At 42.5% G+C, this 144,179-nt stretch overlaps 2 protein-coding genes across 4 annotated transcripts; one reads left to right on the forward strand and one right to left on the reverse strand.

The window, feature by feature from the left end:
- Window positions 1-4,309: 4,309 nt before the first annotated feature.
- On the forward strand, window positions 4,310-109,246 carry LOC137334912 (chemokine-like protein TAFA-2). The gene is given in 7 exon segments (XM_067999998.1): window positions 4,310-4,411; window positions 16,183-16,312; window positions 79,245-79,397; window positions 83,682-83,806; window positions 83,942-83,958; window positions 100,840-100,930; window positions 109,184-109,246. Coding segments are annotated over 7 exon segments (681 nt in total).
- Window positions 28,340-93,678, reverse strand: LOC137334593 (uncharacterized). 3 transcript variants are annotated; one of them, XM_067999395.1, is made up of 3 exons: window positions 93,554-93,678; window positions 83,663-83,780; window positions 28,340-30,377 (listed from the first exon to the last, which is right to left on the reverse strand). In XM_067999395.1, exon 3 carries the CDS (start codon window positions 30,005-30,007, stop codon window positions 28,967-28,969), a length of 1,041 nt encoding a protein of 346 aa, XP_067855496.1. In that variant the 5' UTR covers window positions 30,008-30,377; window positions 83,663-83,780; window positions 93,554-93,678; the 3' UTR covers window positions 28,340-28,966. The 3 variants fall into 3 exon arrangements, with proteins under 3 accessions (XP_067855496.1, XP_067855497.1, XP_067855495.1); XM_067999396.1 differs by having other exon boundaries at window positions 28,340-30,748; XM_067999394.1 differs by having other exon boundaries at window positions 28,340-32,191.
- Window positions 109,247-144,179: the final 34,933 nt, after the last annotated feature.

Below are 144,179 nucleotides of genomic sequence, written 5' to 3' on the forward strand. Positions count from 1 at the left end.
AAACATTCACTTCCTTCACCACCGGCGAACCGTGGCTGCAGTGTGTACCATCCACAGGATGCACTGCAGCAACTCGCCAAGGCTTCTTCGACAGCACCTCCAAAACTCGCGACCTCTACCACCTAAAAGGACAAGGGCAGCAGGCACATGGGAACAACACCACCTGCTCGTTCCCCTCCAAGTCACACACCATCCCGACTTGGAAATATTTTGCCGTTCATCATCGCTGGGTCAAAATCCGGGAACTCCCTAACAGCACTGTGGGAGAACTTTCACCACACGGACAGCAGCAGGTCATGAAGGCGGCTCACCACCACCTTCTCAAGGGCAATTAGGGATGGGCAATAAATGCCGGCCTTGCTAGTGACACCCACATCCCATGAACGAATAAAAAAATAAGCCCTCAGGTAAGTTCTGGGTGGGTGGGGGATGAAGAGAACAGGAAGGGAGCGATCACAGCTGGTAGTGGTCCTCAGGAGTATTCTGGAGCTGGCAGGAGCACTCCTGCTCCTCCTGGCTCCACATAGGAACCTTTTTTTTAACCTTTTGTTGGCAATAACTTGTTAGGCCTCATCCAAGCCATGAAAGCCTGAGTAGAGCAGGCCCGGCGCATCTCCACTCAGGGCAGCCCATTTTCAGGGAGGGGTCCTAAAATCAGCCATTAGCCCCCTTATTAAGATATGCAAGAGGCCTAACTCCTGTTTTAGTTGGCAGCTGGAATGCCTGAAAAAGCGCCCGATCCAATACGGGGTCGGACGTATTAGAGCCATCTTTGGGACCCCGGGACATAACCCCGCAAAATTGGTCCTTTTTGCCCCCGTTTTCCACCTGGACGAATTTCTACCCCAGCGTCTTTTTGCAGAGGCAAATGATGGGCACAATATTCTATGGTGAACATTGTGAGCAAAAGTGCATTTACACTACAAGTTTCGCATTGGTGCAAATTGATTTTGTACCCAAGTTGAACGTGTGTGGTACAAGTCCAGAGTTAAAAGGCTCATCCTAACTCTCTCAGGGAGCCTCATTCCATTTTGCCCCAGTACCTGGTCTGGCTCTGGCTCTGAATTTAGCTCGGATTGAACCTATAACTGTAGTCTCAGTGTGAAGCTAAGCTGTAATGTAAATCCACCCTAAGTGTCTTGAGGTTTACAGTGCTGTGACAGACAGTTGCAGTGTTGATATTATTTCTGCACTGATCTAATTTTGTTTGCTATACATTGAGAGTAGATGGCAACTGACTGAAAAGTGATTATTGGAAATGAAAAGCATCATCCTGCACATTGTCCTGCATCCAATCTTTTCGTCACATTCAAAAAAAAAATCAACTTTTGATGAAGAGGAATATATTTCTTTAGTAAGTATATAAAATATTGTACAAAATAAAATAGGTCCCTAGTTTTATTTTTATAACACTATAAATGCATATCTAGACTTTTTAAGCAGACACCAGGTTTTGTTCCTCACAATCTCATTACAAGTACAATAAAGTACATACCATATAATAATGGTTGGTTAGATTGAGCTATTTAAGCTGTTCAAGGGCAGATGACATTTGCTCCAAATGTTGTAGGTGAAGGAGTAATAAGGAAAGCGCCATATATCAGGCACCAGCACAACATAAGAAAATACAATAAAGTTTATATTACAGAAAAATAAAAGCATTATTTTTTCAAACAAACAGCAACTCAAATAAGATTGTTCTTCATTTTGTTTTCTTCAGGAAGTTATGAAATAAGGATCTGTGAACAAATTTCTTACAATGTTATAATGTTTTATTTTAAAAGACACTATGATCTTTATATGTTATTGACTGCATTGTAATATGATCCACAGTCATATAGAGTATTTTTCATAGCTTTTGAGGTGGCCATAGTTAAAAATATTGTTTACAGAAGTTGTAAAATGAATAAAGAAAATACAAAACTCTTTATATATTGTGACAATGCTTCAGTAGTAGTGGCCAGCAACCTAAAACAGTCATTTGGGGATAACAGGAATTGGAGGTATGGTGTCAAAATTTGCAGATGATACCAAATTTGGGGAAATGGCTAATAATATGGCAGACTGCACCTAACTACAGGAAGACATAAACAGGTTTGCAGAGTGGGCAGATAAATGGCAAATGAAATTCAATATAGCGAAGTGTGAGGTGGTTCATTTTAGCAGGAGGAATAAGGAGGCTACTTATTCCTTGGAAGGTAAGAAACCAAATGGGGTAGAGGAGCAAAGAAATCTGGGAATACAGATCCATAAATTGCTAAAAGAAGCACCAGAAGTTGATAAGGCCATAAAGAGTGCAAAGTACTGGGGTTCATTTCTGGAGGAATGGAATACAAAGCAGGGAGTTAATGTTAAATTTATATGGAACCTTGGTCACACTACACTTGGAGTACTGTGTGGCATTCTGGTCTCCATAATTACAAAAATGATATTGAAACGCTGGATAAAGTGCAGAAAAGATTTACAAGGATGTTACCAGAATTGAGAGGACGTAACTATCAGGAAAGATTGAGAAGGCTGGGGCTCTTTTCTCTGGAAAACAAAAGACTGAGAGGAGACTTTTTTTTTGATAGAAGTCTTTAAAATTATGAAGGGGTTCGATAGGGTGGATCTGGAGAAACTGTTTTCACTTGTGGGTGAGTCCAGAACAAGGTTCATAAATATAAGATAGTCACTAACAGATCAAATAAATAATTTAGGAGGAATTTCTTTACACAGAGAGTGGTGAGAATGTGGAACTCACTGCCACATGGTGTGGCTGCAGCTGATAGCATTGATGCATTTAAGGGAAGGCCTGATGCATTCATGAGGGAGAAGGGAATAGTGGGATATGGGAGCAGGGTGGGAAGAGGTAATAAGAGTAGGAGGAGGCTCGTGTGGAGAATAAACACCAGCATAAACCAGTTGGGCTGAATGGCCTGTTTCTGTGCTGTAGATTCTATGTAATTCTATGCAAAACTAATGGCCATGTGTTTATAAGACTGGAGTTCTGTGAAGGGGATCTGATGATGTGTATAAACCACAGGAATGAAGCTTAAATTCACTGGCATCTACTTTTGATTGCATAAAATACACACTGATTAGCTCATCAAAAAAGTTTCCTTTTGATTTTTATTACAATTGTGCAATGCCCACGCTGAAGCAGTTTGTGTGATAAAGCTGACATAATATAGTTCAGATGTAATCCATGGGTTCAATCTTGTAAGCAAGATTGTCTGGTGTGGATCCCATTCAAAAGATAATAGGCTCAATTATTACTAAACAAAATGTTTGAATGGGAGAACCAGGATGGGACCAGAACTGCGCAGAAGCCTTTCCTGAACAGTGGGAATTGCTGTAAGAGAAAGAAACAACAAGGTGGAAGAGTGAAACTGCAGGAAGAAGTGAGAAATGCAGAGAGAGAGAGAGAGGGAATGAGAAATTATAAAGTGTGGAGAGAAAGAGTACAAAATGACTTAAGGATGACTTCAATTTACTTTGTCGTGGAATAATAGGAATGTGGCTTTGACCCCATGATTTCCCACAGGTGGGTTTCTGAACTTGGCTATACTTTGAGAATGGAAAAGCTGACAGCAGAAGCTAGTTACTTCCCCGTGGGGAGAAAGGAAAGGTGGTGCAGCCCATCCTTTCCCAGTCACCTCTCAACATGAGCCTTAATTGAGCACATCAGAAGTTCACCCTTCAGTATGTGGACACACGGTGGCTGCTGAGTTTGAACAAAGTGCGTTGCCTACGATGCACATTAAAGGGTAATCAAGCTGACTGTGATCTTCAATCAAATGTCACATGGCATTGAATGACAGACAGCTACTGTAGTATTTGAGTCTTTTTCAGCAACAGATTGCCAAGCTATTTGTGTACATACAAGGATTCGGATGAGAAAGCTTCAGTACTTTATCAGTGTCACCTCAAGCCTGAGGTATGATTCTGTCTTGAAATACACTCCAGATGACGTTCTTCTTGATCGTACATGCAGATGGAGTAAACGACTCTCAATCTGTTTTCAGTTAAGTGCATTTGATTGAATCTGATGATTAGACCAGAAATGGTGCCTAGCCAAGTGATTGAAGCAGCAATAATTGCCCCTGTCAAAAAAAAATATTCTTCTCCTCTCCTGAACGCCGTGTCTCATGCGAGAGACTGTTGTTCAGGTGCCCAATAACTTTTCTTGTGCCCCATCCAAGTGGCCGTGGCTTTAAACAGCGTGGATTTTAACTCCTGGGAGGAGAGCCGGGTGGAGTCGCCAGGCTTCCCACCCGGGAGCCTCATCAACATCTGACAGGCCAGCTGTCCGCCCGAAACGGGCATCATGAGGCCGCTGGCAGGCTTAGAGCGGGCGGCCCGGAGGCTGCCGGCCAGCACTCAAGTTAGCCGCGGCGGCCCGGTGGCAGTGGGAGGGGGTCAGCAATCCGTGAGCGGGAAGGGGAGGAGCCCGAGGCGGCAGAGGCGCAGACTTTCCTTGTGGACATAGACCCCTGCTCCTCCCCGCCCCACAAAGAAAAGTATTTTTCTACTGACCTTTTAGGGCCTCGGCTGGGTGTTTGCCAGGTTTTACTGATCTATGGCAGTCACTCTGCTCAGTAGGCTGTTAAAATTGCCTCTGCAATCCTATCGAAGCGATAGGATTCAGATTAACACATATTAATGAGGCTAATCGCCTGACTTAAATAGTCGTCCAGTTCTTAAACTTATGGCTGCCACTGGTGGTATCATAGTGGCAAAAAGAGCCATTTGATTTTAACCGCCACCCCGCTGCCCTGCCTGGTTTCCGCCAGTAAAGGGAGTTAAAATCTCTCGCGTTGTGTGTGAGTGGAGACAATAACCGTTGGTTTGTTTTTCTACCATGGAGGTTATTACAGCTAAGCCCAATGTTGTTCTTCACCCTTGGTCCACTCACGTATACTTCTCAGCATGAATAATTGGATAGTGATCAGAAGCAGGAGCCCTGTCTATTTTTTTCTTCTTCTAGATTGGGCGGACTGAGGTTATTTGTAAGATCCCAAACTACCTCCCCATCTGAGTTCAGTTAACTCAGCACAATGTAGCGATTGAACCTGGCATCTTCCTGCTCTCTTATGTCTCGTTACTGCACTGCTCAGTGCACTTACCCATTTTAAACATCTTCTTGTGTCTCTCAACATTAAACATCATCTAAGAAACAGCACAGTTTTGGGGCTGTTTTATGGAATAATAAACAAACACTGCATGTTTTACAGCTAGATATTATTCAGCTAATTTATACTAAAAAACACCACCCTTTTGGACTATCTGCAGCCCATTGTTCTCAAACTCGATTACTCAGGTCACCAACAGGACCAGTGGGGGGAGAAGGAATTGTCCCTACATACAGCAAATTTTAAACAACATTTTCAGACACACTTAGGAATCATGGATTCATTGAATTATAGAATCATACAACGCAGAAGGAAGCCATTCGGCCCATCGTGCCTGTGTCAGCTCCTCGAACGAGCTATCCAATTAGTCCCACTTCATCCTGCTCTTTCCCTTCAAACTTTTCCTTTTCATGTATTTATCCAATTCCCTTTTGAAAGTTACTATTGAGTCTGCTTCCAACACCCTTTCAGACAGCGCATTCCAGATCATCATAACAAGGAAGTTCAGCGACCCCAACACTGTGTATTCAGATATTTTCCATCAAGTGATAGGGTGCTTCTCTGAAGAAATATGAACACTGGAGGCTGTTAAAACAGTTTCATAACTTCAGGAGGAAAGTTGTGTGGCTCAAGAGTCATTATTATGACAATAGAATATTTTCTCACGATAGATAGTTTAGAATTTAATTGGTGACCTGCAAGATAAAATTTATATTATGGATTCTATGGAACTAAGTATCAGAGTTGCAATTTGGTTTAATGAAGGAAAATGTTCCTTCAGTAAGAGTGAAGATGAACCAGTTTATGGACAACTGGAAATAAAAATTATAGTCCATTACTTACCTGTCATTTTGGATTTCATCCCAGATCGATCTTTTGTAATGCATATCATGCTTTAAATAAAATGAAAATTATGCTTATGATATTTAAAAGTTATTGCACTGAATCACCATTTTGTAAGGTTATTGTGATGTCATTGATAGAAAGAACAAGTGAACTTGCATTTATATTGTGCCTAATCATGAATCTCAGAAATGTTTCAAACTGCTTTGCATAAAATGAAAGTTCAGTGTTTTATTGCGTACCTAATGTGGCAGCCACTTTGCACAGAGATCTCACAAATAGCAATGACATGCATGACCAGTTAACCTGTTCATGGTGGTGCTGATTACGGGTAAAGAATATTGGCTAGGACACTGGGGAAACTCCTTGCTCCTCTTCAAATACTGACGTGGGATCTTTAATGTACCTCTAGAATAGATAAGAGATTACCTCAATTTAATGTCAGACAATATCTTTGACAAAGTAGAACTCCCTCAAAAGGACATAAGAATTAGGAGAAGGAGTAGGCCAAATGGCCCCTCGAGCCTGCTCCGCCATTCAATAAGATCATGGCTGATCTTCGACCTCAACTCCACTTTCCCGCCCGATCCCCACATCCCTTGATTCCCCTAGAGTCCAAAAATCTATCTATCTCAGCCTTGAATATACTCAACGACTTAGCATCCACAGCCATCTGGGGTAGAGAATTCCAAAGATTCACAACCCTCTGAGTGAAGAAATTCCTCCTCATCTCAGTCTTAAATGGCCGACCCCTTGTCCTGAGACTATGCCCCCTAGTTTTAGACTTTCCAGCCAGGGGAAACAATCTCTCAGCATCTACCCTGTCAAGACCCCTCAGAATCTTTTATGTTTCAATGAGATCACCTCTCATTTTTCTGAACTCCAGAGAATATAGGCCCATTCTACTCAATCTCTCCTCATAGGACAACCCTCTCATCCCAGGAATTAATCTAGTGAACCTTCATTGCACCGCTTCTAAGGCAACTATATCCTTCCTTAGATAGGGAGACCAAAACCGTACGCAGTACTTCAGGTGAGGCCCTGTACAACTGTAGTATGATTTCCTTACTCTTGTACTCCAACCCCTTGCAATAAAGGTCAACATGCCATTTGCCTTCCTAATTGCTCGCTGTACCTGCATGCTAACCTTTTGTGTTTCTTGAATGAGGACACCCAAATCTCTCTGAACACCTCAGTACTGCATTGAAGGGTCGGCCTATAAAGGTTGTCAGATAATTCAAAGGAGAGAGAAGGAAGGAACTTTTTACACCGAGTTACATCGAAACTACAGCATAGAAACAGGCTGATCGGCCCAACTGGCCTATGCCGGTGTTTATGCTCCACACGAGCCTCCTCCCTCCCTACTTCAGCTAACCCTATCAAGATACCCTTCTATTTCTTTCTCCCTCATGTGCTCATCTAGCTTCCACTTAAATGCATCTATGCTATTTGCCTCAGCTACTCCTGTGGTAGCCCATTCCACATTCTTACCACTCTTTGGGTAAAGAAGGTTCTCCTGCATTCCCTTTTGGATTTATTAGTGACTATTTTATATGTATGACCCCTAATTTTGGACACCCCCATAAGTGGGAACATTTTCTCTACGTCTACCCTATCAAACCCTTTAGTTGAGCAGAAAAAAATTATAGGGCTATTGGGACAAAGTGAGAACCAATAAACATGGACAGTCATGTGATGCAATTTTTGTTGTTTCAGGTTTTCAGCCATGCGTCTGTGGTATCAATTTAGCTCAGTTGTTAAAGGTTGTCAAGAGCCTGTACTCTCTGCGCAGTTAAGCTGAAAGGCCCCCCTCATGATTAAGGCTGTTTTTGCCTGGCTGAGTACCAGAAACTGAATTTAGTTCACTCAGGTCTTCATTATTGAGCCTTTTTGTTGGCTAGTTATTATATAACTGACACAGCAGCCTTCTGATTTCAGACTCTTCTTGCACTGGGAATAACCGGCAGAACATTTTCCTGTATCACTTCATAAATCAAATGACCAAATAAGTGGACAAAATCCTTCCAAGAGGAATTGCTGTCTACAATAGGGACATATTTGAAAAAAAACCTTTGTGTCCTCACTAACATCACCATCTCTTTGAAAAATAAGGGGCAGTAGCCACGGTTGAAAGAAAATGGCTGACTTGCATGCAATTTGCTGCACCAGCAGTATTTACCATAGTTCACACTGTGCATTTAGCCCACATATATTGTTATCACTTGGGTGCAGTTGCCCTTGTCCACACTTCTCTCGCTACCTTCAAAAAACTTCTCAAAACCCATCTTTTTACCCCAGCCCTCAATCGCACCACCTAAACCCTCTCCCTTGTTTCATTTCTCTTACTACAAATCTGTACAGTGTCTTTGCATGTCTTATACATTAATGACAGTATAGAAATATAAACTGTTGTTATTGGCTTGCTTTAAAAAAAACACTGGTCTGAGGATAGTCAACACATATGTTTGATAGCTTATTGTTGAATTCTATCGAACTACAGAAATTTACTGCACAGATGGCCATTCTGCCCATCTTGCCTATGCCTGCTCTTTGCGGGAGGAAATCAAATCGAATCCTACTGCCTTCTCCTCATAGCCTTGTACCGTTCTCTACTACAAATATTATTCCATTTTTCTTGTAATAGATGTAATGGTCGCTGCTTCAGCTACTCCCAGTAGCAAAGCATTCCATGCTCCAACAACTCTCTCCATTAGGAAATTTCTCCTAATCTCTTTCCTCGCTCTCTCAGTGTCAATTTTAAATTGATGACCCCATGTCACTGACTTTCCAATTAGAGGAAATAGTCTTTCCCTATTCGCCCTTTCAAAACCCTGCATAATTTTAAAAAACCTCGATTAAATCTCTTCTCTGCTCCAGTGGAATTACTTTCAGAATTTTAAGTCTCTCTTCATAACTCTAGTTTCATACCTAGGCTATCAATCTGGTGAATGTATGCTGTACCTTCTCTATGGCTTAAAGTCACGATGTCAGCCGTGGTTCAGTGGGCAGCACTCTGAGGTCAGAAGGCTGTTGGTTCAAGAACCACTCCAGAGACTTGAGCATGTAATCTACACTGATTCTCCAGTGCAGCACTGAGAGAGTACTATGTTGTCTTTTGGATGAGATGTCCGCCCTCTCAGGTGGATGTAAAAGATCCCATGGCACTATTTCGAAGAAGAGCAAGGGAGTTCTTCCTCATGTTCTGGCCATTATTTATCCCTCAACCGACATCACTAAAGAAACAGATTAGCTGGTTATCGTCTCATTGCTGTTTGTAGAATCATGGAATGGTTACAGCACAGAAGGAGGCCACTCGGCCCATCGAGCCCATGCCGGCTCTTTGTAAGAGCAATCCAGTAAGTCCTATTCCCCCGCTCTTTCCCTGTAGCCCTGCAAATTTTTTCCCTTCAAGTATTTATCACTTAGCCAATTTCGTATACATGCTGCCACTGCCCCTTTTATTCCATGGGCTTCGATTTTGCTGACAAACCTATTATGTGGCACTTTATTAAACGCCTTATGAAAGTCCATATACACAAAATCAACCACATTGCCCTCATCAACCTTCTCTCTTGCCTCATCAAAAAACTCAATCAGGTTAGTCAAACACGATTTGCCTCTAACAAATCTATGCTGGCTTTCCTTTATTAATCCACACTTGTCCAAGTGACTATTAATTTTGTCCCGGATTATCGTTTATAAAAGCTTCCCCACCACCGAGGTTAAACTGACTGGCTTGTAGTTGCCGGGTTTATCCTTGCACCCTTTTTTGAATGAGGGAGCAACATTTGCAATTCTGAAGTCCTCTGGCACCACCCCCACATCTAAAGAGGATTGGAAGATTATGGCCAGCACCTCTGCAATTTCCACCCTCAGCAACCTAGGATGCATCCCATCCGGACTGGGTGACTTATCTACTTTAAGTACAGCCAGCCTTTCCAGTACCTCTCTTTATCAATTTTTAGCCCTCCAGTATCTCAACCACCTCCCCATTTACTGTGATGTTGGCAGCATCTTCTTCCTTGGTAAAGACAGATGCATAATACTCATTTAGTACCTCAACCATGCCCTCTGTCTCCCTGCGTAGATCTCCTTTTTGGTCCCTGATTGGCCCTATCCCTTCTCTTACTACCCGTTTACTATTTGTATGCCTATAGAAGACTTTTGGATTCCCTTTTATCTCAGCTGCCAATCTATTCTCATACTCTTTCTTTGTCCCTCTTATTTCCCTTTTCACTTCTCCTCTGTACTTTCTATATTCAGCCTGGTTCTCACTTGTATTATCAACTTGACATTTGTCATACGCCCCCTTTTTCTGCTTCATCTTCCTCTCTATCTCTTATGTCAGCCAGGGAGCTCTGGCTTTGGTTGCCCTACCTTCCCCCTTGTGGGAATGTACCTAGACTGTATCTGAACCATCTCCTCTTTAAAGGCCGTCCATTGTTCGATTACCAATTTGCCTACCAATCTTTGATTACAGTTTACCCAGGCCAGATCCGTTCTCAACCCACTGAAATTGGCCCTCCTCCAATTGAGTATTTTTACTCTAGAGTGCTCCTTGTCCTTTTCCATAACTAATCTAAACCTTATGATACTATGATCACTGTTCCACACTTGCTACACTTGACCCACCTCATTCCCCAGAACCAGATCCTTATCCCTCAACCAACATCACTAAAAAAAAACAGATTATCTGATCACTATCACATTGCTGTTTGTGGGACCTTGCTCTGCGCAAATTTGCTGCTGCATTTCCTATGTTACGACAGTCACTACACTTCAAAAATACTTAATTGGTTGTGAAGCGATTTGGGGGCGCCCTGAGATTGTGAAAAGCGCTATATGAACGCAAATCTTTTTTTTCCCCTTTGTCATTGGGCCAGAAACATACTGATCAAGAAAGTTCTCCTGGGCACACTTCAGAAATTCCTCCCCCTCTTTGCTCTTTACACTATTACTATCCCAGTCTATATTAGGATTGTTGAAGGGAACATGGGACCATGATTTAATAGCAATTAACGGGGACCTGGCTCAAAGAAGGGCAGGATTGGGTACGAAATATTCCTGGATACAAGGTGTTCAGGAAAGATAGGGATCTTGCTGTGCACAAATTGGCTGCCGCGTTTCCTACACTGGCTACAAATGTACTTCATTGGCCGTAAAGCACTTTGGGACGTCCTGAGGATGTGAAAGGCACTACATGAATCAAGTTCTTTTTTTCTTAACAAGGGCAGGACTGCCAGAGTATAGCAAAATGGTGTCATGTTAGCTATTGTGGAAGTGGATATAAACCAGTATGGTTGAAAGCAAATCCACACACATGCACATCAAACCACACAATGAATTTAGCATCAGTATATCATTACCATTTCAATTCCAGTGTATCAGTGTACGCCTCGTAACCACTACGGATTTGTTTCTGCAGACATCTGAGATAATTTTGAATAAGAATTTTGAACACTTTCCCTGCAGACTATTATTGGGAGATATCACTGTAGTCCACATCAGCTTGGCAGAACTGGCACATTCGTACACTTTCTTTGACAGTTGTGGGAATTAGACCACAGGGGTGATTCTGCAATCTGGGGCAGGCAGCGTATAGCTCAGAACATCACCCGCGATTTCCCAAGATGCACTCCAGGCAAGTAGCGCCAGATTGCGGAATCACTTCTCATATTCCATCTTTAGTGAGAAGCAAGTGAAGTAAATTAATAGTAACTGGTTATCAAGTCTAGACACTTTTGACTGAATAATTATATATGATTATTAATGATCTTGCAGTAGTGGCTGTGCAATTGAACCATTAGTACACTAATTTGTTAGCTTATGCTTTAATTGAACTGATCCAGCAAGGCAAGCTAGTGTAAGCACAATAATAATGTGCTATAAAAGAAATATGGTTTATTGGTTCAATGCACAGTGTGGTATGGTACAGAACTACCCAGGTCAGGGGGTCTAGGTTCCCCCCCCCCACTAAGTCTGTACTGAGGTAGCTGATTTGAGCTGGGTCACTGAGAGAGTCTTAAGCCTCGATTTTTACTGGGGGGCACACTTGGGACAGGCAGGGGTGCTAAGTGGGAGGGAAATCCCCTTGGGGATCTCGGCATGAGGCCATGGGCCATTTTAACTCCGCACAGGACTGAGTTCAGGGCCGGCGGGCGGGAGCGGGAAATGGGGTCGGGAGCCTTAGGGCGCAGGGAACCCAGGGGAACGGTTCTTGACTGGATGCCAGCGCTGGCAGCCGATGCCAGCGGGCAGAGGGAGAGGCAAAGCCGGGGCTGGGGAGGCCCAAGTGCTCTTTGCAGGGTCTGAGGGGGGATCACTCCTTAAATCATATCAAGTTTTTGGTCACCTGTCCTAATGTCTCCTTCATTGTCTCGGTGTTGATTTTTGTCTGATTATGCTCCTGTGAAGCGCTTGTGACCATTTTACTACGTTATATAAATGCAAGTTGTTGTTGTAGATTAAAAGAACATGATTTTAAGAACTGGACAACTATTTGAATAAAACATCATTGAAATCTTAAAACTAAGATAGAACAATGTTAGAACAGCAACTTAAGGGATCTGTGATCTGCTGAGGAGCATAGTCCATTGTTTTGGCAATACATGAATTCATTTCTGTGTAATTTATTCCATGTCACAGGCTGATAAATTCAAATTAAATAACAAGGCAAGTCCAGTGTCACAAGAAACAAAACTCTCAAGGCAAGATTTTGTTGTCATTGCTTCAGCTCTAAATACTGTAGCACCAGAATGAACGGCAGAAATGCTGTTTCATAGCCGACCAGAAAGGAAGATATTTCTTCCTGCCCATTAATAATAGTGCAGGATTCTTCTACTGTGTCACTATGCAGGGGCTGGAGATAGGCAACTTCACTTTAGGGAACTGAGGCAAGTGCTAACAACGGCACTTAGAAGCTTTTATTGTTTCTTCTAGAAAGGCACAGACTGAATCTTGGACATTTGTCACCCGTAAGGTGACATTGGTGACAATGCAGCTGTGGTCACAGCTGGGCAAGGGTTGACAGTTGGCATTTGTTCTGTTGTCATTCATACTTTTTACCAGGGAGCATTACATGAATGGGGGCCCCTTTAAATCCAGGCACTTGCATAGCCATTTCTGGCATGAATGGGATGACAATATTAGCAGTTGAACAAACACACTACACAGTACAGAAAGATTATTTAAACAAACATTGGTCTGATGGCACACATTTCTCAATTTTTATCTTGGTGCTAAGAATCAATATTGACATAGACGTAGAATTACATAGAATTCACAGCACAGAAACAGGCCATTCAGTCCAACTGGTCTGTGCATGTATTTATGCTTCACACACACCTCCTCCCATCTTACTTCACCCTATCAGCATATCCTTCTATTCTTTTCTCCCTCGTGCGTTTATCGAGCTTCCCCTTAAATGCATCAATGCTAGTCGCCTCAACCACTCCATGTGGTAGTAAGTTCCACATTCTAACCACTCTCTGGGGAAAGACGTTTCTCCTGATTTTGTTATTGGATTTATTAGTGACTATCTTATATTCATGACCCCTAGTTTTTGACACCCCACACGTGGAAACATCTTCTCTGTGTCTACCCTATCAAGCCCCTTCATAATTTTAAAGACCTCTATTAGGTCATCCCTCAGCCTTCTCTTTTCCAGAGAAAAGAGCCTCAGCATGTTCAGTCTTTCAGACATAGCAGTAATAACTTCTTGCACAGCTCTTCCTCTGGCCACTGGCGAGTTCAATGATGGGCGCTGGATGTTTTTTCCCCATGGTGGATGCCTTTTTGGTAGATTCTGTTTCTCTGAGAAGCGACAACACACCCCAACCCCAAAGGGTCTGAGTGAAATACAGAACAAGATGCATTGGGTTCCTTATAAAAGGAAACAACACAAAAAGAGGGGATATTTATAAAAAGTTAATGCATCAGCCGTGCTTTTCCCTAGAGCATAAAGTCAATATTTTCAGTGCATTAGTGCTTTGTATCACACATGCTCAAATGAGTACAAAATAAGTTTTTAAAAAGATACATCAGTGCTATTTTGATACTTTGATATTGAAAATTTGCAGGGATATTATTATTTGGTGCTGAAATGAAAGCGGACAAATTATCATTCAATAACAAACTCCCATGTTGCACAACTTTAAATAGTGAAACTTACAGAGCACAGATTGATGTAGTTGAGTGGTGTCCAAACCTTTTCATGGGCCATATAATATGTACCATTGAGTCTCAGGGACCACATACAACGTTTACATCCAAATTCCCCCAAATTTGCATCTATCTCATGCTGCTGATACTAATAAAGGGTTCTGATTTAGGATTTGTCGACCAATAGGACAACAGCACTAAAAAGGCCCAGTCTAATCCTCCAGGCCCAACGAGTTCAAACAGATCAAACCGGAAAATAGGAAACATAAGCAGAAAAAGGACCAAGTTGCCCGGTCTTCATGGACCAGATTGCCATGCTCAGAGACTGCAGTTTGAACACCTCTGATTTAGGTGATCAATTTTATTTGAGAGACACTGGGAGCGATTTTCACCTTCACTGACTGGGCGGTAATTTGGCAGAGCAGATCGGCCGCCAGTTACAGAACCTACCCAATCTTTATACCATTAATTTCCCTGTGGCCGAATAGTTTTTACAATGGGTGGGTGATCCGCTCTGCCAGATTGCCGCCCAGACAACGAAGGTGAAAATTACCCCCATTTTATTACTCCTCTGCAATTCCTGTTGAACTTGCCAAAATCTCTGCCAAGAAACAATGGCCTGGACCAACCACATAGCAGTTAATGTTGGTTTCGGCATGCTTTTGATCAGGACCTCCCTGCTGATGTCAGTGGAGTATATCTGCTTCACGTCCAATAGATAAAGTGGTGCTCTCCTGGGATCCATGGCACAGGGAAAATAGGAGCCCTTTTAACTAAGGATTAATTTGCAATGATAGCAGTCTAAAAGAAAGAAGACAGAGAGAAAGAATTTGCATTTATACAGGACCTTTCACAACCTCAGAATGTCTCAAAGTGCTTCCCAAAGCCAATGAAGTACTTTTGAAGTGTAGTAACTGTTGTAATGTAGGAAACACAGCAGCCAATATGTGCACAGCAAGGTCCCTCAAACAGCTAGAAGATAATGATCAAATAATCTGTTTTTGGTGGTGTTGGCTAAGGGATAAATATTGGCCAGGACACCGGGAGAACTCCCCTGCTCTTCTTCGAATAGTGCCATGGGATCTTTTATGTCCACCTGAGGGGGTAGACAGGACCGTGGCTTAACATCTCATCTGAAAGGCTGCCAATGCAGCGCTCCCTCGGTACTGCACTGAAGTGTCAGCCTGGACTTTGTGCTCAAGTCTCTAATAAATCCAAAAGCTGTGGGGTACAAAAGAGGGAAGGGTGTTGACAATACCTCATATTTCAGTTTTCCTTTAAAGAAGGAAATTAAGCATTCAATGATTTGAAGCTCCAGACGTCAAAGAGCACTCATTTTTTAATTGATGTCTTTACAGTGATATTGGCTTAGGAATATGATACATTTTCATTTGTAAGTTGTTTTAACATGGGAGGTCTGGTTATAGAATTTTTTTCTGTACATAATTAACCTGAGTAGAATAACTGACTGGAGAGTCATTTCAGATAACAAAGGGCTGATTAATGAGTTCCTCTGACACTATAGGTGCTATGTATATGGGGAAGATTGAAACCACTTGGCACTGCCTGTGTTAGCTTTCGTAGCTCAAGGATGCCAGCTTTTTCCTCAGCTACAAACAAGATGTGTTTAATGAAAAATACCGTGTTTTCCCTCGGGTTTGTTTTCCATTAAATTCCTGGTTCCAATTTTCACCTGCCGAAGTATGTGCTGCAGGGCGTTAACCTAATGCTAAGGTATTTAAAGCAAAATAGATCAAATTTGTGGCAGAAGTGACTCAATTGAGAGCAGCCAGAAACTTTCTTAAACCTACTGTCTTCAACATGCACAAGAATTCTTGCATTGTGTCTGTCTGACAGTTGTAAATGAATAGAATAATTGTTACTTTAGTAATACTTCATGTCACAAGTTGATGACTGACAGTGTATTGCATTACCATCAAGCTGAAATTGAGCAATGTTAGTGAATTGTAACCTTTTCAAACACAAGGTATTTCACTTCATTATTTGCCACTGGTGAAAAACGTTTCATTTATTACTAATTGATTGTTACATTATGTCCTAAAAGGTACAATGCACTGTAAACAATGATCTCTCCCTGTTCTTTCTTTAAAGGATGGTTAAAGGGACACTGCTACTTATCATATGTGTGATAACCCTTTGGGGAAAATTGATATCAGCTGCAAACCATCATAAAGGTATGAAATCTTTTGCTTTATCAACTTTCTATGTTTTTATAGTATTATTCTGGTACATTGTACTCAACGGTCTAATTTTACAGTACTGTATTCATAATAATGTCAAGTACACAAACAGCTTCAAGCAAAATAAAAGGCTCAGTTAGTTTGTTATGAATTTAATGATCTCTACTGAAGCTCAATAAAATCTTGATTGTGTTGACCCAAGTGAATTCACCTAAATCAAATTAATTAGTCCCCCCCCCCACCCGATAATTTCTAGCCGAGGTGTTGGGGAATTTGGAGCAAGTAAACAAACTATAAATGTTCACTCAAACTTTCCAAGTTATGGTGCAAGTTTTTATTTTAAACTGCATTTATGGCTACCAAATTACAACAACACTTCAATTATAATAAATTTTATTTTGCCAAACTTATTCTTATTTATTATGAGGGATCAGGCTACCATGGTGGGGGGGAAATGATACCCACTATGAGGTGTCTACTAGTCATTCTTTGAATGAAGACTTATTCCACATACCAAAGACAATCGTTAAGATCCAAAAATATCTTTTAAGAATACTTCCCATCTTCAGTACTCTTCAATCATGGGAGCCATTTCAGAGGTATGGTTTATCATAGGTCATCCTGTGTCTGGGAAAGGGACAAGTGGAAATGCCGTGAATTTATTAGATAAGAAAACATTCAGGCTCTGCGCTCGCCAGCACATGAATTTTCATCCCTTCACTTGAATGGGCAGAACATTGCAGAACTGGTGAGCACAGAAACTGTAAACTTTGGGCCTCAAGTCTCCAACCAGACAATGTTTTTTATTCACATTTTTGGATTGATAAAAGAAACTCTTCATTTGTCCAGAAGGGGGTGGGGGTTAAAATTCCCCTATTGCGTTTTAGGGGCTTTCTCATGTTACAGGACAAGGGGTAATCAAGTTTCTCATGTTACAGGACAAGGGGTAATCAAGTTTCTCATGTTACAGGACAAGTTACACCAGATTTCTATTCACTGTAGGGTTCACATGTCTAAGCCGATCACAATTGTCATATTCCATCGTCTTTTGCATTTGGGGCTCTCAGTATATTAATTCTCCGACAGTATCACAGGTCATTTTGGAATAGCAGTAGCAATTACTTGAGTTGGCTTTAACCAAGTACCTTTTGTATGGATCAGCAAAAGTAGCTGTTTTGAGTAATCACGCACTTTCACCAAGCATTATTGGTTTCATTTTTCCACTGAAAAGGACATTTTATTTGGAAGAACATTGTTTAATTGTACCCAGTGCCTAGAGCAGATTGACCCTCTAACCTCTAATTGAGCCACTTTGGATGCTGGAACTAAGTGAGTGCTTTCCTTGAGGAATCTTCAAGCCTGTTTATTTACCAAGACTGATGTTGAACATTTGGAAAAGGTCTGTTGCCCAAGGAAAAGGATCTCATTGATGAATCCTCTTGATGATCAACTTGCTTGGCTATGAATGAGTTGTGATAGAGGGAGTTGAATGCCTGGGATCTGACAGGTCCTCTTTGGTTTGACCTCTGCTTTGTGTTTTTATGAGGTGAGATGGTGTTGAGCATCTTAACCTAGATAATCTCACTAAAACATTGTAATCTCTATTGTCACACCGTTACCTGGAATTGTTGACAGAATGTCCTGAAGGGAAGAGAACCTGACAAGCTTGAAGTTAAATATAGATCCATTTAGTGATCAGAAAAATGTGAGAAAACTGTTGAGTAAATTAACAAAAAAGGCTTCGGGCCTACAGGTTATAAGTGGCACATTAGATACTTGGGCTTCTGATACAGTGGACCAGATCGCAGTCCAAGTAATACTACCAGGAAGAAGAACTGAAGATGGATAACTGTGGATGCCCTTTTATTGGGTGTCTAGATCAGGCTATGTGGGTTCATGCTGACTAGCTTAATTCTAATTTACTCGTTGGATAAGCTACTTTACCATGGCATATGGGACTTAATTGAAAGGCTGCTTAAAAAAGTTTCTAAATGAGATCAGAGCAAAAATGCCAGTTGTCAGTAATCGGAAACTAAAAAGAAAGTGTGTTGATGCATTTAATAATTTAGTCCTTGAAAAGAAATGATCTTCTGGGTTTCATTTTTGACATTCTTAGCAATTTTGCTCTATTTGTTTATGGCTATAAATTGGTTCCCTACAAGGAGATAGGAAAAACTGGAGGAAAAGTCAGCTTGGGCCAGTGCTGTGTATCTTCTTGTGTTTGGTTCAAGTATTGCATTGACAGGGACCATGGTCATCATCCTACATTCTTGGTTGTGAAATACGTGTTGCAATTGAACTGAAAATGGGGGTGACAAAAATGTATTCTTTGGGCTTTTGTTAGGGGGATGAACTTGGCCCATCTTTTGGTTTGTTTGATAGAAGAAGGGAAACCTGTTTGGGAGAGATGCTTTCCTGGATTGCTCAAGCACAGCTCATGGAAAATCAACCAATGAGTGATGCTGATGGCTTCCATGAGAAATCAAAAGGCAGCAGAAAAATAATGAGCGGCATGTAGCGGGGGTGGGGGGAGGGGGAATAAAGAAAAAGTTACAAAGATTAAAAAATGACCATGGAATCAACCTAAGTCATAAAGGCCTTCCAAGTGTTGATATCATACATCCATACAGATACTTATCTTTAATAGGTAGAAAAGTACTTATATATACGTGGCTATAAGTTTACTGAGAGTCTGTTTTTTTCCTGTGGGTTAAGTGATAATTGATGGGTATCCTAATCTTGAAAGGTCACTTTGCTATGTTTTTAAATGAAAGAAGGTGCAATGATACAGTCAGTCGTTCCAGACCAACTCATTGCATCTCCAATTGTATCCGGTGGAAGAAAATCTATTATTTTATCGCAAGTTTTACTTTAAAAACTCAGCTAAAAATACAAAACTGCATTAAGAAAAGTCACTGAGTAGCACTGCAAATGTTCCTCAACAGGAAATACGGCAACTCTGCAGCCCCATTTTCAAGGCAGGTTTTCCAGAAGCCTCATATTAAATTAAAAAATTCAGCGATAAAGTTGCATGATAAATAAAGTTTGATTTTTTTTATATAACTTTCATATTTATATGTGAGAAACAAGGAAGAAAGACAAGTTGAGGTGTGATAATGCCATGCGCTGTTTAAACTAATTCTTTGGAGTAGAGTCTTACATTTGTAACAATGGATGTTAACCTACACATAAAGGCATCAATGCATCTGTTGTCTTTATTGAAATGTCTACAAAGTGCGTTACCTTATTTGTAAGTTTAAAAAACAGCAACGTGTTGAAGACGTATTCAGCCAACACTTGAGACCAACACGTCAACTAAAGAGAATTTCTGATTGGGTTCAGGTGCTGTGGTTGTTTGATGGGATCACCCACAGGGGGTGCTGTTGTTAGTTTTATTGATGTTGAGCAGAGAATTCTTTCACAAACCACATCAGATTACGTTAGGACTAGAGCAAAATTTAACTCATTGACTGGTGACCAAACCCTAGGTGAAAGAATTAGGAAGAAGGTATCAAGTTTTCACAAATACAAACAAATAAGAGGCATAGATGAATGAACCAGCGATCTTAAAATCAAGACAATGTAGACATACATGTTGACATGTAGTGAACCTTTGAATACTGGTTAATGGGGTAACTTTCTGATTACGTGCTGCTGGAAGTGGGGAACCTTGTCCACTGCAAGTCCATATTAGGAAAATTTTGGCTTTCAGTCCACTGCGGAGCTTGACTGCTTAATATTTATGAAGTAAAATTCAAGACCAGTGTCTAGATCAGAAGCGTCAAACTCATTTTATATGTTGGGCCTGAGCCGATGTCCTGGCACATGGCGTAGAGCCATAATCAGCAAAAAGTTATCTGGACACAGTGTGTTTAAGTGTTGCCTACTTTTATCATGGCTACTTGTTGCTTACAGATCAAGCACGTGTGTTTTACATTCATGTCTACAAAGAAATATGAAATTAATATCATAATTCATGTTAATGTTCTGGTAATTTACCCAATGGGTGCGGCATGTGATCTGGATTACACACTGCACAGTTTAAGGGTGGGGGGCGGGGGATGTGTAAAAGTGTCAGCGAAGATTATTGACATGGCTTAAAAAAAACTATTATTATTTTTGCTTTTGAAAAGTCTAGGGGGTAATATTTGGACCAGGTGGAAAAGGGGGGGGGGTGCAGAGGACCAATTTAGGGCCCCAACCTCCCATGCCCGAACAGTGCTGGAAACACTTTGGCACATTCTATTGGTGCTCTGGCGTCAGACTCAAACGGGCATTAGGCCCCTTGTATATGCTCATGAGGGGCCTAATGCTTGTTTAAGGACCCCTTCCTGAAGTTGGGCCGCCCTGAGCAGAGCTGGCGCTGGACTTACTTTGCTCTGCGTTTCCAGGAGTAGATGTAGCCTAAATAGCGGCTGCCACCAAAAAGGAAGAGCTTTCTTTTTTGGAGAAAGAACTTGCATTTATAAAGCGCATTTCATGACCTCAGTGTAATAAACTGGATAGCCAGGTGGTGAAGATAGAATGCTAGAGCCTCGTCTTCAGTTGCTTCCAAGCCTTTATTCACAGTGCTCCACATTACACACACCACACCCCAAATAAGCTCTCTTATAAATGGATACAAGAGAGTTCCCAATTGATACGCACCACCTGAATACAATTAACACTAATTGATATAAATCGCATGGATACAATTAACACTCAAGACGTACCAAAGGGCTTTGCAGCAAATTAAGTACTTTTGAAGTGTAGTCACTGTTGTAATGTAGGAAACGTGGCAGCTAATTTGCACACAGCAAGGCCTCAAGGACTGGGAGGAGCTCCACATGAATGTTTTTTAAAAAGGAAAGCAAGCCTTGGCTCAGTGGGTAGCATTCTCACCTCTGATTCAGAAGGTTGGGGGTTCATAGCCCCACTCCAGAGACTTAATCACAAAATCTAGGCTGACACACCAGTGCAGTACTGAGGGAGTGCTGCACTGTCGGAGGTGTCGTCTTTCGGATGAGACGTTAAACCGAGGCTCCGTCTGCCCTCTTGGGTGGATGTAAAAGATCCCATGGCACTATTCAAAGAAGAGCAGGGGACTTCTCCCTGGTGTTCTGAACAATATTTGTAAAGGGGTAGGTCATGCCTGATGAACCTGATTGAATTTTTTGAAGAGGTGACTAAGAATATTTATCGATGTTGTTTATATGGATTTCCAGAAGGCATTCGATAAAGTCCCTCATAAGAGACTGTTAGCTAAAGTTGAAGCTCATGGAATTGAGTGCAAATTACTGACCTGGTTAGGAAATTGGCTGAGCGGCAGGAGACAGAGAGTAGGGATAATGGGCAGGTACTCAAATTGGCAGGATGTGACTAGTGGTGTCCCACAGGGATCTGTGTTGGGGCCTCAACTATTCACTGTATTTATTAACGACTTAGATGACGGGATAGAGAGCCACATATCCAAGTTTGCCGATGACAAAAAGATAGGCAGCATTGTAAGCAATGTAGATGGAAGCATAAAATTATAGCGAGATATTAACAGATTAAGTGAATGGGCAAAACTGTGGCAAATGGATTTCAATGTAGGCAAGTGTGAGGTCATTCAATTTGGACCTAAAAAGGATAGATCAGAGTACTTTCTAAATGGTGAAAAGCTCAAAACAGTGGAGGTCCAAAGAGACTTAGGGGTCCATGTACAAATATCATTAAAATGTCATGGACAGGAACAGAAAATAATTAAAAAGGCTAATGGAATGCTGGCCTTTATATATAGAGGACTAGAATACAAGGGGGTAGAAGTTATGCTACAGCTATACAAAGCCCTGGTCAGACCACACCTGGAGTACTGTGTTCAGTTCTAGGCACCGCACCTTAGGAAGGATATATTGGCCTTGGAGGGAGTGCAGCGTAGATTTACTAGAATGATACCTGGACTCCAAAGTTAAATTACGAGGAGATTACACAAACTAGGGTTGCATTCCCTGGAATTTAGAAGATTAAGGGGTGATTTGATCGAAACTTTCAAGATATTAAGGGGAACTGATAGGGTAGATAAAGAGAAACTATTTCCGCTGGTTGGGGAGTCTAGGACTAGGGGACACAGCCTAAAAATTAGAGCCAGGACTTTCAGGAATGAAGTTAGGAAACACTTCTACACGCAAAGGGTCGTAAAAGTTTGGAACTCTCTTCTGCAAACGGCAGTTGATGCTAGCTCAATTGTTAATTTTAAATCTGAGATTGATAGATTTTTGTTAACCAGAGGTATTAAGGGATATGGGGTTAAGGCAGGTATTTGGACTTAGGTCACAAATCATCCATGATCTCATTGAATGGCATGATGTGGAGATGCCGGTGATGGACTGGGGTTGACAATTGTAAACAATTTTACAACACCAAGTTATAGTCCAGCAATTTTATTTGAAATTCACATACTTTCGGAGGCTTCCTCCTTCCTCAGGTGAATGTGGAAATGAAATCCTCGAACCCTTCGCATTTATAAATCACAGAACAATACTTGGTGATTACAGACAGTGTTTTCAACTGCCCGTTGCCAAGGCAATCAGTGTGCAGACAGACAGGTGTTACCTACAGATCCCCCGAATATACTTGAGTGGGTTCGTGATCTGTAGTCCTTTTGGGATCTTGTCTGCTTTCTTGCAGCTCTGTAAAAACTTGATGTCTGTGTCTATATGCGCGATCTTCTTGGATATCCTTTCCACTGTGAGCCGGCAGTTTGTGGTGTCGATGGTAGCCATGATGTGGAGATGCCGGCGATGGACTGGGGTCGACAATTGTAAACAATTTTACAACACCAAGTTATAGTCCAGCAATTTTATTTGAAATTCACAAGCTTTCGGCATTGAATGGCAGAACAGGCTCGAGAGGCTAAATGGCCCACTCCTGTCCCTATGTTCCTATGTCCCTCAACCAACATCACTAAAAAACAGATTATCTGGTCACTATTTCAGCGCTGTTTGTGGGAGCTTGCTGTGCGCACATTGGCTGTCACGTTTCCTGCATAACAACAGTGGCTACACTTCAAAAATTCTTCATTGGCTCTAAAGCGCTTTGGGATGTCCTGAGGTCATGAAAGGCACCATATAAATGCAAATCTTTTTATCTTTTCTTAAGCTAGAAGACTCATAACATGCTGGACTAGATTAGATGCCCTCTGGGCCAAGAGTCATAAACTGAAACCTTTCGTCGTTGGTTATTTGCAAGTCTAACGGTTCTGAGAATTTGATCAGCGATGAAGGGAAATAAAGTGGGTCATTCAGCTCTGACAGAAAGTAAAGAGATGAAATAAATCTGTTACTCAGTGGGCATTGCTCATTTTACCCAAACTCAGATTAATATCCGTGCCCTCCATCTGCACCGTCATGCACTGAATTTTAATCCTGTATTGAGTAGCAAAATCTGAGTGTCAGTTCCTGAATAATTCAGTAGTGCTCGACCACCATTTAAAACCATAATGCAGTGTCCAAAAAAAAAGTGAAGCAGTTCCGAAATATCTGATTTAAAAAATAACGTTCCTTTAATGCTCCTGCGTTGCAGGGATCTATTAATGTAAAGAATACCATATTTTTATGGTATTTGGCCTAACTGGTCTCTATCAGTGTTTATGCTCCACACGAGTCTCCTCCACCTCTCTTCATCTAACCCCGTCACCATATCCTTCTCTTCCTTTCTCCCTCATGTGTTTATCTACTGTTCCCTCAAATGCATCTATGCTGGTCGCCTCAACTACTCCTTGTGATAGCAAGTTGCACATTCTCACCACTCTCTGGGTAAAGATGTTTCTCTTGAATTCCTTATTGGATTCATTGGTAACTATCTTATATTTATGGCCCCTAGTTTTAAACACCCCCACAAGTGGAAACATCTTCTCTACATCTACCCTATCGAACCCCTTCATAATTTTGAAGACCTCCATTAGGCACCTCTCAGTCTTCTCCCTTCTAGAGAAAAGAGTCCCGGTCTGTTCAGCCTTTCCTGATAGTTATGATGTCACACTGTGTGACTAAATAGGTGGCAATCTGACAATTTTGAGTTCTGCAATACATGAACAGATACACAAAATGTTACACAGCAAATGAGGAAATTGGGAATGACGACAAGGCAATCATCTAATAGTAGGGTTCAGATACCATGGACCCGCAGTCTAAATTATGCTCACAGCAATACTGTTTTTTTTCATATAGTTTAAACTTAATACTGAAGCTTCGGGATGAGATTCCTCTTTAAATGCAAAATAGCAGAGTTCCCATCTTCTTCATAAATAATGAGCCACTGACAAAATTGCACGTTTTAAAAGCTGCATATTTCCACAATCTCAGTGGCAGATCATTAATTAGAAGGGAAAAGGAGGCAATCTTCCACTTTTCATTAAAAGAAGAATTTCAGCCCATTGATCAGTTCTTGTGCCGGTACTGGTGTCAGTGTGAACAGCAGTCATTCGTTCAATCCATGTCCTTACAGCAGGCTGATGTTCACACTGGGACATTAGCAGCTGTAATTAGCAGTTATCAAGCAGTATGGTATCAAGAGAATCCGTGCTTAGCGTACAATAGGTTACTGTAATCGTCATTTACAAACATCATTTAGATCACAAGATGCCATCAGACTAGAGCCTGTAGCCCAAGTCATGCTAATGTGATTGACTAACGATTCTAAAAGCAGATAGTAACACTGAGAATTCACACTTTTTTTTTCATCCAAGTTAAGGTTATTTTGGGAAGTGCTCTACATTTTAATAATAGAAATGATGGCCCTTGATATTTAGAAGAGAATCTTTAGTGTAATAATATGTGCTTTTTCTCCGTTCCGAGTTCTGTATTGCTATACACTTCCAGTGTATGATTAACGGAACAAATCTGGGGTTTTGGGTTTGGAGACTGCAGGCCAGAAGTAGAGATCATTGATTAATCAGTACAGATTCAGCAATCACCTACCAGCTACAAGCCTGGTTTTTTTTTCACATATAGGATTTTCCTTGCTCTTAAATTATGCACTAGTTTATTTGTTTTAGGGCCTACACATGATCAGATATGATAATATGTGCAATATTTGTTTCCAATTTGCTTTTTACCTGTCTTGGAATTGGGAGAACATAATTCATAATGTAAGAAAAAGTCAGAAAAGCAGAATGTAATTTCAGTGACTGATGAATATTTTGAAACCAGAGCAAAACACATTCATATATAACAATACACAGATTGATATATAACCTTATGCACATTCATATATAACAATACACAGATTCATATATAACAATTCTGTTTTTACAATGAAGTGCTTCAGAATACAATGCAGTGGCATAGCTTCAGAAAACAATTTGGGTGCAAGTATTGATGCATTATCTGCTCTAAATCCAAAGCAAGAAATTTTATTTTTCATAGCTCACAGTGAAAATACTCATTATTCATTCTACTACAAATAAACCATTTTTCAAGCTTTCTCTTGTCGTCTGAAGGTCCTTAAAATTTACAAGGCTGTGCTCTGGCTGCGCCCAGCGTTTCCAGTTATCTTTTAAATACATCTTGAAACCTCGCCGATTGCAGATTTACTAAGTGTCCAATTAGTTGCACCACAGGAGGCCTTTTTATTCAGCGAGGTCAGTAATCGGTGTGGACAGGAACAGCTCATCTGTTTTCATTTGCGGCTGATAGGAAAATTTCAAGTTTAATAACTCCATGTCTGCGCGTGAAGGTTCGTAAAGTGAACAAAACAAAGACCCAGAAGAATTAATTACTTCTGTAAAGCAGAACGCTAACCTACAGCAAGGACTCGTGTCTGTCACCATCAGCAGAGAAATATGTGGCAATCAGCAGCTGTTGTCGAGGTGATTATGCAGTGCACTTGTTACTGGCACTGTGCACTGGTGGCAACCACAGAATATGCAACATTGCTCCAAGATGCCATCGTCTGGTGCAAAGATAAACACGCGCGCACCACCCTTGCCCACCTATCTATCCCGACACATGAGGGCTCACACGCTACACTGAAAGGCGGGGAGAAAATGACATGAATTCTCTTTCTTTGTGTGTCAATCATTGCCATCAAAGATAAAGCATGCTCCGAGAAATATTCTGTTTGAAACTGCCACTGAGTGACACTTTTCAATGGTGTGGGTTTCAAGGGCACATGCTTAATTGATAGCTATATTTTTTTTGTTTCGCTGAAACTTCTGTCTCTTCCAGCTGGCATGAATCAAAAATTTTATGTAACCTTGAAGATCGCTATTAAATAGTCATGCTCTATATAAAACTAACTAGAGTGACATTTAAATTGCATATCCTGGCAATGCAAGAATAAAGAAAGCAACAGTAACCAGCCCAGCACTACATGATGCTTAAAAGGTTAGGATCCACCTTTCATGTCCTTACAGAGTGAAAGTGCTCATTTCAAAGGATTTCTTCAACTTGTCTCATTCATTCTGGGTTTTGGAAGGCTTCTCATTACAATCCGATTATTAACATTTATTTTATTCTATCACTAAAGTACTGTAAAATTCTATTATTAACACCAATGTTGGAAGGTAATCAATCTCTTGTTCTTTCCTTTGCCAGTTGTTAAATGGAATGACTTCTTTGACATAAGCAGGTTAATTGTTAAAATTTGTTTTCAATTCCTATAAAAAGGGGATAATAAGATATTTGGAGTCATTTGCTAACATTCAACTGAAGCAATTTCCTCCATTGCCAGAATGACCAGTCTCATTGACAGCTTGGCTCAATTGACCTGGGTCAGCTTGGCTCAACCGATAGCACATGCACCTCTGAGCCAATAGGTTGTGACCTCAAGCCCACTCCAGAACATGAGCGCCTATTCTAATCTGATATTTTAGTGTTGTATTGAGGGAGTGCTGCATTGTTGGAGGTGCTGTCTTCTGATTGGGATATTAAACAGAGGCCCCCCTCTGCTTATTCAGGTGAATGTTAGGGGTTCTGCGGCATTATTTGAAGAAAAACAGGGCGTTCTCCTGATGCTCTGGCCAGCATACCTGCTCAACAACTACCGCCAAAAAAAATAAACTGGTCATTCCTCTTTTAGCTTTATGGGATCTTGCCTGGAAGTGCTCTGGGCCGTCCTGGGAGATAATGATAAGGTACAATATAAAGGCAAGTTCTTTCTTGCCATTTTTTCAAGTCCTATCTGCACTCCCCATGTTTCTTGAAGTGCACCCTTGCTACATGTAACATTACTCTCCCATCCCCTGGTGGTGTTTGTTTTATCCTTATATGTGTTTTGAGCTTTCTTAGAGTGCCTGAGAGAAGTTAGGGTGGAGATATGTTCCCCCTGTCAGCAAACAGTAACTCATGAAATTATCACAATGAACTTTGTGATGGTTGAGCAGCTGCTTTAGTTTTAACTCAACAACCTGTCCAGATTGTGGAACATTTACTGATTCGGAGTATGTGTGAACGATTCCATTGAACGCCAGGAAGTTGTGGCTTTTGGAGGTATTATTCTATATTTTGGTACACGTGGCATGGGTTTAAAAAGGACATTGTTTTAAGGTGTACTTTGCCCACATGGTGCATTGGAGGCCCAAGGCAATCCTCAATGCCATGGAATGGTGGAATGCGGGTTTGTGCTCACAATTTCCCCCAGATGATGAGTTTCTGATCTCAGCCATAGTATCATAAGAGAGTAAAGGTTACGAACTTCCCCACAGGCATTGAGGGCAAATTTGAAGGGAGAGTTTCTTGGCACTACTTCCATGTACCTCCTATTGAACACTCAGAGTGCAGCATTGGTAGAGAACTGGGAACAAGTCGCCTACTCATCCAGTGTATTGAGCTTATGGAAACAAAAAGGAGAAAATAACAACTTGGAGTTGTATTTTGCTATGTGTATAAATATGTAAAATAATTCTAAACTATTATATTTTTCTTTGCTTTCATAACTTTTCCACACACTGCAAAATATACCCTGGGTTTGAAATTCCACTGAGCACTATTTTTAGCCATGATGTGGAGATGCCGGTGATGGACTGGGGTGGACAAATGTAAGGAATCTTACAACACCAGGTTATAGTCCAACAAATTTATTTTAAAATCACAAGCTTTCGGAGATTATTTCCTTCGTCAGATGAATGAATGAAAAGGTTCTCAAATCGCATATCTTATACTATGTTGGGACAGCATCACACCAATCAAAAGGTGTCGTTGTAATTCAAACAGGCCAGTCACGGAGAACAGCACGTCCCAGTACACTAGATATACATTGTGTCTATTACACAGGCAGGCAGAAAGAAACTCAAAATGGCAGAGAGAGAGAGAGAGAGAGAGAGAATTTTAAAAAACATATAATTTTTTTCCCCCTTTTTGCTGGTGGGGTTACGTGTAGCGTGACATGAACCCAAGATCCCGGTTGAGGCCGTCCTCATGGGTGCGGAACTTGGCTATCAACTTCTGCTCGACGATTTTGCGTTGTCGTGTGTCTCGAAGGCCGCCTTGGAGAACGCTTACCCGAAGATCGGTGGCTGAATGTCCTTGACTGCTAAAGTGTTCCCCGACTGGGAGGGAACCCTCCTGTTTGGCGATTGTTGCGCGGTGTCCGTTCATCCGTTGTCGCAGCGTCTGCATGGTCTCGCCAATGTACCATGCTCCGGGGCATCCTTTCCTGCAACGTATGAGGTAAACAACGTTGGCCGAGTCACAGGAGTATGAACCATGTACCTGGTGGTTCTCGTGTGATGGTGGTATCCGTGTCGATGATCTGGCATGTCTTGCAGAGGTTGCCGTGGCAGGGTTGTGTGGTGTCGTGGACGCTGTTCTCCTGAAAACTGGGTAACTTGCTGCGAACGATGGTCTGTTTGAGGTTGGGTGGCTGTTTAAAGGCGAGCAGTGGAGGCGTGGGGATGGCCTTAGCGAGGTGTTCGTCGTCATCGATGACATGTTGAAGGCTGCGGAGAACATGGTGTAGTTTCTCCGCTCCAGGGAAGTACTGGATGACGAAGGGTACTCTGTTGGTTGCGTCCCGTGTTTGTCTTCTGAGGAAGTCTATGCGATTCTTCGCTGTGGCCCGTCGGAACTGTCGATCGACAAGTCGAGCGTCATATCCCGTTCTTACGAGGGCGTCTTTCAGCGTCTGTAGGTGTCCATCGCGTTCCTCCTCGTCTGAGCAGATCCTGTGTATTCGTAGGGCCTGTCCATAGGGGATGGCCTCTTTGATGTGGTTGGGGTGGAAGCTGGAAAAGTGGAGCATCGTGAGGTTGTCCGTGGGCTTGCGGTAGAGTGAGGTGCTGAGGTGCCCGTCTTTGATGGAGATTTGTGTGTCCAAGAAAGAAACCGATTCTGAGGAGTAGTCCATGGTGAGTTTGATGGTGGGATGGAACTTGTTGATGTTATTGTGTAGTCTCTTCAGTGATTCTTCGCCGTGGGTCCATAGGAAGAAAATGTCGTCGGTGTATCTGGTGTATAGCGTTGGTTGGAGGTCCTGTGCAGTGAAGAAGTCGTGCTCGAACTTGTGCATGAAAATGTTGGCGTATTGGGGTGCGAATTTGGTCCCCATGGCTGTTCCGTGTGTTTGGGTAAAGAACTGGTTATCGAAGGTGAAGACATTGTGATCCAGGATGAAGCGGATGAGTTGTAGGATGGCGTCTGGAGATTGGCTGTTGTTGGTGTTGAGTACTGAGGCTGTTGCAGCGATGCCGTCATCGTGGGGGATACTGGTGTAGAGTGCCGAGACGTCCATCGTGGTGAGAAGTGTTCCTGGTTCAACTGGTCCGTGGGTGCTGAGTTTTTGTAGGAAGTCTGTAGTGTCGCGACAGAAGCTGGGGGTTCCCTGTACGATGGGTTTCAGGATGCCCTCGACGTATCCAGAGAGGTTCTCGCACAGGGTTCCGTTGCCTGATACGATAGGACATCCGGGTGTGTTGGCTTTGTGTATCTTTGGGAGGCAGTAGAAGTCTCCCACGCGGGGAGTACGTGGGATGAGAGTGCGTAGGATGCTTTGAAGGTCTGGATCGAAGGTCTTGATCAGTTTGTTGAGCTGGTGGGTGTGTTCTTTGGTCGGATCTGCGGGTAACCGTCTGTAGTGTTCCTGGTTGTCCAGTTGTCCTCCACTATTTTTAGTGCACTGGTTAAAATTTCTGTATGTGCAACTTTTAACAAAGTTGTTAATCCAAAATAACCAAGCTCACATTCTCATTAACGGAGAGCACCTCGGATTTTTACACCAGCGAGTTATCCAGTGGGTTAAAAATAGCATATTCACTGGATTTTAAACCCCTCTGAAGTTTACAGTATCCAAAAAGGACTATCTTAAGCATGCTACCATTCATTTTCTGATAAATGCAATTTTTAGTGAAGTTTGGATTAATGAAGTTTATTACATTGTATAAATGACATCACTTTATCACGGAGTAAAACATTACTTCACAACATATGTGCCAGCTGGAAACATGTCCCTTTATATTTAGGAACACATTTGTACCTGTAAAAAAAATAAATATTCATTACGGATTCTATTCAAATCCATGCCTGCTATTACTTAATGGAAAATTTCATATTCCTGGCACACAAAAGTTTCTCCCCCCCCCAATCATATCTCAAATGGGTGTTGTGCCAAATCCTTTGATTGATTTATTTTCAAACTATGCTAGCCTGGGATTCTAGTTACTAATATCCCAGTGGACTGGACCAGTATTTGACAGCTTGTAGCACTTTTTCTGAGTAGAATCATGACTCGTTGCCAATTTTGTAGAAACATCTGATTGATGAACACCTTCTGTGACTCTGTTTTCTTGTTGACATTTGGTTAAATGTGGTAATTTATCAATTCTACAACTTAAGTTTTATGTGCCCCCCCCCCAATACCAGTGTCTCTGATTTATACATTAGTCATTTTGATGGAAGGCAAATTTCATAAAGTGAACTGCAACAGAGACATGTAAATAAAGGCCAAAAATATAATCACTATATATGTCAAAGCTTTGTATGTGTGAAACAATAACATTCTTATAGTAAATCTACCAAAATGACAGATTCAATATTGCGTTTCTTTTCCCAACCTGATTTTGCTAACCTTTTTATTAACTTTGTATTTTTTTTGACAAGTTAGAGCATAAAGAAGAAATAAATCCATTCATTGCCATGAACACAATAATATTGAAAATGTCTATTATCTCAAATATTTCAGGCTGCATCCTTATTGTTTGACCTTTCCATCATTGCCTTACAAGTGTCATCTGAGATCTGTGGAAGCACTCATGTCTCTGAGTTAGAAGGTTGTTGGTTCAAGCCTCACTCAAGGACTTGAGCACATAATCAAGGCTGAAGCTTCGTTTCAGTAATGAGGGAACGCTGCGTTGTCAAAGCTGCTGTCTTTCAAAATGAAATATTCAAGCAAGGTCATAAGACATGACACATTTTTGAAGAAGAGCAGAGAGTTCTCCTGGTGTCCATACAACCAACACCACCAAACCACATTAACTGGCCATTCATCTCATTGCTGTTTGTGGGGACCTTCCCGTATACAATTTAGGTGCTGTATTTCCCTACTTAACTATACTTCAAAAATAATTCATTGGCTGTGAAGCATTTTGGAAGATTGTGAAAGGTACTATATAAAGGCAAGTTCTTTCTTTTCTTCAAGCCCCTCTCGCTAGTTGTCAATGAAATCTGTAGTGGAGCCATCCCATGCATTTTAGCTGGACGGTCAGATTCAGTCAGGGTACTTTTTAGTCCTCAGTTATTCATTCCATTGGGAGAAACATGTTGGTGAGAGATAGCTGGCTGTGTACATCAGCTACAGAACTTTTAGTCGACTGACTAGACGCCTGAGAGATTTTTGAAAGCAGCATTACAAAAGCAGTATAGTGTCTGTCCATTCACTCTCTCTGCTAATTGTTCTCCCCACCTTTCTTCTCCTCGTTCCCTTTTAGAAAAAATAAAAAACACAAAATTCTGTAAAAGTGAGCCGAAGCAAGTGGTAAGAATTTAAAAAAAAAGGTTATCAAAAAGGTAAATAGAAAGCATTAATGAATCAAAGAAAAAAACACACAAAAACAGAAAGAAAGACGAGGGCATGAGAAACAAAAAAAGAGGAAAAACTAAACAAGGAAAGAAAACAAATAGCTTAAAATATAGAGGAGAAATGGATCAAAAGAGAAAAAAAAAGTGAATGAAAAATGGGGGGAAAACTTAAGGAACTAAGAACATGAGAATTATACGAAGACAAAAAAGTCATTAGGCCCAATAAGTCCATTTCTTTTTATAGGTCAACCCACTTGCTGGTCTTCTCACCGTATTGCTTCTCTCTCCAAAAATACTGGTTGTTAATTGCTTTGAGAACTCCTGAGGATATGATAAGGCACTACATCAATGCAATTTCTTTCTTTCTTGATACCTTCTGTGCTTCACTGATCTTCTTTGGTAACTTACTCCACAACTCCATTACCCTTTGCATGAAAAGGTTCCAACTGACTTCCCTTCTTAACGTTAACTTCCTAATTTTTTTACCTTGAGCCCCTTCGCCATCATGAACAATTTGCCTGGATCAATTTTGTGAATTCCCTTGTCCACAGTCTTGAAAACCGTAAATTAAATCACGTTGAAGTCTCCTCGTTCCCCAAAACTGCTGCACATTAATGTAGAATTTTTATACATAAAGTATAAAGGCAATTTGATTTATGTTGCATAATAATGAGTGATATAAGAATAGGCACCGCTAGAGACATCTATAATGGCAGAAATGTCTCCTGGAATTGACCTGAGTAGTTGCTGAGTAAGAAAGGAAAGAATGAAGGAAAGGAAGTCAGGCTTGCCTCTATATCTATGTAGCACTGTATCACATTTCTCAGAAACACCTCAAATGAATTACTTTGAAGTGCAGTGCATGTTGTTATGTAAGCAAACATGGCAGCCATTTTACACAAAAATGCAAAAAAATTCACCCACCCACAATTAAGTGCAAATGAGGAAAAAAGCAAGAAAAGGAGGAAATACCAAAGTAAAAATAAGGCTGTAAAGCAAAGCTGAAATAATTGAAGAATCAGAAGGAGTTGGGAAGAATAAGTCTTAAAACCATTCCTCTTCAAGATCTCCTAGTTTTAGATACGATTTTCAAACTGACATACCGTAGGCCTCTGCACCTACCCACCAGCATCCCCCCTCCCCACATTTACAGGATCATTCAGGATTGTTGTGGTACAATTTATTCTCTACCTATCACCCAACCAAATTCTGTGTGCATTGGGTGAATGGTTATGGTAAAAATTGTACAAGTCCTCAGCGCATATACCATGAAAGCACTGAAAAATGCCATGGTGCTTATTGTTTAATTTGGGCAATAAAAAAAGCACAGTTTAACATGTGGGAATGCACTTCTGCATCCCTCTCCTGATGGTACATTGTTACATTTCTAATGATCCTACAAGACCTGGTATCACACAATTAGTTGGTCATTTTCGTGGCACAAAATTAAAAATCTTCAGAGGTTTGACTGGTAGGAGGTTTATGTTCCAATGAGTGATACCTTGTTTAGTCTGTTAGTGCGGTAAAACCCTTAAGAGTTATCTTAATTGCAAACACTTCTGAGAATATAGGGACAGGAAACCATTACTAATTCCTGGGGCCCGATATTAGGAGGGAGGCGGGTTGGCAGCGAGGGGTCGACGCGCCCGGTGAAATCGGGGTGCTCTGCACACAATTGTAGCTTGATTGAAGGTACTTACCTTGGCTTCCGGGTTTCGCGCTGGAAAGCTGCGCAGCGGGCGGACTGCGCAGGCGCATCATAGGCTGTCAGCTGGAGGAGCCCTATTTAAAGGGGCAGTCCTCCACTGACTGATGTTGCAGAAAATAAGCAAAATTACAGCATGGAACAGCCCAGGGGGAAGGCTGCTCACAGGTTTAATGATGCCTCACTCCAGGTCTTACTGGATGGGGTGAGGAGGAGGGGGAGGACAGAGATCTTCTCCCCGGCGGACGGGAGGAAGTGGCCTGCCTCTGCCACCACGGAGGCCTGGCTCGAGGTGGCAGAGGAGGTCACCTGCACCACAAACGGTGCAGGAGGTGCTTCAATGACCTAAGTAGGTCAGCCGAAGTGAGTACACTTACTCATTCCCCTACACTTCGTCTGCCACATCACCACCCCCACCCCACATCTCCTTCTGCACTGCCAACACTACTCTGTCACATCACCCCTCACACCCACTGAACCCTCATCCTCATCTTACCTGCACTTACTCACCTCCCCAGTACTCATCCCACCACTACCAATCCTCATACAATCTTATGGCTCTATCTCATACTCACCCTCTCATGCATCTCTTTCACGGTCAGCCTCACTCAACCTGCCACCACCTGTGCTGCAGCCACAGGGCATGCATCACATATGTGTGGTAGGAAGCGTAAGGCAAACGTGTTGTGAGCATGAAGGGGATGCACAAGGGGGTTTGAGGATTTGTCATGGTTTTTACTTTTATTTGATTTCTGATCAACTCACATTATATATTATATTGTCACCACTACTGCCACGTCTTGGCCATTCTTGTCTGGTTTGTGCAATAATGCCCTTTCCTGAGGATCATTATGAAGACCCATAACTGATGCCACCCATTGTGTCACTGCAGAGTGGGTGTAGGTGTATTTGCAGGGCTCTTTTGTGCAGACGACTGAGAGACGTCGGCGATGACCCCGGTGGCACCCTGGAAGGATGCGAAGGAGAAGTTGTTGAGGGCAGTGGTGACTTTGACAGCGACAGGTAAGAAGATGGTGCTTGGGCCAGCCAGGAGCAGCTCGGCATGAAGGAGGCTGCAGATGTCCACGACTACATGTTGAGTGACTCTGAGTCTCCGTATGCACTGCTGCTCAGAGAGGTCCAGGAAGCTGAGCCTTGGTCTGTAGACCCTGTGGCGAGGGTAGTGCCCTCTGCGATGCATCTCTCTCTGCGGTAGCCCTCCTTCCTGCTGTACAGGTGGATGTGTCACAGCACTGTGTTGTGGAGCTCCACGTGTCAGAGGTGGACGACGTGGCCGGCGAGGCTGTTGATGTTGTTCGTCCTCCGAGGAGGTCATGACTGCAGCTACGGCGGCCCCCATCCGGAAGATGTACGTTTGAGGGGGTCCGCAAGGTGGATAAATGTGTCTGGACACCGGGGTAAGTGTGCAAGTTTGTAAATTTTATTGTTAGGAGGAGGGTGGTGGAGGCCAAACTTTGTCCAAAGTGACAGAGTGGCCTCCTGCAATGAGTGAAGGTCTCCCCCCCTCCCCACCTGTCAAATGGACCTTTGCAGCTGCCACAGGCTGATGGCTGCAACACGTCCATTTCAACTGGGAGTGTTTCCCCCAGTATGGGAAACACGCTCAGTTGAGATGAAAATCCCACCCCTCCTAAAATATCATGTCAATCAGGTCTGCTAACGACCTGAAGTATCAAAATAATTACCTTAAGTGGGATCCCGCCCGATTTAATTGGTGGCGGGAGTCCCGCATGCAGGGGCTGCGCGCGCATGTAAGCGCGTCACTGGGGAACCCGGAAGTGGGCGGGTTGGAGCCGGGCTCCGGACCCGTCCCGGGAATCCCCGATTTTCGGAGCCCCTCCCCCGGCCACGAACCCGCCGGCTCGGGGGTCTGAAAATCGAGCCCCTGGAGTCTATCTATGGTAAATATAAATTCTGATGCTATATGAAAATTGCAATGTCAAGTGAGCTGTTTGAAAACATATTAAAACATTTACAAAATGTTAAAAGATTTAATTATATTTATCACATGAAAGATAAAAAGATGAAACACCTATTACAGTAAGCCAACTGCACTTTTAAAATTCTGACATTGAAAAGCTCTCTTATTAAAGCCAGCCTTTTAAAAACCGGGCATCATGATTTTGCTAATTAAGTGTCACTTCCAGGTGTGTACTTTACCCACTCCCCATAGTCATTGAACTTCTGTTCGCTAATACCATCTTGAACAGATTGCTATGTTACTCATGGTAATGCATAATAAACCAGATAAAATAGCCTCCGGTATTTCAGCCTTTACTGCACATTTATGTGGAATCTTTATCCATAAAGCATTAATGCTGTTTGATTTATATTGCATAATAGTTAATATAACAATAGGAACAGCTAGGAATAGCTGTAATGGAGACAGATAACTCATAGAAATGACAAGAGAAACAGAGAATGAAAAAGATGTGCTTTTGCATAGTGCCTGATCACATCTCTCAAACACCTCAAATTAATTACTTTTAAGTGCAATGCCTGATGGGCAGGCAAAACGCAGCAGCCGTTTTGCACACAAGACGATTTCACAAACAGCAATGAGATGAATAACCAGTTCATTTGTTTTTTTTGGTGTTGGTCAGGGGAGTAATGTTGGGCTTAAAAACCGATGGGATGAAATTCCTTCTGTCGATAACTTTAGCATAAAAGCCAGCACCGGTATAAAGTAGGATTTCCCATTTTACACACATGATGACTCCCGATAAAATTATCAGCGGGGGAAGAGTTTCATTCCGAGACTGACTTTATCAAAGGGCCTATTTACGACCACAAAATTTTTAATGGCTGTCTATTACTGTGCTACTCTGAACATACTGAAAGTCAGAAACCTGACTGATTAGTCCAAGGTGGGGGGAGTTTTCCAATATCAGCCATATGTTTATCATCCTCCTCGAGTAAAAAGGGGGCATAGATGTATGGTTATCGAAGAGTCATAGAATGATACAGCACAGGAGGAGGCCATTCGGCCCATCGTGCCTGTGCCGGCTCTTTGAAAGAGCTATCCAATTAGTCCCACTCCCCTTATAGTCCTGCAAATTTTTCCCCTTCAAGTATTTATCCAATTCTCTTTTGAAAGTTGTTACTGAATCTGCTTCTACCGCCCTTCAGGCAGTGTACTCCTGATCATGACAACTTGCTATGTAAAAGAAATTTCTCATCATCTCCCCTCTGGTTCTTTTGCCAATTACCTCAAATCACCAGGAGAACAAACAGGGAAGAGTGAAGAAATGTGTTCATACAGAGGGCTGCTGGGACATGAGTGGGCACTATAATGTCACTTAAAATGTAACTGGCTAAATATTTGAAAAGGAAGAATGAAAAAGATACTGGGAAATGAATTGGAGTAGATAGCTCTGGTATAGCATCACACACTCACAGTGGGCTGAATGGCTACCTCCTGAGTTCTATGGTTCTATGTTCACATCCACCACACTTAGATGATGTGTAAAATTTTACATCATATGGAATTACACTATCCTGTGAACTAACCTTATATAACAGGGAAGGATTCCTCCATCAGATAGAACAATACATCACATAGAATGATTACTTTGGTTCATGGTGGAGACTGTAGCTAACTAGAACTTTCTTAATTTTACCTGGAAATGCTTCTAAAGTTTTGCACTTCCTGCCAGTATGTCCTACAACATCATTAAACACTATCATGGTAGTGTGCCTTGGGACGTTTTACTACGTTAAAGGCACCATATAAATGCAAGGGCTGCTGTTGAGTGCTCTTACAAATAAACTCTTTTACAAATAAACCAGCCATTACCAGTTCCTCAATTACAGAGTTATAAATGGATCTTCACACAAAATCAGTTCATCACTTGAAGAGGTTTTCATTTGGATTGTTTTTGCTGTAAAATGATCTGTCCCCGACATTCTTTGTTTTATAAGGCAAATTATATTAATATTCCAAACATACTTGTAATTTCTTAAAATACACAGTGGGATTGAAATTTGAGGTACTCATTCCATTTATTTCATGGCTACCAGCTCCAAATTAGAAGATTTCCTTTGTTGTGTGGATAAGTGAACAGTGATGTAGCTTGTGTTGTGCAACTGCAGAACACTCTCCTAGAAGGAAGGATCTGATGTGGTTTTGCTACTAATCAACCTTATCTACTGCAGTACTACAATGCTGCCAAAGGACTATTAGAGTGTGGCACATATTGGGGAAACCCCATACATACTGCACAACAATAATAACAGCAACTTGCATTTATATAGCGCCTTTAACGTAATAAAACGTCCCGAGGTGCTTCTCAGGAGCGTTATCAACCAAAATTTGACACCGAGCCTCATAAGGAGATATTAGGACAGGCAAAGTGGAGCGTCTTAAAGGAGGAGAGAGAGGTAGAAAAACAGCGAGGTTTAGGGAGGGAATTCCAGAGCTTAGGGGCCGCCAAATGTGCAGTGATTAAAATCGGGGATGCGCAAGAGGCCAGAATTGGAGGAGCACAGAGATCTTGGAGGGTTGTAGGGCTGGAGGAGGTTACAGAGATAGGGAGGGATGAGGCCATGGAGAGATTTGAAAACAAATGAGAATTTTAAAATCGAGGTGTTGCCGGACTGGGAGCCAATATAGATCAGCGAGCACAGGGGGTGATCCACCTCAGGTCTTCTATACTCCTGGTTCCTGAGATATTTAGACCAGCTATATATCCCCATCTCCATGCCTTTACTAGCATAGACAACTCCATAGTGGACCTAAACTAGGCATGCAGAATTTTAAAAGGATAAATTTTATTTACAGGCGCTAACACTTTTTGAAAGTGATCCAGTCCCCGATTCTCTTGTGCACACTGCTTTCTTTTAGAGAAATATAGCTTTCAATGGAGTATTTTGTTCACAACAACAATTCCTCATCCTTCTAAAGTATTTGTAGACTTAATTGCAGTTAGGTTTCCCAGTGGGAAATGTCCCTTGTAGGTATTCAGAGAATGTGCTCTATTTGGAGCAATGTTTTGCAAGGTAGCACTCTGGGCAATATCCTAGCTAGGACCTCCTTCATCAGGAAACCTAATCTCTTATGTGTCACAGACACTGCAGGAAGAAATGCTGACTCTCTGTGGTGAAAAACTAAATAAAACTAAAGTAGTGTGCGTTGTAAAGAGCAGGTTTTGGTTATGTCGTAGGTGCCAAAGAGAGGAGATGTTTCCTTTAAATCCAGAATCCCCTTTGGATTGTTTGACAGATGTTTTAAAATGTTCTTTTTCCCGCATTTTAAAGATGTCCTTCAATTTATTGTAAGAGTTACTAAATTCTATATGTTCAGTGGGTGAAACCAGTCTTGAGAAAAAACGTTAAAATGATCATAATTGAATTCTGCTACAATTCAGGTGCAGCTGTAATCTGAAAGGAGATAAACCCATTAGCATTCAATCCCTGAGCCAATAGCCAACACTATATTTAAATCTTTAATAACTAAAGGCTTCCTTACTAAAACTATAATGCTACAAAAAGCTGGAAATCTTGCATTTATATGCATTTCATTTTCCCTCTCAGTTTGCCCCTCTCTATCAGTCTCCCTTTATCATACACACTCCCTGAGTCACCTTCCTGCACTGTATTTGTGCCCTTATCTTTAGCAAGTTAAAATAACAATGAGGGACCACAAAATATTTTCATGAACAAATGCACCTGCTCCCAGGCCTCTGCCGAGGTCACTGGTAAACTAGCTGGTAGCAGGTGTGTAAGAGTGGGCCAGGCTATCTTCCCTTCAGATTTTCCCTCTCTCCTGCCTTCCCCAAAAAGATGTCTTGAGGGAGGAATCGCTCTGGCCACTAAGGCATGCAAATATGACGTGGTTACATGTAGCGACTCCCTCATCACCCCTCACCCTATTCCTTATCGACACCCATTGGCTTCCAGTCCCCCAAAGTCGCAAATTAAAAATTCTCATCCCTGTCTTTAAATCTCTCCATAGCCTTGTTCCCCTTTATCTGTAACTCCTCCACCCCCTCCTCGAATTCTCCGTTCCTCTAATTCCGACCCCGCATTGACAGTGATTCCTTCAGCCTCCCAGGTCCCACTCTCTGGATTACCCTCCCTAATGTCCCTGCCTTGCCCCCTGACTTTCCTCCTTTAAGACCCTCCTTAAAAGCTACCTCTCTGACCAGACTTCTGGTCACCCCTCCTATTCTCTTTCTTTGGCCCGGCGTCCATTTTCCTCATGCTTCTGTGAACCACCTTGGGAAGTTTCTTTGTGTTAAAGGCACTATATATAAATGCAAGTTATTGTACAGCAATTCTTCACCACTCCTCCCCCTCCTTTCATCCTTCCTCGTGAGGACATTTAGCACAGGAAAGAGCCGCACCGTCAGACTACATGTAACTAGGGTTTGCCAAAAATTACTCCGAGGTACTTGTTTCTAACACTGTTCATATTATGGACTACTATTGTTCAGTTTTGGGGTCAGTTTTCTTGTGTAGGATGTGGCTGTCAGAAGCTTGCCAATTTATTGATGTCCAGTTACATTCCTATCAGGATTAATAATTGCGATGTTTATCATAGAAAGTTTGAGAAATAATTTGCATATAATTACCCGGAAATTAAGTAAGAACAGCATTGTATTACAAGATAGCCTTCTAACTGAGAAATGTCACTGTAACATCAGAAAAAGTTACTGTGGTGCGTTCCATTCACCTGATCCCTGGGATTAGACTGCAATCTGAAAAGTCATTCTCTGATCTGTAATTTTATCAGTGTTTAAATTTTATATGGGGTTTTTTCTTCTGGATCAGTTTTTATGCTCGCGACATCTTTCAGTGCAGATACCAATCATCAGCGTGCTTGATTTCACTGATGTGTGATGACATCCACCCTAACAGGCTATGATGCCATTACTGCAGGTTTATTGAGAAACAATATGTAGTTGATAGCAGGAGATTCTGTAGCCAGCGCACTGTATAATTCCATTAAACCTCTCTCGTCTGGAGTACTTCTTTTACATTTGCTATTTCTATTTTTAAAGATTTTGCATTGACCAAAAAATTATTTTGTAATGATTACATCGGGTAAAATGAAAGGGCTAAATGAAAAGGAAATTGTAATTTCATGGTCGCTATTTCTATTACCTTTAATTTCTCCCATTTTATATTTTATAATAGTCCATTTTAGTGATTAATAGTACCATGCTGTTTTTCATCGACAATTTTATTAATGTTTTAATGACTTCAATTTAACTGGATGATTGATAGTAAATCCGTTCTTACTTTCTTAATCTGTGTAACTTTTAAGATTTCAGTTCTGAGATTTAAGAGGTGAGATACGATTACATGTTGATTTTGCATTTTTGAACACAAGTTAAAATAAGCAAAGAGTTAAGAGCATAAAAGCAAAACACTGCGGATGCTGGAAATCTGGAATAAAAACTGAAAATGCTGGAAGCACTCCGCAGATCAGGCAGCATCGGAGGAGAGAGAAAAACAGAGTTAACGTTTCAGGTCTTTGACCTTTCATCAGATGTTCTAATGAAGGGTCATTGACCTGAAACATTAACCGTTTCTCTCTCCACAGATACTGCCTGACCTGCTGAGTGTTTCCAGCATTTTCAGTTTTTACAGTAGATAATCCATGTCATTTTGTGCACCATAAATTTCTAAAATGCTCTTTAATTTGAGCAAAGGCATATTAGTCTTACTAAAAAACATGGCGAGGGTGAAATTGGTCTTCAGAGGAAGTGCAAAACAGATGACAGCTCGTTTATACACCTCACCTCATTTTTGTTCCCATTGACTTCAATTGGGCGCGGTATTAAATGGGCTGCCGAGTCGCTATCGCCCATTTTGCGCTACCGTTAAAGACCAATTGCAACCCCCCCCCCCGTGTTTGGTTTGCATTTCTAAGCTCCTGCTGAACTCAGTGAATACACCTGGCATCTGTAGTTAGTTGTATTCCATTACATGGTTTATGACAGATACAACTATTCCATTAGCGTTTGTATATTCCATTCCATATATTGTGACGGATACAGCCAGATATTTGATTGGCACAGAAAGTGATGGTGGTGGGGAGGGTGGTGGTGGTTAATGCTAGGAGAAAGATGGTGTAATGAATTGAAGAAAAGAGAAGGCTGAGAGATGACCTGATAGAGGTCTTCAAAATTATGAAGGGATTCGATAGGGTTTATGTAGAGAAGATGTTTCCACTTGCGGGGGAGTCCATAACTAGGGGTCATAAATAAATCCAATAAGGAATTCAGGAGAAACCTCTTTACCCAGTGGGTGGAACTTGCTACCATATGGAGTAGTTGAGGAGAATAGCATAGATGCATTTAAGAGGAAGCTAGATAAACACATGAGGGAGAAAGGAATAGAAGGATATGTTGATAGGGTTAGATGAAGTAAGGTGGAAGGAGGCTCCTGTGGAGCATAAACACTGGCATAGACCTGTTGGGCCAAATGGCCTGTTTCTGTGTTGTAAATACAATTTAATACTATGTATGCAATACATGAGTTACAAAACACTATGACCTATTCCCTTCATTCATGACAGCAGCAATATTATTCTGGTATGTTTTGCTCAGTCTTAAAACTGCGTTGTCAGTATGTCAACTGGTTACTCTGCTGCAAGACATACAGGGCACCTGTAGTCATACGGGGACCCCTGATACTGAGCCACATGCATCTCATGCATGCTCTGATTTAACTTCTCAAACTTACTAAATTCCAAAACGCACACTGCTCAGCTGTTGAAGTGCCCAAAGATTTAAGAAGCATCTTATGGAGCACATTGATTAGCTGTTCTAGGGAAAGGAATAGGGAGAGATCGCTGGAGGAAAAGGTAGCAGCTGGGGAAGGTCACTGGAGTGACAGGGAAATCACTGGGAGCAGTCAAATAGTAAGAGAACTGGGACAGAGTAAGAGAAAGACACGGATAGATGGACAGAATAAGACAGACACTGGGAGAGAGTAACAGGGACATGGAAGAAGAACTAAAATTTACAGCCTTTACCAGAGGAAACATCAATTTATACTCTACTAAAATGAGCAAAAATGTGGGTTTCAGCCCCAAGGAAGGACAGCAACAGACACACCCGCACACACACCCGCACACACACATGCGGGCACACACACACACGCAATACCAGAGACATTGGGAGAAAGTAACAGGGATCCTTCTCTAGGTCCTATAAAAGCAATGATTGAATTAACTTCCAATTCAGACCTCAGTAAGATAGATAAAGAAGATAGGTGGACCGCGTTTCAATATAATTATAAATCCCTGCCTTATGTGTTGTGCTCTGGAACAAAAATTAATAAATAGAATATAGAACTGCACCATTACACGTGTAAATTTCTAAATTTTCCAAGGGATGTATGCACCAGACTCACCCAGGGAGCATACTCTCACTGGGATAGAAAGAGGGCAGGGGAACAGAATGGCTCCTGCAGGGCCCCCAAATCTATTGAGCCAGCCCTGAGGACACAAGAAAATCACAAGTGAGTGAGAAAAGGTAATTTAGTTCATGAAGTCCACTCCATCCAGAGTACCCATACAATGATTGGATCATGGACCGCAGCCCCCCACCCCCGTTGATCCCTTACTTTAAGTTCCTTCCTCAACCTCCCCTGTAAAAAAGTCAAGTGGTACTGTTAATATCTCTATAACCCTCAATCCTCCTTCTCAACACAAATTAATCCAACCCCTTTATAAAAGAGTCAATTGACCCATAATTCTTTTTTCTAAGTGTCTTTTGTAAAATTGCACTATCCTATGGGGAAAAAAATGTTTTTTCTAATCCCTAATCTTACTCAATCAAGGCTTGCGAATGGTGTACTTGTACCCTCTAGGCCTATGCACATTCTCCAAATTTAATAGCTTTCTTACTTCACCCTTATCCTCCTTTTTTATTATTTTGAACACCTTTATCGGTCTTTTCTTCAGCAAAAATAAGTTTGATTTCTTGAGCCTTTCTTCTTAACTCAGACCCCCAATATCTGTAATCATCCTGAACTCTACCCTTTTTAATGCATCTATATCCCTTTTGAGGTGGGGGAGGAGGAGGGGGTGGCAGATGGTGACCAAAACTGCATGCCATGCTATTGAGTTGTAAAATGTCAACATAACTTGTTGTGATTTGTAATCCAATGCTCATGAGATGCATCCCAGTGTTGATTTACCTCAATCACAATAGGTCAAGAAGGTGAGAGCAAATACATGATTTGATGCTAAGTTTATTCTATTTTTTCCCCTCAAATTAAACTTAAAACTAGTATTTAAAAAAAAAAAACAAAAGCCACAATGCAGAAGTTCCCACTACAGGGAGTTAGCCGTCTGCTGCAGTGCTAACTTTCTCCATTGACCAACATGGTAGCACCATTTCCCAAGAACCAAACGGGCCGCAAACACCCTGTTGAGTTGTTGACAACAACTTGCATTTATATAGCGCCTTTAACATAGTAAAACATCCCAAGGCGCTTCACAGGAGTGTTATCAAACAAAATTTGACACTTTAAGACTACTTTAAGGTAATAGTACCTGCATCATGGGAAGTATAAATTATTTAACTAGGAGTGTAGTTTGGCAAGGATATTGTCTGTACATCAGTTTACACATTGTGGCTTTGCACCCTGTTTGAACCAGTAGTGAGATGCATTTATGCCTTTAATGAAAATGATGATGATACTGTAAATGTCCACTCAATACAATTACAGTACTTTGTTGGGAATGAATTCAATCTCAATGGATAGCACCATCTAATATTAAATAAGGAAAATGTTTTTAAAATACAAAAAGAGTACCTGTAAAATGCAATCAGCTCCCATGGAGTACTGCAGTGTGCCTCTCTTTCAAGTTCAAAGAAAGATTAAATATATCATGCTTAGCCAGCTAGGTAAAAGTATAGAACTTCTTAAAGGATACATTTAAGTTACGAGTTTGAGAAGACAATGGTAAAGGATAAATTCCTGCTTACAGGGAAAATATATCATGGTGAACTGTAACCTGTTCCCAAATGTTATGAAAGGAAATATCCGTATGGATATAAATATCTTCAACTCTCCCATTTTAACCTTGTTGTTTGCTTTAATTTTGGAGACAGCCCGGGAGCAGATACTTTATGTAAAACTTTAATGGGACAATGAGGATCTGCTCTAGTGACAATCATGAATGGGAATGATGGGTGCAGGTGAAAATATCAATATAGTTTTCATCAGTCAGAATCAGAGAGGGATATCATGGTACCAATATAAATGCTGTAGTGTTTATAATTGTTATGGATATCTCCCTTCGTAACATTTAGAATTAGGTTAGGATATATCTGACAGAATCAAAGGGCACATAAAGTGAAAGAAAGAGAAGAAACAGAAAGGACAATTAAGGGAATTAAAGGGCAATGTTCTGCTAACTAAACAGTGACAGCTGTAAACCACCACCAAAACCAGGTGGAAATGAGATGTTAACAGCTGGAACACAGACCAATGGAGCAGAAAGGAAAACAAATAACATCTGGGTAAAGACAAGGGAAAGAGTGAAAACAGCTTTTAAAAAAATTAATACATAATTGGATCAAGGCCTAAAGTAAACACGCAATGTTACGGATGTTAGAATACAGGACAGGTTATTGTGTACACACACCAAGTACACGCCCCAAATATCAAATAATGAGCGAGAAAGACAGAGACATGACTGGATAAAAAACATTGATTTTATAAAACATTATAAGAAAATGCACAATCCGGAAATAATTCAAAGTAAAAATGGAAATTATCTCAGCATTTTAACTGTTAAAACATATAGCTAATAAGTCAATCGTGTAAGGCGGTCAGGCCAGGGATTGTCGGAAAATAGTGTTATTTTCCTTCCTGTCACATGATGTAATAATATCGTGAATGCTTCCATTGCAATGCTTGTAACACCCTTCTTCCTGTCGCGTGATTTAATAATCTCAAGGGAAGAAAATGATAGGACACTGATTGTTTATTGTATTTGAAAGAATAAACAAATTGTAGTTCATTTTTGAAAAAACAATGGCTGCATGGTAGAAGGATGCAAGATCATGTTCTTGATTCATTACGCAGTTTCATAATCTCTACTATGTGATCAGGGGAGATTCAGAAAGGAGGTGCTTCCCTACAGAGAGAGGGTAAAAATCAGAGGATCAGTCTCTCTGGGCCACTTCAGTGCTCCAGAGTGGTGTAGCTGGGAGCCTGGGTTTGGACTACCCCACACCACCCCCACCACCCCAATGGAGGATGTGTGCGTACTGCAAGGAATCTTAACTAAGAGGAAGAAAATACAAGGCCTTTAAATGGCATTCTGAAATACACCTCGTAGTCCGGTAATGAACCATTGAGAAGGTCCCAGGTTTGATTTATGGTCTGCACAATGGTCGGGGGCTCAGCGTCTTAATGCAAGGGAGGGAAGATAAAGACAGAGTTCCCACTCCTGATTACTATCCAGTTACCCCTGCTAGAAAATGTGATGACTGGGTTAGACCTGGGATGTGATGTCCCTCCATGGTTAAATAGCCTGATGACACTCCAGTGTCCAGGCTCATGCTTGAAGAATGGTCTCTTGAGCATAAAAATCAAGGGCCATTGAGGCCTGTGGGAATCATCCTTAGTCAATGCCTTCAGGAGAAGAGAGAGAAAAAGATACATAATTCACTTGATGTTAATAAACCTTCGCTGGCTGTTTAATAACCCTGAGATTGTGTTGCAGTTCTAACCATATCCCGGCTATTTATTGTATTAGAGAATCACGGATGTGTGGAAGAACATTGCAGTGTAAGCGAGGACAGCAAGTTTGATTGATGGATGAGATTGCAAGATCAAGTCCATCAATCACACTACCTGTCCTCAATAATAACCTAGTGTAGGACCACAAATGCATTATTGTGATTTGAGCACGCTCTACTTTTTAAAGACTATTTAAATGTATTGTAGTACATTAATAAAAACATACTTTGCCTTGATGTCTGTGCGCTCTGCGGGGAGAGTGGTTCTGAGGCAGCTCATTGGGGAACGGTATTGGAGAAGACAAGTGTGTGAGATAGCAGCTTTTAACAGTGCTGCCCGAGAATCTCCTGTTGGATATTTAACAAGCTGGTAGCATTAATAAACTTATCAATCCACATTGTTGTCTCCAACTTCCCTACGTCCTGTAATGGGTAGCCCTGTCACAATGTCCTCTGTTTGCTGTGGGAACCCCTTAAACACAAATTGAGAGCCCGTGAATGACTAAACACAAGTGTGGAAAGATGTCCACATGCAGCATAATTGAATGTATGACATCTGTAGCGTCTTTTTAGCAGATACTCTGTGATTTTTTCTTTTGCCACCAATACCCTTCTAGTCTGTACCATCTCCGTGAAGGTTTTGCACAACATATGCAAGTTTTCTGCACACGAAGTGAACTCTCTCCCATCATTAGATAGCACGTCAAACTCTTACTGATTTTTAAAAAAAGAATAAATTAGCCCAGGCCATGGAGAAAAGTTGATTTAAAGGAGCTGGATTGACACGTAATGGAATCTTGCAAGATCAAAACTACACAGGGTCAATTAAATGTGGCGGTGGTGATAGAATCAGAATTTTATTGTATCTTTGAAACTGTTGTAAATTAAGCTACTGTCACGTTGGGTACTCTTGACTGGCCTGTGTAGCTTTTGTCTTTCAAGTCACTTGTTTTACAAGAGGACACAACCTCTTTAATATTGTTTACAGTGTTTCTAAAACAGGGCAAGAACAAAATTATGTTATGGCCAGAGGAAAAGGGTTACTGAGTTGGAGCTGTGACTTGCTGTCCCATAAAACACTAACATGTAGTCTTCCATCTGTGATTGTCCACACAACGGGATAGATTTTGAAGAGGCCCCCGTCATATCAAGGCTTCAGCCTCATTTGAATTCACCAGGTGAGCTGTAGGACGCCAAATTAGGCAATTAGGGATGGGCAATAAATGCCGGCCCTCGCCAACGCCGCCCACATCCCATGAACGAATATAAAACAAAACAGGCGTCACGAGACAGCTCACCAGATTGAAGCATAAAAATCAGGCCAGAACTGCTGCCAGCAAAGTAAATTGCGAGGGTGGATGGGGAGAGAATTGCGATCGTGGGAGACGGGGGTGGGGGTCCCGGGGTGGCTGCCCCTCTGCGGCCCACAAAAATAATTCAACACTTACCTTTAGTGGGCCACTTCTCTTTCATCGCCCGTGGAGCAGATGAGATCCAGCACTGCGCAGGCTCCAACCAGTTCCTATCTACAGTGGCAATCGGGGTCCTATTTATGTCATAGATCCCCTATTTCCATATTAAAAGGGGCCCATTGTCTGAATCAGGCAGGCACTTTGGACACCCGTCGGTAGGCTCCCTTTGAAATGGAGCCGGCCGCTTCGCCAGTGTTAATATGACGATAAGGACACTGACTCCATTTTAAGGCCGTTACCTCCTCTTAACCGCAGGCGACGGCACTTGGTTTGTTGGAAAATTATCAGATAAAAGTGTTGATGTTGCTGGGCTAAAGAGGGAAGAATTAGTTGGGGTTCCTGCTGTTGATGACTGTACGGTGACCTATTCTGGGAAATGCACGTGTGGTTGACGGATAAGGCTTGGGGCTCAAGTGCGATGGTGCCCACAGTTGAATTAGCCTGCCAACATTCATCGGGAGAAGATTACCTTGGCTCACTACTCATGGCGAAATCACGACCGCATTCTTTACACTTACACTTTTGATATCGCTACGAATGAAGAGAGGAGACCTGACGAACGGTCACTGGGGTGAGCTACCTGAGGGCCTGTCGGGAGCTGTGGAACCGAACCCCAGCACAAGCCACCCCCATTGAGGGGAGGGATGGGAGGAGGGGGGAAATATTATGGCAAAAACTGTGAGAAAAATGACCTTGTCGTTCAATCACTAATTGAAAAAAAAATCAGGGTTGACTCCTGTGGAACCTCACTTGTACAAGCATTTCTCATCACAAATCCCGTAACTATAACAAACCTTTTCTCGGTGCTAAAGGGAGCTCCATTATTGTCAAGTGGAGGAGCACAAGATCTTTGACAGGAGCTAATTTGCTCATTGCCGCAAAATTATAACAACATGGTTTGGCTCTAATTCTCAATTGAAAAGAACATATTTTTTGTAATATCCACCACTTCATGTCCAAGACAGAGTGAAGCAAAGCCACATGTTACACTGCTGCTATGAAACCGTGGCTAAGATGTCTCCTTCAACAATAAGGCAAGATTTGTTTTCTATTAGAAATCATAGAATCATTATACAGCGCAGAAGGAGGCCATTTGGCCCATTGTGCTGGTGCCAGCTCTTTGAAAGACAATTAGTCCCACTCCCCTGCTCTTTCCCCATAGCCCTGCGAATTTTTACCTTTTCAAGTATATATCCAATCTTTAGTATTGCTGCCAAATTGCTTCTGACGTAGTGTGACTAGAAGATGTAAGTGTTTCTGGTTGCACCAGATCTGGAATATGTACTTTGGACCAGTTGCACAGACTCCAGTTAATTATGAAATGTTATGGTGTATCCATGGATTGTCCTCTAATACACTGTAGATATGCAGTGACATCCATGCACATTGCATAATGGGTGGAAGGTCCAGAGCCCTAATCTTCTGAAGTAAGACCAATCCAAATTAACAATGGTTAAAAACCCAATTACTGGCTGTTGGATCTACAAGGATAATTCTATGGTAAGGCATCCTCATATTTATTTCTGTGTTAGAGCCTCAGCAGACTCCAAAACTTAAGAGTTTTTGAGAATACTGCAAAGAATGCTGTTTGTTTCTAACATGAATCTAACATACAATATGAATTATGTTATGACATATAGACAAACTTCCAAGTGCAGGAGAAATGGCCGCAGAATTGGAGTCAGTCGTCAGATTGAATTTTAGGAAAGGAAAGGGCTTATGCTAATTAAACCATGAAGTCATCTACGAACAAAATATTCCTTACCAGGGATAGCAAAAAAGCCATCTAGACCACAGGCCTGGAGTTGGCTCATTAAGGGGACATAAAGATGTCCTGCTTTATCTGGAGCTGTGTGTGACCCCTTTGTTACAAAGGCCTGAGAAGCTAAGGAGTAACTGAGTGACCTGGCATGTTTAGGTGGGAGTGCTTCATTTTTTTAAGAGTGATCAAGGTGATTGACACCAGGAGGGCTGACCCCTTCTAATACATGTGCCACTCAGAATAGAATCGAGGAGCTTTCTTTCAAAATGAAAGAAATGTAATTTAGAATTGAGGAGGTTTCTTTCAAAATGACGACGCACACCCTTAGGTACGTGCAAACCGGATAGCAAGTTCAGAGGATTAAGAGATATGCTGTGAATTGCAAATCTTCAGAACTCGTTGGTCGATTTATGCCGTTCTGCTATTGCTTTGCACAAATGGCATCTTGCCCTTCGTCTCCCCATATTTTTAGAACTTGCTGGATTTGCACATTAATTGCCCATTAAACTCGCTGCAGAAAGTTAGGGCTGGAACTTAACAGCGTAAGTACCTTTTTAACGACGTGATAATTGTTAATGCATTGCCAATCAACCTCTCTGGCCCAGAAAGGGAACAACTTAAACTGTTCAAATCTCATTCCTGCAGGTAGTAAATTGTTGTTAGGGATTTTAAAAATATCAATTTTTAAATTTTAAACTTTTTTTCTTACTTTTCCTTTGTCTCTTTTCTTTCTCTCTCTTAATCCATTCTGTCTTTCCCCCTCTTTATTTCTCTTTCTGTATCTGATTTGACATTAATTCACCCTCCTTCTCTGTCGTTCCTCTGTTTCTTTCACGACCCTTAAATCTCAGTGGTTAAGGAGATAGAGTGTTGGCTCCGTCGTTCACCAAGGTCCCAGAGACCCCGTTTGCCCTCGCTGCAATGTAATCAGCTCGCACTTCCAGCAAGTTACGGCACAAAAAAACTTCAAGCTGAAGGGTGCAGGAAGAAGTCTTAACTCACAGCTTCACAGGAGCGATTATCAAATAAAATTTGACACCGAGCCACATAAGGAGATATTAGGACAGGTGACCAAAAGCTTGGTCAAAGACGTAGGTTTTAATGAGCGCCTGAAAGGAGAGAGAGGTAAAGAAGCGGATAAATTTAGGGAAGAAATTCCAGAGCTAAAAGTACTCACCCGACAAGAAAGACATATGATTTTACTTTTGCTGACCTCTCCTCACTTGAATTGCCTCTGGTGTTGGCTGTTACTCTCATATACAGTCTAACAGGACCTCCACAGTAGTCATAAAACATGTACACAATATTAAAAAAATGTTAAAATTACTTACATCGCTTGCATGCAAACTATATACATTGTTTGATTATCCATAATAATTGAAAAACTTCTCAAACTATTAGACCGTACAAGCTGATTTTAAAGCATGTGGTAATGCATTTTAAGCTAGACCACAATTTTACAGTGATGATGGCTGTGACAAATTAGTCTTTGCTTCAGGCAGCTTAAGACTGAAATAGATGTACTTTTAGTTGCCTTGTGATGTTACCAATATGTTAACTTCAAATTCACATGAGTCCTTCAGGTTTTTTCTTATGCCTCTGTCAAGTGCCTTGGAAAGTTTTTCTATGTTAAAGGTGCTATATAAATGCAAGTTGTTGTTGTACTTCACCGTACACAATACATTAATTTGAGGAATGAAATATTTATCTGAATGGAAACAGTTGTGGGAACATAACCCTAGCTCAGGCTACATTCAGATGATATTCCGATATGGCCAAATACCAACAGACTGCTATCCAACTTTCCTCATAACCAGAGGGCGTCTAGAAAGAAGATTGCATTTACAGCGCCTTTCATGACCACAGGGCGTCCCAAAGCGTTTTACAGCCAATGAAGTACTTTTGAACTGTTTTCACTGTTGCATCGCCCATATCGCAAGAATTATTTTTTAAAAATCCTTATATTTACTCCCGATAATTAATTCCAATATTTTACACAATATTGAAGTAAGACCAATGTGTCTGCAGTTATCCCCATCTGCTTTGTCCTCCTTTTTTCAAAATAACCCTTTGCTGATGTCTCAGATTTAAAACACCAAGGTTCTGTGATATTGGCATTTATAACTGATAAAGTACAATTCCTACTGAAAGTCAAAATACAATGTACATAACAAATTAAATTTAGAAAAATCAATGTCGTACGTCCCTGCACTGTAATTCAATTCTTTCCTGCAAGCCCTTTGGAATTGGTCTGTACCGTGCGGTGGAGACGGTGGTCACTGGTGCAAGGCCCATCCGCCCCTGAAGTGTAACGCTGACCTCTCTGGGGAGCTTGGGGTTCTGAGTGGAAACATCAACTTGTACAATATTGCTAGACAAATGAATTTTCAATATTTATGATGGTCCTGTTTCGGAGAGTGACAGAAAGCTGAAATATGAAGGAAGGCTGCAGTTTAGTGACAGATATATTGTTTGTTGAAGAAGATAAATTAGAATTTGGCAGACAGTGTGGTGATGATTCTTTCAGAATGAGTCTGTCGAAACTTTCCAAATGGGGTAAGAGATGAGACTGAATTTCAGTGGTTTTGTTACAAGGCCAACCTCATTAGAAGAGTTGCATTCAGCCAGTTGATGGAATATATTTGATTCCTGTGAGAACAATGTAGAAATTTAAAATGGAGCTGCAGTCTTTTTCAAGACTTAACCATTTCAAGACTGCAGAGGTGTTTTGACAATGTCACATGGCAATAAGGTTTGGGGAATAATTTTACATTTTTACATTGTAGGCACTGAAGAGAATGTGTTTGCGAAAAAAATATTTTGCAGTTAAGATCCAACCCACCTTGAAGGGCATGTCATGTGTTGTTTCTTCCCTTGTAATTTTTCAGGTGCTGATGCATGGGGAGTTTCACGGGCACCAGCCAGTCTGTGGTACCTTATCCATGTGCCCATTCTTTACCTGTGAGCCTTGAGCAGAGGCCCTTAAATAGATTCACACAAGTCCAGATACCTCATACACTGATCTTACCAGGGTTTGATCCGACATCAATCCTAGTCTTGATTTAATCATACACTGCCTCTACTACTGTTTCCCTTTCCCAGTTTTTTCCCCGTTACATTCTCCCTACTTATTCTGTTTCTTTCTCTTTCTTAATCTCCCGCTTCCTCTCTCTCTGTTGCTGCTCTTCTTGTCCTGCTTTTCTCTCTCACTTTCTCTGTTACTCTCCCTGTGCCTCTCTTCGAATGTCTCAAATGCTTTCAGATCTCTTTTGCCATAATTTTCCCAATAGCTGCCCATATTACGTGATCCTTTTTACACACAGTTCTCACTTCACTCTTGGCTTTTTTTTCTCCAAATTTCCACTGAGAACTAAAGCACTATTTTCTGGCCAAATCCAGAACTAACACCAAAAGAATTTTCTGTTTTCTTCTGACATGTTGGGGGAAATTTTAGCCTAACCTGCCCGTCGGGAAACTGATGGAATCGAGTGCAACGCTAGTTTTACACCCCAACCGATCTTACTCTCCATTGAAACCTGGCAAAAATAATTGGTTTAAAAAAAAGATAATAATCATTATAAGCATTTAGGATGGTGCTGATTGTACACTGTGTACATGGAATGTAGGCAAAAAGGCCATTTCTTATTTTTTGGCACACACACTAATTTGTTGCCAATTAAGTGCAATTTGGGCAAAAATAGAATTTTCTATTTGAGTGCAGTCGCATTCTAAAGATCCATATAAGTGGTCTGTAAGTTCAACAACAACAACAACAACAACAACAACAACTCGCATTTATACAGCGCCTTTAACGTAGTAAAATGTGTCCCAAGGCACTTCACAGGAGCGATTATCAAACAGAATTTGACACCGAGCCACATAAAGAGATATTGGGACAGGTGTCCAAAAGTTTGGTCAAAGAGGTAGGTTTTAAGGAGCGTCTTAAAGGAGGAGAGAGGGGTAGATAGGTGGAGAGGTTTAGCGAGGGAATTCCAGAGCTAAAGGCCTCGGCAGTTGAAGGCATGGCCACCGATGGTGGAGCGATGAAAATCGGGGATGCGCAAGAGGCCAGAATTGGAGTTCAGTGTAGATTCCTTTCATTATGCAGAGAAGAGATTACAGGAAATAAACCAATGAGTATTTTTTAAAATTCATTCATGGGATGTGGGCGTCTCTGGCAAGGCCAGCAATTATTGCCCTTCCCTAATTGCCCTTGAGAAGGCAGTGGTGAGTCACCTTCTTGAACTGAGTGGCTTGCTAGGCCATTTCAGTGGGCAGTTAGGAATCAACCATATCGCAGTGGGTCTGGAGTCACATATAGGCCAGACCGGGTAAGGACGGCAGGTTTCCTTCCCTAAAGGACATTAGTGAACCAGATGGGTTTTTATGACAATCCGGTAGTTTCATGATCACCATTACTGATACTAGCTTTTTATTCCAGATTTTATTTAATTAACAGAACTTAAATTCCCCAGCTGCCGTGGTGGGATTTGAACACATGACTCCGGATTATTAGTCCAGGCCTCTGGATTACTTAAGATTATTTAAGATCTAAAAGTAGAAGCTGAGGACAAGAATTCAAAATGAAACCTTCTTCTTTCAGATACGGTTTGAGGGTCATGAAATGTGAATTCTCGTGCTGCCATGAACACAATGTCTGTACCCGACCCTTTGTCTATTGTGGTTTCTTGTAGATGAAATTACTGAGATTGAAACTGCTGATAAAGCCATTTCATCTACATTACTAGTAACATCTATCACTTTGACTTGCACACTATGGTGTGGGGCCTCAGATTTTGTATTGGGCAGATCTGAATTTCACCCCTTCCCTTGCTGTTTCTGAACCTTGAGTCTGAAAATAACCCAATGTTCTTCCTCAACACAGAAGAATACCTTACATATGTGATTGTGCATTTTAAAGTGTTTTGCCTTCAGCACCGTTGGATAGAAAATACTGCAAATCGTTAAACTGCACTAAGCTTAAACGTTGAAGATTATTGCTGCAAACAAGGTCATAGATGGTGAACAAAATTCTGTTGGAATCATGGAGAATTTTTAGCATACAAAGAAATACCCTAAAGCCCCATTCACATGCCATCTAAAGTCTATGATACAGTATTCATGCTTCAAAGAGGTTGGAAGTGGGAACATTGTACCTAATTACACACATACACTCTTAGATACCCTTTTGAGATCCTATTATTTGCTTCAAATCTAACTATTTGCAGCTAGACTATTCAATTTATAGAAAATCTTACTTTTAGCATGCTGGGCACGTTTTGAAATTGCAAATGGTTGCTCCGACTGTAAACATTAGAGACAGTGAAAAATGTGGTACAATTTGTGATCACTCATCCAACCATTGCAACCATCTTGCTGTCACAGGGTGACTTAGTGAGTGGGCAAAACTATGGCACATGGAGTTCAATGTGGGATAGTGGGAAATCATCCACTTTGGATCCGCAAAAGAGGAAATCAGAATATTTTCTTAATGCTGACAGACTAGGGGCTGTGGAGGAGCAAAGGGATTTGGGTATCCATCAGTTCTTTGATGAAGTAACGGAGAGGGTTGATGGGGATAGTGCGGTTGATGTTGTGTATATGGACTTTCAAATGGTATTTGATAAAGTATCTCATAATGGACTTGCTAGCAAAATTAAAGCCCATGGGATTAAAGGGACAGTGGCAGTGTGGATACAAAATTGGCCAAGGGACAGAAAGCAGAGAGTAGTGGTGGATGGTTGTTTTTCAGACTGGAGGGAAGTGTACAGTGGTTTTCCCCAGGAATCAGTATTAGGACCACTGCTCTTTTTGATATATATTAATGACTTGGGTATAGAGGGTGTAATGTCGAAGTTTGCAGATGACACAAAACTTGGAAATGGAGTAAACAGTGTGGAAGATAGTAGTAGACTTCAGGAGGACATAGACAGAGTGATGAAATGGGCAGACACATGGCAGATGAAATTTAACACAGAGAAGTGTGAAGTGATACACTTTGGTAGGAAGAATGAGGAGAGGCAATATCAACAAAACGGTACAATTTTAAAGGGGGTGCAGAGACAGAGAGGCCTGGAGGTGCACATACATAAATTTTTGAAGGTAGCAGGACAAGTTAAGAAGGCTCTTAAAAAAGCATATGGGATCCTGGGCTTTATTAATAGAGGCATACAGTACTAAAAGAAGGAAGTTATGTTAATTTTTTATAAAACACTGGTTAGGCCTCAGCTGGAGTATCGTGTTCAATTCTGGGCACCACACTTTAGGAAGGATGTCAAGGCCTTAGAGAGGGTGCAGAAGAGATTTACTAGAATGGTACCAGGGATAAGGGAGTTCAGTTATGTGGAGAGATTGGAGAAGCTGGGGTTGTTTTTCTTAGAACAGAGACGGTTAAGGGAAGATTTGAAATAGATATTCAAAATCATGAAGAATTTTGATAGAGTAAATAAGGAGACACTGTTTCCAGTGGCAGTAGGATCGGTAACCACAGGACACAGATTTAAGGTGATCGGCAAAAGAGCCAGAGGCGACATGAGGAAACATTTTAAGCTACTTAAAGCTACTGTACAGGTACAAGAAATCAAAAAATCTAATGGAATGTTGATCTTCATCTCAAGGGGCTTGGAATATAAAAGTGAGGAAGTGAAGCTTCAGTTGTACTGAGCCTTGGTCAGACCACATCTGGAGTAATGCATTCAGTTCTGGGTGCCGCACCTCAGGAAGGAGATATTGGCCTTGGAAGGGCGTACAGTGCAAATTCACCAGAATGATACCAGAGCTTAAAGGGTTAAATTATGAGGCCGGATTGCATAAACTTGGTTTGTATTCCCTTGAGTTTAGAGGTTGAGGGGTGATCTAATCGAGGTGTTTAAAATGATGAAGGGTTGTGATAAGATGAATACAGAGAAACTATGTCCTCTGGTGGAGTCCAGAACAAGGGAGCTTAACCTTTTAGGAGTGCATTTAGGAGTGAAATCAGGAAGCACTTTTTTTTAACACAAAGGGGAGTGGAAATCTGGTACTCTTTCCCCCAAAAGGCTATGGATGCTGGGTCAATTGAAATTTTTACGACTGAGATCGTTAGATTTTTGTTAGGTAAGGGTATCAAGGGTATGGATAAAAGGCGGGTAAATGGAGTTAAGGTACAGATCAGCCACGATCTATTTGAATGGAGGAACAGACTCAAAGGACTGAATGGCCTACTCCTGTTCCCATGGTCTGATGGATGATGCAACTTAACTGTGGTAAATTCATACTTTCTATCACCTGTTGAATTTCTTCAGTGAGTCTTCTCACTACACCAGGTAGAAGTCCATTCCTTAGTCAGTTATAATGTGGATGAGTTATGTAATTAAGGTTAACTCACAAATATCTTGCAATGTCAGCTTTGTAATATTATCAAGGTTATAATCACCGCTGCGGAAATCTATCCACTCCAAAATGAAAAGTCATCTCTTCACCTGGGCCTATTAGTGGATATCAGCACATTTTAAAAAACAATTCCTTATTTTTTTAATACTGGTTTTATGAAAGCTCCAACACGGCACAAAAAAATCCAGCCTAATTTATTAGTTTTTGGAGTTCCGCATTTTTAAAACTAGAATGCTTTCTTTTGAAACCCAGTCTGCGAGGCTCAAGTTTAAAAATAGAGAAAGGACTTAGGATATTAATATGTGTACAAATTGTTTTCTGTTGTTGCAGAGGTCATTTTAGGCCCAGTTCCCAGTTACATTGGCCTGCTCCTTCCACGGGAAGCTGATGATGCAGTTGCTATGACAACCAGGAGGGGCGCTTACTACCTTTTAGGCTGACACAAAGGTAGATGACTCTGTGCCCTAAGGCTGCTGAGGCAAGGTTGTCAGTTTAAAAATACTGGGGCATCAGTCAAGCCAAGGACTCTGAAAATTCACCACACTTGAGATCGCGTTTTTGACCTGACCTCGTTTTTACTGAGTTTTAAATTTGTCACTGCAGAGCATACATCAAGTGTTCTCTCCTTGACTTCCCAAAAATGTGGCATTTTGTGACAGAATTACCTGGCCTGTTACAAAGTAGCACAATCAAGCAATAATGAGTAAGGTCGTAGTAATTGTCTTTAGTTATTGTTTTAAAACATTAAAAAAAACAAGCAATCTTATTTTTATTTCTTGGCAGATAAAAGGTATTATCTGCACTACAATTTATGTTATTTATTTATCCTTTTATATCAGGCAATATGCTTGATATATACTTTTTTAAAGGCAGTCACTGTTGCCATGGAGACAGGCGCAGCAGCCAATTTGTGCACAGCAAGATCTCACAAACAGCAATGACACAAATGACCTGCTGGTTTGTTTTTTGGAGGTATTGGTTGAAGGACAAATGTTGTCCAGGAAACCAGGAGAACTCCCTCTGCTTCTTCAGATACTGCCATGGGGTCTATTACTCAGAGGCAAGAGTGCTAACAACTGAGCCAACTTTTCATTGAAGTTTCTCCTGCTGAATAAGTGCCTACATGGACTTTAGTGGCACTCGCTCAGTCTGAACGGTATAGAATCTAAACAGTTTCATAAATTAGTTTCAATACCAAACTGCTAATGCTATTTAAAGAGTGGCTTTGCTTCTTTCACAAGTATGTAAAGGGGTGAGCTGGTCTAGTGTTAAGCCAAATGGCTCCTTTTGCACGTTATCAATACTCAACACCTATCCCAAGCTTGGATTCCATAGAATCATACAATCTTACAGCACAGAAGGAGGCCATTCGGCCCATCGTGCCTCTGCTGGTTCTCTGAAAGAGCGATCCAATTAGTCCCCTGCTCTTTCCCCCCATAGCCCTGCAAAGTTTTCCTTTTCATGTATTTATCCAATTCCCTTTTGCAAGTTACTTTCAGGCAGCGGGTTCCAGATCATGGTGGAATGATACAATGATTTTTAAAAATGGCTGAGTTGGTTTCCTCAAAGGACAATATTACAAAATAGAAATGCCAGTGATTTCTTCAGGGGTTCTCCTGATCTTTCGCTGAAGTTACAGTGTGAGATTGGTGAACCAGCATGGAGATTCCACTGCAAAGTCTGTGTGCGGCAGGGGCTTAGAACACTGCCCTTTCACCTCTGGACCATGTTTGAAATTCAAACCAGACTAATGGGATGAAAGTCTTTCTATAGGAAACAAGGTTGATCAGATTCAAATAAGCCCACAACACATAACTACTCATGATTCAGCATCAATCGGTAATAATTGGTTCGGCCTGACAGCTGGGGGGTGATTTTAACCCCCAAGAATGAGTGGGTTGGGGGTGGGTGGGAGTTGAAAAGAGTTTGTTTTTTGGGTCGCGACCGCAACCCGGCTTTATTTCCGGGTTTAACGTCGGCGTGTAAAAGTACAGGCTTCCCACTGGGAATGCAAAGTCCGAAAATTTTGCGGTTGCAACCCAAAAAAACAACTATTTTCAACTCGCATCCGCCCCCAACCCACCCATTTTTGGGGTTTAATAATCACCCCCCTGATGGAGGGACTGGGTGTTTTTTTGAAGGTTGGGGCTGGAACATATTATTGGGTAGAGAAGAATTTACTCCGTGGCTGACCCATGCCGTATTTGCCCTGGGCTTGCTTAGTCCTGACAGTGAATGTGGCAAAAGGGGCAAAAACCTTCCATTCCTCTTGACTGACATCCCTAATGTAGAAATACCTCCTGTCCTCTAAAAACCATCCTCACAATGTTCTTCAATGATAATCAAAGCAGTGGAAAAATTAATATACGTGCATTATTTTAATGATCTTTTTCCATCCCCTTCCCACCGTGAAGCAGCTCAGGACATTTCCAATATTAAAAGGCATTATAAAGATGCAAATAGTGTCATAGTGATGTTTGAGTGCTTAATAAACCAGTACGAGATGAAAAAGGAAAAGCAACTAGATTTATTATGGTGAAAACAAACTCACATGTAACGGTTCATGACTAGCTTACAAACTCCATCTTGCAGACTGACTGGCTTGTTCAATCTGGATCTAACCAGTTGCCTAATCGATACAGCACTTCCTGGTGTTAGGACAACATCTTGAAACTCTGAAACTGACGTATCATTACATTACATAATAATTATGAAGACAGGTAACATTTGGAATGAGGAAGAGATGCCACTTTTATTTCCCAATACAAACGTTAAAGCATTCGAGTTCTGTAGAGGGCAGTTTTAGTACCAGTTGTGACAAAAAAAAATTAACCTGCTTGGTATTGGCTGCGTATCGCATCAAAAATCCAGTTTTTCACGAAACAATAAAATACAAGCACTCTTTGCCTTGATAATACTGAGGCGAGAATATATATATTTCTTGCTCCTGCAGTAGCACTCAGCCTTTGATTACTTCAGGTCAAGTAATTTGTTTCAACGTACAGATTGCCATTGTTGGGGAACTGAATCATTTTCCAATTTTTGTCAAACCGAGTACTCACAGGTCAAAAATGCAAGTTCTTTCTTCCTTAAACAGTGCTACAATATAAATGACATGATGCTAGTGCCTGTGGTGGCCTTAGGTGCTACAACTGGTTGTCACAGGCTGCAGTGTTGTTCTGGCTACGGAGGGGCTAGGCTCCTAGCCCAAAATGATACCAGGGCTAAAAGGGTTACATTATGAGGACAGGTTGCATAGACTAGGCTTGTATTCCCTCGAATATATTAGATTAAGGTATGGTCTAATTGAATTGTTTAAGATGATTAAAGGATTTGATAGGCTAGATAGAGAGAAACTATTTCCTCCAGTGGGGGAGTCCAGAACAAGGGGGCATAGCCTTTAAAGATAGAGCTAGGCAGTTCAGTGGTGATGTCAGGAAGCACTTCTTTACACAAAGGGCAGTGGAAATCTGGAACTCTCGTCCCCCAAAAAGCTGTTGAGGCTGGGGGTCAATTGAAAATTTCCAAACTGAGATTGATAGATTTTTGTTAGGCAAGGGTATTAAGGGTTACGGAACCAAGGCAGGTAGATGGAGTTAAGATATAGATCAGTCATGATCTAACTGAATGGTGGAACAGCCTCGAGGGGCTGAGTGGCCTACTCCTGTTCCGATATTCCTATGTTCCTAGCCATACAGGCCAGCAATGTGGTTTTTAAATCAGAGAAGATCCAGAGCCACAAACATAAAGTCACTTGGAAGCCACTGCTCATGTGCAATGTTTTGCATTCACACTTGCTTAGATGGTGAATTCCATCCAGCAATGTAAGTGGGGCAAATTCAGAGGGCCAGTAGACTGAACACACTGTGGAATCCATGAAAGTGGCCCCCTCAATATAAACACACCTCATTTGGTTGCATGCGATTAAAAATGCTGCCAGGTACTTAAAATTCAGCAAGGTTTACTGCATAAACGTTTCCTGTTTACTGCCAAAGATTTTTCTTTAGTAACCCAGAGTCTGTTTCTGTATGGGAAATTTTCCGAAGTTCCCACCTTTAAATAAGTTGGGCAGAAATTTGGTGCAAAAAGATCGGCCACTGTTTGGAATTTCTTTATTTGTTGACTTTGATCACAAAAGAAATTGCTTTTTTTAAAAACTCACTTGTGGAATATAATATACATTATGGAGCATAATATTGAACTCAACAAAATCAAACATAGTCAACTCAAATCCTGTTTACTCTGGGAGGAATACAACATTTATAAAGTTGCGGCAACACAATACTCTAGAATAAATAATGTAGACTTGTTAATGGCATTCTGAGTTGTTCTCTGTAATGCTGCGTTTATATTCCTAATAAAATAACAGGCATTGGTGCTGTGTCATTGAAGTGTATTAAACAGTGCTGCCTCACTTGTGCCTGCAGGGTTATACCTGTCAATGGCAGTGATGCTCCACATGAACGAAACTCAGAAAGTGCGCAAACACAGGTATTTACCTTGACGGTGAATGTGCAGTAGTAATCCCGAGTTTCAAAGGAAACCGGTAAAGGCAGCAGTGCGTGTGTTACCTCCTTCACCTAAATGCATATACCAGTGAGTCTACTGGCCCAAGGGGGTTGGGTTTGCATCAGTAAGTAGATTGACTTTGTGACAACTTGGCCTGCATCAGTTTCCAGGCATTAGGTCTGTTCCAGCATTTAGACTGCAGGCAACACAATGTAGGCAGGAGGCCAGAACAATAGTTTTTGAGGCAATGACTTGAGGTGGTATAGGGATACCAAATTCGAAACAAAGCATTTCACTGACGTTTTATGTTATCGATTTAATGCTTGATTGATGCCAGTACTTGTGTAAATTTGGCCCTGAACTGGTAGAAGCACAGCAGCTCAAAATTTACAGCTCAGCTGGAGAATTTGGAGCAGTATCATGCTGATATTCAGATACTACACAAGATGCCCCATCAATCACAAACAAAATGGCCATCAGTGTGTACTGAGGTCACCAATAACTGACCTCATCATTTCAGTGGCTGCCCAACCAGCCCAGTTCAAAAATGATCCACAAAATGGCAGCTTAGTTGTATCTCCTGTCAAACGATTAAACAGAATGAGCTGTGCAGAATGAGGTCAATGTGTTCTTTTAGATTGAGACATATAGGTATATATAAAGATACAAGTACAACAGTGCTGTGCATTCACCAAACTGCCCTGCTGTTTGTAGCACAAGTTTGGACAGCTCTCGACTGTGGATCAGGACACCTGCACTTTCATGTTCGGCTGAGTTTGGGAGAGAGCACTGTACATGGGGTAATGTTTCAGCACACTCCACTAACAGCTTATTGTATTTTCATACGTCAAAGTGGAGGAGCAAAGGGGAGAAGCAAGGGTGTTGCTGAGGAAAATAGGTGGGGGGAGAAAGCCATGAGGGGTTCCTTCATCGTCGCTGGGTCAAAATCCTGGAACTCCCTTCCAAACAGCACTGTGGGAAAACCCACAGAAGACGGCTCACTACCCTCTTCTCAAGGGCAATTAGGGATGGGCAATAAATGCTGGCCTTGCCAGTGACACCCACGTCCCATGAATGAATAAAAAAAAACCAGGCCATTCAGCCCAACTGGTCTATGCCGGTATTTATGCTCCCCATGAGCCTCCTCCCTCCCTACTTCATCTAACCCAATCAGGATACCCTTCTATTCCTTTCTGCCTCATGTGCTTATCTAGCTTTCCCTTAAATGCATCCATGTTATTTGCCTCAACTACTCTTGTGGTAGCACGTTTCACATTCTTATCATTCATTGGGCAAAGAAGCTTCTCCTGAATTCCCTAGTAGATTTATTAGCAACTATTTTATATGTATGACCTCTAGTTTTGGTCTCCCGTACAAGTAGAAACATTTTCTCTGCATCTACCCTATCAAACCCTGTCATTATCTTAAAGACATCTGTCAGGTCATCCCTCAGCCTTCTCTTTTCTAGAGAAAAGAGCCCCAGCCTGTTCAGCCTTTCCTGACGAGGATATCCTTTCAGTTCTGGTATCATCCTTGTGAATCTTTTTTGCACCTTCTCCAATACCTCTATATCCTAACTATAATATAGAGACCAGAACTGTACACAATACTCCAAGTGTGGTCTAATCAAGGTTCTATACAAGTTTAACATAACTTCTTTGCTTTTCAATTTTATCCCTTGAGAAATGAACCCTAGTGCTTGATTTGCCTTTTTTATGGCCATATCAACCTGCATCGTTACCTTTAGTGATTTGTGTACCTGTACCCCTAAATCCCTTTGTTCCTCCATCCAGTTTAGACTCTTTTTATCCAAGCAGTATGTGGCCTCCTTATTCTTCCTACCAAAATGCACCACTTCACACTTATCTGGCCCAATGTAGAAGGAGGCATTGCTGGACTTGGTTCTAGGGAATGAGGTGGGCCAAGTGGAGCAAGTGTCAGTGGGGGAGCATTTAGGGAGCAGCGATCATAGTATCATAAGGTTTAGAATAGCTATGGAAAAGGACATGGACCACTCTAAAGTAAAAATACTCAATTGGAAGAGGGCCAATTTCAATGAGATGAGAACAGATTGGGCCCAGGCAAATTGGAATCAAAGATTGGCAGTCAAAACTGTAATTGAACAGTGGCCGGCCTTTAAAGAGGAGATGGTGTGGGTACAGTCTAGGCACATTCCCATGATGTAGAAAGGTACGGCAACTAAAGCCAGAGCTCCCTGGATGACAAAAGAGATAGTGAGTAAGATGAAACGGAAAAAAGGGGTGTATGACAGATGTTAGGTTGATAACACAAGTGAGAACCATAGGAACATAGGAACAGGAGTAGGCCATTCAGCCCCTTGTGCCTGCTTCGCCATTTGATAAGATCATGGCTGATCTGTGATCTAACTCCATATACCTACCTTTGGCCCATATCCCTTAATACCTTTGGTTGCCAAAAAGCTATCTAGCTCCCCTTAATATCTTATAAACTTCGATCAGATCACCCCTTAACCTTCGAAACTCTAGAGAATACAACTCCAATTTGTGTAATCTCTCCTCGTAACTTAACCCTTGAAGTCCGGGTATCATTCTAGTAAACCTACGCTGCACTCCCTCCAAGGCCAATATGTCCTTCCGAAGGTGCGGTGCCCAGAACTGCTCACAGTACTCCAGGTGCGGTCTAACCAGGGTTTTGTATAGCTGCAGCATAACTTCTGCCCCCTTGTACTCTAGTCCTCTAGATATAAAGGCCAGCATTCCATTAGCCTTCTTGATTATTTTCTGCACCTATTCATGACACTTCAATGATCTATGTACCTGAACCCCTAAGTCCCTTTGGACATCCACTGTTTTTAACTTTTTACCATTTAGAAAGTACCCTGTTCTATCCTTTTTTGATCCAAAATGGATGATGTCTACATTGAATTCCATTTGCCCAGTTTTGCCCATTCACCTAATCTATCAATATCGCTTTGTAATTTTATGTTTTCATCTGCACTGCTTACAATGCCACCAATCTTTGTGTCATCAGCAAACCAGGCAGAATATAAAAAGTTCAGAGGGGAACTGAAAAAGGAATTAAGAGGGGCAAGGAGAGAGTATGAGAATAGACTGGCGGCCAACATAAAAGGGAATCCAAAAGTCTTCTACAGGCAACAGTAAATGTGTAGTAAGAGGAGGGATGGGGCTGATAAGGGACCATAAAGGAGATCTACTCATGGAGGCAGAGGGGATGGCCGAGGTACTAAATGAGTACTTTGCATCTGTCTTCACCAAGGAAGAACATGCTGCCAGAGTCTCAGTAAAGATATAGTTGATACTGGATGGGCTAAAAATTGATAAAGAAGGGGTAATAGAAAGGCTAGCTGTACTTAAAGTAGATAAGTCACCCGGTCCGGATGGGATGCATCCTAGGTGCTGAGGGAAGTAAGAGTGGAAATTGAGGAGGTACTGGCTGTAATCTTCCAAACGTCCGTAGATACGGGGGTGGTGCCAGAGGACTGGAGAATTGCAAATGTTACACCCTTGTTCAAAAAAGGGTGTAAGGATAAACCCAGCAACTATAGGTCAGTCAGTTTAACCTCAGTGGTGGGGAAACTTTTAGAACGATAATCCGGGACAGAATTAACAGTCACTTGGACGAGTGTGGATTGATTAGGGAAAGCCAGCACGGATTTGTTAAAGGCAAATCGTGTTTAACTAACCTGATAGAGTTTTTTGATGAGGTAACAGAGAGGGTAGATGAGGGCAATGCAGTTGATGTGGTGTATATGGACTTTCAAAAGGCGTTTGATAAAGTGCCGCACTGTAGGCTTATCATCAAGATTGCAGCCCCTGGAATAAAGGGGGGAGTAGCAACATGGATACAGAATTGGCTGAGTGACAGGAAACAGAGAGTAGTGGTGAATGGTTGTTTTTCAGACTGGAGGGAGGTGTACAATGGTGTTCCCAGGGGTCAGTGCTGGGATCACTGCTTTTCTTGATATAAATCAATGAGTTGGACTTGGGTGCACAGGGCACAATTTCCAAATTTGCAGATGACACAAAATTTGGAAGGGTAGTGAACAGTGAGGAGGATAGTGATAGACTTCAAGAGGATATAGGCAGGCTGGTGGCATGGGCGGACACGTGGTAGATGAAATTTAACGCAGAAAAATGCGAAGTGATACACTTCAGTAGGAAGAACGAGGAGAGGCAATATAAACTCGAGGGCACAATTCTAAAAGTGGTACAGGAACAGAGAGACCTGGGGGTATATGTGCACAAATCATTGAAGGTGGCAGGCAGGTTAAGAAAGCGGTTAAAAAAGAATACGAGATCCTGGACTTTATAAATAGAGGCATAGAGTACAAAAGTATTGAAGTCATGATGAACCTTTATAAAACATTGGTTCGGCCACAACTGTGGTATTGTGTACAGTTCTGGGCACCACACTTTAGGAAAGATGTGAAGGCCTTAGGGAGAGTGCAGAAGAGATTTACTGGAATGATTCCAGGGATGAAAGACTTTAGTTATGTGGATAGACTGGAGAAGCTGGGTTTGTTCTCCTTGGAACAGAGAAGGTTGCAAGGAGATTTGATCGAGGTATTCAAAATCATGAAGGGTCTAGACAGAGTAGATAGAGAGAAACTGTTCCCATTAGCGGAAGGGTCAAGAACCAGAGGACATGGATTTAAGTTAATTGGCAAAAGAACCAAAGGTGACATAAGGAAAAACTTTTTTACACAGCGAGTGGTTAGGATCTGGATTGCACTGCCAGAGGGGGTGGTGAGACAGATTCAATCATGGCCTTCAAAAGTACTTGAAAGGAAAAATTTGCAGGGCTATGGGGATAGGGTGGGGGAGTGGGACTAGCTGGATTGCTCTTACATAGAGTTGGCACTGACTCGACGGGCCAAATGGTCTGCTTCCGTGCTGTAACCTTTCTATGATTCTATGATCTATATTGAAATTCATTTGTCAATTACACACCCATTCTACAAGTATATTAATGTCCTCTTGCACTTTGATGCATTCTTCCTTTGTATTAACTACAACCCCCGCCACCCCCCCTCCAAAATTTGGTGTCGTCCGTAAATTTTAAAATTGTACTTCTGATTCCAGAATCAAAATCGTTAATGTAAATTCTGAACAACAGTGGTCCCAGCACCAATCCTTGTGGAACACCACTTCCCACATTTTGCCAGTCTGAACCCCTACTCTCTGTTTTCTGTTTTGTAGTGAACTTGCTATCCATTCTGCTACCTGTCCCCTGATTCCACATGCTCTGACCTCAGTCATGAATCTACAATGAGGTACCTTATCAAAGGCTTTTTGAACATCCAAATATATTACATCTACTGCATTACCCTTGTCTACTCTTTCTGTTACTTCTTCAAAGAATTCAATAAGGTTGAATTTTCCCTTCTGAAATCCATGCTGACTATTCTTTATTGCATTTTCATTCTCTAGATGTCTTTGTATTACTTCTTTGAGAAAAGATTCCATTATCTTTCCTACCAATGACATTAAGCAATGTTCCCGATGGCTGGGGAGTCCAGAACCAGGGGTCACAGTCTCAGGATACGGGGTATGCCATTTAGAACTGAGATGAGGAGACATTTCTTCACTCAGAGGGTGGTGAACCTGTGGAATTCTCTACCACAGAAGGCAGTGGAGGCCAAGTCATTAGATGTATTCAAGAAGGAGATAGATATATTTCTTAATGCTAAAGGGATCAAGGGATATGGGGAAAAAGCGGGAACAGGGTACTGAGTTAGACGATCAGCCATGATCATTTTGAATGGCAGAGCAGGCCCGAAGGGCCGAATGGCCTACTCTTGCTCTTATTTTCTATGTTTCTATGCTACTTCCTCCCTAGCTACTTTTAATATTCGCGGATGAAATCCATCCAGAGTAGGGGTCTTATCCTCCCTAAGTTTGATTAGTTTATTAATTATCTCCCCCCTTTCTATCTTAAATGTTTTAATACCTTTTTTGATCTCTTCTTCTAATGCCCTGCCCACCTTCTTAGTCTCCCTGGTAAATACGGAGACAAATTAACTATTCAATATTTCTGCCATTTCACTGTCGTTACCTGTGAGTTTATCGTCTGCATCTCTTAGTGGCCCTATCCCTATTCTGATTTTTCTTTTGTTATTTATGTGTATGTAGAATACTTTATATTTCTTTTTATATTCCTTGATAATTTAATTTCGTAGTTCCTCTTTGGTTTCCTAATTGTTTTTTTGACTTCTTTCCTAAACTCTTTGTATTTCCTTTTGTCATCCTTTTAGAGTATGCCTTTTTCTTTAGCTTCAATTTTACCCTTATCTCTTTATTCATCTATGGTGTTTCATTATTGGCTAGTTTGTTCTTGATTTTTAGAGAAGTATATTTCTCCTGAACTCTATTGATCACCATTTTAAATATTACCCAATGCTGTTCTATTTCTTTGCCTGTCAAATTTTTTTTCCAGTTTATGTGCCCTAGTTCCATTCTCGTCCCCTCAAAATTAACTTTTTTCCAATCTATTACTTTGGTCTTTGTCTTACTAATGCCTTTCTCAATCATTATTTTAAACCTTATTATGTTATGATCACTATTGCCTCGATGTTCTCCTATGCTTACTTCTCTTTTCTGTTCTGGTTCATTTCTATATTCAGCAGAGATTCCCCTCTTGTTGGGCTCCTGACATACTGGATAAGAAAGGAATCATGTACACATTGTAAAAGCTCCATTCCCTTTTCCCCTTTCCCTACCTCTTCTTGCAAGTTTATTTGGGGGTAGTTGAAATTTCCCATGATTATTATTTGATTTTGTTTACTCATTCCATGCATTTGTCCACATATTTCATCCTCCACTTCCCTTCCATTATTAGGTGGTTTGTAGAATATACCTATGAAAGTAATCGATCCCTTGTCTCAATCCAAATGGATTCTGTTTCTATCTTAATGTTACCTATGTCCCTTTTTTCTATTGCTATTATGTTGTCTCTAATTAGTACAGTTATCCCACCCCCTTCTTCCTTCCCTATCTTTTCTAAATACATTATATCCTGCAATATTTAAGTATCAATCCTGTTCCTTATGTAGCCGTGTTTTAGTTATCTCTACCACATCTGGCTCCTCGCTATGAATTATTACCTCCAGTTCCCCCGTTTTGTTTCGGATGCTGTGCACGTTGCTGTACAGACAATTTAATTTGTTTTTAGTAATTGTTCCCCTCCCTTGTTTTTACCCGTCATTTTGTACTTATGTTCTATAACTGTATTTGTTCCCCGACCTTTTACGTTACCTTTATTCCTTAACTTGGTCTGACCTTTACTCTCACTTCCTAATTTGTTTTTCTTCAGACTTATGTTATCTTCCCCCGATCCCTCCCTCCATCATAGTAGTTTAAAGTCCTATTGACGGCTCTGTTTATACTTTCTGTTAGGACGCTGGTCCCATTCTGGTTCAGGTTGTGCCTGTCCCAGCAGGACAGCTCCTTCCTGTCCCAGTACTGGTGCCAGTGTCCCATGAAATGGAACCTCTCCTTCTCACACCAGTCTTTCAGCCACGCATTCACCATCCTGATCTGTTTATCTCTATGCCAATTAGCACGTTCCTTGGGTAGTAATCCTGAAATTATCACCTGTGAGGTCCTGCTTTTTAATTTAGTTCCTATCTTTTGATATTCTCTTAGCAGGACTTCCTCCCTTTTCTTCCCTATGTCATTAGTCCCAGTATGAACCATGACAACTGGATCGTTCCCCCTCCCTTTCCAAGTTCCTCTCCAGTTACTCCGAAATATCCTTTACCCTTGTACCAGGTGGGCAACACACCCTCCTGGACTCTCGGGCGCAACTGCAGAGGACGCTATCTATCCCCCTATGACTGCAACTTTTCTATTCTGCTCCTCCCCTGCTCTTGCCTCCTGCTCCACGGTGCCATGGTTAGCATTCTGGCTGTCCGTCCCTTATCCTCACAGGTGGAAAGTACATTGTACCTGCTGGATAGGACTAGTGTCTGTGGGACCTCCTTCTCTGCCTCCCCTTGGTTCCTCTTACCCTGCTGAGCTATGTGTTGGAGTGTCTCTAACTCATACACCAGCTCAAAGACTCTGAGCCCGAATGTCTCAAGCCAGAGACATTTATCGCAGATGTGGCAATCCGGGACAGTCTCGCTGTCCACAGACTTCCACATACCATAGTCCTGTCACGCAGCCTGCATGGACATTTTATTTATTTATTTGTTCGTATTAATTTAATTCTAGAACTAATAGAAGCACTTACAGTCTAGATTATATTTAGTAGGTGGATTTTAGCTTGATTTTAAATTAATTAGTAATTAATTATTCTGAATATTGATTTATTGAACTATTTATTTATAGTTATAGAGTGTGTATAGTGAATTAAAGACTTAGTTTAATTTCCTCGGATTCTGCCGCTCCCCCCTCTGTGCTGACTATCACGCCACCTTTCGAGATTTTTCCCTACGTCTGTTTAACTGCTCTGGTTTCCTGCTCTTTTTAACTGTTTGTTTAGCTTTAAGGCTTTCTAACTGACACTAATGGACTAACTGCTGAAAACACTAACCACTAAACACAACATCCACTAAAAACACTGATCAATAAACTAAATACATACACTGACTTACCCCTTGGCGCTCCTCAGTGACATCATGTTTTGACTTTAGAGAAATTTTTTTTTTGATTTTAATGCTTGATTTCAGCTTGAACTGAGGGGTGGGGCAGGAAAGTGACAGCTTGAACTAAGAAAATCATTTTTGTATCTTCAACACTTGTATTTGTTCTTCATGCTTCCCTGTACTTATCTTTTCTCCTACACCAATACAAATGAAAGAGTAGGAACATAGGAACAGGAGCATGCCATTCAGCCCCTGAAGCCTGTTCCGCCTTTCAAATGGCTGATATGTACCTAGACCTCATTTCTTTTCTTTTGCATAGAATGTACAGGACAGAAACAGGCCATTCGGCCCAACTGGTCATGCTGGTGTTTATGCTCCACACGAGCTTCCTCCATCCCCTCTTTATTTAACCCTATAAGCATAACCTCCTATTCCTTGCTCCCTTATGTGTTTATCTAGCTTCCCCTTAAATGCATCTATGCCATTCACCTCAACTACTCCTTGTGGTAGTGAGTTCCACATTCTAACCACTCTCCTGAATTCCCTATTGGATTTATTAGTGACTATCTTATATGTCTACTCTATCAAACCCTTTCATAATCTTAAAGACATCCATCAGGTCACCCCTCAGCCTTCTCTTTTCTAGAGAAAAGATCCCCAGCCTTTTCAATTTTTCCTGATAGGTATAGCCTCTCAGTTATTAAAAAAAACCCGCCTTTTTCCAAATCCCTTCCTACCCTTACCTAACAAAAACTTACTGGTTACAGTCTTGAAAATTTCAACTGAGCCAGCATCCACAGCAACAGAGAGAGTTCCAAATTTCTGCTACTCTTAATGTGAAAAAATGCTGCCTGATTTCATTCCTAACTGACCAGCTATAATTTCAAGATTATGCCTCTTTGTTCTGGATTCCCCCATCAGAAGAAAATAATTTCCCTGTATCTTCCCTATCAAATCTTTTCATCAACACCTTGATTAGATCTGTCCTCAACCTCCTATACTCAAGGGAATACAAAGGAAGTTTATGCAACCTGTCCTCATAATTTAACCCTTTAAGCCCTGGTATCATTCTGGTGAATCTACATTGTATCCTCCAAGGCCAATATATTTTTCCCCTGCCTAAAATGGAACACAAACTCCAGATGGGGTCTGACCAAGACTCTGAACAACTGAAGTATCACTTCCTCACTTTTGTATTCCAAGCCCCTTCAGATAAAGGCCACTATTCCATTAGCCTTTTTGATTACTTTTTGTACCCATGCACTAGCTTTTTGTGATTTGTGTACGTGGACACCAAATTCCCTTCACTACTCCACAGCTCCTAGTTCTCTCACCATTAAGAAAAAATGCCAATTTTTCTTTCTCGGAACTGAAGTGGAGGACCCATTTTCCCACATTGAATCCCATCTGCCATAGTGTTGTCCACTCACTTAGGGGCAGAACTTCCTCAGTTGGGACGCCGTTCCTCAATGGCGTCCTCTCCAGCCGCCGGCGAATCCATCGGAGCAAGTTCGCGAACGCGCGCACGCGCGGTAAAACCCCAAAATTGGTTCACCGGCGTTTTGACAGTTACGAATTAAAGGGCCACCTACGTTACAATCAATACAATCAGGAAACATCCATAAACTTACCCATCTGCCCATTTGGAACAAAGATACTTACGCCACGAAAAGGTACGCTTGAAAATACCAGCTCTACACTACTTTTTAAAAGCGTGGTGACTGTTAATGACTGCAAATCAACAAAAAATTAAATTTTCAAAATGTGGAATGTCTAATTATTCTAATTTTAATATTTTTTGATCATTAAAAAAATTAAAATAAAAATGTTTTTTTTTTAAACTTTTAATTTCTGTATGTTTCAGTACATTATAAATAATTTCCTTGCCTTTTTATAATAAGGTATGTTAAATTTTTATTTAGACTAACATAGGGAATGTCACTTTAAATGAATGAGTTTTATTTGCCTGCTTGTGGGCGGGGCTTCCGTTCCCAAATTCTATGCATGCGCATGAGGGCCTACGCTGATCTCGGAGCGCATCACTTGAGAAGAATTCAAAATGGAGCAAGTGGACGTCGTGGGCCACGCGGTAAGTACCTTCGTACTTTTTATCCACAGGATGCTCGGAGATCCTTGCCACGCCAGTCGGAGCAAGTTCCGGCCCAATCTGTCTGTCATCTCTTTGGAACCTCCAGGACCAATTTGCACAACTTACTATGTCTCCTGACTTAGTGTCATCTGCAAACTTATACAGCTATCTAGTTCTTCATCTAAGTCATTAATTTATATGGTGAAAAGCTGAGGCCCCTGCACAGATCGCCGGGGAACACCACTTATCACGTCCTGTCAATCAGAGAACGTTCCCTTTATCCCTACTCTTTTATCTCCTACCTCCCAACCAATTACCCCAACCCATGTTACAAGGTTCCCTCCAATTTTTTGGGCTTTCATTTTTAATAATAATCTCCTGTGTGGAACCTTATCAAATGCTTTCTGAAAGTCCATATAGACAACATCTATAGGCATTCCCCTATCCACCATGCCAGGGACCTCCTCAAAAAAAATCAACTAGATTAGTAAGACATGACCTACCCTTCACAAATCCATGCTGACTCTCTTTGATCAGCTCACACTTGTCCAAGTGCTCAGTCACTCTGTCCTTGATGATAGATTCCAGTAACTTCCCCACAACCGATGCAAAAATGCCAGGCGTACTGCAGCTTAAATTACAAAGCCTATGAAACTACTTGTTTTCACCTGTGATAGACTTATAAATGGTGGCGTTCTTGAGTTGTCAGCTTTTTGGGGATTGGGTCAGCTTTTTGATTTTTATATAAAGCTGTTGGTCAGCTTTTGCTCGTTGACTAGATTGGCATGTATGCTATTCAACCATGGCATATTAGTGTCCAGGCACCACTCATTCCCTGATCCAGCAACGCAGGCACCACTGTGCTCATTTCAGGTTAAAACCGTTGATCCATTTTTGCTGAACTTTCTAAATTCAGATTGACTTGGATTTCTGGCCCATCGCTGTTGCTGCATGACTGAATGTGACGTTAAACTATTTTTATACTGCATCGAGAACATAAATGCCAACCACTCCTGTTATGAACGCACAGTCAGCAATTTGGGTTCGTGCTCGCGCTAGTCACATGCTGGCTGAAATGTTCATAACTTTCTGGATTTTTGTGAATCATCTCTCCTGCCCACGTGCATATATGGAAGAGACTCATTGCCATGTTTTGAGTCAGACAGAGCTGTTTTCTGAGCAGATGAATGTTAACCAAGTACAAAACTGGTTGTACACATTGCTACCAATGACTCCAAGGCCATCTGTTGACTGAGTGTGACACTTGGAGCAACATTTATGACTTGTTGGCTTTTCCTTGTACGTGCCAAAGAGGTGAATATTGACATTATTGGAGTAGGCTTTCAGGCGGGAAATGGTTGTAGAGATGATCAAATGTATGCCCAGACTATTGCAGATGCCCGTTTTGTTATTGATACGGCAGAGGAAGGTTTCAACATGCACTTGCTTGATATTAGTGGTGCTTTCCCTAGCTCAGAATATGTCAAACTCAAATGTGAAGAGTTTGCAGCTATTATCAATCCTATGCTAGAGAAATATTCCTCCATTGATTCTGGGGTTCAAGTGGTTGTTGGGGGTTGTTGGTTATATATGTGACATTCGTCTATACACTGCTGTGAACATCATTGTTAAAAAAAAATGGTAGGGGTGAAATTGGAAACGGGCGGGAACGCAAATCAGGCAGAACTGCTTTTGCTGCCTGTCATACGATAGGGCTGATAGTCAGCGCTATTGAAGTCAGTGGAACTGAGTATCGGTGGGGGGGGGGTGCGGGAATGGGGGATCAATGCCATACCACCTGTTTTGCATACCCGCCCTTGTCCAATCTCACCCCCGGGGTCTTCAATGATCATAGTAGTTCCAATGACAAAAGGATCCTCATATTATGATATAGTTTATGGGTCTTATAGAATCATGTCGTGGCACTGGGCTTACAGAATGCCACCGATCACCACTCTGTACAAAACAGAACATTCTCCATCTCCCAGCAGCAAGCTGGTGGAGGTTTTCTCGTTCATGTGGATATTGGCGATAGGTCTATAACTCCCACCTTCCTTCAGATTTTTCCTGGCCTTAGAGAGGGTGCAGAAAACATTTACTAGAATAGTTCCAGGGATGAGGGACTTCAGTTACGTGGATAGACTGGAGAAGCTGGGGTTGTTCTCCTTACAGCAGAGATAATTGAGAGGAGATATGATAGAAGTGTTCAAAATCATGAAGGGTTTAGATAAAGTAAACAAAGAGAAACTGTTCCCAATGGCGGAAGTGTCGAGAACCAGAGGACACGGGTTTAACGTGATTGGCGAAAGAACCAAAGGCGACGTGAGGAAAAACTTTTTTATGCAGCGAGTAGTTATGATCTGCAATGCACTGCCTGAAAAGGTGGTGGAAGCAGATTCAATCGTGGCTTTCAAAAAGGAATTGGATAAATACTTGAAGGGTAAAAATTTGCAGGGCTGTGGGGAAAGAGCAGGGGAATGGGACCAACTGGATTGCTCTTACAAAGAGCCAGCATGGGCTCAATGAGCCGAATGGCCTCCTTCTGTGCTGTAACCATTCCATGATTCTATGATCCTAGGTCGTGTCTGACTAACTTGATTGAATTTTTAAAGGATGTAACAAGAAGGGTCGATGAGGGTAGAGCCTTAGATGTAGTCTACATGGATTTTAGCAAGGCTTTTGACAAGGACCCACATGGCAGACTGGTCAGAAAAGTAAAAGCCCATGGGATCCAAGGGAAAGTGGCAAGTTGGATCCAAAATTGGCTCAGTGGCAGGAAGCAAAGGGTTAATGGTCGACAGGTGTTTTTGTGACTGGAAGGCTGTTTCCAGTGGGGTTCCGCAGGGCTCAGTATTAGGTCCCTTGCTTTTTGTGGTATTTATCAATGATTTAGACTTAAATGTAGGGGGATTGATTAATAAGTTTGCAGATAATACAAAAATTGGCTGTGGTTGATAGTGAGGAAGAAAGCTCTAGACTGCAGGAAGATATTAATGGAGTGGCCAGGTGGGCAGAAAAGTGGCAAATGGAATTCAATCCAGAGAAGTGTTAGGTAATGCATTTGGAGAGGGCAAAAAAAAGCAAGGGAATACACAATAATTGGGAGGATACTGAGAGATGTAGAGGAACAGAGGGACCTTGGAATGCATGTCCACAGATCCCTGAAGGTAGCAGGACAGGTAGATGAGGTGGTTAAGAAAGCATACGGGATACTTTACTTTATTAGCCAAGGCATAGAATATAAGAGCAGGGAGGTTATGCTGGAACTGTATAAAACACTAGTTAGACCACAGCTTGATTACTGTGTACAATTCTAGTCACGACATTACAGGAAAGATGTGATTGCACTAGAGAGGGTACAGAGGCGATTTACAAGGATATTGCCAGGGCTGGAGATTTTAGCTATGAGAAAAGATTGGATAGGCTGGAGTTGTTTTCTTTGGAACAAAGGAGGCTGAAGGGAGATTTAATTGAGGTATATAAAATTATGATGGGACTAGATAGAGTGGATAGGGAGGACCTATTTCCGTTAGCAAAGGGGTGAGTGAGCAGGGGGCATAAATTTAAAGTAATTGGTAGAGGGATTAGACGGGAGCTGAGGAGAAATTTTTTCACCCAGAGAGTGGTGGGGATCTGGAACTCACTGCCTGAAAGGGTGGTAGAGGCAGAAACCCTCAACCCATTTAAAAAGTATTCGGATGTGCACTTGAAGTGCCGTAACCTACAGGGCTATGGACCAAGTGCTGGAAAATGGGATTAAGCTGGATAGCTCTGTTTCAGCCAGCATGGACACAATGGGCCGAATGGCCTCCTTCTTTCTATGATTCCATGATCCTAACTTATTCATTCACCATCAATCAGTGGCCTTGGTCATAGACCTTTAGTAAAGGCTGTTTTTCAGTTGTATGTTGTTTTGTGAGTTTTTCAACTTTTACTAGTTTTGTAGGGTGCTTGTCTGCAAGAACTAATAACTGAAGGATGGGAATTCAATGACTCAGTTTAATAGTCTGACAGTAACAATACTGCTACATCAAAACAATGAGATATGAATTAGAACAGACTGTTAGTGTAGTGAAGGAATCATATTGATTAAGAAATACTCTTTGATTCTCTGTATGTCGTTAATACTGCATCACATTCATATTCGAAGCGCGGAGAGTTGCTTTGGTTGACATGGCTCAGCAAGTAAATGTGCCAATTGATACCATGCCATACAAAACCAGAAATGTTCCAGCTGGTCTTGTCTGGGTTATCCAATCTCAGTTGGGGTGTGATGTTGGGAGTGTTACTGTGTTCATTGGGTGGGGGGAGAAATCAGCAAGGTTTCCTATTATCTGGTGATTTTTGCTGGTGTATATTATATGCGTGTGTGTGCATGTGTGTACATGTGTGTGTACACATGTGCTTGTGAAGAATATGCTCTCATACTATTTGGACTCACCCGACACCTGAACATTCTGTTGAACACCAAATGGAATTTCAACCTGGGTGGTTACAACAAACTATTGCAAAACTGATCCATATGGATAGCACATTGCTGGGTGGCAGCCAAAGCTTAATTGGAATTGAGGGGTATATATGCCATCATAAATCACGAGAAATAACCGAGTCTAGTTCATTAACATTGCATGAATCCTAAGGTTGTACAACAGCTCTCCAACTATATATAATCCAGCATTTATTTTGTTAGCCAGCCTTTTCTAAAAAATGCTCCCTAATAGTCTGCTAGGCATGTGTGGTACAAAGCTTGTTGGGTAAACAGAGCATACTAAGGTAATGAAGCCTTTCATCGGCATTCATTACTGTAAGGTCTCTTCTGGAGTTAATTTGGGGAAAAGATTTCACCTCATTCATAAAAATTTTCTTTCTCATATTTACAGTACAGGAGATTTTTTTTGATCTTCCTAAAACTTACATTTCTACAATTTGCCGTTTTAACCTATTACTAAAGCTTACAAACTGTTCTGGTAGCTACCTATTACCATAGAAACAGAAAGTTATTAGGCCTGGTCTTGCTTCCTTTGGACTGGAAAGAGGCCCCGCTGAGAATTACAGGGGGTATATTTCCCGACAGGCAAAGCTCAGGTACAAATGCTTAGCACATTACATTTGTTTTGCATCCCTTTGTTTATTTTAAATGGTTAATGCCTGCTTAAAAATAACACACAGAGGAATGTAGAATGAGTGCTGCAAACATTCTTACCATAACTTTGCCGGTCAGAGAAAGTATCCCCACAGTCAGATCAGAGGCCTCTCAAAACTAAAATCTATTGTCTGCCTATAAATCCCAGAATCCACAGCAAATGTCACCACCGTTAGAAGTCAAGTTAATAAAAATTCTGAGGTAGAAGTATATTTTACTTAAAACATAAATATGTCAGAATGAGTTTATATTTGCTTTTTTCTGTTAATTAAATTCAGTGTACCAGAATGCTAGCTGACTGGTGTTGAAGTCAGAGAGAGATATGTGTAGGAATGAGCATTGACCAAACTTAAAATCTGACCTTATTCAAATGTTATGGATTCCATTGGATTGAATCTTTTCCTGGCATGGTTTTGGTTTTGCTCAGATTTATTTCATGAGTCTCATTAAAGCATTATTGCATATTTGTGATACTGAAATGTTGTTAAGAATGTTTAATTTCACAATTTAATCTCCCTGTGAATGACATTCATCTTCATGAGTGAGTTACTTGATGTAAGTACCCAAGCCAGTTGTCTCCATTTGTTCCTTATGTATTTGGCAAACATTCCCTGGTTAAATGCTGACTGTACATACAGGCAATTGAAGTCTGATTACAGGGCCTGTAAACAGGCCTACATTGCCTTGAAATCACAGATTTCACTACAGAGTAAAGACAGATTACTGACATCATGATTCTGGTGTGAATAATTTCAATAATAAACATATAATAAAATTAACTGAAATGTGAGGCACACAGGTTAACTCCCATAAAGAATGACTGAAGTATTTGGAAAATGACAGTTGCCAGGGAAGAAGATTTTCCTGTTCAGTCTACATGTTCCCTGATAAAAAATGTTCATTATTTCCAGCAATAAATGCATTCTTTATCCACATTTTTATGATTTTGCCTTAAATAACAAAACAGTGGAAGTCCGCCCCTCTCTCACAATTAGCCTGACTGGATTTAACTAAATAACAGAGACATAGCAATAGTAACCAGTGAGAAATTAATCCAAATGTACTGCGCTGACTGGCGTTAGAGGAGAATCTACTGGATTAGATGTCCAGCTTGTGACTCAGAATTGGTTCTTCAGGCTGTTCCCTACCCCCTCATTAGCCTAATAACACTGTAGTGTTCCCATCAGCACTTTGTTTGACATTAGCCAACCCAGCACAGGCCAAGGAATGAACTTGCTTGGCCTGCACGGCTCAGTGTCACATCACATGTTGTCGTTAGCCATCGGTGGACTTTTTACTCAGATTGGGAAGTGAGATGCAGGAAGAATGGTTGGAGGTGGAGGGGGGACGGGGTCAGTATTCTATTCTGTAAACCAGTGTTATTCCATCTGGGACCATTTTATTGGAAGGCTTGACCACAGTGAGGTGATGAAGCCTGAAGGGAAGACATTGTTCCCCTAGACAAGCTGCGCTGACAGTGTTAGGAGCTGAAGTTCTCCCCAACTACGTGGCAGACATTTCAGAGTACGTGGGAACATCTGTGCCGTGACTTTCCACTGACGTTTTTCTTTGTTGCTGCGCAGCTCATCATGTTAAAACTGGCACCTGCGAGGTAGTGGCGCTGCACAGATGTTGCAATAAGAACAAAATTGAAGAACGGTCCCAGACGGTGAAGTGCTCCTGTTTTCCGGGACAAGTAGCAGGAACGACACGTGCTGCTCCTTCTTGTGTTGACGGTAGGTTTGCTTTTTTTCTTTTTAACATTAAACCTGGTGAATTCTTGAATGTGAGAGCAGGAAAGCAATCTATGCTCTCCCCCACCCCACTTCCAAGTTTAACTACGGCTTTTTATCTACAGTTCCCTCAGATAGTTACCAAATTGAATGTCAAACTGTGTTCTATCTAATTTTTTATGTTGCATTCCTGCACGATTAGTTGGGTTGAAATCAATAGCTCTCACCAAGGTAATTAGTTCTGCAGTGTAAAAAATAATGAAAATTAATCCAATTGCAATGTTCAGATAGAATGCTCGCTGATCAATATTTAAAGGGACTATTCCCTCATCTTGAAATTTATGGCGATTCTGGCTTCCTAACATAGCCAGGAACAATGTGCATTGGAACAGCAGCATGATGCTGGAACCACTGTTGTTCACAATTTACATTAACGATTTGGATTCTGGAATCAGAAGTATAATTTCAAAATTTGAGGACGACACCAAATTGGGGGGTGTAGTTAATACAAAGGAAGAATGCATCAAAATTCAAGAGGACATTAACGAACTTGCAGAATGGGCGTGTAATTGGCAAATGAATTTCAATATAGGTAAGTGTGAGGTGGTGCATTTTGGTAGGAAGAATAAGGAGGCCACATACTGCTTGGATAATAAGAGTCTAAACGGGATAGAGGAGCAAAGGGATCTGGGGGTACATAAGAAGATAGGTAGGAGCAGGAGTAAGCCATTTGGAGCCTGCTCCGCCATTCAATGAGATCATGGCTGATTGCGTACAGGTACACAAATCACTAAAAGTAGCGACGCAGGTTAATAAGGCCATAAAAAGGCAAATCAAGCACTGGGGTTCATTTCTAGAGGGATAAAATTGAAAAGCAAGGAAATTATGTTAAACTTGTGTGGAACCTTGATTAGATCACACTTGGAGTATTGTGCACAGTTCTGGTCTCCATACTATAGAAAGGATATAGAGGTATTGGAGAGGGTGCAAAAAAGATTCACAAGGTTGATACGAGAACTGAGAGGATATCCTCGTCAGGAAAGGCTGAACAGGCTGGGGCTCTTTTGTCTGGAAAAGAGAAGGCTGAGGGGTGACCTGACAGAGGTCTTTAAGATAAGGTTTGATAGGGTAGATGTAGAGAAAATGTTTCCACTTGTGGGGGAGACCAAAACTAGAGGTCATAAATATAAAATAGTTGCTAATAAATCCACTAGGGAATTCAGGAGAAATTTCTTAACCCAAAGAGTGGTAAGAATGTGGAACTCGCTACAGAAAGGAGTATTTGAGGCAAATAGCATAGATGCATTTAAGGGGAAGCTAAATAAGCACATGAGGGAGAAAAGAATCGAAGGGTATCCTGATAGGGGTAGATGAAGCAGGGAGGGAGGAGGCTCGTGTGGAGCATAGACCAGTTGGGCCGAATGATCTATTTCTGTGCTGTAGTTTCGATGTAACTTGATGATGGCTGGTGGTTTTATTTGCACAATTCATTTTTGTGCCAAAAGCCAACACCATAGACAATCTCTGGTAGGGTTCTCAATTGACCCCCACTGGTCCAGCTCAGTATACCTTCCAATTTGACTCAACTCATATCCTTCTAGGTTTTTAGGTAATTCATTCCCAGGATGTGGGCATCGCTGGCAAGTCCAGCATTTATTGCCCATGCCTTGTTGCCCTGAGGAGATGGGTAGTGGGCTTTCTCCTTGAACCGCTGGTACAACTGAATGCCTTGCAAGGCCACTTCAGAAGACAGTTCAGAGTCAACCACGTTGGTGTGGGACTGGAGTCACATATAATTCAGGCCGGGTATAATGGCAGATTTCCTTCCCTGAAGGACATTAGTGAACCAGTTGGGTTTTTAACGACAATCCGACAGCTTCATGGTCACTTTTACTGGTACCAGCTTTTTAATTTCCAGATTTTTTTTGACACTGAATTCAAATTCTCAAACTGCCATAGTGGGAGTTGAACTCACGTTCTCTGGATTATCAGTCTAGATTATTATTTAAGGGTGTGGAGATGCCGGTGATGGACTGGGGTTGACAATTGTAAACAATTTTACAACACCAAGTTATAGTCCAACGATTTTATTTGAAATTTACAAGCTTTCGGAGGCTTCCTCCTTCCTCAGGTAAATGTCAGGAACTCCTCGAAGCCTACGTAGACTTCGAGGAGTTCTTGACAGTTACCTGAGGAAGGAGGAAGCCTCCGAAAGCATGTAAATTTCAAATAAAATCGTTGGACTATAACTTGGTGTTGTAAAATTGTTTACAATTATTTAAGGGGGCCGCGGTGTCAACCTCCAGCGAACACAATTTTACTTTGTAGCGAATAGGATCATTTGCGCTACAGGCTTTATCAGAGTCACTGCAGGTTCTGGTTGAGGAATTGGTGATTGTAATATTTCCTGTGCACTGTTTTATTGACAGCCTATCGGTTAGTCCCCTGATGGCTAAAAGCACTGCATGTTGTGGTATTGACGCAACCAGAAAGTCCCTGATTTGTGCCGACTTAGCTGGTCGGGTGGGGAGACAGCAGGAGCGATACAATTGGCTTCAGTGCTCTTGGTTGAGGGAATGAGGAGCTAGGTTTCCTTCTCGTGATCGCTATGCCCCAAGCAAGTACATGTGGACGGATGTTGGGTGAAGTCAAGATTTGAAGTCAAATTCCTTGTCAACACTCACTATTCAGGTTCCCACATAAAAAGTGGCCAATCGAGCAAGAAACCAGAGGGCAGTTGACATTTGAACGCCATTATTGAGAGTCACAGCTTTCATAGGTGTGGGGGGAATTGCATTTGTTTTACATTAGATATATTTCAATGCCTTAATCACCAATATGGAAGAGGTGTTTAAAATGCAGTCCTCGTTTAGTATTATATTAGGACTGCAGATTATGGCATTGAAACTATTAACTGCCAGCACAGTGAGAACAAAATCTACCCCTACATCTATGGGTGGTTGAACATTCCTCTGAATGTGACAACATCTTTCTATGCTAATAGGGGCAGATTTTCAACATGTTGCAGATTGGCCGCTTATTATTAAAACTGCTCTATTTTCATTTCCATTGATTATTAACAAAGCTTTTAGTTTTGAAAGGGTTTTTTTTAAAATGGGGAAGGTAACATGGCTCCTTTAAAACAACTGCAGATGAGTGGGACTAATTGGATAGATCTTTCAAAGAGCCAAAGGGCTGAATGGCCTCCTTCTGTGCTGTACGATTCTATAATTCTAAGTGACATCCACTTCTTTTTTTGTACTGAGTTCAGGATACACTTCATGAGCTCTTTGGGTGGGGGGGGTCTCCAGGTGAACACTAAATAGAGATGTTGGTCGTATCGAAGAAATAGAATGGTGCTATGAATGATATTCAGTGACCTGGACAGCTAATCTCATGGGCTATACAATTAACCTCGTTTCCCCCTGGGCTAAGAGAGGAAATTAGCTTGTTTAATGAACCCTGTTGGAAAAGTGTGCGTATTTGTCCTATGAGGAGAAAAACAGGCTCAGTTACGGTGTTTCCCGCATAGTAAAATAACCAGTCAACACTCACTCTGGACCCACGTTTAATGATCCTGTGATTCTGCATTCCCGGTCAGAAGCACAGGTTGGAGAATTGGGGCTACTCCAATTGGAGCCCTATCTCCAACCCGTGCTCTCCGTGCGACTCCCCGATGGAATCCCTGCAAAGAATGTCCACCTTGGTGAGGTACTGGAGAGCTGCTAGCAGCTGTGGAACGATAGCAACATGGGAATGGGAGCATGCCATTCAGCCCCTCGAGCCTGTTCCGTTATTCAATTAGATCATGGCTGATCTGTATCTCAACTCCACTTACCCGCCTTGGTTCCATAGCCCTTAGTTCCCTTACCTAACAAAAACCTATCAATCCCAGTTTTGACATTTTCAATTGACCCCCAGCCTCAAACAGCTTTTTTGGAGGAGGGGGTTCCAGATTTCCACTACCCTTTGATGTGAAGAAGTGCTTTCTGACATCACCCCTGAACGGCCTAGCTCTAATTTTAAGGTTATCCCCCTTGCTCTGGACTCCCCCACCGGAGGAAATAGTTTCTCTCTATCTACCCTGTCAAGTCCTTTAACCATCTTAAACACCTCAAATAGATCATTGCTCAGTCTTTTGTACTCAAGGGAATACAAGCCATGATACCAGAAGAAGAGGGGAGAAAACTGGAAGGGAAATATAAATGTATCATGGTAATATGACATGTTTGCCTTTCTAAGGAAAATTAAGTTAATGAACTGTTTACCTGTTTTCTGTTGAACTAGCCTCAATAGTTTTACAGAAATGGTGGTGTCAAATGCAGCCATGCCTTGAAGGAGAGGAATGTAAAGTACTGCCAGATCGTACTGGTTGGAGCTGTGCCTCTGGAAATAAAGTAAAGACAACTAAGGTAAGTCAATAATCTGCAACTTTTCCAACCAGAGAATATTTGAATTTCAGAATATGGCTAGTGTAAAGGTGACATTTTTGGAATGCCTGCTTCACAATACAATTGACTTTAACTTGAACTGCATTTATACTGCAGCTGCTGGTTGGAGATTGGTAGGGGTTCCAGCCAGGTAATACTCCATTTACACCACCTCGCTGGAACTCCAATTCTCCTGCCCAGGAGAGACCTCCGCAGGTGGCAGTTCCGACAACTATCTGAACATTTAAATGAACTCCAGGTAGGTTTACAAAGTGTCTAAGCTGAACTAGGTGGTGCATTGGGGTTTGCCACTGGCCTTTCACCTCTGTGACCTGGATTCAAAGCCAGCCCAAATGGATCGGATGAAAGTGCCCTCTGTCTGATGAACCCAAGGGTCTTATGTGAAATGAACTTGTGCAGTCTCAATCCAGTTCCTAGAGGATGTAAAGATTTATTGCCAATTTTTTTTTTGAAGGTGAGCTGGGAGTTTTCCCGGTATCCGGGCCAGCATTCCTCCCTCAAGCAACAACACCAAAACAGATTAACTAATCAGTTATCTCACTGCTTGTGTGCATGACCTTGTTGTGTACAAATTGGCTGCTCTGTTTGCGAACACAACCTCAGTGACTACACTTCAAAAGTAACTCATGGACTGTGAAGCACTTTGGAATGTCCCAAGGATGTGAAAGACGCTATATAAATACAAGTACTTTCATCTTTCTTAGTGGGCATGGGTCAACATCAAAAATATGCCCTAATTTGGTATTCTCACTCCGATAGGTCACAAGATAGCTTCTGTGGATTTTTTTTTACACTGGTGCAGTGCAGTAAAGGGGTGGTCTTTTGAAGTTGGGGCTAAAGCATGTTGTTCGGGCAGAATAGAGGAAACTTTATTCTACACCTGCTGTGCTATAAATGGCACTAAGTTCCTGAACTGGGAAGAGCTCCATTCCACAGCACTAGCATCCTTTACCCTGATGAGAGCACAAAAATTAAAAACAAAACAAAATAGTCCAAGAGACCCCCATTTGAAACCAGACCGGTGTTAAACTCCACGTGGTGTCAAAGTAAAGTTGTGTGCGGCTAATTCCTCTAAGTAGTCTTTACATCTCTGCAGTCTGGTCAGGTCAGTCAGTCCCTGATTTTGTATTAATGCTGCAGCATTGGCGTCACTATGAAGCAGGATTCTCTTCTCTATAACCCTAAAGTCATGAGTAAATTCACCAATCCCATGCTCCCAGTGGGGACTCCTGCTCACAGGTCAGAGAATCAGTACAACATGCCCTGTGCCGGGAGAATGGGATAGATGAATTTACTCTATAATATAAATTTGCCCAATGAGTCTGGTTCAGGCAAGTTTTCACACTTGAGACTGTGCAGGTTCCACTTCAACGGTTGCCATCACTTTCTTTGTCACGAGTAGCTTTCTGCCTCCGTCAGACATGCCTGGCTTTTGAATTGCTCATGACAGTGGCTGTTTAACCTGTGGACGTGATCTTTGAACCAGACCAAAGAGATTTTCCAATACCCTTTGTGCAATTTTCACAGTGACATTCTCCAGCATGTGCAATGCAATCACCTCTGTGCCCCATCACATACACACATTATCAGTGCGCCATTGGGGAAAAGATGTAGTTTCCTTCTTAGGGTACTGTCTGCTAGTCTCGCTTGGCTAAATGCATCACCTCAGCATTGGAACAGTCAAACAGACCAAATTTCATGGTGTTTGACAAATAGAACTGCTTCCACATGCACTGTAAGCAACAGGCAAAACCTCAGGAATGACTGCACTCTCACCAGTCAGCAGGTCTCCTCAGTGATATTTTTGAACAATTAAGGACTCACTGAATAATCCCTTGTGCACAAAACACATTGCAGGATAACCATCCGCATAAGTGGGCTTTTTAAAAAAGAAATTATACACATCGAGTTTAAAAAAAAACTCCTAAAAACATTTTCAAGATTATTTTGACCAATTTTGCACTTTTTTCTAAAATAATCACCTACCATCTTCATCAATTACCAAATTCATCTTCAACTGCCCTGACCCACATCTGAAAACACAAAAGGGGTAAACTTTCAACTTTAGTGCCCGGGAGAAGGGGGGGGGTGGGTGGCGGAGGATTGCTGGGGCAAAGGGCAAAGTGGAAAGATCACATGGCCGTAACACAGCCCGTAACCGAAGGGAAATCGGCAGCTCAACACACTCAGGCTAAATTCCTCTCTGTGCTCCTGTAAACTGTTCCTGTCAGAAAAATGGCAATCGTTAGTTTCTAGCCCCTGGATTCTTTTTCAAAGCATTTTATACTTGGGAGTGACCGAAATTCCTGGACCTGGGAGGATGTTGCAGGGATGTACCATGGCGGTGGAAAGGGGGGTTGGGAGGGGGCGCGGTGGGAGAGAGAGGGGGGGGGGAAGAGTGCTGGAATTTGGGTGTGGCCTGTTTCCACTTTTTTTGGCCCAATGAGAAATTCTGACAAGGGGGGTACAGGGGCAGGTGATTTTTCGATCTGCCCTTTCCCGTGCTGACATCAGAAGAGGAGATGGATATACTTACCTTCCACTGGCGGAAATAGGACTGTTAATGCCTGTATCCTAAGATTGATTGACGCTAGGAAAGTGGCAACTGCAGAATCTATTCAGTCTTTGGGAGGTGGTGGGGGGGTGGTGTTTAGCATCTCTCTCTCCCTCCCTTCCCCCCTCCCCAGGGGAGCAAGTACCCAGGAAGTACTGTAAATGGCATGGTCGCACACCCACTTTATGCAAATAACCCATCCTCGGATCTGGGGAAATGGTCAAGGCCAGGGCAGATTCGAAGCCAGAAGTCCCAGCGCCTTGCTCTTCTTCCAGTAGTATTGCAGGCCCCCAGAAATTTCAGACCCAGAGTCTTTACTGAGTAAGGACTAGAACACGTTGAAAACACATAATTGTACAATTAAACATTAAACATAATTGTACAAAAAAAAACATAATTGTACAATTAAACATTAAACATAATTGTACAAAAAAAAACATAATTGTACAATTAAACCAGAGTCATTTGTCATTTTACACTGTTGCCTCCAGCCCTATCGAGTTATATGCAACACCACGCAAATCCTTGAATGGAAAACAGATTATACACACACATAAACATAAACAATTTTATGCCATGTGGGACAGCTTTATTATCCAAGACATTTTCAGAATGTATAATCACGTTGTATCATTTGCATATTACCATGACAGCAATGCTCTTTGCCCCCATCTGCAGCTCTTTGACTCCCATCTTCAAAATCCTTTCAGTAAGAATGAAGAATGAAAACCATTTGGGCATCTCAAAATAAAATAAAATGAATTGCTGCTCTTCAGTATGGAGCCAAAGTGAGGTTTTAGCCCTGTGACATTTAATGAATGTAAAATACTTTTTAAAATGACAAATTTAATCCACTGAACAAAAGTAGAACTCATCAATACAATTTTAGTTCCACGAATGGCGAACACGGATTTATATTTCCTACAATGATTGAAGCCCAAATTTTAAAAACATTTACAAGTACTGAGTCAGAAAACTACAATCTCATGGTGCCTCAGTGCGGCAGTATATTCTATTTTTAGCTGAAATGGGCCCACGACTTTCATTTGTCACTCCAAGGGGATTTTCAAGATGGTAGTCACTCACGATACAGTCCATCTAATATATCTAGCCATTTAGGTTCATGCACACGACCTGCTCAGACTATTTTGACCTCCGTCTGCCTTGGCATGAAGTTGTATCTGTTCCTTGCTCAATCTGTCCATTCCTTATGTTGAATGTTTCAGCTGAGTACTCACTGTGCTAGGTGGCAGCCCAGAAATTAACAACCCTGGAGGTGTGAAACAAAACTTAGTCCCCTTCCATTCACAAAATTCCTCTATATACACCTGACTAATTCTCAACCTTGTGTCATGTTTCCTTCCCTCAGATTTTCAGAAGGAAGAGGAGGGGCAGCTCAGATAAGTTCCCGAGGAGCATCAAAGTGTCTTTGTGCCCATAGTAGTCCTTAATAAAGCAAAAGAAAAATAACTGAACTCATCATAGGAACAGGTGTAGGCCATTCAGCCCCTCGAGCCTGCTCTGCCATTCAATTAGATCACGGCTGATCTGCACCTCAACTCCATTTATCCTCCTTAGCTCCATATCCATTGATACCCTTACCTAACAAAAATCTAGGGATCTCAGTCTTGAAAGCTCCAATTGTCCAAGCATCCACAGCCTTTTTGAGGGAGGAGAATTCCAGATTTCCGGTACCCTTTTATCTTTCACTAAAACAATATTGTAGACGCATGGGGCTCAATTTTCAAATTAAAAACACGGGTGGGTTGGGGACGGGGGGCATTGAAAATTGCCACCGTTTCAGACCAGCCCACAACCCGCCCATTTCTGGTTTTCACCGGGGCGGGTCGAGGGGTGAGCGACCAACCCTCTCCCAAGGAGGCAGGTTGGGCCTTAAAACCTTTTAAGGAGGCTTCAGGCCTTCATTTTTCACTAATTCCCGATTTCAACCTGGTGAAAGGAGGCGAGAAGGTCCGAGACTAACAGTTAGGTGCCTAGAAAGGCACAGCATGTGGGCCCTGAGGAGGAGGAGTGCTTCCCCCAGACCCAACAAGCCTACCTGCACTGACCCCCCCCAATGATCGCGGACCCCCGAACCCCAATCGCGGAACCCCGACCCCCCACTCCGATCCTCCCACCCCGAACCCGATCCTCCGACTCCCGACCCTCTCCCTCAACGATCGTGGACCCCCCGTGATGACCCCCGATCCTGACAACCCTCACCGTGACTGATCCCGGATCCCATTCCCCATGACTTGCGACCCCCGTGCTCACCTATGCCCCATGCTCTTGCCCCCTGTGCCCACCCATGCCCCCTGTGCCCACCAATGCACCCCCGTACCCTCCCCCCCCCCCCCAATTCATACAAACAAAGACTTACCTACAGACTTAGCTGAACACATCCTCTCCCTGGCTAGTCTCCCGTCCGACTGAGACCAGCCTGTCAATTAGCCAGTCAGTCAGACGGGAAACCGACAAAAAAAATTAAAAGAGGTCCTTACGTCAAAATCGTAAGGACGTCTGGGAAACCTGAACTAATGGGTTTCCCGACCTCAATTTGACCCCCTCACCCCCTTCCCGGCTCCGTTTTAAAATCACCCCCACGGTACAAAAACAATAATCACTGGAGAACTGTGAAATGCAGAAATTATTCCGCAGTTCCCATTGAGCTTCTTCCTACTCATTGAAATATAATTGAATAGCAATAACAAATGACTGGTCATTAGTGTAACTATAACTGAGGACAGGCAGCATGATTGAAGGACAGGATACATTATTACAGCCCACTGCACTCCTGCACATCCATTATTGTTGAAGTCTTCAATAAGCTTTAAAAGCTGAGATAAATTACACTTAGATAGTCAGGGAAACATTCTAAAAGTGTAAATGTGTAAATGTTCTTAAGTTGATCGTACGGAAGAATGGTTTAGCAGGCCATCGCAATCAGCAGCTTTTATAAAACAACGTTGATGAAACATAATGGCCGTACTAAATTATAATGTATGACTGGACGTCATAGTAATCAGACTGCACAAGTTTCTAGACAATACAGATGAACAGACTGCGATTGTGTTTCTGCTGCACTCCTGGTGAAGTAACACTGGCCGAGCAAGAGTAACTCCGAGGAATTTCCCGTCCATTAAGTTTTGCATGCTGTTTTTAAGTATGAATATTAGCTTTTACTTTTTCGAATAAACGACTCTGAATTTAATTATGTCATAATAAGGACACCACGGGCGTTATGAGAGATTATGCTGTCAATTTAACACAGGAGCACTCTCCCTGTATTGGCAAACACACAAAGGTCTGAATTATCCTGTGCGTGAGTGCTAAGGACATTTTGCCCTCGCAAAGAACAGTGAGTGCATTCTAAAAGTAACTCTCAGTGGGAAGTGCCCTATGAATGCAAGGCTCCATTTCCATTACTGGGCTAAGCCCCTGTTCACACCTGTTCTGCCAGTGGTGTTCTGCTATTTTCATGCTGGGAAAAAAAAATAGAACACCACTGATCGGAAGCTTAGCAAAGGATATCTGTTATATAAGCAAAGAGCGGATGGGAACTTTAAATGGGTGATTCCACAATCTGGTGTTCCTTGCAGGAAGCGGCACTCACAAATCACGGGCTGCGTGCCTGCAATTTCCCAAAATGCATTTCCTGTGAGCGCTGCTCCCAGTTGGGAACACCGGATCGTGGAATCAGCCTGTAAGTATAATCTATGATCTCTTCACCAAATCTTACAAAAATGTGCAAAATGGCTGCCACTATCACCTCTATAACAATGACTGCTCTTCAAAGTTAATTAATTGTCTGTGAAGTAATTTGGGAATTCTGAGAGATGTGACAAAGGCACTTTCTTAGAAAGTAAATTAAAAACGGTGGTGTGGGAATTGAAAACAACGGCTTTTTGGGTAGAGCTGCCTTAAGCTCCGTTTGCCTTCATTCTATTCAGCATTGGCTCATGCCCCATTCTGCACTGCCTCGCCTAACTGACATCTTGTATACTACATGGAGCTGGATGTAGTCAACCACTACATCTCATCATTACACACATATCTGCATGAAGTGATGACATTTTAAAATATGTTAATCAATATTTATCACTTCAGTCTTTGTCAGGGACTGTTGGGTTCTTTTTTGAACTCTTCTTGCCCTTGCATGGAGTATTACATAGAATATACAGCACAGAAACAGGCCATTCAGCCCAACTGTTTCATGCCAGTGTTTATGCTCCACATGAGCCTCCTCCCACCCTTCTTCATCTAACCCTATCAGCGTTACCTTCTATTCCTTTCTCCCTCATGTTTATCTGGCTTCCCCTTAAATGTATCTATGCTATTCGCCTCAACCACTCCTTGTGGTAGTGAGTTCCACATTCCAATCACTCTCTGGTTAAAGAAGTTTCTTCTGAATTCCATATTGGATTTATTAGTGACTATCTTATATTTACGGCCCCTAGTTCTGGTCTCCCCCACGAGTGGAATCATCTTCTCCAAGTCTACCCTATCAAACCCTTTCATTATCTAAAAACCTCTATCAGGTCACCCCTCAGTCTTTTCTTTTCTAGAGAAAAGAGCCACAGCCTGTTCAATCTTTCCTGATGGGTATAACCTCTCAGTTCTGGTATCATCCTTGTAAATCTCTTTTGCACCTTCTCCAGTGCTTTTATATCCCTTTTTATAATACGGAGACTACGTGCATACATGAGAATCAGAAAATAAATTAATACACGGCATGGAAATATGTATACTTGAATAATTTCAGTGATGCGAAAGAGAGTCTAACACACACACACACACACACACACAGATATACATCTATGCAAATCCCATCACAAAAGAATTAGCGTCCCAAATTGATCTTCTTTGTGTTGGGTTGCCTTCCCTTTCTTGTGCAAACTTTTTGCTTTTCTTCATTTTTCCTGACCTTTCCTCCTCTATTCTGGAAGCTCATTTCTGCTGGGGGCATGTTGTCTGCCCAAGTGGCCATAGTCTCACCTAAAGCAATCAGCAGGTTATTCAAACCGGGGCGGGGGGAGCACAGACGATGCCCTCTGTTCAGACAGTGATCAGGTGCAGAAATCCTTGGATCAGTCTTTCTTCCCTCTCTCTTCTGTAACTCAGGGGCACTGGGGCCTAGATAAGCACTCTAACCAGCTCCCGGTCAGATTCTCTTAATGATGCTGCTTCCATAAACCCTGCCTGAGGACATGTCAACTTCAAAAAAGACTTGAGGTGTTTATTTTCCTGTTTAAAAGATAAAAACCTGTCTTCTAACTGTGTAGTATAAATAAATTATTGACCAGAAGTAGGGCTATAACTTCACTTGCACTTTGTTCTCTGCGCTGTCTGCCTTTCAAAACACCATGTAAAATCAATAAGCTATATGACAGTTCAAATAAATGACATCAATGGTCATGTAATTGAAGACAAGGTAGTGCGTCAGTTGTAGGCTGTCAAGTCTTCTTAGTTAAGATGTAACTGCATTTGCGTTTTGCAGTTCCTCATCTCTCATCATAGCTTTGTAAAAATAATCTCCTAATTGGGGTGGGGGTTAGAAGTATTATGTTCTATCCTCCTGAATTTTATTTAATACAAAACTAATAACACCACGGTCTGCTGTTAGGACCTATCCCTCGTTCCACTTACAGGAGAGCTTAGTCATTTCAAATGGATTTAATTCAGCTTTTGCACAAGTCTGTTCCCAGATGGCAGGTTGTCATGCTATTGTATAAACTTGGATTGATCCTTTATAGCCACTAAATGCAGGCATAATAACTAACATTATATCTGCTGCAGAATCCACATTAAGCCTTGATCCTCACCGAGTATAAATTTCTGAAGCTGATTCGGTAATAATGCACAAGGTGAATGGCCTTATGGCAGTGTACAAAATGTTGATGCCATAAGGCCTAGTGTCTTCTAGTTGTGTAGCACTCTTTTCTAGCAATAGGTGCCGGTAAAAAAATTATTAGGTTTTTAAAACTATTTTAACTTCTCACTTTCAAAAAAAAACTTTAAGGTATTTGGCAAAAAAGCCACGGGGAGATGAGAACATTTTTTAAACTCAGCGAGTTGTTATGATGATTTGGAATGCACTACTTGAAAGGGTGGTGGAAGCAGATTCAATAGTAATATTCAAGAGGGAATTGGACCTCTACTTAAAAAGGAAAAATTTGTAGGGCTATGGGGAAGGAGCAGGGGCAGTGGGACCAATTCTTTGCTCTTTCAGAGAGCCGGCACGGGCACAATGGGCCGAATAGCCTCCTTCTGTGCTGTGGGATTCTATGATAATTTGGGCTCATCAAGGTGATGGATGTCCGAGCCGGGGATCAGAACATTCTCCCCACCCATCAAGTGTTGGAATTAAGCACTCCCTGGCTCCCAGGTCAGGTGTAACATGGTGCTGAATAATGCACACACCTCAACAAAGCTTTACTTCTGCCTTAATTCCAGCCTCAGAAGAGAAGCCCTGTCATGCTATTTCCAGCATTTCTTTCCCTCTGCCAGCCATCTTAGTTGGTCCTCTTCTGTGAGACTGGACAATTTAGTGCTCATTGATGCCAAACTGGTGGCTGTGGCACCACGGCCCAGGATGACTGGGTTGAGACCACACAAACATGCTTAATGTAGCACCCTCACAGAGACAGTGGACTTTTATTTTGTTCCTTAATGAATTTTTAGGTAGTTCAAGGGTAGGGTAATGGCTGTGGAATGGAACTAATGTCCATGATTCAAGCTAGGTGCAACAATAGAATACACACAAAATTGAGCTCGCTCTACGCTACCCAAAAAAATGTCCTTTGACCTCAGAAAAGCACCTCAAATTGCACCAGTCTGACAGTTCCAAGAGAGAAGGCACTTCAAACTGCATCATTCTGAGCTGGCTATGAATCTAGGCCTCAGATGTGAAAAACAATATGTAATTCCACTGGACCATACAATCCTCAGTTTGAAATATTTTTTTTCAAATGTTTTAAGTACCTTGCACCAAACATCACTTTTAAACTAAGTGTGTGGGTTTGAGCCCAGCTCCCAGATGGATGTTGCTGCTGTTGTTGTTGATCTAGCCCCTAACAAGTGCCTGGAAGCAGCTGGTTTGGATTGCTTGTTCATTGTCCTTTCTCACGCTACTAAAGTTCCTTGCCTTGACTTACCCCATTTTCTCCTCTTGCCACTGTGCTTTGCTGGCTTTGGATGAGACCAGGAACTCAGTAGTGTTGGGAGTCGGGGAAGAAACCCAAACTTCTGACGTCTTACTCCATGGCTGTGCATTAACACACTAACTGCCTCTACTAGCAGAACATTAGCAGTGACATCTATTGGCAGATAATGGCACTTCATGAGGAAAAACAGACAAGGCTTTTTTAAAATACAATTCTTTATAATTTTCACCTTTTGAAAAGCTTGTTTGCTCTTTTTGGTGTCATTCTTTCCCCATGTATCAGTGGCAACATTTCTATTCTATCCTGAAAGATGGACATATCTGTATCCATCATGGTCTTATGATTCAGTTGATGGGTTGTGATTGATTGTGTGCAGCCACTATATATTATCAGCAGAGAAACCCATCCTATGTTCTGATTGATTATATTGTATCAAATATTTGCAGACCTTTAATTATTGGTCAAATAATCAATATCAAAGATGATTATTTTTTTGGATTTCTTTAACAACTATACTGCAATATAAAAAAATTAGGCCTGCTGTGAATTGCTGAGCAAAGCTCCTTATTAACAATTATTCATTTAAAAAAAATTATTGCAACTTAAACTGCTGATGCGGTTCTCAGTGAGCATAAACCCTCAGCACAAATTGTCCCAGATCTCATTTCTGGCATTAAAACCGCTTCGAATCAGAGATGAGAGACTTTGATGGTGAAATTAGTGTCTCAGGCGGTAGTACAAAATGGTCCATTTTACACGCTGCCCGATTTTCTTTTCCCTTTGAAATCAACGGAAACGGAAATCGGGCCGTGTATAAAGCGAGCAGTCGATCCGTCACCGCCCATTTTCCACTGCCGCCCGAGACGGATTTCAGTCCCTTTGTCCTTTCATTTCTGGTACCAGGTTTTAAATCTAACCGAGGCTCTCGTCCACTGTTGGTGCCTATCGTATATTGCTTAGAAGCTGCTGGCTTTATTAGCAGGTGAATGCTTAATGTGTTTGTGTGGCATTCCACCTCAAACCCATACTCTTCAGCTGTTGCTGTGCCCTGTTTACTTTAGCTAACGGTGTCACTCCTATTCAAAACCCGTTGTAGGCCGGAGATCTGTGGAGAGGGAGGGAATCTGGCTCTGTGGGTTTGGTTTCAAAAGAGATCTCAATAACAGCTTAGGGGACCTATGGAATGTGGGTCTCAGGAAAATGGGTCCCTTACGTCATTGAATGTCGTTAACAACAGTTTGCCATCGATAGCACTCCCTCAGCGTAGAGCTTTCTTATCACGGTTGCTGCTACTGTTACACTACCAGTCACACAGGCCACGCGCTGCCTTTAATACACGTGCACTTACTGAAAAGCAGCCATTGATGGCGCTGGAGAGATCATTAGCAGCCTTTTGTCACCAGAACATGATGTCACACTGCGTGTAGTTGGCTGAAATTACGTGGAGATCAAACGGTGGATTTACTGTGGAGAACAGCTTCCGGGAGCAATCTTCCAACACTGGCTCCCAGCCCCCACTGCGGTTGAAAGCAACCTGCTTTTATTAGATAAAAAGGAAAAGAAAAATTGTGAATACTGGAGGCCTGAAATAAAAACAGATAATTGCTTCAGTCAGTATTTGAAAAGAGGGAAGACTCAGGTTAGGACCCTTCATCACAACCTACTGTGTATTGGTGTCATTTTCTCATTATACTGCAGGGTGGTTTCAACAGCAGCTGGATGGGCTTTGAAACACTTGTGAGGTTGTTTTGCAGTCACCATTGACAAGTATTTAACTCAGAATTGCTACCTATTCAAACGATTGGTTTGCAGACAAACTGCTTGGAATTTAGCTTGCAGGTGGCCTTGGTTCTTTCCACAGCACCAAGTGGCCCCGGTTACATTGGCGGCTGAGGTGGCCTTGCTGTTGGAAGCGGAGCCTGAGAAACACCGACCTCGGTGGCGTGTGTGTCTCCCACAGAGCCACAGCTTTTACCGAGGAGGAGTTTCCCACCAGCAGGGTTGCCAACCCTCCAGGATCGCCCTGGAGTCTCCAGGAAACTGCTGCAAGTAACAACCCGGGAGAAAAATCATAGGGGCAGTAAAAAAAAATTTGTGCTTTTAAAAATATTTTCTTTGAACATTTTTGTTTACTAGTTATAAAACTTATGGACTTGGGGGGGAGAAAAAAGGCCGTTTGACTGACAGTCAAGAATCATCCAATCGGGTACTGAATAGTCTATTTGCTTTCCAATTATCCGTGGGAAGGCGGTGCATCATGAGGATGGGCGAGTTGGGCGACCAATGGCAGGCGTGTGGGGGTGGAGCCTTTGGAGGCAGGCAGTCATGTGATGAAATCTCCAGGAATCGGTCCAACCAGAGTTGGCAACCCTAGCCACCAGGGGGCACTGCTACCATCAGTGGGAAAAGAAACCCTAATATAAATGGGGTATAAGACTCATTATTGGGTTTTGTTGTTTGTCACCAGAGCGCAGAAAAACTATTAACACAGATTTTAAAAAAAACTCCTCTGTTTAAGCAGTAGTTAAAATAAAAAGTTATTTAAAAAAAAAATACCATCTCCTCATTAAAAGCAAGAAGCTGTCCTGTGTTGACATTTATAGTTTCCCTATGTATTTTAGCCAGCAGTGTGACATCATCATCTGGTGACAAAGATTGCTGCCGATCTCTCCAAAGCACTAAATGGCTGCCCTCAGTAAGTGGAAAATATTCACTTTGATACTTTCTTCATGTACAGGTAAAATGATGCAAAAAAAAATTAAAGACCGGGACGAAATATCGGACGAGTGTTTGCTGTATTAAAGGGGGACATTGCTCTCGTTACGGTGTTGCACTACCAATCCAGAGGCCATGGGTTTAAATCCCACCGCGGCGAGTTATGAAATTGAATTCAATAAATCTAGTCATTTGTGGTCTGGTGCCAGAATAAAAATGATCATGGAGGCTGTCAAATTGCTGTAAAAACCCAACTGGCTCACTAATGTCCTTCTGCGAAGGATAGCAACCTCCCCAACCTGGTCTGGCTTACATGTGACTCCAGTCACACGCTATGCGGATGATTTTTAATGGCCAGTGAAATGGCCCAGCGAGCCACTTATTTGTAAAAATAATTACTATGATAAAGGAAGTCCCCCACCCTTGAAGCTCAGGCAACTGAGTCTTATTTGTGCTCATTATATTTTTATTCACTGGTTTATCCTGTTAGAATGCAATGGGCCTGCAGTTTTGGAAAGGCTTGCTCTTAGCACTTTAGCCTCATTAATAGATAAATCCTAAATCAGAAAAAAAACAACAGCAGCAAATTGAAAGGGATAATTGTATTATCAGCAGCAAATTGATAGGGATATAGATTTGGACGTTATATGCAGTCCCTGAGGCTCCACAGTACGCACCTCAGGGATTTCATCTGATCCATGACCGCAGTTTGGACATCCCAATCTAAAGAGACTAAATAAAAAGCCATCAATGAGATGCAGCTAATGTTACCTCTGCACACGCATCCACTCTTTGCTGTAGGTCCCTTTAGATACTGATTATGGCCAGCTGCTTCTTTTCCCCAGTCTGTCAGAATTATTCAATGGAAACTGAAAACAACACGGCCATCCCACGATGAGTCTCCAAGGAGACTAAATACATAGCCACCAGTAATAAGGATTGGGCTTGCTCCTGTATATACAACACAAAAATGGTTAAATACAGAGCCCAGCAGAGGAGCTTTACAACTGTAATTACTGAATAAAATCAAACTCATGGTTTACCAATATTGTGTGTTTACTGATAGTACTTGCCCATTAAGCTCAAATGCACACTAACTCTCTTCGATTTTAGTTGTAAAACTATTTCGGGGTTCTACAGTTTGTTGACTGACAGGTTCCTCAAGAGGCCTCTGACTTTCTGTTGACCTTTGTTCTTCATAGGTGACACGATAGTTAACGAGAGAGGACGGGCCACTCTTTGAAGATAGCTAAGCTTGAACATTGGGTCCTTTCCTTTATCCATCACCTGCCGCAGGTCCCCAGACATCATGGCTGCTCCAACCAGGGACACTTCCACATGAGCTCAGACAAGACAATGTGCAGCTCACTCAATGATGTGGAATTAAGAGTTTAAGAAGTCACTAGGGATCTAACACTATATGGATTTTTTTCCCAGTCTGCCGTTTCTTAATAGGATGTACATAAGAGGAGGACTCACTGAACTGTATCCATTGAGCTTTGCTGCTGAATTCTAAAATGTTACTTACAACAAGAGGAGCAGCAACCGTTTCTCTTGCGGAATCATCGTTGCGACCGCGACAGTTTTCGTCACATCTGAACGGATGGTTCATATTTTTGTATAAGAGCAACGGAGGGGGTTTCATGGACCAGTGCGGCAAAATGGAGATGTCCTAAAGTTAGTTACTACCGGACTGTGCGCTCTTGCACTCTCAGTGACCTTTTTGCAGCCGCGGCCTTCTGGGTAGGTGCGAGTTGAGATGTTCTCACCTACGTTCGGAACTTCAAAATGTTGAGAGGCTTTCGGTTTTCACAGTTTGGACTTTTTTTTGTTATAGAAATGAATACATTATGGTAAATGTGAATAATAGCAGTCTGCTATTGACAGTAAATGCTTATCCATATACATAAATCATACAAAACAGGTATTACAGGAACCTCTGAAGCAATTGAACAAATACAGTTCCAAAATATTTTAATAACTTCAGTGTACTGAAATGTGTGCACTATCACAATATCTAAATAACATCTTTTTATTTGGTTTAAATTGTTATATGGAGGAACAAGTCTGAAAGTGTTAGAATCTTTTTACATTATCAAAATAATATTAATAACCCACAACATGCTTGTTGTAACATCAGTTCTGCTTGTATGCAAGTTACTTAGGAATTATGTTTATCACTGTATCTTTATTTGGAATATTCGGCGTTATGATTTGATGTGACAAAATCCTTACAGATATTATTTAACGATAACGATTTCTGTGTACTCCGCAAAGCAACAGAAAATTCAATACCCCAAAAGGGGGCAGATGTGGAGCAGATGTTTAACTCAGTGATGCGGTAAAATGTAGCACAGTTTTTGAAACTTTTTTTTTGTTTTGTTTCTGGACTTGTACAAATCTTTGTTTTCAATGTAAACGGTAAATAAAATTCAAGTAGCAAAGATGTAGATAATTTTGATCATTCATAACAATGTACCTATCAAAAAAATGTGGCACAATAATTGCTATTTTTTATACCATGGTTAAATTCTGGTTGCTTTGATTTTTTTTTCTTGCTGGCTCCTGCTTTCTATCAGCATAGACTTGTAATCTTGAAGATTAACGTCATCTTGAAATTATAGACTTGTCCTCCACATTAAAACGTCCCCTTACAGATAAGTTGGTGTTTATTAGTGTTGCATATTTCCGGGGTTGGGGTGGGGGGGCTAGAGAATAACGTTATTGGATGTGCAAGAATGGTCACCAGATAGTTATCGAATTGTGGGTTCAAATGACTTGAAAAAGGATTGGGTAGTGCAGTAAATTAGCTCTTGGACCTGGGTTTTAATCCAGTTCAGACTGTTGGGACGACACTGACTTCTTTCTGATGGTAATCGAGTTTTTACATGAACTCAGGTCATGGCGCAAAGCTGACAACTATTGGGCACAAATTGGCACTAAACTGGTAAGTTCATTTAGAGAGTTTACGATAATTGCTGATGTGAGGATCGGAATAAGATGGTAAGAAATACTATCAGGAGCTAGGCGTATCGCAAGAAGACAGCAAAGAAATCAGCCTTGGCTCAGTGGTGGGACTTTTACCTCTGAGTTAGAAGGTTCAAGCTCCATCAGCTCCTAACTTTGATTGACACTTCAGTGTGGTACTGAAGGAGTGATACAATGTGTTTCAGATGAGATATTAAACTGAGGCTCTGCCTACTCAGGTGACTATGAAAGATTCCCTAGCATTATTGGACGAAGAGCAAGGGAGATCTCCCTCAACCAGCGTCACCTAAAATAGATACTACTGGTCATCTATCTCATTGCTGTGTGTGGGATCTTGCTGTGTGAAAATTAATTGCTGTATTTATTTACAAAACAACAGTGACTACATTTCAAACATACTTCATTGGCTGTGAAGTGCTTTGGGATGTCCTGAGTGTTATAAATTGGATAGCCAGGTGGTGAAGGATAGACTACTAGAGTCTAGTCTTCAGTTGCTCCCAAACCTTTATTCACAGAACTCCACATTTACACCCATATCACACCCTGGATATAAGAGAGTTCCCAATTGATACGCACCACCTGAATACAATTAACATTAATTGGTATAAATCACATGGATACAATTAACACTGAGGATGTGAAAGGTGTTACATAAGTGCAAGTTATTTTCTTTTTAAAAAAATCCCTGGCTATGCTTTGTCTGAACTGGAAATGTTTGATGACCAACTAGCCTCTTCCTGGCCGACGTGTTCATATGATGCCACTGGTTGTAAAGAACAGTGAAAAAACCCCGGGGTAGACGTTAAACTTGGCATCCGGCATAAGACTTTGGATGCAGATCGTCCAACTGTTATAAAAAAAAATGCACGAAATCAATGGATTTGAAAATCGGGCATCCAATCTGTAACGCAATGCCAGTTTTATGCTCGGTATCAAGTTGAAAATCTACCTCCCTCTCTCCCCACACTGCCATTCCTTAGTTTAATGAGCACAAGAATTCCCCAAAAAGCACAAAAAAAAGAAACAACTGTGTGGCTGCAAAGCATGAATGGTGTAATGCTGTCACCTGAACCTGGAAGATTAGATGGCTACCTGGAGGTCACTCTCTGGTATCTTTTATATGTCTATGTGTAAGACATGTAGGGAAATTTTTCTATGCCTTTTTCAGTTCAGTGCACCATGGAAAAATCGGAAATCTTCACTTGTACTGTTAATTTTATAGGGTGTTTTCCGTCAGTTTTGGGTCAGACTTACTGACATTGGCCAATTGTGTAATCCATGTGGGCAATGTATGATGATTGTCACACTGAAAGATTAATGATTCTGATATTATTACTGCAAGTTTATCGAGCAATAATTTGTACTTATTATCAAGAAAAACTATGGCTGGCATAGTACCAGTGTAATGGTTTTGATACTGGACTAGAGGTTGTGAATTCAATCCCAACAGGGCAAGTTGTGAAACTGAATTCAATAAATCTGGTCATTTGTGGGCCAGCACCAGCAAAAAGAAAGAAGCAAGACAGCTGCTGAAATGTTGTTAAAAACTCAACTTGTTCACTAACATCCTTCAGGGAAGAGAACTTGCCCCCTCTACCCAGTCATATCAATGACTTGAATGAAAGGACCGAATGTATGGTTGCTAAATTTGCTGATGACACAAAGGTAGGTAGGAAAGTAAGTTGTGAAGAGGACATGAGGAGTCCGCAAAGGGATATAGATAGGTTAAGTGAGTGGGCAAAAAATTGGCAGATGGAGTATAATGTGGGAAAATGTGAACTTGACCACTTTGGCAGGAGGAATAGAAAAGCAGCATATTATTTAAATGGAGAGAGCTTGCAGAACTCTGAGGTATAGAGGGATCTGGGTGTCCTAGTACATGAATCACAAAAAGTTAGTATGCAGGTACAGCAAGTGATCAGGAAGGCAAATGGAATGTTGTCATTTATTGCAAGGAGAATGGAATATAAAAGTAGAGATGTTTTGCTACAGTTGTACAGGGCATTGGTGAGACCACATCTAGAATACTGTGTGCAGTTTTCGTCTCCTTATTTAAGAAAGGACATAATTGCTTTAGAAACGGTTCAGAGAAAATTTACTCGACTGATTCCTGGGATGAGGGGGTTATCGTATGAGGAAAGGTTGGACAAGTTGGGTCTGTATACACTGGAGTTTAGAAAAATGAGAGGTGATCTTATTGAAACATATAAGATCCTGAGGGGACTTGAAGGGGTAGATGGTGAGAGGATGTTTCCCCTTGTGGGAGAAACTAGAACTAAGGGCCACAGTTTAAAAATAAGGGGTCTCCCATTTAAGACGGAGATGAGGAGAATTTTTTTCTCTCAGAGGGTTGTGAGTCTGTGGAACTCCCTTCCCCAGAGAGCGGTGGAGGCAGGGTCATTGAATATTTTTAAGGCTGAATTAGACAGATTCCTGATTAACAAGCGAGTCAAAGGTTATAGTAGGTAGACGGGAAAGTAGGATTGAGGTCACAATCAACTCAGCCATGATCTTAGCAAATGGCAGAGCAGGCTCAAGGGGCCGAATGGCCTACTCCAGCTCTTAATTTGTATGTTCGTACGTATGTTCGTATGTTTGGTCTACAATGTGATTCCAATCACACAATTATGTAGTTGACTTCGGTCGAGGGCATGATTTTGACATCGAGCCGGGAAGAGAGTGGTGGGGGGAGATTTTCGGGTGTGAAGGTAAGTTCGCGGATCGTGATCTGTGATCGTGAGGTCAACAAATTTTACTTCTGGGCTTCGCGCTCGGCAGCCAGCCTGATTGACAGGCTGGCTGGCTGGCGGGCAGAAAGGCCTGCGTTAGAAGGCCGCAGCCGGGGATTGGAGGAAGGGAGGGATCATGGGCCAGGGAAGAGATTGGGAGTTGGGGAGGACATTGGGGGGGTGGTGGATAAGATCGGGGGGGGCCGGGAAGTGGAGATTGGAGGGTCTGATGCCGGGCGATGAGCCGGAGGTAGGTGAGGGGCCACCATATGAGGGGTGTCCATCATGGTGGGGGGGGGCGGAGATCCATCATCGATGGGGGGGTGGGGGCGGCCGATTGCGGGGGTCCTGTTGGCCAGGTGTGCTTGTTGGGCCTGGATGAAGCGCTCCTGCTCCTCCAGGCTCACAAGCAGCGCAATAAAGGCGCACACCTCATGGATCCGGCCCTTCCTTTCTGCTTTCATCTGACGTGAATCGGAAGCAATGGGAAACCCAAACAGGTAAGATTAATTAAGTTTTCCAATACACAAAGAATTAAGTACCTCAAGTATTTCAATGAGGTACGGTCCGCCAGCTTTAAATGGGGGCGGGACTTCCTGGTTTCAGTTGTGCACACGCATACAAACCTGCCTGGGTTAAACCCAGAAGTGGGTGAGTTGGAGCTGGGATGTGGTCCCACTCCAAAAAGTTGTTATTTTAACCTCCGACCAGCACCCCCCCCCCCCCCCAACCCACTCCATCTTGGGGGTTAAAATTTACCCCCTTGTCTTCTGAAGTAGCCTAGCAAGGCCCTTAGATGTTGCATCATAGAAGAAGGTTCACCACCACCTTCTCAGGGCGACTATAGATGGCCAATAAATATGGCCTTGCCAGTGTCGTCTACAGCCCGGGAACAATAAAAGAAATTTAAATATATATTCAGCATTGTAGGGGGAACAATCAAGACTTCATTTACCTATCTGAATAACAGGATATGAATCACAAACTCAAAGAAGATAGGGAAAAGTTGATAGGGATTAAATATTTGAACCCTGCTCAGGTGGCAAGAACCAGTTAAAAATTTTCTCTCCCTCATTCGATTGTAGCTGATGAAATATTGAAGGAGTTTGATCCTGTATTATATAATTAGAATCTCATAGGATCTTATTTCTTGCTCATATGAACAAATAGCAATCTCATTAATTTTACCAAATATAAACGTCAGGCACATTTAAACCAATTTGCAAGTGTGATGTAATTCTGGTATTTTGAATTTAATTTGTCTGGGAAAAATTAATGTTTTCTGGTTGAAACGAACTATGTATTTATGATCACTTTTGGCATAATTCCCAGAATCATTTATAAATACTTGCAACTTAATATTCAATTTATATCACTAATGTAAAGAAAGAACTTGTGTTTATATCGCGCCTTTCACAACCTCAGGACGTCCCAAAGCATTTTATAGCCAATGAAGTGCTTTTTGAAGCTTAGTCACTGTTGTGATGTAGGAAACGCAGCAGCCAATTTGTGCACAGCAGGGTCCCACAAACTGCAATGAGCAAATCTTTCTTCTAATGTTATCTGCTCATGTTTAATCCACAACTACTGCACAAACTAATAAGTTTTCTGGACTCATTTTTCCCCTCCTCCTCTCCTGGAGGTGCTGGCTCATGCTGGGGTATGTTTTGCAAGGGCACCTGTAGCCATTTTGGCCATTTGCCCAAGTGACTATTCTTCGTGTGAGAGCCTGGGCAGCGAGGGCTGGCACTGCTACTGCACATACACGCATATACATCCGCACATGCACGACTGCACACACGCATGCACACACGCATGCACATCCGCACATGTACGACTACACACACATGCATGCATGCACATCTGCACACGCATGACTGCACACACGTACATACACACACACATGCACACACACACACACTCACATTTTCATTCTCATACTTTGTTTTGAATTGCAAAATTATACAGGTACCTGAGGCTATTCAATAAAACAGCCCATTTGGGGTGACAAAAGATCGTAGGTACCCGATGATATAACTTAACATGTCAAGATTCCTACCTAATACAGCTGCTGTTGATACAGCACCCTGGACAATGCTCTGTATTTGTGTAATAATGTGTCATAGCTTGATGTGTGCCTACATGTTACATGTGTGACTGATAAACATGTCTCCATTTTACCAATCGAGAGTTTTCGTACTTTTATTTTAAATCTGACTGAATACACTGAGGTGGAGGCACAGCTGTATACCAAGGATCTTCTGCAATTCAAAGACAGTTATTCTGACAGTCACATCTGACCAGATTGCAATAAGAAAAAGGTAGGAGTTAAGTTGCTTGAAGAATAATGTACTGTTTCATTTATTGCAAAGTTAACAGTTTGTGGTTGAGGTATTGAGTAGTCACAGGCCAGTTCCATTGAATGTGAAAAACATGACCATGCTCACCATGACACCACATCACTCCTTCTGCTCACATTCCATTAAGCTCTCGACTGTGTGTAAACCTAGTACTGCTAAGTCTGTATCTGGGATCTTTAACACCATAATCAGGCCGGATGACTGACTGAAGTGATTGGATAAAGAAGGTGTATCCTTACTCTAAAACACATTAGCAATGAGTGACTTTGCTTGTTAAACATATCTGAAACTTACAAGTGCAAATGGCACCAACAATGTAGAGTATAGATAAACCAATCCCAACAATGTCACACCTCGGTCTGTTACTGTATATGCTGTGTGATTCTAGGCCTGGAAATTAGTCAGCAGGCCGACGCGAACTGGTCTTAAACGGTTAGGCCCAAGGTGCACTTGATATTGGGCCTTAGGCCTTATTTAAATACGACCAGCGAGCTGCGAAACCCTGCTGGGCATCCCCAGGCATCTTGTCGGCGAAGAGGTTTAGATTTTTGGGCTGCTGTGTTGCTGGCAACAGCCCTCAGATAAGTGCTTAAAGGGGAAGGAAAGACGACCAGGTAAGGGAGGACAATCAGGAGGGGGATGCGAGTGGCGGCCAGCTGTGACCTGTGGTTATTAATTTGGGGTCAGGAGGAGCACACCTGCTCCAATCAGCTCCACATTCAGGTAAGTATTTTTTTTACAAACTGACCTTTTTGTTGGCAGCCTACAGCGGTCCCTTTAAGGACGGCCGACTAGGCCACACGTAGAACTGATTTTCTGAGCCGGCTGCATTAAGGGCAACACAATTTTGCACAGTGGGCCTCAAACAGGCATTAGGCCCCTTATTTGCGTGTGCAAAGGACCTAACACCTATTTCAGGCTCGGGTCCTGGATGCCTATTTTTTTGCCTACACCAATATGGCGGGTGGCCCATTTCTGGTTCATCGTGAGTGTGCGCTTCCTGCCCGCCATATTGGAGGCTGAGGCATCCGTTTAGTGCCCGAAAAACCTTCGCGACGCCATCGACCTTCTAGGCCCTAGCCTCTACTTTCTGCTATAATGGTTCAATTCTACTTACTCTGATGATACAATATGTTTGCAAATTACTACAGTATGCAGAAGATTTTACGTATTACAGACACTGCAATTAGAAGCCAGCAGGGAAAGGGCTGGTGGAGCAACTGTGAAATCTGCACAGGTGATACACCTTCCCAATCCATACCCTGTTGTTGCATTGTAGATCGTTAATTTGCTGATATGCTGAATAGGTTTCTTAGTGGGAGACACCAGAAATAAATCAAGCAATTTTTTAACCCTCGATTACTCCTCTGGATTCTTACTCTGAAGAGTCATTCGCAGACAAACCCTTTCCAAAGATACACTTACATACATCAAAATGAAATCCCATAAAGATCTTTTAAAATATCTATTATTCTTTCAAATCACTTCTCAAATGTTGGCAGTGTATTCTGCTGCACAATCAGGACCTTAAGTGGAGCAGAATATTACATCAAGTTACATCGAAACAGGCCATTCGGCCCAACTGGTCCATGCCTATGCCAGCGTTTATGCCCCACAAGAACCTCCTCCCTCCCTACTTCATCTAACCCTATCAGCATATCCTTCTATTCCTTTTTCCCTCATGTGTTTATCTAGCTTCCCCCTAAATGCATCTATGCTATTCGTCTCAACTACCCCTTGTGTTAGTGAGTTCCACATTCTTGCCACTCTTTGGGTAAAGAAGTTTCTCCTGAATTTCCTATTGGATTTATTAGTGACTATTTTATATTTATGACCTCTAGTTTTGGACTCCCCCACAAGTTCAAAGCATTCACAGGAGTTGTAAGATAGGAACTGTATTAGGTAGGAATCTTTACTCGTGCAGCATGTTGTTATGATCTGGAATGCACTGCCTGAAAGGGTGGTGGAAACAGACTCAATAATAACATTCAAAAGGGAATTGGCTATATACTTGAAAAGGAAAAATGCAGGGCTTTGGGGAAGGAGCAGGGTGGAGTGGGTTTAATTGGATCGCTCTTTCAAAGAGCTGGCACAGGTACAATGGGTTGAATGGCCTCCTTCTGTGCTGTATGGTTCTGTGATTCTATTCCAACTCATCATCCGTTACCTAGGATATTTTTCACCCCAAATAGTAATCATTATGTGGTGATGAAAGATGGGGTAAGATCAGTAAGAGGTGACCTTATACGATGCCGATCAATAAGATCTATTGTCGTGACTTACATTGTAGTCCAGGCGTTTTGATTATTCAGGTTTATAAGACATCCCAGTTTCTTACTCAAAGTAAATATACAAATCATATCTTAAGCAGAAAATAATATGTTAACCAGATGAGGGACACTCTTTTGGATATTTCTATAGCTACTATGGTGGGAGGAACATTGTATCTTTCAACCTGCAAAACCAACATATGGGACCAATATCCTGAAAGGATGCACATAGCTTTCCTCAGGTGAATCACCATGTTTTCCATTTTATTGCTACCTATTTGATTTCAACATTTTTCCATCTTTGGCATTTTGATTCTGTATATAAAGTAGCTTCATCAATATTCAGCTAACGGAAGGAAACAGTCTGAAGAAAATCAACTGTCAACACAGCGAATGATGAGGAAAGCTGAAATCATGGCGGATACTCCATATACACAGCAAGCCTTAGTATTTATTTGTTACAAAAAGAAAGACTTGCATTTATATAGCACCTTTCACGACCTCAATATGTCCCAAAGCGCTTTACAGCCAATTAAGTATTTTTTGAAGTGTAGTCACTGTTGGAATGTGGGAAACACAGCAGCCAATTTGCCCACAAATAGCAATGAGATCATGTCCAGACAATCTTTTTTTAGTGATGTTGGCTGAGGGACAAATATTGTCCAGGACACCCGGGAGAACTCCCCTGCTCTTCTTCGAAATAGTGCCGTGGGATCTTTTACGTCCACCCGTCTCATCTGAACGACACCACCTCCGACAGTGCAGCACTCCCTCAATACCGCACTGAAGTGTCAGCCTAGATTTTGTGCTCAAGTCTCTGGTGTGGGACTTGAACCCACAACCTTCTGACTCAGAGGTGAGAGTGCTAACAACTGAGACACGGCTGAAACCTGTGAAAGCTACAAAGGCGTGAGATATAGTCACAGCCTGGAGTGTGCCTGTAGTCTTGTGGCCACACTGAGGCTGGAAAGGACCATACACCCTGATCACACCACTGAGGCACTACCTCCCTGAACAAAGTCTATTTTATGTTGCTGCTCAGCACGTTGGGGGAACATTGTGACTCAGTGAGCTTAAATAATAATCACGCGCACAAGAAAAGTTGTGGCGACCTTATTCTGAACGTAATAACAAAAGAAGCAAATTACTTCCTCAGGGAAAGTTGAGAATGAGCTGTTCCAAGCTACCTTGCAAAACAAGGCCTGGCAGACCCTGGAGCTGGGCACTGGTGCGGGAGTGGGGGGGGCGTGGGAAGGGAAAACCTAAACAAGGAAAGAAAAACACACTAAAACAAAAGCAAAATACCGCAGATGCTGGCAATCTGAGATAATAACAGAAAATGCTGGAAATGCTCAGCAGGTCAAGTGGCGTCTGTACAGAGAGAAAATTAACGTTTCAGGTCACTGACCTTTCGTCAGAACTGGAAGAAGTAAAGATTTAGTTTTTAAGCAAGTACCGAGCCAGGGAGAGGGGGCGGGGGGGGGGCGGTGGAGGGAAGGGGAGGAAAGAACAAAAGGGAAGGCCTGTGAAAGGGTGGAGGGCAGGAGTGATTAAATAACAAAAGGGATAATGGTACAAGGCACGGAGAGCGGTAATGGGACAATAAAGAGACTAAAGATGGCTGAAAGGGAACTCACAGCAGACGTGAAATTGAATTGTTGGTGACGTTGCCTGGATGTGATACAATATTGGAAAATGCGAGGTTATGCACTTTGGCAGGAAAAATCAGAGAGCAAGTTATTATCTTAATGGCGAGAAACTGGAAAGTACTGCAGTACAAAGGGATCAGGGGGTCCTAGTGCAAGAAAATCAACAAGTTAGTATGCAGGTGCAGCAGGTGATCAAGAAGGCCAACGGAATGTTGGCTTTTATTGCTAGGGAGATGGAATATAAAAACAGGGAGGTATTGCTGCAGTTATATAAGGTATTGGTGAGACCGCACCTGGAATACTGCATACAGTTTTGGTGTCCATACTTAAGAAAAGACATACTTGCTCTCGAGGCAGTACAAAGAAGGTTCACTCGGTTAATCCCGGGGATGAGGGGGCGGACATATGAGGAGAGGTTGAGTAGATTGGGACTCTACTCATTGGAGTTCAGAAGAATGAGAGGCGATCTTATTGAAACATATAAGATTGTGAAGGGGCTTGATTGGGTGGATGCGGTAAGGATGTTCCCAAGGATGGGTGAAACTAGAACTAGGGGGCATAATTTTTGAATAAGGGGCTGCTTTTTGAAAACTGAGATGAGGAGAAACTTCTTCACTCAGAGGGTAGTAGGTCTGTGGAATTTGCTGCCCCAGGAAGCTGTGGAAGCTACATCATTAAATAAATTTAAAACAGAAATAGACAGTTTCCTAGAAGTAAAGGGAATTAGGGGTTACGGGGAGCGGGCAGGAAATTGGACATGAATTTAAATTTGAGGTTAGGATCAGATCAGCCATGATCTTATTGAATGGCGGAGCAGGCTCGAGGGGCCGATTGGCCTACTCCTGCTCCTATTTCTTATGTTCTTATGTTCTTATGAGCCTAAATTCTGACCTTGGTTTCTTTTTCCCAGAACACCAACGGTTTCATTGAGACCTTGTCTGATGACGTTGATAAGGCCCTGATGCTATTTTAACTTTGTGTTGTGAGGTTGGTGCCTGGTGTTGTCCTCGCCAGGGGAACCCGGCACCAAGGAACAGCAGACCCAGAAGAAAGCCGAAAAGATAAGTAACTTTTGAAAAAAAAAAGGTTTCAAGAGGAGCAGGAGTCCTGCTCTGGACCCCACAAGGAAACGTGGGAGTCCCAAGCATCCTGCCCTGACATCGATCGCGTAACCACCCTCCATCACTCCCGTCACAGCTGGGGACCGGCCCTGCTGTGCTCACCCGACTCTTGCTTGCCGACCTGAGGCCATCGACCCCAGGTTTGGGTGGGAGTCGGGCCTGGTATATTTAAACGAGGCCTTGGAGTTAAAATGGCCCCGGGCCTCCCATCAGCGAGATCGGATCAGCATCAGGTCTGCCCCACCAGCCCCACCCTCACCGACCGCTGTCCCTCCAGTTAAAATAGGGGCTCTGCACAGTCTTTTAACCCAGTCAATGGACCATCTCCTGTAATAGTTTGATTTCATTCCTGAAAGACACATTCTTCACTGTCCAAGTGCCCGATTAAATAACCTGATTTTTTTGATATTGTATAATTTCAATAAACATAGAGATATGAAAACTGCTTTGGGAAGGTACAGCGTTCAATATAAGCTCAATAAAGCAGGTTTTTGAAGCAGGTGATCTTCGGCCATTCCACAAAATGAGTCTGCTCAAAAAAACTCCCTAATACAGCAACAACAGCACTTTCATAAGGCAGTGATTGAATCTGGTTCAGGAAGGGAAAGCAAAGGCCAACGTCCTTGTACTGGCAACCTGCTCCCGACAGCTACTATCTGCTGAGGTAGTGATGAAAGGTACAAGGTCGGTGGGGCTACCAGCGCTTCTGGTTAAAAGTCTCTAAAGTATCTGTTTTAATGATTAGGCGCAGTGCAGCCATGATTTAACACTACAGGCAGGGTTCCCAAGGAGCCACCCGTTCAGCCTGTCTTCTTGTTTAAACGGGCGTGGCTACACTGATCGACCGAAATGAATGCTTGATGGTCGCGGGCCGGGAAATTTGTTTTCAGTCATCAGGTTTAGCATTTTGTTGACGGGGTGTGATGCTCGATCCTGTTGACGCAGACAATAGTGTTTGCTGCTTTATGGCCTGTGCCTACCATATATATACACTTCACTGCTCCAAAAAGCTGAAAAATAAATAAAACAAGAGGAATGGTGCTGATGGCCAGCTGACGCTCTGGGGATTCAGGGAAATGGATGAATCTTTGTGAGGAGAGAAGATCTATCACCTTCTGTATATAATTTGATAATGCAGATTGTAAAATGGCCATATAACCTTCTTCTGGCTCCTGGAAAGAGCCTGAAGCATAAAAAGACGATAGCTGCAGTTACCTTCACTGCACTCAGTGACCGTGTTGCTATCATAAATGGGTATTCCAAGTAACCATTAAGTGTATGGTGGACGTCAGTGAGGGCATCGCTAGTGAGGCAAAACTGCCGTGCACTTCACTGTTTATTCAGTCAAAGCCAAGTCATTTATTCTAGGCAACTCCTCTGTAAAGGATCGCATCTCCTCCTCAATAGACCTCTTCCTCTTTTCCGTCTGATGCGTAATATCAGTAACCAAAGCGAACATTCCATTTATCTGAGCCATTTCTGAACTCATGAGCATGGTAAGGACATTGAATGTCTGGATAGTGGTATTTAACCCTACTTCAGTTATGAGTTAGAAATTTGCCGCCTTTATGGGACGTTAAACCGAGGTCCCTTCTGCCCTCTCAGGTGGACGTAAAAGATCCCATGGCACTATTTCGAAGAAGAGCAGGCGAGTTCTCCCAGGTGTCCTGGCCAATCCTTGGTCCAACACCTAAAACAGATGATCTGGTCATTATCTCATTGCTGTTTGTGGGACCTTGCTGTGCGCAAATTGGCTGCCGCGTTTCCTACATTACAACAGTGACTACACTTCAAAAAGCACTTCATTGGCTGTAAAGTGCTTTGGGACATCCTGAGGTCGTGAAAGGTGCTATATAAATGCAAGTTCTTCTTCTTGCAATGTCAAGGCTTTTTAAAGAGGAGACTTCAAATCCTGCTTACTTTAGTTGATAATATTCTAAATTCGTGTTTTGGAATAGATACCATTAAAGCATAAGGAAATCTTACCTGAAGAACACAAAGTACTGGTAAATGGCCAAAAGTGTTGGGTTACCAATAGTGGTAACAGACTGCAATCAACTGTAAATAACGACCCCACTCAGCATGATCCAAGTAGAGGCCTTGCTCATTAAAATGAGACTTCAGTGTTCGGGTTTGGAGTTACGATAGCTGCTGCTATTCTCTTCTGCTCAATTTGTTTTTACTGCATCGTATAGCCTAGACCCCAACCTTGAAATGGCATGTTTATAGCTCCATGAGGTTAATTTGCAAACATTATAATGTAATTTGTAAGCCGTTTAAATCTCACACATGACGGGTGAATGCAAAAGTGCCTTGATGCAAAGTGTGCTGCCCCAGGGGAATGAATATGAAAAACATGTCTCTACAAATGTATTGTCGTAAAAATATGTGCTGATCAGCATATGTGTATTGATGCAATGAAAAGAACATGATTTGATATTTTCCTCTCTTTACTTATTGCTCAAGAACAAATATAATAGCTCATGACAATACCCCTTAAAATGTGTGTGATTTTTAAGTACTATTGATATAATCTTGTTTAAAAACGAAATAAAAATTCTTAAAAGAAAAAACATTGCAAGGCTCTAATCTCAAAACAACACAGCCCAAAAGTCCAAATGGACTCTGATTCAGTATTCTTAAGAGTCAGGCTGCCTATATTGGGGGGTGACTTTAGCCTAACTCGTGGGGTGGGAAACCCATGAGATTGGGTGGAATGCTGGTTTTACATCTCGCCCAATGTTACGAACCGTCCATTGACTTCAGTGGAGAGTAAAATCGGGCCGGGTGTAAAACCAACGTTCCACCCAGTCCCGTCAGTCTCCCGACAGGCGAGTTAGGTTAAACTTGCCCCCAATACCTGAGTGGGTTTATTCAGTGAGTAGATGAACCGTACAAATCAGGAAAGTCCCGGTTTTGATCCCTAGTCTGTGCGTAGTTAGTTAATAGAAGTTGAGGCAGTGGCAGGACACTACTGTTGGCTGCAGTGCCCTGGATTAGGGAGGGAAATATTGGCCAGAGTATCTGCTTCTGATTACTAACCAGAGACCTCTGCTGCGAATGAATGTGTGAAGGCTTGGGGTGAGGACAGTGCCAGGCTTGGCTGTGTTGTTACATTGCTCCTTCCCAGTTGAATAATTTATCCATAATTCCCATCAAGGATCACACATAAATAATGGGCTGGAAATTGCTTTTAAAATAACGGTGAGTTCAACAGTGCTCACAGTCAAATGTCAAAATCAGCTTCTTGCTTTCCTGGTTTACCGGTTGCAATCAATAGATTCAATGGACCAACGCCAACTTGTTCTCCTGTCCAACTGGAAAATAACTAATATCGCCACAAAACAGGAACGCTCAGTTTTTTAAGTCTAACCTAAGTTTTAACAGCATGGTAAGTCTTACTGACTGCCTCTCTCGCACTAAAAATTAACTTTTAAAAATACGGAGTTTTGTTACTCCTGATTTTAATAGTTTTTGGACATTTAAAAAATAATTTTAAATGAAAAAAGTGAAAGATTTTTTTTTACTTTTTCTTTCTGTCTCTTTTATCTGAGTCTTTTAAACTTATCTTCTCTTTATTTCACTTTCTCCATGTCATTTTATAATACCTCATTGGGCACATCCGGGTTTTTAGTCTGCGCTGTTTGTGAATGAACTCCACTTCCTGGTTCGCACAGCGTGGCTTGCTTCAAGCTGATTGGCTGAGGGGCCTTAGAGATCCTTTCGCCACTCACACAGCCCGGGACAGAACGCTGATCTTATTTGAACTCGCAGATCAAGGAAGTTGCCGCCAAAAAGAACGCGGTAACTTAGTGGGTGAATTTAAATTCAGTGAGTGGTGACCGCTGCTTGTTTGCCGCTCGGAGCAATTTATGGGCCATTGGCTTACCTGGCTACAGTGCTAAAGGGCATTTATGGATCTGTACCCCAGGAAGACAGTCTTTGGGGGTCACTTTTGACCTTGCCGCCTGGCTGGTAACCTGGCAGAGCGGATCGCCCGCCTGTTGTAGACATCAGCCTGATCTTCATTCCGTTGAAATTAAACAGATGTAAATTGGACAGGCTCGTTAAAGGAAAGACACAGGAATGTGGAGAACCGATTCAGAATTTTTATCTCTGTGTTTGAAAAGTCTGATTTCAAGCAGAAAGCAGGCTAATTCTACAGAGGCTTTGGCATTTAAGCTAATTGGACCTCGTTCCAGTAAGAATGTTCATTTTCTTCGGGAAAGGGGAGTTAAAGCAGTCAAGAGAATTTGACAAAAGGGAAGGTGGAAATGGAACTGGCTTCCAGGGTAAAGGAGGATTGACGTAGCATCCCTGTGTGAAAGATTCCAGTATCTGTGAGCTACAGTGGTATCGCAGGGTGCAAATGGGAGACTCGTTTCCCTTCTTCTGTGAGGGTGTGAATGAACATCAAATTCAAAATGTCATTTGCGCATTCTTCAACCCACACATCCCACTGGTAGCCTGAAGCTCAAAACTGAGTACATTCATTATACTCAAATTCACATGCTGTTGAAAAATCCAATTGTCCGTATAATAAATTTTCCATATTGTGTTGCCAGCACTTCTGCGATTTTCACTTACTGATGCAACACATTTTTTGAAAATGAATATTAAGGAAAAATTGTAATTTTTAAAAATAGAATGAATAAATTTCCTGAAACGTAGTGTTCCTGAACAAATTAAAAAGTGGAGGCCTCAAAGGGTCCGGTTTTCTTCTGATCAATAATTTTGCAGAAAAAAGTAGAGATGTGTAAACAGTGGTGGGATCCTGGTCGAAATTGCTAAAGGACGATTCGTCCATATTTAATACTTTCTGGGAATTACACCCATCCAAAATAAGTTCATGAAAATTAGTGGAAGTAAGAGAAGATGGAGTGACATCCCTTTCTGTTGTTGCACAGTCCTGGCTCACATGGAGGTGCCCAGATTGCTACGTGTGCGCGATCAATTGCGCCCTGTACCCGTGGTAAGCTAGTCAGAGAGTGGAAACCCACTGCCTTCTCGGTCTGGCTGATGTAGTTGACAGGGAAGTTGACGTAGTTGGATGTCCTGGCAAACAAGCCACCCATGACCTGCCATATACACTGATGTGCAGACGATTGAGAGACCCAGTTGATGTCACCGGTGGTGCCCTGGAAGGATCCGGAGACGAAGGAATTGAGGGCAGTGGTGACTTTAACTGCGACGGGCAATGCGTTGCTACCAGGCCCAGCCAGGACCAGCTCTGCATGAAGGAGCAGCAGTGGTCTGCGACCACCTGGCAACTCAATCTGAGCCACTGTACGCACTGTTCCTCAGAGAGGTCCAGGAAGCTCAGCCTTTGCCTGTAGACCCTCTCATGTGGGTAGTGCCTCCTGCGACCTCGGCCACTCTGTTGTTTCCCTCTCTGCTCTTCTGCAGGTTCTTGTGGTGCACCTCTGTCTTGTGGAGCTGCAAGTCCCAGGACAAATCCAATCCGGCCAATTACCGCCCCATCAGTCTACTCTCAATCATCAGCAAAGTGATGGAAGGTGTCGTCGACAGTGCTATCAAGCGGCACTTACTCACCAATAACCTGCTCACTGATGCTCAGTTTGGGTTCCGCCAGGACCACTCGGCTCCAGACCTCATTACAGCCTTGGTCCAAACATGGACAAAAGAGCTGAATTCCAGAGGTGAGGTGAGAGTGACTGCCCTTGACATCAAGGCAGCATTTGACCGAGTGTGGCACCAAGGAGCCCTAGTAAAATTGAAGTCAATAGGAATCAGGGGGAAAACTCTCCAGTGGCTGGAGTCATACCTAGCACAAAGGAAGATGGTAGTGGTTGTTGCAGGCCAATCATCTCAGCCCCAGGGCATTGCTGCATGGGTTCCTCAGGGCAGTGTCCTAGGCCCAACCATCTTCAGCTGCTTCATCAATGACCTTCCCTCCATCATAAGGTCAGAAATGGGGATGTTCGCTGATGACTGCACAGTTTTCAGTTCCATTCGCAACCCCTCAGATAATGAAGCAGTCCGAGCCTGCATGCAGCAAGACCTGGACAACATCCAGGCTTGGGCTCATAAGTGGCAAGTAACATTCGCGCCAGATAAGTGCCAGGCAATGACCATCTCCAACAAGAGAGAGTCTAACCACCTCCCCTTGACATTCAACGGCATTACCATCGCCGAATCCCCCACCATCAACATCCTGGGGGTCACCATTGACCAGAAACTTAACTGGACCAGCCATATAAATACTGTGGCTACGAGAGCAGGTCAGAGGCTGGGTATTCTGCGGCGAGTGACTCACCTCCTGACTCCCCAAAGCCTTTCCACCATCTACAAGGCACAAGTCAGGAGTGTGATGGAATACTCTCCACTTGCCTGGATGAGTGCAGCTTCAACAACACTCAAGAAGCTCGACACCATCCAAGATAAAGCAGCCCGCTTGATTGGCACCCCATCCACCACCCTAAACATTCACTCCCTTCACCACCGGCGCACTGTGGCTGCAGTGTGCACCATTCACAGGATGCACTGCAGCAACTCGCCAAGGCTTCTTCGACAGCACCTCCCAAACCCGCGACCTCTACCACCTAGAAGGACAAGAGCAGCAGGCGCATGGGAACAACACCACCTGCACGTTCCCCTCCAAGTCACACACCATCCCGACTTGGAAATATATCGCCGTTCCTTCATTGTCGCTGGGTCAAAATCCTGGAACTCCCTTCCTAACAGCACTGTGGGAGAACCTTCACCACACGGACTGCAGCGGTTCAAGAAGGCGGCTCACCACCACCTTCTCAAGGGCAATTAGGGATGGGCAATAAATGCCGGCCTTGCCAGCGACGCCCACATCCCGTGAACGAATAAAAAAAAACTGCGCGCTGTGCCTGCCGCGGATGGTAATGTGCCTCCTCCTCAGATGTAGTGCTGAATAAATCCATTGCATCAATCATCCTTATGGTGTCAGTTTGAGGGGGTCCAAAAAGTATGTTAATATGTGTGAACACAAGCATTTTGAATGTGAACAAAGAAATCTCAGTCTAAACACAAAGAATTCCCAGCCAAAGGTTTGTCTGAGAGAACTTATTGCCTCATCTTTTATTGATGTGTCAATCACTGGTTTAAAGGTCCAAATGGCTGCCAGCAGCAACTCGCCTCCGTTTCCATGGCGTGTTTCAGTGGCCATGGGAGACACATTGAGGCAGAGTTAAAATCGTTTCCCTGCCTCAATACACTAAAAATTAAACCCCTTAACAAGTCTCTTAATTGTCGTTTTAAATGTCGGCCCATCGGCTTTAATTGCCGACGGGACTATCGGCTTCCTGAAGTGCACTCACACCCAAACGCGTCTGGGTCAAACACGAAAGTCGGCAGCTTGGAGCCAGGATTCGCTCCCGCTCCTAAAATCATCTACTTTCACTGCCCCCCCTGCCCCCAATCCACCCGAACTTGGGGGCTAAAATCATGGCCTGCAATCTCAAAGCCTTCCAGAACCTTCCTCCTGAAAAACATCCACTATTCTCTTCTCATATTCCAATTTTTGCTAATAGTTCCATTGCTTGTTCCACTCTGTATCCTGTGGTTATGTGCAAGTTTTGCCTTTAAATATAAGAGCAATGCGGTTTGAGATGATTTGACCCGTGGAAATTTCTTTCTGCAGAGCACTCACTTTGCTCTTATGGTACGTACAGTGTAATTTTCATAACTATTATATTCACATGTACTTACTATATCCTTGCAAAGGTAGCATGTTTTGCATATCTCTTCAACAACCACTACTTGGGCGTGACTTTAACTCCCGGGTGGGAAACTGGAGGGAGGCCACGGCCTTCCTGCCTGGGAAGCTCCATGGGAGACTTTAACGACTGGGCTTTGTTTACACCCTTGGAGGGCTCGGAGATTGCCTGCTGGAATCATGGTTCATTGTGGAGGGGGATTGGGGCCGTTTAATGGATGGGAAGGTCGTTGGCAGAGTAGGGGGGGAACCCAGGGCAACAGAGGCTTCACTAAGAAAAGTATTTGAATTACTTTAGTGGGCCTCCTCTTCTTCACCGCCAGTAGGCCGTTAAAATGCCCATGGGGGACCAATGGACGTCATAGGACCTCGATTAGCATATATTAATGAGGCTGAATCAGGCAGGCACCTCAGCCGCCTAAAAAAACAGCCCAGTTACGGTGGCAGTGGGTGAGAATCGAACAGGTAAGTCTTTGCAGTTATTTTAACTGCCCGCCCTGCCCCTCTGGATCCCCTCCCTGTCATCCCTATTTGTGCCGATTGCTCCTACTTGCAGGAATACTCCAGTCTCACTTTTGTGCACTTTTAAAAAATTTCTTCTGCACCTCTAGCCAGGTTGACAGTAGTGGACGCAGAGTTCACACTTTGCCATGGCGGCTGGTCATCCTGGTACATCGAACAAACCAGATCTCTATAACGCAGCTGATGAGCCGATATTGAACATGGTGGGGAGAACAGGGTATTAAAACTGGCCACTCAACTAGTTTGCAAAAATATAGTGCGCCACACAGCTGGAATACTGAATTTTTTCTTTGTTTAAGACATTCATTAACTGCTTGTGAAGTGTTTAATGGATCATTATTACAGACATGTTGTGACTGTTGGTTTTTTTTTGGTTCATGCTAATGAAATCACACTCAACAAAATGTCACATTTCAAAACCAGCCATTTCCACCAATGTGTTAACAGTTGTAAATGCTGATGAGAAAGTACATTTGGCCTACTTTGCAACAAAGGAATAAAATATGCCCCGAATGTTTTAAGCAGTATAACTGATTCGGCAACTTTTGTGCTTTGTAGTGCGATGGCCCCGATATTTACGGCGAGGCGGAGAGGGGAGATTTAGCGGCGGGGATGCCCGAAAATACTGGGAAGGCGGAGGTCCTGCCGAGTTCAACTGCAGGACCTGATTTCAATCTTTTCAATCCGTTTCCCGGCCGCAGCCAGCCAGGTTGAGAGTGGCTCTCGGGTGAGTAGGCCAGCGGTAGCAGGCTGCAGCCGGGGAGCGGACATGGGGGCGGGTGGGAGATATTGGGGGTCGGACATCCAGAGGGGGAGTCTGATCGCGGGGTGGGGTGGGGGGTTTTCCAATCATGGGGTGGGGGTTTACAGGTAAGCTTGGTGGGCCGGGTGGAAACACTCCTGCTCTTCCTGGTCCACAAGCAGTGCTGGAATGAAACTTACCCGTTTGATGCGGCTCCCTTCAGCAGCCGGGTTTCCCAAAGCCTGGGAAACCCGGCTGGCCAGCGCTAAATTCAAACGGGAGCTAAAATCTGAGGCGCGCAGCCTCATTAAAATATTTAAATTCAGGACCCGCCTCTAGAGAGCAGGTTAGTTGTCCGGCCCCCAACCCGGTTCTGTCAAAACTGGAAGTTGAAGACGGATTTGGGTTGGGTTTCCCATTTTTTTTACTTTTCCCCCCCACCCGTCTCCTCCCCCGCCCGTCCTGGGGTGGGGGGGGGTGGGTGGTGGGGGTTAGAATTATCCCCAGTGTGTGATTATGTATCCAGAGTGATAAAATAACATCAGGCCCGCACTTGCTCGCCCTCATTCTTCGGATGATTTCATTTCTCCCCCCCCCAACCTCTTGTGAATTCCTCTCTGCCTTGGGAGATCAGGCAAGTCCCAGGAGGTCCCAAATTCATGCACTATATTCCAATTTACTCTTACCTTTCACATATCCTGATCACCTTGTTTTCCGGAAATCCGGTTAACATCTTCTTGAAGGGTTGTAAGGACTAGGTCTCCGTTACCTCCTCCACAATCCGATTCAACAGGTCGATCGCCCTCTGGGAACACAAAACCTCCGGACATCCAATCTCGCCCTCTGCTCGTACGGGTGGCTTCTAGTCCTAACGCTTCAAACACACTATCTACATGCATGGTGTCTTTGAATTTAATAATCTCAAGTACAGGATTTGATGTTGATGGCCTAGAAGTTGGTTCAGGCCGTTTACAGGCACAGAATGGGCAACACACTCGGACTGCACACCAGGGACCTGAGGCCTGGGGCCCATCTGAAATTGGGCCTCGGGCCTTGTCTTGATACTTGTGGCGAGCCTATTGGGCCTCCAGAGGCTGGCAGGCAAGAAAATGAGTGCATTTACTGTTTAGAAAAAAAATATCTAACAAATAATCGCCGCAAGTGTGCCAGAAAATGAAATGGAGAACCTATGTGATAATGCCGCGATGCCGGCTGCGGCCTTTAGGTAGGTCCTGGGGGGGGGGGCGGGAGGAGAAGAGTTAGTGCGGGCAGGCAGAGGCCCGCGGTAGCGCTGTGAAGCTGAAAGGAGCGTTTCTGCTCTTCCTGGCTGGTTTGCTTTTAAAAAAAATATGCTTTTGATAGTGGCCTCCAGCTGTCCCTTTAAGGACCGCTGCTTGGACCCCAGAAGGAATGAAGAAATTGAGCCTGCCAACGCTGACCAATTTCCCAGAGGGGTCCTTAGGCAGACATTTGGCCCAATATTAGCATATGCAAGGTGCCTAACGCCTGTTTGAGGCAGCTGTCAGGGATGCTTGAACATTGGGCCTTCTTGCCCCAATTCTGCGCCTTGAAAACGGGCGTGACGAGGTCGTATTTCTACCCCAGTGTCTTGCGCATTCCTCAAAAGATTAACAATCGGACCAAGAATGCCTGACACGGAACAGAATTATTTCAGCGGACGATTGGTTGAAGTATCATATCAGTGCAAAGTTGTTTTGTTAAGAGAGAGGTCTATTTGTTTAGTAACATTTCCAAAGAGAATTTAATTGGATTTTTGGAAGAGTTGTCATTTCTATGTAAAGTTCTGGATGAATACATTGGAACTGAAAGGAGTGCAGAGTGTTTTGTAATCAGAAATTCTTGAGTGAAGTACCTTTGGAATTATTTTTGTATTACATTGTTAATCTGCCTCGAACACGTGTTTTGACTGTGGGAGACAAGAAGGAAGGGATTAGTATTTACACAGGTTTGCACTTTCAAATTTAAATTGCTTGGCTATGAGCGTGGACAAGCTTTCATTAAACACCAAGGACTCGGTTGAAAAACCACTATAGTCCCCACCACTTAAAGCGGGCGCGTTCGTGCAAACGCGATATGCCCGCCATACGTGATGGCCGGTATAACGTGGCAGCGCCATTACAGTATTCTACTATACAACAAGGATGTTCCTTCTGTGTAGTGACCTTTTCCCCGGTTGTTTCCAGCTCCACTCTGACCTGCAGCTTTACTTAAACTGTAGTCAAATGCTGAGTACAAACTCCACATCACTTAAAGGGGATTAGACGGCCTTGAGTACACAGGAGGTAACTGAACATTAACGAGGTTCTACTTACTTATGTTTGATCTTGCATTCAGTGCACCTTAGCGAGGTACGAACTAGTGAGTAAGCACGGCTGTTTCTGCCCGAAATAAACAGAACATTTAAGACCTGTAACCGGCAACTTTGAAATGGATAATGGTTATTGTTTTCTGACCTGCCCTATGTATGGAAAATGTATGTCATCAGCTTAGATCCAATTTGACCCAAGTTTCAGCTGTGGCTCAGTGGGTAGTAGCACTTCTGCCTCTGAGTAAGAAGGTTACAGGTCCAAGTCCCACTCCAGAGACTTGAGCACAAAATCTAGGCTGACACTGCAGTGCAGTACTGAGGGAGTGCTGCACTGTTGGAGGTGCTGTCTTTCAGATGAGATGTTAAACTGAGGCCCCGTCTGACCTCTCGGGTGGACGTAAAAGATTCCACGGCACTATTTCGAAGAAGAGCAGGGGAGTTCTCCCCGGTGTACTGGCCAATATTTACTTTTCAACCAACATCACTAAATCAGATGATCTGGTCATGATCTCAGTGCTGTTGGTGGGATCTTGCTGTGCACACATTGGCTGCCGCCCTTCCTACATTACAACAGTGACTACACTTTAAAAGTACTTAATTGGCTATAAAGCGCTTTGGGCTGTCCTGAGGTCGTGAAAGGCACTATCCAATAAATGCAAGAGCAAGGCGAAAATAAAAAAAGTTCTGCTAATAAGAGGCCTTCACTGCAATAAAACTTACGGGTGAAATTAATCATTTTGGAGCATACATTTAAATGTGCAAGACTCCCACAATTTGCATTATTTATTTTAGGAGCATTCATTAAAATTGAAATGAATTTCAACTTGATGGTACAAGCGCGTACAATTTTAAAATGATAAAATGTGACAGTATTTTATTTATGTTTTGAATGATTGTACCTGCTTCAGCTGAATGCAGGAAAATATAACTTAACTTCATAAATCACAGACTAATCTAATTGAGAAGACAAAGGGACTGATTAAGTATGTTGCAGTAATGTTGCTATGTTGTTTGGAGGCTGTGATAAGTTACCCGCTGTGCTGCTTTCAATTGCGTATTTTACATTGTTGCTATCTGCATGTATTGAGTGCATTCTGCATGTGAACCTAATGCAGGATGTTTGCACCAAAGTTATTTCAGATGAAAATTAAGGGGTAGAGGTTAATGAAGGAATCATTGCCTGATTAAAACCATGATGCCATTTGTAACAGCTGAAGCAGCACAAATACAGAAACAAGAAGATATTCTTGATGTCTTTTGGTTTTAGATGTTTTATATGTTGATACTGCAGCAAAATAAATCTTCAAAATAATGGAAAGGACCACCGAAACTGGAAAGGGTGAAACTTCAGAAAACACCGTTCCGTGCAGCATGTCATATAGCGTGTGGGGAATAATGCAGGTGTCAGTCATGGCTCAGTGGTAGCACTCTTGCTTTAGAAGGTTGTGGGTTCAATTCCCACTCCAGAGACTTGAGCACATGATACTTCTGTGCAGAACTGAGGGAGTGCTGCACTGTTGGAGGTGCTGTCTTTCAGATGAGATGTTAAACCAAGACCTGGTCTACTCTCTCAAGTGGATGTAAAAGATCCCATGGAACTATTTTGAAGAAGAGCAGGGGAGGTGTCCTGGTTAATATTTATCCCTCAACCAACATCCTCCAAACAGATTATCTAGTTATTATCACATTGCTGTTTGTTGGGCCTTGTTGTGTGCAAATTGGCTGCTGTGTTTCCTGAATTACAACAGTGCCCTAAGCTCTGGAATTGATCTTTGGACATCAAGCGATATGGGGATAGGGCAGGAACGTGGCGTTGAGGTCGAAGATCAGCCATGATTTCATTGAATGGTGCAGCAGGCTCGAAGGGCTATATGGCCTACTCCTGCTCCTATTCCTTATGTTCTTATGGAATGTCTCCCTAAATTGCTCCACCTCACTACCTCTCTCTCCTCCTTTAAGATGCTCCTTAAAACCTACCTCTTTGACCAAGTCACCTGTCCTAATATTTCCTTATGTTGCTCGGTGTCAGATTTTGTTTCATAATGCTCTGTGAAGTGCCTTGGGGCGCTTTACTACGTTAAAGGCGCTATATAAATGCAAGTTATTGTTGTTGGTGATTACATTTCAAAAGTACTTCATTGGCTGTAAAGCACTTTGGGATATCCTGAGGTTATGAAAGGTGTATATAAATGCAAGTCTTTTGTTTTTTTACTTTAAAAAAAAGGTATATTAATGGTGCAGCAACAGGTGATTCTTGATTAGGCAGGTCTGAGGGTGTGACGATGAAGATCTCAATTGAACAAGGAGCAAACAGCAAGGAAACAGAGATTGAAGGGGGCAATTGGAGTGAGAGAGAGAAAACAGAAAAATAAAAACAGTAAAGACAGCAAAAATAATAATAATACTTGTTAACATCCCTTTTATGGTGCACTGATACTCTTGTGTATACTGAAGTAAAAGAAAGAAACACTTGTATTTATATAGCGCCTTTCACGACCGCAGGATGTCCCAAAGTGCTTTACAGCCAATGAAGTACTTTTGAAGTGTAGCCACTGTTGTAATGTAGGAAACACGGCAGCCAATTTGCCCACAGCAAGGTCACACAAATAGCAACAAGCTAACGACCAGATAATATGTTTCATGATGTTGGTTGAGAGATAAATATTAGCCAGGACACCGGGGAGAACTTCCCTTCTCTTCTTCGAAATATTGTCATGGGAGCTTGTATGTCCACCTGAGAGGGCAGACGGGGCCTTGGTTTAATGTCTCATCCAAAAGATAGTACCTTTGACAGTGCAGCACTCCCTCCATACTGCACCAGATTGTCAGCCTAGATTTGTTTGGAGTGGGATTATGAACCCACAACCATCTAGCTCAGAGACAAGGCTCCAACAACTGAGCCACAGCTGACTGCAAATAAATGGATGGGACACAGGTATAGCATGTGCACACCATCCCAAATACACCAGCACCTGACTGTAACAGGACACACTTCAAGATGACTAAAGACCATCTTACTGCAAGTCACACAACACTGTAGCAAAGAAGAGGTTATCCCCTTAGGGGTTATGGTTTAATGTATGCGCTAGTTTTGTGGCCTGGTCCAACTCAAATTGCTTTCAGGCTTTAGATTCATCAAACAAATGCTCTTTGGCCTGTGCAAAGAGTTAAAAGAGGATTTAGAATGTCAGGCTGACAACAATTCTGCAATGCCCGTACCATTGAAGGTGACAGCAGCGCTCAGCTTCTACAGTACTGGCACTTCTCAGACCCCTGCTGGTGCCACCACAGGCATCAATAAGCCCTCAACGTCAAAGTAAATTTCCCCGTTTTTCGCTGCTTTGGTTATGACTCCAGGCCTGGAGTTTGTTCCTTTCAATTTGACCCCCTCAGGCGAGAAAAATATATACTTTTTTTGGCAGTGCTGGGTTCCCTTGCATCCTGGGAACCATTGACTGGACCCATGTTCCCCTCCGAGTGCAGGTACCGAGTGAGGCCATGTTCTGTAGGGTAAAGGATGCTAATACTCTGAATTCCCAGGACTATGAGAGGCGCACAAGGTAATCACAGATTCATTGATGGATATCCTGGCTCTTGTCCAGGCTCTGTAATGTTCTCTTCATTCTTTGCTCGCAGATTGTTTGAGAACACGAATTGCACTGGAGGTTTCGTTGTTTTGTAGACATTTTGGCATTTGTGTTTTTCTTTCGGAGGAAGTCCATGGAAAGTGGTAAGTGTTTGCAGATAATACCTTGACACCTCGCTGCTGACTGCTGAACCACATCTGCAAATGCCAGGGAAGGAACATTAAAATAAAAGAGGTACGTCAGCCCGAATCTCTTCCAATTAAACACCACCTAAGATGAGATTTCATTGCATTGATCACTCTCGAGGGAGATTACAGCATAGTTCGCACAAGGTCTGCTATATTTTTGCTGCCTGTCGTGTGTTACATAACTTTGCAATACCCTTGGGAGACCTCGGGCAGCCCTGTCAACAGTGACAGTGAAACAGATGAGGGCAGAGCCCTGAACAGGCTGTGAGTGGCCAATGCAGATGCACCTGTGTGTGACATTCATGATGACTAGCTGAATGATTTCTGCATCGCTGATATACCTTCAACATCATGGGGTATGTACCATTCAACGCTGGTGTTTCTTTCCCCCCTAGGGAAATGAAGAAGGTACAGAGCCACATTGTAAATACTTCTTTATTATTATGTTCGAGACTGTATCTCCTCACTGTCTGCAGATTCTGTGACAACTGATAAGGCAGGGTTTTGTCTCCTGTCCCTTTTTCCTTTCTCTCCGGTCTGCTTGCAAATGATTCACTGTCTATTATTTTGCATATTTTTTCCCCCCCCCTAAACCTCTTTCTGCTGAAGCCAAGGAGTTTTATTTTAGTTTTAAATGTTTCAGCCTGTTGGCTGAGAACTTTCACTGGACCAAAGATGACTGTGGTAAAAAGGAAGAATGTTCTTTCATTTTGCAAGACATTGCGAATTTAGTTTGACTTTTGTATTTTGGGAGGGGACTGTCAACTTTCTACTGGACATCTATAGAATATTTTCCTTTTGTTCATGCACGCACAAAGCACCCATGGAATGCTGGGAATTGTAGTTCAGTGCAGGCAACACCCCGACTGCATATTTCTAGTTGCGGTGGTGTAAACTTGAGGAGGGCGGAGTCATTTTTATCCCTTCAATCTATTTGGGCAAGCTCTACAACAGAATTACAAAGTTGCTGGTCAGGTTGCCTTGGGAATGGCTGATATCTGCTCAGACTGAGGTGCAGGAGCTTAGACACCAAGGCTGTTGCAAAGATAGAACCAACTTTCTCCGCAGTACTGAGCTGCCAGATTGGATCTTATGTGATATAAATGCTAGCAGACGCTGCATTTACAGATTATCAACCCTCGTATCATAAATGTCAGAAAGTGCATGTTAATATTTAGAGTTCAAAGTGTAACGCAGCTCTCGGCTAGATCTTCACTTAGTTCAAATAAACCAAGCAAATTCCCAAAAGCAATGCAATGTGAATGACATCTATTGGGAGAATTCAAGATGGAAAACTGTAAGGTCTGAACTCATTGCTCAGAACAGAAGGCTGAAGGGTGCTGAAGAAAGAATAAATAAAGAAAGACTTGCATTTGTATTACATAGAATGTACAGCACAGAAACAGGCCATTCGGCCCAACTGGTCCATGCCGGTGTTTATGCTTCACAAATGCCATTGCGATTTAATAATTCTCAGAAATGTCCCAAAGTGCTTAAGGTGCAAGGAATTACTTTGAGGTGCAGTGACTGTTCCTTTGCCTCAATTCCCGTTCACCCGTCACCCCTAAGCTCGCTGACCTACATTGGCTTCTGGTCCAATAGTGCCTCGATTTTAAAACTCTCAGCCTCTTATTCAAACCCCCCCCCCCCGCCACCCCCCCCCACAATCTCAGTGACCTCCTTCAGCCCTACAACCCTCTGGGATTTCTGCATTCCCCCAAATCTGGCCTCTTGTGCATCTCCCACTTCTTACACCCCACCATGGGCTGCTGTGCCATCAGCCTTCTAGGCCCTAAGCTCTGGAATTCCCTCCCTAAACCTCTTCGCTTCTCCACCTCGCTGTCCTAATATCTCCTTCTTTGGCTTGGTGTCAATTTTTATCTGGTTACGTTCTTGTGAAGCACCTTGGGACATTTTACGACGTTAAAAGTGCTATATAAATGCAAGTTGTTGTTGTTGTTTTGTGAGCAAATGCGGCAAGCATTTTGCACAGAGCAAGATCCCGCAAATAAGGCACGGCCGCCAACGGTGGAGCGATGAAAAGAAGCCAGAATTGGAGGAGCGCAGAGAGGTTTGTAGAGCAGGAGGAGGTTACAGATTAAGGGAGGAGCGAGGCCATGGAGGGATTTGAAGCAACAACAACAACATTGCATTTATATATCACCTTTAACAGGGAAAATTGTCACAAGGCACTTCACAGAAGCGTAATCAGTTAAAAAAGGATGTCGAGTCATTTTTCATTCAGGATTCGGAGGGAGGAGGCATGGTGATAGGTGTCTTTGTGGCAATGATGAGGTTTACATCCAATAAAATCACCTGGGAGGATCTGTTCCTTCTTTCGCTGTTGTGGGCAATGAACAATTGTCTCTCTGCACCAGATTTAGGTATGGTTGGAGCCTAACTCCAAACTGTGCCAGGCTTTACCACTGGTTCTTTAAGGGGCATTAGTTACCCTTTAACAATCCACGTTGCCAGTGGGAAGCCTCACGCACCGACAAAGCACATTGGAAATACGTTGCCCGTTATTCTCTCAATACTACGGTTGGAAAACTCTGGGCAAGGCTCCGTGCCAACACACTCATTAAAATCATCCCTTAAAAGCAATCTCTAGTAAATTAAGAGTGGAGATGACAGGTACTGTTTTTGAGTTGTGTTCTGTAGTTTTAAATATGGCGCCAAGGTTGGATTGAGTTTTAGCAGTACCTGCATTTTTTACATCGAATTACATAGAATTTACAGCACAGGAACAGGCCATTCGGTGTTTATGCCAGCATTTATGCTTCATGTGAGCTCTCACTCTTCTTACTTCATCTCACCCTATCAACATATCCTTTTATTCCTTTCTCCCTCATGTACTTATCTAGCTTCCCGTTAAATGCATCTATTTGGCATTTTCAAGCAAATTCAAAACTGAAAAATTGAACCTTCATCCCTAACTGAAGCTCTCCTTTATTAAATGTATAAAGCGCTGTTCAATGCTCTTTTATTTTAAGTCCTGCCACACTTCAGTTGAATTTTGTCCCTGTAGGCTCAGGAAGTTCTAATTGATGTAACCTGTTCTGGGTCAATGCTGGTGGACACATTACCTGCACTGTAGTGGATTGCAGAGTATAAAAAAAGGTGTCCTTTTTAATCAATGTTGGTCATCTAAGAATGGTTCTGGGCATCTTGATGGTGTAGGAGTGGGATGTCTGATCTTTCTGCTAAAGACCATCTCTCCGTGAGCGATACCTCATGATTTGTCTCTAGGGAAGCTATTGAAAAAGTACAGTGTATGTATTAACTGAACTTTAGTTGTCTTCATTGTTTGCTAAATTTGTGGGGGAGAATTTCTGCAGGGTTCTCCCAATCTTGTGCCTTAGACCTCGGTAGAAGAGCCTATTTTCAGGCAGTTATTCTTATGAAAATTAAAAAGCATGGCTGCCACCCACTGATCCAACAGTGTTGCATGACTGCTACAGTGTGAACCAACAGTGCTGCATGACTACTACAGTGTGAACCAACAGTGCTGCATGACTACTACAGTGTGAGCCAACAGTGCTGCATGACTACTACAGTGGGAACCAACAGTGCTGCATGACTACTACAGTGTGTGAACCAACAGTGCTGCATGACTGCTACAGTGTGAACCAACAGTGCTGCATGACTGCTACAGTGTGAACCAACAGTGCTGCATTTATGCTACATTGTGAACCAACAGTGCTGCATGACTGCTACAGTGTGAACCAATAATGCTGCATGACTGCTACGGTGTGAACCAACAGTGCTGCATGACTGCTACAGTGTGAACCAACAGTGCTGCATGACTGCTACAGTGTGAACCAACAGTGCTGCGTGACTGCTGCGATGTGAAACAACTGTGCAGCATGACTGCTACATTGTGAACCAACAGTGCTGCATGTCTGCTACAGTGTGAACCAACAGCGCTGCATGACTGATATCGTGTGAACCAACAGTGCTGCATGACTGCTACAGTGTGAACCAACAGTGCTGCACAACTGCTTCAGTGTGATCCAACAGTGCTGCATGACTGCTCAAATGTGATCCAGCTGTGCTGCATGACTGCTACAATGTGATCCAACAGTATTGCATGATTGCCACTGTGTGATCCAGCTGTGCTGCATGACTGCTACAGTGTGATCCAGCTGAGAAAGGAGGAACCAAAATCAATTTCAATCTGATGTCTTCAGTATTTCAAATTCCTATTAATCTGATGAAGGCCTTTCTGGTTATTATTGGAGCAGAGAATTCATAGTCGTGACTGTTGTAAGTGGAAAACATATTCAATGTTAAGTATCAGGGCAAAAATGAAAAAAAAGTCTATAGTGCTGCATTGGCAGGTGAATTCAAGCCTTTCATGGAGAAGAACATGGAGCAGCCTTGTAATGGCTGATCAATAAATGTCCATCATTTGATTGAAGTTATTGTGATGTGTGTATTGTGATTTATCATTTAATTATGTACCCCAGTATGATACTAAGCTCGATGATCACATTCCTGATTTTGGCGTATTATTACATTGTGTGAAGGTGGAGCATTATTGTCTCCAAAATAAAAGTAGTAATTTTTTTGAATTGGGAAATTTTATTAGTTTGTGGTGTATTATATTCAAGGCCGCAAAATAGATTGTAGGCAAGTAATTCGATAGTTCAATGTCAATTGTCTAAATATAAGAACTGATGCTCTCAGCATTCAACTGCAATTTGAAGACGGGATTATCTAGTTTATAGAAAAAAAGTCACAGGCTCAGTGGGTAAATCCTTTGGTCAAAGTGGTACCCAGCTATACAGATTGGGAATGGTGATAGGGGCATCACAATTTGCCTCAATTCTTCTGGGCTAGGAGCCATCAGGGGTTTTGATAGAGTAAATAAGGAGAAACTGTTTCCACTGGCAGGAAGGTTGGTAACCAGAGGACACAGATTTAAGGTAATTGGCAAAAGAACCAGAGGAGAGATGAGGAGAACTTGTTTTACACAGCGAGTTGTTATGATCTAGAATGCACTGCCTGAAAGAGTGATGGAAACACATTCAATAGTAACTTTCAAAAGGGAATTGGATATATGCTTGTAAAGGAAAAAATTGCAGGCCTGTAGGGAAAGAGCATGGGAGTGGGACTAATTGGATAGTTCTTTCAAAGATGGGCTGAATGGCCTCCTTCTGTGCTATATGATTCTATAATTCTATAAAGAGGCCATCTTTCTTTCTTTCTCTTTCTTCTTATGAATTGAAATGTAGAGCAGTGAAATGATCATTCATAGGTTTGGCATGAACATAAAGAACAATTACTATTAATTTAGTCGCAATGGCGGAACAACATTATATACTACAGCAAATTCTGGTGATTGTCTTGCTGATGTGTCTGATTACTGGCTGGGTGAAAAAAGCCATCTTTCCCTGCTGGCACTGCTCCTGTCATAATGAATTTTTTAAAGAGTAATTTTAACATATTTCTGGCACATTTTGCCACAAACTATTTTAAAACATTGCCCGCATTAACCTGGGAGTCTGATGAAGCTAAGTTGATGTCCCTTTCTGTTTATTTAAAATAAAAATGAATTGCTGCAGACTTTTGCTCTCACCAAGGGGTAATATTGCATGTGGCTGATTTGATTCTGTTTTTTAATAACAAAAATATATTTGCACGTAGACAAGACCAGGGCTTGTACGGTCTTGTGCTTACACCACTGCCAAGAGAGGTGAACACTAATAAGCAGCTTGTTCGTGTTAATGCCGTGTTCCAATGAAGACCAGCATGCGCCTCCAGTCAAACCCTACAATGGAGAGAAATTTGTGATACAGTTGAGTTGTTTAGAAGATACAGAGGGGAGATAATTCCCTGAAGTGAGTTACACCATTGTCACAATTGAAAATTAAATGCATTGGGTCTGCCAGTGGCCTAAAGAGGGAGTTACACTTGGGTTTCCTGGGTCTGTCCATTTGCACATCCATTGGCGTAAAACCTGTTTAATAAACAGGCGTAAGAAGCTGAACTGCATGGAAATATGCACGTGCAAGTATTTCTAGTTCAAAATCACCCAAAAAATGCTTTAGAACTTCAGAAACCAGTGCTTCAACTCTTCAGGCTCAAAAAACTCCTCATGTCCACCTTGATCAGCTGATCCTGGCCACCTGCTGTGCCTCATATCTCAGTCTAACTTACCCGGGGTGCGACCCAAGAATATCGCAATTCCTCCGTCGCATCTTCACTCTGACATATGCAAACGAGGTTAGTGGGGACGCGGTGGGGGGCAGCGTGGTGGGTAGCAGATCGTGGAAAGATTCAAAAAGTGAATGCGGAGGAAGCATTTTGATGGCGCAAAATGGGCAGCGATGACTTCCACCTGATTTTCCAGCCTAAAAAGATTTCCGCCGCTATTTACACACTGAAACCAGTGAGGAAATTCCCCCTCAGAATGAATTGGTAGATTGCAACTGTTGGATTTTGAGAGAAGGCAGAATACAATCCAATTATGTTTTGTTGCAAATGCAGCCACTGGTGAAACAATCAAATGAGTAATGTACCAGCTTCATTATATCAGAGCATAGATTTACAAGCTCATGCTTCTAAATTCAAAATAGTCAATGATAAGATGCCCTGCCTCTAATAGTGGGTGCACTTTAGCTCAAGCCAAAAGTTTAAAGCTACCAGAGCACAGATGTCAATCACTCCTGGACTCTGTCATCAGCACTGTCTCCTAGCCAGCCTCCCATCTTCCACAGTCTGCAATCTTCATCCCATCTGCTGTTCGTATCCTATCCCACACCAAGTCCCGTTCGCCCATCACTCCTGTCCTTGCTAACCTACATTGGCTCCGGGTCCTCCAATGTCTCCAATTTAAATTTTCATCCTCGTGTTTAAATCCATTCATGGCCTCCCTATCTCTGTAAGTTTCTACAACCCACCCCTCAGAACTCTCCATTCCTCTGACTCTAGCCTCTTGTGCGTCCCACCCTCCCTTCGCCCACCATTGGCAGCCATGCTTTCAGAAGACTAGGTCCCACGCTCTAGAATTCTATCTTTAAACTTGTCCGCCTTGCCACCTCCCTCTCCTACTTAAAACCCACCTCTTTCACCAAATTTTTGATCACCACTCCTAATAGTTCCTTCTTTGGCTTGGCCTCCATTTTTGTCTGATTATGCGCCTGTGAAGCGCATTAAGACATTTTTCTATGTTAAAGGCACTATATAAATGCAAGTTGTTCTTGTTGATAGGAAATGCATTGAAAAAGTACCAAATCCTCTGGATGTGCCCTCAAACATCAACAACCGCATATAACAATGTTTATAAAGAACACATTCAAAATGGAGTAAGAGATTAGTCTTTGTAATTGTTTAGAAAGATACATGTTTCTCTATAAAATAGTCAAAAGGGCTTCCTGATTAAACTGAGAAAAAAATCACAAAATGACTATAATTTATACTCTCGAACAATCAACCTATACGTTACTTGTGGGCCACCAGTATTGTAACTGCACTCAAGGCTGAAGTACTTGTTCTGAGCTTCTATGGTAATAAAACAAAATGTACCTACAGCACACTGGGTCAAAGCTCTAATAATATTTGATAATGTCTTGTGCAAGGCTTCTGTACATATTTGCTTTGAAATGGGCAGTCCTACGTCTATCATTGTAGAGAAACCAATATTTGACAGCAGGATAAGCTGAATTGGAAACGAAGAAGCCAGTGCTCATTTATCTGTCATCTCGGATAGTTCCAGCATTCCTATAAATAGCATATGTCTCTTTCAAACTGGAGTACATCTGCTGTACAAATGACATACAGCTCCTGAATGATGCACTATCTATGCATATCAAACTACTGTCAGCCTAGTAGATCTCCCGTGGCATTGCTCCCGGTGAGTCAGAGGTTACACTGTTTCATAACAATAGAGGTGTTTATGCCGTCTAGGGAATAACACCAGGGGCCACTGATTTAAAGTCACTGAATAAGTCGAATCCCATTTTTATTAAATGGCTTTCAGAGATCTTTACTGGTGCTTTGGGGATTGAATTCCACAACTCTGTCCATTAAAGTGAGAACTTTAAATGAATGACCTTCATTTATATACTCCTTTATCCACATGTATTTAATTTGATCCCTTAACCTTTTTAAAGCTGAAAGTACACAGCCAGCTGATATGAAGGAGGCACCAGTTGGAGATAGACACCTTGGGGCAGAGTCGCTGCAGGGTTCTCCCACTGTCACTTCGGCAGAAGATTAGCTGAAACCCCAGTGATCGGAATAAATGTCCATTTACCCAGTTTATCCGGGGTTTCCGCTGGTCTTCTGTTGAAGTTACAGTGGGAGGTCAGGAGAACCCCGCGGAAACCCCCCTCCCCGGTATTTAGTAGCACTGGGGGGCGGGAGGTGGGGGGGGGAATGACGAGTGGGGTTTAGCCGCACTTGAGGGCAGTCCTGCACTTGGGTATAGCCATTGGGACAGTTCTGGGACAATGGTAGCACTGGGGAATGGCAAAACTGGGGTGGGGTTCACGGGGGGCGAAATTGGGCCATGTAGCGCCCGTTTTGCAGGCGCTACGTGAACACCTAAGCCCCGAAAATGGCATCCAAGTTGCGCTCGCACACTTCCGACATGACGTGTGCAGGAAGCCATCTTGGTAAAGGCGTTTGCTCCCGTGTACCTACCAAACGCTGGCAGCATGTACAGTAGAGTGATTCCGACGTTAATCAGTGTGCAACGCTGATTTAAAGGGACCGCTGCTATTTTGGAACTCCACGCTCCAGCCAGCTCATCAGGTCTTAAACGACATTGAGGGCCCCCCACCACCTGCGCTATTTAAAGGGATCATGCAGGAGTTACTGGTTAGTTGCGGGATTATTTTTTCCTGGCTGCTGATGCATTTGTACCTGTTCTTGGAGGTTTCCTATACTTGAATAAAGTTTCAATACTCTACAGGGACTGGGCTGGCGAGCTGACAGGCAACAGCAAGGGCACTGGTGGAGTGGCAGGGGTGGGACAGGAATGTGAGAGGACAGTAGGTTCATGTTCCATGGAGCCACTGCCACTTGCTGCCTCCTGCTATGCGTCACCTTCTCCTGCAAGAAAGTGGCAAGTATGTCAGTGAGTGTCCTGCAAGATGTTTGGGTGATGTGGCTGTCATAGTTGAATAGCTACCAGTGTATGTGACTTGTGAGTTATGAGTGTGCGACTTACAACAATGGTAATGTGTGAGGGTGAGATAAAGCATCTGATTGGAAGAGGTGCATACTGATTGAAAGAGTTTGTTGTTAGGTGGGTGATGGGGGGTGTAGTGTGTTGAGAGGTGGATGCGGCTAGTGGTGCAGTTGCTAGGATATGCCGCGTGACAATTGAATTCACTTACCTTGATCACTCGTGTTAAATCATTGAACTTCTTCCTGCATTGCATCCACGTTCGTGGTGCTGTGCTACTGGCATTAACCTGATCCCCTACTGCCTCCCACTGCCTCGTGAGCATATGTCTGGAAGGCCTTTTGCCCCCCTGTGGATATAGGATGCCCCTCGTTCTGTCTCCCTCTTCCACTAAGGCCTCGAGTGCATCATCCGAGAGCCTTGGTGGACGCTCTCTCGCAGGCCCGGTACAAACTCAGATCGGCAGATTGGTGGGGTTTGGCATGCAGATTGGAGGATGTGAGATGTAGTTTTGAGAAACCTTTATTTAATATTTTAAAATGCAACAACAGTTTGTAAACATAAGGAGGAGACTCTCATCTGTGTTTTACTTGTGCAATTTCTGATCTCCGTTCAGACTCCGTTGAGACCCGTATTTTATATTTTGAAAATATAAGAGTCCCGCAAACTTTCAGCAGCCAAGTTGTTGCTCATTAAAAATTCCAGAGTTCCCATCATCACCATGCTTCACTGTATTGCAGCACAGATACAATTCACCTTTGACTTCCAGCACTTCCTGCAGCCGCAGTGCACCTCCCCTTTAAGAGGTGCCAGGCTGCCTTTAAGTGGAGCTGGCCACTCCCAATATCGGGGCCCCCTGTTGGTGCACGCAGCCAAACAACAATACAGATAGCACTCGCTGCACGCAGCAATCATTGAAATCATCAGGCAGCACGAGTGTTACGTGCTGCCTGCATCATAGCCAACGGGCACGGGTTAATCACGCACCGCGAGCCCAGCGTTCATTTTTGGGGGTTAACCAATTTAACCCCCATGGAGTCTCATAGCATCGCAGTGATCTCTTGAGTTTTGGTGCGGCATCCGTGTTTGCGGGGGAACCTGGGCTTTTGTTACAACGATGGGTTGAATGTCGTGCATTCCTGGCGTCTGCCAGCAATGAGAGGAGAAGGAGGGCGTGGGCCTAACAACACTGGTAAGGGATCCCATGTTCAATAGTTCTGGTTTGAGGGTTTCTAAGGGATCCCTGTGATCATTAAATTTGATGTTTTGCAATTCCTGGACATGTATCTTTATATCTGTCTGTCTCTCTTTCTCTCCCTTGCCTCTCTCTCTCTCTCTCTCTATCTTACAGGTGTAAGAAAATGTAAACATTCTAATTGTTCACTCTCAACAAAGCATAGCTGATTAGAGATTTTATTTGTCTGCTTCAAAATTCAAGTTTTTTAAAAAAAATATAAAAGATATTAAGGGGAACAGATAGGGTGGATAGAGAGAAACTATTTCCACTGGTTGGGGATTCTAGGAGTAGGGGGCACAGTCTAAAAATTAGATCCAGACTTTTCAGGAGTGAGATTAGAAAACATTTCTACACACAAAGGGTGGTAGAAGTTTGGAACTCTCTTCCGCAAACGGCAATTGATACTAGCTCAATTGCTAAATTTAAATGTGAGCTAGATAGCTTTTTGGCGACCAAAGGTATTAAGGGATATGGGCCAAAGGCGGGTATATGGAGTTAGATCACAGATCAGCCATGATCTTATCAAATGGCGGAGCAGGCACGAGGGGCGGAATGGCCTACTCCTTTTCCTATGTTCCTATGTTCCTAAAACAAACAATGCAAATTAAGGACTGATTTTCTTCTCAGAGCCCCCATGGAATACGAGAGGTGCACTGCACCTGTGAGGGGGGGAGATTGATCAGGTAGCCTGGTCCGTGTGCCCTCTGAGCACAGGCCTGTCCTCTGGCAGGGCCTTGCACTGGGAATATGGGGTGGAAACAGGAGCGAAGCTGGATGCTTGCTGGCTCACTGCTGCTGGACAACAGCAATGAGAAGGCCCCAAAGACTGAAGATCTTCTGGGGTGGGAAACAAGAACTAACCTTCTTCCATCTTTCATCCTTGGGTTGCTCCTGGGACCTCCGCAGACCATATGATCTATTCTGATATCAGCCCCTCTTCCAGATTTTTGGGGTATCCCTCTATTTGGGTGGTCCATGGGTACACTGAGAGGAAATGAAGTGGGAGGGCCAAAAATGCCTCCTCCCTCATCAATGGCATCCTTATGCTGGACCTGCATCTACTGCAGGCACAAGATCAGTTATCCTGATTTTGGGAACCTGGGAAATTCACGGGTTGCATTGTGGTGGTGGAGACATAATGGGTCTCTACCCCCATTTCCTTGTCTGGGAGATGAACATTTCCCAGGTGCAACAAAGAGGAAAACCTAGATCCCTCTGTTTTTCTTTTTCTGTCTGTCTCTCTCTCTCTCTTTCTCTCTCTCTGTCTCTGTGGGTCTTTGTGTCTGGCACTTGTTAGTGATTAGACTGTTTACATTTTCAATACAGAGGTGATAAGTGGAAGCTTTCTGCCTTATTTCAAAATTAAACCCATTCATTTTTGAATTGAAAATATCAAATTATGAGGAGGAAATAAACACTCTGTCTGTATCTCTCTTTGTGTCTCCTCCTCTCTCTGTCTTTCTCTGTGTCTTATAGGTGTCAATAATTAGAATGTTTACACTTTTTTTCAACATAAGAAAGGTGATAACTGTTCATTTTATTTGCATCAAAATACAATTAATTTGTGTGTTTTTTAAAAAAGAATTCAAATTAAGATGAAGAAAGACATTCTGGAGTAATTTTGAACTTTGCCACCTTGGGTGGTAATCTGGCAGAGAGGATTGCCTACCCTTTATATAACCCACCCAATTTTTGTTCCCCCTCTGCCTGTCTCTCTCTCTCTCTCTCTCAGCTTACTATGCTTTCTGTAATTTGTAGTACTCAAAATCTGTCCCTTATTCTCTCTCTCTGACATACACATTTACTATCAACCCAAATAAAACATTTATAGTTTGTTCTTTAGCTTTTCTTCAAACAATTTTGAGAAAAAAAACCTGGGTAATGGCAAGAAACTGAAGAAAAATATTCTATCAATTCAGATGACTAAATGGTACTGATGCAGCCTGGAAAATGAGACACACTGCACATAGTCAAACTGCACAATCTGCATACAGTTCACAGAGGCATAACTCTGGGCAAAAATATCAAGTCAAGCTCAAACTTTAGAGAGGCTGAGGCCTTCAAGTAAAAACTTTAACGAAGGCATTAAAAGACATAAAGGCCAATACACTTCGTAAATTTGTTGTGCCATTTGGAAATGTGCAATTTTTTGATTTAAAACCTTATTTTAGAAATTAGAAACTACAATTACTAAGGAAAAAAATGGCACAATAATTTTATTTTCAGAAAGCGCTTTGTTTGTTCTGTGGGAAAGAAGATAATACAGCCAAATCCTATAATTATACCATTACAGGTGTTATTTGACATAGCAAAATTAAATGGGCAATGTGGACATAGAAATTTACAATGGAAATAGAAATATAAGGACAGATTATATTACTCTAAAATGGAGACTGGATTATGCCTACATTCCCTAGTCAAGTTATTCTCTGCCTGCTAGCCCTGCTACACCTGACAGCTTCACTTAGCCTTAACTGCCCATTTGTAATGCCATTGGAGAATGACTGGTAAAAATATATATAGAGGGTGTCAAGCTAAGTACTCATTAAAACATTTTTGGGACCAATTCAACAACAAACCTTGTTAATCTAAACAAAACTAAAAAAAAAAACCATTATATTAACCATCTAAATGCAATTCTCTTCTCTTTCACCATCTTTTCAATTCTTTATCAGATTTTAAAAAACCCAAGTTCTTTTCTTAGATCTTCACAACTTCCACATACTGCCTCCTCTTTAAGAAAGAAGGAAAGAGTTTGCATTTTAGAAGCGCCTTATCACCTCTCTAATGATGTCCTGGAACACTTTACTAACAACAAAATACTTTTTTGAAGTGCAGTGACTGTTGTTACATATGCAATGCAGCAGCCATTTTGTGGGTTGCAAGCTCCTACAAACTGTAATACGACGAATAAATGGTTAACCTGGTGTCGGTGTTTAAACCAAGAGGGTTGTTTAATCTGGTTGTTGAACTTTGACCCCATTGACATTAGTGCTAATGCAATGATTGGTCAACAGGCTATGGCGATCAGAAGAGACGACTGATCCAAGTACATTTTCTGCCTTTCTAGAATGGAGCAGCCATTCTAAAAGGTGTAAAAACAACAAATAGGGCGTGATTTTAACACCCAAGATCGGGTGGGTGGGCAAAGAAAATTGATCTCTTTTGGAGTGGGAAAGGATCCCGGCTCCAAACCATCAACTTTCGTGTTTGACCCAGACGCATCTGGGTGCGCGCGCTTCAGGAAGCCAGAATTCCTGCTGGCAATTAAAGCCGGCAGGCCGATATTTAAACCATCAATTGGGAGACTTAAAGTAGTTAAATTGTTTAATTTTTTGTGGAATGAGGCAGGGAAACGATTTTAATTCTGCCTCAATGTGTTTCCCGTGGCCTCTGAACCACGCCATGGAAACGGAGGCGAGTTGCAGCGAGCAGCCATTTGGACCTTTAAACCAATGATTGACACATGGGGATAAAAGGTGGGTTTTTACAGCAGGGCAATCATTTCTCTCAGACAAACCTTTGGCTGGGAATTCTTTGTGTTTAGACTGAGATTTCTTTGTTCACATTCAGAATGCTTGTGTTCACACATATTTACCTACATTTTGGACCCCCTCAAACTGACACCATCAGGATGGGGGGGGGGGTCGCAATGGATGTATTCAGCAGTACATCCGAGGAGGAGGCACATTACCATCCATGGCAGGCACAGCGCGCAGTTCTGGGACTTGCTGCTCCACAAGACAAAGGTGCACAACCTGCAGAAGAGCAGGGAGGGAAACAATGGCAGGGCAGAGGTCACAGGAGGCACTACCCACATGAGAGGGTCTACAGGCAGAGAGTGAGCTTCCTGGATCTCTCTGAGGAGCAGTGTGTACGAAGGCTCAGATTGAGTCCCCAGGTGGTTGCAGACATCTGCTGCTCTTTCATGCAGAGCTGGTCCTGGCTGGGCCTGGTGGCAAATCATTGCCCGTCGCAGTTAAAGTCACTGCTGCCCTCAAATTCTTCACCTCTGGATCCTTCCAGGGCACCACCGGTGACATCGCCGGGGTCTTCAGTCACCTGTACTGGTATACGACAGGTCATGGGTGGCTTGTTTGCCAGGGCATCCCACTATGTCAACTTTCCCCTGTGACGACATCAGCCAGACTGAGAAGGCAGTGGGTTTCCACTCTCTGGCTAGCTTCCCACGGGTACAGGGTGCAATTGATTGCACACACGTAGCAATCCGAGCACCTCCACATCAGCCAGGACTGTTCATGAACCGAAAGGGATATCACACCATCAATGCGCAGCTGATTTGTGACCATTGGAAGAGGTTTCTGCAGGTGTGTGCCAAATTGCCTGGCAGCTGCCATGATTCCTTCATTCTGCACGAATCCAACATCCCGGCCCTCTTCCATGCACAAAATAGACTTAAGGGCTGGCTCCTTGGAGACAAGGGATACCCCCTACAGAGCTGGCTCATGTCACCTGTGAGAAAGCCCACCCGTGAGGCACAGCAGTGGTATAGCCAGAGCCACATCACCACCAAGTCTGTCATTGAACAAGCCATGGAACTGCTCAAGATACACTTCAGGTACCTGGATCGATCTGGGGAAGCCATTCAATACACACCAGCGAGAGTGTGTAGAATAATAGTCGTTTGATGCGTCCTGCACAACATCGCTCAACAGAGAGGACTACTGGTAGCTGAGGACCCATGTGCCCATGAAGCATCCGCATCTGCCATCAACATTGAGGAGGAGGCGGAGGAGGAGGAGGATGATGAAAAAGATGGGCAACCCATCGGCAGAGCAGTGGCTCACCTGGCTGCTTGTGATGCTAGGGAGTCATTCATATTTGCTAGATTTTCATAAGGAGAATTGCAAAGTGAAGATAGTAAAGTTCTCAGATCACCAGGAATGACGACCACCACCAACACCAGTCCTCACCCCCCAGCTGCACAACACACTCCTACAACCGCACTACACCCATTGAAAACGCGCCCAATGGGTGGCATCAAGTCTCGCCGTTCATGATGAAGCAGATGAAAGGGCGGTTTCACAAAAGGGACTCAAGAATGGGCAAGATGTGGCAGTGGTGATGATATTATAACATTTATGGGGGTGGGGGCAACGGGTGAGACGTGGGAGCCCTTTGAGTGAAGTCCCCACTTCCATGTACCCTTTCACCATCATACCTCTCCCGGGCTGGCGCAATATCACTCCCATCGCTCTGATGGACAACAGCCTGGTGAGGAGATGTGGCACTTTCTAAGGCCACGGATGAAGTTTCTGTCTGCCTGTTTAAGGCAGCAGACATGTTGGCATCCAGAGTCCACACGGCCGTTGTCATGGCTTGCATGGACTCATTAGAGAGCCATGCTTGAAACTCAATGGATGCTGTCGCTCTCTCCATAGCAAACATTCCCGCACTTACCTGCGTCACCAGTCCACTAGCGATGGGGTTGGACTCCTCCATCCTATCCACTATTGTGGAGAGTCTACATGACACCATTTCCATTACCTCTAACATTCTCAATTTCAATGATGTCCCCCGGGGTTCATCATCTGGGTCCAGCTGAGCAGAGCTTGGAGATGAGTGTGCCCCCTCAACGCGGACTCTCCACAGCTGGCCGTGCACACTTGTGAGTGTTGAATCACCAGGTGACAACCCAACTATCTGCCTAACAGGACCCACCAAGGTATGAGTATCTGCGTTGGTGCATGGCTGGATATGATGTGATGGTGCACCCTCAGAGGAATGGAGCTCCTCTGAGGAATTGCCTTCTTCCATGGCCTGTGTCTCCTCATCGATCCTTGAAGGCCCTGGAAGAGAACATAAAGCAATATGAACAATCATCATGGAAGTGAGTTTGCAATGAGCATACTGAGGAGTGCAACGGGTCAATCATTGATAAGATCAATTCATGATGTGTGTGAGGGAAGTTAAACTTCTGTCACCAGATGTTTGCGGGGTTCCAGTCTTGGCATCCCTGATGGCCAGGCACTCCACCGCACCACTCAGCTCGAAGGCTGCCTCCTCTGCCTCTGTGAGGGCCATTATTTGTGCTGGCCACCCTCAAGTCCTCGTCCTCTCCCTTGCATTTAGCGAGCTCTTCTCCTACAAGGGGAGAAAGTACAGGCGTGTGAGTGAGTGAGGGTGATGGGGCCACCCGATGGATGAATTGCTTTGTGTGATGCTGACAATGAAAGAGATGCATCGGAGGGTGACTACCAGACACATTGATCACACTGCATCAGGATTGGGGTGAGTGGGAGTGGTGGGTGCACAAATGGGGAGGTGAGGAAGTGCACAGAAAGTGAAGGTCACTTGTCATCAAGCTTTAAATGGGTGTGATGAGTGATGTGATGGAGTAGGCTTCACAGGGCAGAGTGTGAGGGGATGGTGATGTGCACCACAGAATGCAGGTGAATCAGTAATTGTACTCACTTTTCCTGACCTGGTTAGGTCATTGAAGCGCTTCCTGCACTGCACCCAAGTCCGGGATACGTTGCTGTCGCTGGTCACCTCCTCTGCCACCTCGAGCCAGGCCCTCTTGGTTGCAGAGGCAGGGTGCTTCCTCCTGTCCCCCCGGTACAGCTTGTCCCTCCTCCTCCTCACCCCGGCCAGTAGCAACTCAGGTGCGGAGTCAATTAACTGGGGTGCTGGCTTTCCCTTCTGCTGCTCCATCTTTTTAAATTTCTTCTTTCTCCCACAAAAGCCATGCTTGCAATGGCCCTTTAAATATTCGAGCTGCCAGCACAGTGCGCCCACTGCGCAGCGTGGGGATGCAAACTCGGAAGCCACATTAAGGGCCCTCAATTAAGTTGCGATCGGGTGCAAAAAGGTAGGAAAATCTTTTCCAGGTTTCCCATGTGCTCTTTGACCCCTACACTGAGTTCCCACCGCCATGCTAAAATCTTGCCCATAGATTTAAAAACTGACATTAACACTGTTGCCACCATTCTCAACTCAATTGACAATTTGATAGATGTCTGTGATTTACAGTAATAGAAGGGAAAGAGAGAGAAATATTAACACATTAAAGCAATAGTGTCAAATCAAAAAGTTGTGAATGAAATTGCAAATGTTGCCACAGTACTTGCATGCAACTAGTAAACTATAAACTGCCCAGAATTCCTTCTGTGAACCAAGTTTGGGAGGACCCTCTCCAGTCTGACTGGTGAGATGTTAACTAGTATCCCGTGTAACTTTTAGGAAAAAGGACTAAAATCGGAGAACAAGCGAATGGTTTTTGGAGAGACCTGAGAATGCTAATTCATCATCAAGAATAGACTATTGAAGCTGCATTGTGAACTTTATAAACAAGCCTTGGAGCAGAGCAAAAGATCTAAAAGGCAGAAGAATTTCTATGCTTCTAAATGAGAGAATTCTTCTGGTGCTTGGATGGGCTCGGGAGAAGCACACTTTTTGTAAGAAGGAGTTAAATCCCCTTCTCTTCGGGGGCTGCGCTTGGAAGTGTCAAAATAGGGCACTGATTTCCTTTGGGTTCACTCTGCCTGAGTCTTTCTCGCACTTGATGCTATCGGTCCCTGATTTCTGCAGTGAAAGCGGCAGAAGCCTTCCATACTTTGTTACCATTTTTAAAGAACTGGCATTTTGTTTTGTCAGAGGCAAATTCTAATTTCTCTGAGATGAGGGAACTTAACTGGAATTTCACAGATTTTGATTCCCAAAGTGCTGAGGGGTGGGTGGGAAAGGAATAGATTCAGACTATTTCAGCTTGTTCTATTTGCTCTCAACCTCTAATTCCCCAACTGCCTTCCTCGAGTATTTGTGCAGGAATGATGCATCTGACATTATCTCTCCACATTATGTTGGCTGCTACCCTTAATTATGCATTATACATTTTTATAAATGATTTTTTTAATAAATTGATTCAACATCCACTTAGCGGCATTTACCAATTAGAGTTAACATGGATCGTCAACTAGATTGTCGCATAATCCAATAATGATATTAATCTGATGGACAGTCAACCTGAGGATCATTGATTTCAAGGTGACGATTGACATCTTTCATAAATACCAAATTGCAGGGTGGTTTTGCCTATTGTAAATCAGTCACTGCATTCCCGTCTCTTCCAGGGTATTGAGTGCATCTTCTCGATCAAAGAAGCCAATACTAAAATAGAGGAGGAGTAGGGTGTATACCCTGTCCGTTTAAATAGCTCGACGGGTTGTTGTTACATTTTTTGATTTTATGCTAGATATTCTATTTCATAAGAACATAAGAAATAGGAGCAGGAGTAGGCCAATCGGCCCCTCGAGCCTGCTCCGCCATTCAATAAGATCATGGCTGATCTGATCCTAACCTCAAATCTAAATTCATGTCCAATTTCCTGCCCGCTCCCCGTAACCCCTAACTCCCTTTACTTCTAGGAAACTGTCTATTTCTGTTTTAAATTTATTTAATGATGTAGCTTCCACAGCTTCCTGGGGCAGCAAATTCCACAATTTCAGTTGCCATCGCTGACCGCTCCCACAGTGGATCTAATGTCCTCGACAGTCTGGTATATAGATTTACTGCCCAACATCTAGGTAAATGATAGCAAGATCCAGAGATTCAACAGGGAACCCTTGGCACTGTTATCACCAAGAAGGACAAGAGCAGCAACATCATGGAAAGAACATTACTGCACCTCCAAGATCCCTCAAAATCACACACCATCCTGACTTGGACATATACCACTGCATCTTCATTGTTGCTGGGCCAAAATCCTGGAATTTCCTACCTAACACCACAAGGACTGCAGTGGTTCAAGGAGAAGGCCCGTCATCATCTTCTCAGGGCAACTAGTGATGTGTAATAAATGCGGTCTTGCCAGTGTCATTCCAGTAAGAACACACGAAAAAGTGGAAACCGGGTTAAACACAAAGGAGGGAAATCCTGGAAGATTATTATTCAAGTATGGAGGATATTCTAAAAAAAAAACTACTGAATTTAAACATGTGTGCATTGAATTTCTAAAGGGGCTGTCTGAACTGCCTGCCATAATTTTGATAGACAATCAGTGGAAATCCTGGAAAAATGGCATAAACTTCCAAAGTTACAGTAGAAGATCAAGACAGCCTTATGGAAATTCACCTCCATTATTTCAGCTAAATCTTTTTATAATGCTAAGCACCATTGCAGAGCTATTTGGTGAAGAAGAAAGAGTGCAAGTTTGTTTAATTTTTGTTTTAAGTTTGTAATTTTTCATCCTCACTAGAAAAACCCACCCCCAAACCGACAATCTCCTTACCCGCTATTGTATGTCAGAGCTACTGTATTTGGTCCCTCTCTGTTAAAGTTTGAAAGGAATTATGAATTATATTAATCTCGATTTTA

This window comes from Heptranchias perlo, chromosome 18 (genome assembly GCF_035084215.1).
Source record: "Heptranchias perlo isolate sHepPer1 chromosome 18, sHepPer1.hap1, whole genome shotgun sequence".
NCBI lineage: Eukaryota > Metazoa > Chordata > Chondrichthyes > Hexanchiformes > Hexanchidae > Heptranchias > Heptranchias perlo.

Excerpts from the sequence above, each read along its gene's own strand:
- LOC137334593 (XM_067999395.1), bottom strand. The coding sequence starts at position 30,007 with ATGGACGTCTCGGCACTCTACACCAGTATCCCCCACGATGACGGCATC.